Source organism: Apodemus sylvaticus, chromosome 20 (genome assembly GCF_947179515.1).
Source record: "Apodemus sylvaticus chromosome 20, mApoSyl1.1, whole genome shotgun sequence".
Taxonomy (NCBI): Eukaryota; Metazoa; Chordata; class Mammalia; order Rodentia; family Muridae; genus Apodemus; species Apodemus sylvaticus.
The window spans coordinates 53,177,266-53,319,301 of record NC_067491.1 but is presented as its reverse complement, the minus strand read 5'-3'; the positions used below and the strand labels follow the sequence as shown (position 1 = coordinate 53,319,301).

Genomic DNA, 142,036 nt, shown 5'->3' with positions numbered 1-142,036 from the left:
TTGGTCCCAGGTAGAGAAGGGCAGGGAAAGGCCATTGGGGGACACGTTGGTGGCACCCAGCTCATTGGCTGTGGGCTCGGTGAGCTGCAGGCTGTAGGCTGTGTCCTCGCCCCCCAGATGGATGGGAAATTGGAGAAACTTGGCATTGCCGTCCCAGTCCTGCAGCTGCACAGCCAGCTGGCTTCCTCGGTCCCCTGTGATGCTGTGCATCTTCTCCAGGCCCAGCCAGAACTCGCCTGAACCAAGAGAAACCATACGTGAGTGAGCCGGGCTCAGCTCGGGCGCCCTTTGCTCCTTCCATGACTCCGGCTTCCTGAGAAACACCTACCTTGGGGATCTCCGAAGCCATCCTTGTAGGCTTCCCAGGACTGATTGAAGTCCACAGAGCCGTTCAGGCGTCTCTGAATCACTGTCCAGCCTCCATCTGCCCAGAAAGGTAAAGAGTCACCAGAAGTCCCTTCTCACAGGAAAATTGATAGCTTGCAATTCCAGAAAGGGCAACACACTCATCACTCCTTGCAGGGGTTGGGATCAGAATACACTTCCACCCCAAGAGCCTGTAGGAACCGTGTATGTATTTTTTTATTTGAAACAGAGTCTCTACCTTAGATTTGCTTAGAACATGGTTTTGTAGCCAAGGATGGCCTCGAATTTTTCCTATAGCCCTACCTGTCCTTCAATTCGCTGTATAACTGTGGACGAACTCAAACTCCTAACCATCCTGATACCACCTCCAGAGTTTGGGATAGCAGACATGCACTATCATACCCATTTTATGCAGTGTTGGAGATGGAACCCAGGGCCTCAAACATTCTAGGGAAGCTCTTTACCAACTGAGCTTTATTCCCAGCCCATGGAGGCTGAGATAAGGCTTGCCTTGCACTTTCAACAATCATCCTGCCTTAACCTCCCAAGTATTGGAATTATAAATATAGGTGCAAGTCATCCTATCCAGCTGTGGTTCTATGCATTGATTTTAGGGTCTTATATATTCTAGGCAGGCACTCTCCCATTAAGCTATGACCTCAACTCACTTATATTTTGTTATTGTATGACAGGGTTATACTAAGTTATCCAGGTTGGCTTTGAGCTCACTCTGTAGATGACTAGGCCTGGACAGCTATACACCTTAACCTCAGAAACCTATCACTGATATTGAGATGCCTGTCAATGGCGGAATATATACATATACTTATACACATACACATACACATACATATACATACGTGTATATTACTACAGGCTACATCCTACAAGCTACACAATAGTGTGTGTGTTACTGTGGAAGGATCCCAAGAGCTTACACAAGCTAGGCAAGTGCTGTATCACTGAGCCATACGTGGCTTTATTTTATGACACCAAGGCTGTGCATGGCACGGAGGCTCCTTGAGGGTCAGCACATCCTACCTGAAGTCATCTCACAGTTGACCAAAAATGGTGGAGACCCCAGAGGCTGAATCTGGAAAAGTCCACTGTGCCGTTCCCCTTCTTGGAAGAGCTCCTGGCAGTCCCGGGGAGGTCCTGAAAATAGACAAAGGGAGAACAGGCTGAAGCAGGAGTGAAGCCCCAGTGACTTCAGGGCCACTTGCCTAGCCGTGCTCCTAGCTCATTATAGCATTCTCCAGTCGGGTCCACAAGACACACTGAGGGCCAGCCCCTGACCAGTCTTCCCTCTCCTACTCTGTCTGTCTATCCTCTCTGGTCACAAAGACTTCTTTCCCTGAGCCTTTCCTCTGTGTATCACACCTTCCTGCTACTGGGAATCAGACACGGTCCCGCTGGCAGGGATTCCACTTCCCATTCCTTTCTCCTGTCCCAGCTTCTAAAAGGACGCCGTCCCACTCTCTCAAGCCCTGTGAGACTCCCTAAAGTGAACGGAGGTCTTGTCACTGAGGAGAAGTCATCTGGAGGCATGTCCCCACTCCTCCTGTTGAGTAAGGGCTTCTCAAGGCAGGGACAGGGAGGAACTTTGTCCATAGTAGGAACCTGTAACCACCTAAAGCCTGCCCCACAGCCAGTGTTTCAGTGAAGACTTAAAACAACCAGCAGGGCTGGATCTGGGGAGAGGCAAGGGCTGAGCTGACTGGGCAGAAGATGCTGACGGAGCAGAAGATGCTGACGGTGGGACAGGAAGACTGAGGCTGGGGGCGTGGCTGGGATATGGCTGTCTCAGCTACCAGAAGAAGAGGGACAGGGAGAAAGAAGAAAAAGAGAGGAGAGGAGGAGGGAAAGGACTTGGCCTTGACAAGTCCTCTAAATTCAGGAAGAACCGCCCCCCCCCCCAGCCCAGCCAGGGAAAGTAGGAGAAAGGTCACTGGGGGAGGGGTACGCAGGGACTCTCTGCCAGCCAGCTCAGTCCACACTGCCAGGAGTGGGGGCAGACCCAGAAAGATGGGAAGTACACTTTCCAGTCCCTCGGGCAGCTCCCTTTCCCCTACTTTCCTCTCATCCAATCGGGACAGGCACACTGCCAAGCCACCCATGTGGTTCCCATTAGGGCCAGCTGTTTGTCTCCCCAGCTCTGAACTTTCCTCTACTTGGCTGGGCCGAGTCTGGGAGTCCCAAACCCACAAAACCACCCCCTCAGCTCTCCTACCACATCACCCATCCAGAGCCTACGCCTGCCGACCCTAGGAAAGCGCGCCCATGACCCTCACCATGCCTGGGTACTTGCCTAGGTAAAAGCCAGGGGAAGGATTCAGTCTAAAGACTTTGGGTCCCCCCCCCACACACACACAAAGCCAGCAACCAGCCTTAGGGTGTGAAGGGGGATATCCAAACTTTCACCTAGTTGGCTGCGGATAGCCACAGATGTCAAGCAGGGTGAGCGGATAGGCACGAACTCAGGGTTGGAACTGGGAGCCTTTGTTTCTGTCTCTCCCCTCCCCCAAGGCCCCCACACGCTTCAATTTGAAACAAAGCATTGGGCATGGGCATCCACGATATAAGACCTAGAAATTGTAATCTCAAAAACATTAGGTATATATATGTATGTGACTGGATCGGGGCTTGTGGCTTTCACGACAAAGGCTTGTAAGATGTGAGAGTATGTATGTATCTAGTCTAGGAGCTGGGGTGAGGGTATCCTTACTCTGGTTTTTCCCTTTTATATCTATATTAAGAAATGTTAGAGGGTTCCAAAACACACACACACACATACAGACAGACACACACACACACTCACACACACATATACTCACACAACAGACACACACAACAGATACACACAACACACTTACACACACAACCCACTCACACACAACTCACTCACACACAACACACTCACACACAACACACACAACACACTCACACACACACAACACACACTCTCACACACACACACCCCTGGATTCCTTCGGATGAAGTCCTTGGGCTACACCACCATCTCCCAGAACCCCTGAAACTCCAGCTCCTCTGTCTGTCTTCCTCTACTCGTTTTGGTTAATGGCTAATAAGATTTTGGGAAGATTCTTGCTGGGAAAGAATGGCGGGGTGATCCGGCCAAGCAGGATCATAAGCGAAGAGGGTGCTATATATAAAAAGCCCTTGACTAGAGCCTAGTGAGCCACAGGAACCCAAGGCCAGAGTCTCTTTCCAATTGAGGTGAACCTGACAAGAGGGGTAAGGTGAGTGTAGGGGTTGGGGAGTTGCCAAATGACAGCAGAGACCAGAGATACTCACTGTGTAAGCTGGTGGCGTTGGGCGGCAAGCCGATGAGCTGGGCCATCTTCGGAAGCCTCTTTCCTCTTGAAGTCTTGTCTACCCCGTTGTCTAGGTGCGCGGGGGCCAAGAGGTCTATCTGAGACGGCAGGAAAAGGGTGGTTAGATCTCTTGCCTCATGCTGTAACAACTGCTTAGCCATTTAACCGCTACTGGTTCCCCCCTCCCCCGCCCCGTTTTGTGTTTCCTCTCTCGGATTTGGGCCAGTCCCTGGGGTACTTACCTGGCTCTGAAGATTCTGTATTCTCAGATTCTGCTTTGAGAGGTATCTTTGCTGCTGGGCGACCTTCTGGAACAGTTGCTGGATCTTGCTGTTCTGAGCCTTGAGCTGAGTCTGAAGAAATGCAGGCATGGTGAAGACCTGGCATAATGCTGCCACCTCCTCTTATTCACCCTCCCTTCTACCCCTTCACAGTCTGCTCTTTGAGGCCCTTCTCTGCCCTGTACCTGGAGGACCCCAAAGCGAGTCTAAGTAGGGTCAGAGCCCTAGTGGATGAACCTACCTGCAAACTCTGCAGAGTCTCAGGAGTCTGGCCTTCGGGGACTCGATCCTCGGGGTCTTTGAAGGGTGCATCGTTTCCCTTGGACCCCTGACAAGCGTTACCGCAGGCAGCCATGCGGCGTTCCAGCGCGCCCAGCTGCCCACGGGTGCGCTCCACGTGTTCGCGCAGCCCATGGCCGAGCTGCAGCAGCCCGTGAGCCAGCAAGTTCATCTCGTCCCAGGATGCGAAGCGCTGCGGCTCCGGCTGTGCAGGGCGCCCTTGCGCGCTCAACAGCCCGGCAGTGGCCGCGCATAGAACCAGGGCAGCGCTTGCTGTCGGAGCGCAGCGCATGATTGCGAGGGGTGGCCTTGGGTGCAGCAACGCTAGGACTCCGGCACTCAGGAGTTCAAGACCCAGTGGCTGAAGTTCTGGGGGAGCCGGCTCAGGCTTAGACTTGATCTGGCGGAGAAGGAGGTTTGGAGCCCGCAGCTGATCAGCGTTTCACGGTTGCACCTAAAGCCTCATTTTATAAAGCGGGTGTGGGAGTGGGAGGGAGAGCCTTGGAGGCGGGGCCCGGGGGCGGAGCGAGCGGCCAAGTTTTAGGGTGCAGTACCACAGGCCTCGTCATTACGAGGTGGGGGGGGGGGCGTGTGTATGGTTGTGAGTGTGTATGAAGAGCCCTTGGGGATGCCTGCTTGGCCTTCCTTGCGACCGACCCCATGAGCGACGTGACTGTCTGTGCACTGCTGCATGGTTCACTCTAAGCCCGGAAATTCCCAACCCTAGCCCGCATCCCGCTCCCAGCTGGGTTCAATGGAGGAAAGGGCGTACGAGTCCATCAGGACGTGGATGGCTTCTTGCCTGACCCCTTCTTAAGTCCGAAGCAAAGTAGCACAGAGTTACAAGGCAGAGAGTTCTCTCCCTGGTCGGCTGAGTTCAGATGGCAAGTGGGGGATCACAGGACCTTGTTCCCTGCCTGGTGAGATCATTAATCCACAGACCAGGCAGGAACCCCCTACCCCGACTCTCACTTCCACCGAGACCTTTCTGGCTCCCACGCTCTTTCCGGCTCAAGCAATGTCATTGCAGATGTGTTTGTGAGGGTCACTAACGCCCTTATTCAGTTAGTGGCCTCATCCTGGCAAAATAGCCCATAGCTGGGATTTCTGCCTGCATTGTACAGACTGCAACTCTAGGCTTCCTCCTGTTGCCTGTCTTCCATCGCCAGGGGTCTTGGCGTCCTGGAATTGACCTGCATTAAAGGAGGATCAGCAGCTGAGGGTAGGCCTGTCATCCCAGCTCTGGAGCACGGAGCAGAAGGGTGTGGGAGTCATCTGGAACTACACAAGTGAGTTTAAGAGACCCTGAGCTGCTCTGAACCAGGTCTCCAAACAACTACAGCCACAACAAAACTCACCTGTAAACCCAGCATGCAGGACACTGGTGAATAGCACAAGCTACAAGCTAGCCTGATCTACGTAGTAAGTTCCAGACCAGTCAAAGGGGAAACAGCAAGACCTTGTTTCAACAAACAAACAAACAAACAAAACCAATCCACAGTGGTACATACATTCACTCCCAGCACCCCAGAGCCAGAAGCAATTGGAGGAAGCACTATGAGTTTGAGGTCAGCCTGGTCTACATAGTGAAGTCCCAGGCCATCCAGGAAGAAGACCTTGTCACAAAACAACAACAAAATAAAACAACAACAAATAAAGCCAGGAGGACCTGGAGGTCTGCCTTGCCAGTTAAGAGCATTTCCAGCTTTCACAGAGGACCTAAGTCCAACAGTTCACAGTCACCTGTAACTCCAGCTCCAGGACACAAGGAGAGACTTTGACCTCCTCGGGTACTTACACACATGCACACAATTTAAAACAATCATTTTTTTAAAAAATTTAAAAACCAAACAATCTATAGAACATCAGCAAAGACTCCCTTCCACACCCATCCATTCACTCAGTCCTCCCACACAGCCTGGACTGAGATTTTTAGTTTGTGGATAAACCTTACCACTGAGCAGGGGAGAGGGACAGAGTCAGAGGATGGCCTGGTGCCTTTCCTTGTTTATTCTGCATGGCTAGGTTTCTACTCAACAAGTTTGCACAGGTATTCCTTTTTCTGCCAGTTTCCCTGTAGCCTGCTAGGAAGAGGCACCTGGCACAGAAACCCTGCCTGACAAGAAGACCCTTAGGGCAGATTGACTGAAAAAACCCCAAGTTGAGTCAGCAGCGTAGGGAGCCAGCAGCCAACCGCTGGAATCTGAAACTGCATGCCCCAAGGCTGACGTGCAGGCCACTGCTTGTACACTTGACCAGCTGGGCCTTTTGCCAGACTGATCCCAGCAACAGTGACAGGCAGACAGGAAGAGTAAGCGGGAAACCCTCAACAAGGAATGAATTCATACAGCCGCCATCTGTCCACCCCAAACGTCAGCCGTTGGGCACAGGACACCATTCCATGCTAGCCCATATCCCATCTCCTCTTCCAAATCTTCTTGCTTCCAGGGAAAACCACCAAGATGGGTGTGGTGGTGCATGCCTGTCATCTTAGCGCTTAGAGGATAGTAGCAAGAAGGTCCACCTGTACAAGAACCCATCTCAAGAAACAAAATTGAGCCGGGCGGTGGTGGCGCATGCCTGTAATCCCAGCACTCTGGGAGGCAGAGGCAGGTGGATTTCTGAGTTCGAGACCAGCCTGGTCTAAAGAGTGAGTTCCAGGACAGCCAGGGCTATACAGAGAAACCCTGTCTCGAAAAAACCAAAATCAAAAAAAAAAAAAAAAAAAAAAAAAAAAAGAAAAGAAAAGAAACAAAATTGAGGGGTTGGGGCTGTACAGATGGCTCAGCGGTTAGGAGCACTGACTGCTCTTCCGATGGTCCTGAGTTCAAATCCCAGCAACCACATGGTGGCTCACAACCATCCTTAAAGAGATCTGATGCCCTCTTGTGGGGTGTCTGAAGACAGCTATAGTGCACTTAAAAATAATCTTAAAAAAATAGAAACAAACAAAACAAATTAGGGCTGGTCATATGGCTCAGTGGGTAAAGACACTTGCTTCCAAGTCTGATGATCTGAGTTCAGTCCCTGAACCCATATGTTGGAAGGAGAGAAAGGATTCCCCAAAAATTATCCTCTAACCTCAACAGTTCTCTGTGGCATGCACATAAACAATATAAATAAATAGATGGAGGAGGGAGAGAGAAACAGGGACTAGAACGATGGCTTAGTGATTAAGAGCATGTACTGCCCTAGCAAATGAGTTTGCTTCCCAACACCCACTCTGGGCTCATAACTGTCTGAGTCTTCAGCTTTGGAAGACCCGATGCCCTCTTGACCTCCTCAGGCACCCGCACACATGTGCACACATGTGCACACACTCACACACAGACATATTCACACATTTGCTCTTGTATGAGACCTGTGTTTGGGTCTGAGAACCCATGTGGTAATTCACATTCATCTGCAACTCCAGTTCCAGGGGATCCAGTTCTCTTCTGGGATCTCCAGGGGGCATTCATACATACAAAATAAAATACGTCTTAAAAAAATTTTTTTAAATAAAAAATTTAAGCCGGGTGGTGGTGGTGCATGCCTGTAATCCTAGCACTCTGGGAGGCAGAGGCAGGCGAATTTCTGAGTTCGAGGCTACTAGCCTGGTCTACAGAGTGAGTTCCAGGACAGCCAGGGCTACACAGAGAAACCCTGTCTCAGAAAAAAAAAATCCAAAAAAAATTTTAAAAATAAAGGAAATCACCAATTACTTTTCCAACATGACCGGTTTTTGTGTGATGTGTGTGTGCATGTTAACATACGTATGGGTACACATGTGGGCAGCTGAGCATGCTCTTGTGTGTGCGTGTGTATGGGAAAGTGAAGTGTAGCTTCTTTGTAGCTCTCTGTTAATTGAGGCAAGGTATTTTCTTGGACCTGAAGCTCACCACCTTGCCCTGGGGATCTCCCATTACTGCTCCCCGAGTACTGAGGTTACAGGAAGGTTACTATGCCTGCCCAGGTTTTTTGTGGGTTTCTTGCCCTTGTGAGTCAAGGATTTTATCCACTGAGCCATCTTTTCCAGCCCCAACTCTCACATAGACTTTCTCTACACACTTTTCATGGACTTCTTCAGTGCCACGCTTCATCCAGAGAGTACAGAACAATCTGAAGATTCTTGGAGGCACCTGCTGGGTACAACCATTACAAAAGACTCCTGTCCTCTTGGGGCCTGGAACTGGCTCTGGCTTTTATCCTAAAAACTGCTTTCTGGAATGTGCCCTCTTACCCAGCTGTTGCAGTAACTCTGTAAGCACCTTTTATGTGCTGGCATTGTGCTAGGACCATATCGTGTTCATGTTCGGTCTTCATACACTCAGCTTTGGCATGAGGCTTTGATCTGAGGATACATCTCACTGTTAGAGTTCTTACCTAGCATGTCTGAGACCTGGGATAATGTTCTTCGCACCGGAAAAAAAAATATGGCACTGAATTTGAACTGGGAACTTAGCTTAGTTGTATACTACTTGCCTAGTGTGTGTGAGACCCTGGATTTACCTATAGTACTGCATCCAACCAGTCAATAGCTATAGAAAGGTTGGCACAGGTTAGTTGTGATGGTTAGTATGAACTGTCAACTTCACAAAAGTTAGAATTACCTGTGAAGTGGTGGGGGTAGTTATCTTCATTATGTTAAGTTACTCACTGTGGGTGGCACAGATCCTAGACCGTGTAAGGGTGGAGAATGAGAACATGGCTGGGGAGATGGCTCAGCAGGTAAGAACACTTGTTGTTCTTGCAGAGGAACAGAGTTCAGTTCCCAGCACCCACATGGCAGCTCACAACCTCTGTAACTCCGACTGTAGGGAGGGTATCGGATGCCCTTTTCTGATCTCCAGGGTACCAGGAGATGCATGTGATACATATACATACATAGAAGCAAAACACTCAAACATAAGTAAAATAAAAATAAAACCAAAAGAATAAAAGAGTGGAGAAGGTAGGACCATCCCTAGCCTGTCTCGTTCTCACTCTTGGCTTCTTGGCTGAGGAGGCAGAAGGACAAACCGCCTGATCCTGTGACTCCCCAAAGACGATGGACAGCAACCATGAACTGGGAGGTGAAATAATTCCCCCCCTTAAATTTCTTTTACCAGAAAAGAAACAATGACATCTGTAATCTCAGGATTTAGGAGGCTTAAGCAAGAGGCTCAAAAATCCCAGGCTAGCCTCAGTTACATCGTAATTACATAGTAGTTAAGGTCAATTTGATTGGCATGTGAGACCCTGTTTTAGAAAGAAAAATCGGGCATCGAGGAGATGAGTCAGTGAGTAACAATGCACTTGCTGCTCGAGGATGAGTATCAAAATTTGGAAGCCAGGACCCAAGTAAATGCAGAACTGACGTGGTGACCGCTTGCAATCTGGCTCTCATGAGGCAGAGACAAAGGATTCCCAGAGCAAGCTAACTAGTTAGACAAGCCTAATTGATGGGGTTCAACTGAGAAACTCTGCCGCAGTATATAGAGTGACGGGGTGATATAGGAAGACATCCAACAACTTCCTCTGACCTCCACAAGCATGCACTCAACCCACACTAACACGTGCAGTGACAGACACCAAACTTGTACACTCAAAACCCAAACTGGGTATGGTAGTGCAAACTTGGAGCACAGCACTCGGAAAACGGAAGCAGGAAGATCAGGAATTCAAGGTTGGGCTGGTGAAAGTGCTTGCCTCATAAATCTGGCAAGCTGATGTTGATCGATTGCCGGTGTCCCCCATGGAAAAGTAATGATTTATTTCACAGAATTAATCTCTTCCCTCCACACATGGTTAGTGGCATGCAAACTCCCTACCCCCATCGTACACACACACTCAAACTCTCACACACACTCACACACACACATACATACTCACACACACTCACACACTCACTCACACTCACACACACTCACACACTCACACACACACACTCACACATACACTCACACACTCACACACACACTCACACACACTCACACACACACTCACACACACTCACACACTCACACACACTCACACACACACACACTCACTCACAGACACACAGAGGGGTGATAAAAATGGGGCTGGGGTAAAATGGGTTAGCTGAACGTGGAGCTCAGTTGGTAGAATGTTTGTTTAACATACATGAAACTCCAGAGTCTATCTCCTATACCACATAAACTTGGCGTGCTAGTGCATACCTGTCATCCTGGCAATTAGGTTATGCAAACATGAGTACCAGGAGTTCAAAGTCATCTATAGCTACTGTACTGGCTCGTTTCATGTGTTAACTTGACATAGGCTGGAGTTATCACAGAGAAAGGAGCTTCAGTTGGGGAAGTGCTTCCAGGAGATCCAGCTGTGGGGCATTTTTTCCACTGGTGATCAAGGGGGGAGGGTCCATTGTAGGTATTGTCATCCCTGGACTGGTAGACTCAGGTTCTATAAGAGAGCAAGCTGAGCAAGCCAGGGGAAGCAAGCCAGTAAAAAACATTCCTCCATGGCCTCTGCATCAGCTCCTGCTTCCTGACCTGCTTGAGTTCCAGTCCTGACTTCCTCTAGTGATGAACAGCTGTGTGGAAGTGTAAGCTGAATAAACCCTTTCCTCCCCAACATACTTCTTGGTCACTATGTTTGTGCAGAAATAGAAGCCCTGCCTAAGACAGATATAAAGCCAATTTGAGGCCAATTTGGGTTATGTGAGACTCTGTCTCATAAAACAAAAGTTGGAACTGGGCGGTGGTGGTGCATGCCTGTAATCCCAGCACTCCGGGAGGCAGAGGCAGGCAGGTTTCTAAGTTTGAGGCCAGCCTGGTCTACAGAATGAGCTCCAGGACAGCCAGGGCTATTATAGTTCAAAGGTATAACACTTTCCTGATATGCACAAGACACTAGATTTTATTTCCAACACTAACAGAATGAAAGGAAGGAAGGAAGAAAGGAAGGAAGGAAGGAAGGAAGGAAGGAAGGAAGGAAGGAAGGAAGGAAGGAAGGAAGGAAGGAAGGAAGAAAGGTAAGCTCAGACTAGAATCTGTCACTAGGAAAGGAAGCAGATAGGGAAGTGTCTTGTTAGAATATAGCAGCAGAATGAAGAATAATTCCTCCCTTCAAAAGATGTCAGCCTTGGGAAGAACATCGTGTCACGAACGTGTTTTTTTCCATCTCTGATTGTGGAGACTTCTGGAAGATGGGTTAGGAAGAAAGGAACTGATCTTCTGGTGCAAGAGATGCTTATAATAAACACAGCAGCCAAGACCTGCTGTGTACTTCATATACTCAAGTGATTATATCTTCATTTCATCCTAGCAACAGCTCCATGGGAGGCAGCTGTTGTAATTATTCTACTTTACCAATGACAACAGGATGAAAGAGAGGCTGTGAATCTTTCCAACTTCACACAATTGTCTAGACAGAGCTAGGATTTGAAAATCTGACTGTCTGACACACAGCTGTGTTGTTAGCAGCCACTGTAAGTTTCAAATCCTTTCCCCCCCCCCCCACACACACAAAGAGAGACGGGGAGAAGGGATGAAAAATGGGGACTGGGGAAAAATGGGTTGATCTCTGCTGGTAGAATGTTTGCTTAGCATGCATAAAGCTCGAAGATGCATAATTAAAGCTGGGGCCAGAGCTCAAGGGTAGGGACCTTTCCTACCACATGCCAGGCCCTGGGTTTCATCTCCAGTACTGAAAATATAACAATTATAAAGAATAAGTCTCATTTCCTGATATTTATATCCTTATTGAATCCTCTCTACAAAATAAGCAATAGCTAGGTGTGTGGCTTTCTGAAGTTAATTTTCATTGTCAACTTGACATAATCTAGCAACATCTGGGAAGAGAGTCTCAGTGAGAGATTTTCTAGATGTATATCAGGTTAGTCTGTGAGTATGTCTGTAGGAGATTGTCTTGATTATTTTAATTGTGGTGGGAAGAAACAGACCACTATGGGTGGCATCAATCCCTAGGCAGGGAATCCAGGGCTGTATAAGAGTGGAGAAAGTGAAGCAGGTGTGGTGCTGCTTGCCTTTAATTACAGTATTTGGGAGGTAGAGGCAGGCTGATCTCAATGAGTTCAGGGCCAGCCTAATCTACGTAGGAAGTTCCAGGCCAGTTAAGAATACACAGTAAGACTCTGTCTCAAAACAACAACAGAAATAATAAAACACAGTGGAGAAAGTGAGTAGTGTAATATACACATGTATGTATAATACATGTATGTATTCATTCATTCTCTCCTCTTGACCATAAAATTATGAGTTGTTGACTGTGGAGGTGACTGGCTACTTCAAGTCCCTATATTGATTTCCTCACAGCGACGAACCTGAACAAACCCATTTTCCTTTAAAACTGCTTTTGTTAGGGTACTTTTCTCCCACAGTAATCAGAAATGAAATGAGGAAAGGAGGGTATATGATGGGCTGGAAGTCTATCTCAATTAATAAAATGCTTGCCAAGCATACACAAAATGATGGGCTCAATCCCTAGCATTTCATTAAAAAAGAAAACAAAAACAACTGGCTGTGCTGGTGCATTCTGGAATCCCAACACTTGAGAGGTGTGGGCAGAGCATCAGGAGTTAAAGGTCATCCTTAGGTACATAGGGAATTCAGTCTAACCAGGTCCTCTCTCAAACCCCTCACCCCTTTTCACACATGACATTTTTTTAAAAGAATTATTTTTATTTTTATGTATATGGGCCTGTATAGATGTTTGTGCTTGTCCAGTGTCTAATGAGGCTAGAAGAGAATGTTATACCCTCTGGGACTAGAGTTACAAACAATTATGACAGGCCATATAAGTGCTGGAAAGCAAACCTGACCTCTGTGAGAACAGCCAATGCTCTGTACCAATGGCTAACTCTTCTGCTCTCACAATGAGCTCTTAAGAGTCAAACAAGCTGGGTGTGGTGGCGCACGCCTGTAATCCCAGCACTTGGGAGGCAGAGGCAGGCGGATTTCTGAGTTCGAGGCCAGCCTGATCTACAGAGTGAGTTCTGGGACAGCCAAGGCTACACAGAGAAATCCTGTCTTGAAAAAAAAAAAAGAGTCAAATGAGAAATGGTGGTTTAGGGTTTCTCTTTGGAGTTTTTTTTTTTTTTTTAAAGTTGCACAACTAGTGAATCTATTTACTGCTGCTTAATTATATACAAATGGTCTTCAGTTCATAATGGTCTAACTTAAAGGGTATTAAATTTTACTTTTACATTTTGATGGATTTATTGGGAATATTACATTCATTTTTAAAATTTTTATTGATGTATTTTATACATATGAGTGTTCATCCTGCACATGTCTGTGCACATGCACATAGTGCCCTTGGAGGGCAGAAGAGAGCAAAGGGACCCCTGGAATTGTAATTATAGGCTTTCATGTGAATGCTGGGCTGCGAATTCAAGTCATCTAGAAGAGTAGCCAGTTCTCATAACCTTTGAGCACTTCTCCAGCCCCTTAACTGTATTTTTTTAAAATTATCATCCAAAAGCAATCTACAGAATCAATACAATCCCTGTCAAAAATTCCAACACAAATCTTCACAGACGTGGAAAGAGCAACTCTCAGCTTCATAAAAAAAAAAACAAAAAAAACAAAAAAAAACAAAAAAAACAAAAAAAAAACCAATTCTCAACAATAAAAGAACTTCTGGGGGCATCATCATCCCTGACCTCAAGCTGTACTACAGAGCAAAAGTGATAAAAAAAACAAAAACAAGCCCTGCATGGTATTCATACAGAGACAGACAAGTCGATTAATGGAATAGAATTGAAGACTCAGAAGTAAACCCACACACCTATAGATATTTGATCTTTGACAAAGAAGCCAAAACCATACAGTGGAAAAAAGAAAGCATCTTCAACAAATGGTGCTGGTCTAACTGGTGGTCTGCATGTAGAAGAATGCAAATTGATTTGTATTTATCACCTTGTACAAAGCTCAAGTCCAGGTGGATCAAGGACCTGAACATAAAAGCAGACACACTGAAGCTGATAGAAGAGAAAGTAGGCAGGGACTGGAGAAGTAGGAAGGACAGGTCAGCGGTTAAGAGCACTGACTGCTCTTCTGAAGGTCCTGAGTTCGAATCCCAGCACCCACATGGTGGCTCACAACCATCCATAATGAGATCTGACTTCTTCTTCTGGTGTGTCTAAAGACAGCTACAGTGCACTTACATATAATAAATAAATTAAAACAAACAAACAAAGTGGGAAAGAGCCTCAAACTCATGGACACAGGGGAAATTTTCTGAACAGAACACCAATGGCTAAGGCTCTAAGATCAACAATAGACATATGTGACCTCATGGAAAACCTCTGTAGGGCTTCTGTCAATAAGACAAAACAGCAACCTTCAGATCGGGAAATGATCTTCTCTAACCCTACATCTGATAGAGGGTTAATATTCATTATAAAGAACTCAAGAAAGTTAGAACTTCAAAAAACCCAAATAACCCAATTAAGAAATGGAGTACAGGCCTAAACAGAGAATTCTCAACAGAGGAATCTCAAATGGCCAAGAAGCACTTAAAGAAAATTTCAGCATCCTTAGTCATCAGGGAAATGCAAATCAAAATGAAGCTGAGATTCCACCTTATACCTATCAGAATGGCTAAGATCAAAAACTCAAGTGACATTACACGCTGGTGAGGATGTGGAGAAAGGGGAACACTCCTCTGCTGCTGGTGGGATTGCACTGGTACAACCACTCTGAAAATCAATCTGGTGGTTCCTCAGAATACTGGAAATAGCTGAAGACCCAGCTATACCACTACTGGGCATATACCCAAAAGATGCCCCGTCGTACCACAAGGACACGTTCCACCATGTTCCTAGCTGCTTTATTTGTAGTAGCCAAAAGCTGGAAACAACCCAGATGTCCCTCAACTGAAGAATGGATAAAGAAAATGTGGTTCATTTCCACAATGGAATATTATTCAGCTATTAAAAAGGATGACATTCTGAACTTTGCAGGCAAATAGATGGAACTAGAAAATATCATCCTGTGTGAGGTAACCCAGATCCAAAAGGACATGCTTGGCATGTACTCGCTAATATGTGGATATTAGCAAAAAATGTACAGAACACCCATGATACAACTCAGACTGTAAGAAGTTAACGAGAATTGGGGGTGCTTCAATCCTACTTAGAAGGAGGAAGAAAATAATCAAGGGAGGCAAGGGAAAGGAGGGGCCAGGATGGGAGAGGGAAGGGGAGGGGCAAAGTGGGGCAAGGTCAGGTATGGGGCGAGACAGGCGAGAAGTCCAGAGGACCAGGAGAATATGCACCAGTGGCGGGTGGAGAGGGATTGTGTGTGAATCTCTAGAAAGTACCAGAGATCTGGAATGAGAGGCTTGCAGGACTCAATGGTGATGACCTTAGCCAAACTGTTCAACTGTGGGGAGATGGAACCTGAAGAGACCACCTCCAATAGAGGGATGGGACCACCCATCTACCTTCAAAATTTTGACCCAGAATTGTTCCTGTCTAAAAGAAATGCAGGGACCAATATGGAGCAGAGACTGAATGAAAGGCCATCCAGTGACCAGACCAACTTGTGATCTATCTCACGGGTGGGCACCAAAACCAGACATTATTACTGATGTCATGTTGTACTTGCAGACAGGAGCCCAGCATGGCTGTCCTCTGAGAGGCTCTATTAGCAACTGACTAGGACAGATACAGATACTCACAGACAAACTATCGGACTGAGGTCGGAGACCCTTATGGAAGAGTTTAGGGGAAGGACTGAAGGAGCTGAAGGGGATGGCGGCCCCATAGGAAGAACAACAGTATCAACTAACCTGAACCCCTCAGAACTCCCAGAGACTGAGCTACCAACCAAAGAGCACTCATGGGCTGATCCATGGCCCCCGGCACATATGAGGCAGAGGACTGCCTTGTCTGGCCTCAGTGGGAGAGGACGTGCCTAATCCTGTAAAGACACGATGCCAGATGGAAAGAGGATGGCACGGGAGCGGGAAGCACCCTCTCAAAGGCAAAGGGAGGGGGAAGGGGTGAACAACTCTGGGAGGGGGGACTGGGAAGGGGGCCAACATTTGGAATGTAAATAAATAAAATAATTTAATTAAAAAAAGGAATGAGGGGAGGGGGGGGAGACGTTATCTCATAGTCTAGGCTGACCTTTGACTTGCTCATAGCCAAGGATGACCTTCAACTCCTGATCTTCCTGCCCTGCCTGTGGAGCACAAGGATGACAAGCATCGTACTGGTTTTATGCAGTGCTAGGCTTTCTGCTTGCTGAGCATGCATTCTGGTAATGGAGACACATCCATTATTAAAATTTTTTATGTTTACTTACTTTTTGAGTGGGCAACAATACTCCTGTACTTCATTCTAAGAGTGGAGGTCAGAGGATAATATGTTGGTTCTCTCTCTACCCATGTAGGTCCCAGGATGGAATTCTGGTCTTGAAGCTCGGTGGCAATTACTTTTACTTGTTAAGTTATATTGCCACCCCTTAAAGGTATTTTTTTTAAATTTACATTTGGGGCTCAGTAGTTAAGAGCACTGGTTATATTTCCAGATGTCTCAGACTCAGTTTCTAGCACCCATAGGATGGCTCACAACCCAACCACTTTAACTACAAATCCAGGTGATCCAAGGACCTCTTCTGACATTTCCAGGTCACCAGGTATACAGTACCTAGATATATATGGAGGCAAATCATCCATACACATAAAATGAAAACATCATAAAATTACATCTGTTGCCGGGTGGTGGTGGCACACGCCTGTAATCCCAGCACTTGGGAAGCAGAGGCAGGCAGATCTCTTGAGTTCAAGGCCAGCCTGGCCTACAGAGTGAGTTTGAGGACAGCCAAGGCTACACAGAGAAACCCTATCTCGAAAAACAACAACAACAACAACAACAACAACAACAACAAAAATTACATCTGTTTATTCATTAATTTGTTGGTTTCTCTGTTTTTGTATGCGTGAAGATCAGAATACCATTTATGGGAGTTGATTTTCTCTGTCTACTCTGTGGACCTTGGGGAATCAAACTCAGGACAACAGGCTTGGTGCCAAATGTCTTTACCCACGGAACTATCTTTGCAGCCCTTCATGTTTCCCTTAACTTCTTTTCAGTTAATGATATATGCATTTTACATGGCTATAAATAACATCAGAGGCTGCAGTTTTGGCTTTTATAAAGAAATTAAATTTATTTTGACTTGGAGAGCATATGTCTGACCACAGTCTCCTTGCTTGCCTCAAGGTATTGCAGAAGAGAAGGCAGCAGGCCAGGGTATACATATCATTTGGACTTCTTCTCAGTCGCAAGCCTCAGCTTGGAGGAATTCACCCGATGGCCTTATCTAAATCACCCGATCGAGGTCTCATCTCTCAGTGTTGAGGCTGGATTGTGTGTCTTGTTATGGTCTGACACTTACCTAACCACCCCACACCCGAAAGAATTTTGTTCCATGCCTTCCAGCGATCTATATTGTTGCTGTAACATGCCTGCCCGTCATTGACACAGAAAAATAACTTGGCTCAGAACAAGGTGATGCTGATCACATATCTTATTGTTATGTTATGTTGTGTTGTGTTGTGTTGTGTTGTGTTATGTTATGTATGTTCTGAGGTTTGTTAATCTTAAGGAATTCCACAACGCTCTATGTAGGACCCATCGAGTTAAAGGTCAATATGAACTGTTATGTCTAAAATGGTTGTCCTACTGTCTGTGGTTGTGCTTGCTGTCTCTTTCTAAGAGTCAAGAGGTCATGAGATGCTGATTCATGGGATTATCCAAAGAGAACCTGGGATAAAGACTAAATTGATATGCAAAATAAAAGACTGGGCTTTTGGTCTGCAAGAGACGTGCTATCTAGAGAGATTTTAGAGTATCAAGAGAAAGCTGACTGGAACAGAATACTGAGAGAGTAGTCCAGAAAGCTGTCTCGAGAAGAGCAGAGGTGGCCATCTTGTAACTCACAATTTGACTTGAGTCATGTGTTTCCCAGACATTTTTTTCTTCAGCAACCCTTCTCCAAACCTGGGCTGCGTCCTTTGCATAAACACCAACACATTTAAGATGTGCATATTGGAGCTGGAGAGATGGCTCAGTGGTTAAGAGCACTGACTGCTCTTCCAGAGGTCCTGAGTTCAATTCCCAGCAACCACATGGTGGCTCACAACCATCTGCAATGAGGAGCTGATGCCCTCTTCTGGTGTGTCTGAAGACATCGACAGTGTACTCGGATACATGGAATAAAATAAATAAATCTTTAAAAAAATGTGCATATTATTTTCATGTACCCCAGGGTGCCCTCCATCTCTCTATGTAGCACAGAGTGTCTCTGAACCCCTGATCAGCTTCTACCTTACACATGTGTGTTTACACATATGTATTATATATGTAAATAAATATAATGAATGCCAAGACATAAACCCAGATATATAAAAGAACACATATATACTATATACACATATGGACGTATTAATATGCATAAATAAATCTGCATGTGGGGATGGAGAGATGGCTCAGTGGTTAAGAGCATTGACTGTTCTTCCAAAGGTCCTGAGTTCAAATCCCAGCCATCACATGGTGGCTCACAACCATCTGTAATGAGATATGATGCCCTTTTATGGGGTGTCTAAGGACAGCTACTGTGTACTTACATATAATAAATAAATAAATAAATCTTTACAAAAAATATGCACATAATACATACACATATGCATAGAGACAGAACTGTGTTTAACCAACCATGTGACCAAATAGTTAAGGTAATTGATTAGAAAGGACCACCTCTATATACAAAGGCACATATAGAGATATAAATATATAATATGTACACAGATACATAAGAATGGGTAAAATAGAGCTGTGGCTGTAGCTCACTGGGTAGTCTTTAATCACCAGCACTGCATAAACTGGGTGTGGTGGTGGATTTGTAATCCCAGCACTCATGAGGATCAGAAACTCAAGGCCATCATCCTTAGCTATACAACAAGTTTGAGTCCAGTGTGTGTTACACGAGACTCTGAAGGGGTGGCTGAGTAGTTATGAATATGCACTATTCTTCAGAGAACCTAGTTCGAGTCACAACACTCCTATCAGGTGGCTCTTAATTGCCTGTAGCTCCGCCTCCAGGAGACCCATTGCCTTCTTCTGTCATCTGAAGGCCCCTGCACTCCTGTGCGCACACCTCCAATGGATACATGCTCATAACTCAAAGTACAACTTGAAGCCAGGGGTGGTAGCGATGTCTTTAATTCCAGCATTTGCAAAGCAGAGGCAAGCGGATGTCTGTGAATTTGAGGCCAGTCTAGTCTACATAGGTCCAGGAAGGCCACAGCTATGTAGTGAGATTCTGCCTAAAACAAAATAAAACAAAACAAACAGAAATCTTAAAACAAATCACAAAGCCAAAAAATGAAATACATATGTGCACATATAAAAAACCTGTACATGTTTCCCTAAACACATTCATAGAGATATTACTATATAAATATAGATATATTACTCATACACCTATATATATATAATACACACACATTTATATGGAAAGAGCTATATATATAGAAAAATATACATCATGGGCTATACAAGTTTTTATACACACACACACAATACAAAGAGATATGGATATGGGCTGGATGGTGTATGCTCTCCTAAGCACGAGACTTTATGTTCAATTCCTGCCCCTACCCTCCCAGACACACGCATACGCTGCAGAGGTAGAGAGAGTCAAAGCGCACTTTCACATAGCACATTCCATCCTGGAGGGCAGCCGTGCTCGTCACGATTACATCAGCGTGCCGTTCACAGTTTGTTCGAACCCACTTGCAGGCGTGTTACACAGGGAATGTTTGCCTTCCACCCTTTGGCCTTTGCTAAGGACAGCACGGCTCTTGATATAATTATCCTTCTGTCAGCAGAGGCAGGAAATGTAACCCTGACCTAGTCCTCTTATCTAATCTACAGTTCATATTCCATTTTCATCCGAGGCCCGGTCATTTCCTTTGCGACTGGATGCTTCGTCCCACGGGGAGCCCAACCCACGGAGCACACGCCGCACTTCGCATTCATGCCCTTTGCTCCTCCATTGTCCTTTACGTGTTCACAGTCTTGGCAAATGCAGACCAGTTATTTGGAGAACCTCTGTCATGGCACATATTTTTTGATGAGTCTTCCCTTGCAGTTTTCTGTGATTAATCTTTGGAAGTGATATCATATCCTTCTAAGTGGCTGACATTAGGACGTGCATGATAGCCCTTTGTTCTTTATTCACACCATTAGTGGTGAATCTTATTTTTTGTTTGTTTTTTGGAGTTGGTTTTTTTCGAGACAGGGTTTCTCTGTGTAGCCCTGGCTGTCCTGGAACTCATTCTGTAGACCAGGCTGGCCTCGAACTCAGAAATCCGCCTGCCTCTGTCTCCCAGAGTGCTGGGAGAATCTTATCTTTAATATAAACATTTTTAAATGTATGCTTTCTTTCATGTTTGTGTATGAATGGGTACAAGTGTGTGTGTGTGTATGTGTGTATGTGTGTGTGTGTGTATGCAGTGTGGAGGCCACAGGTCAACCTTGGGTGTTGCTTCTAGGAAGGAACTCTCTCATACCTTACTTTTAGAGACAGGATCTCTCATTCAGTCCTGTAGCTCACTGATTTCGAGAGTCTGCCTAGCCAGCTAGCCCCAGGGATCCTCTTGTTTCTGCCTCCCTAAATTGGGTGTGGCTTTTTATGTGGATACTTGGGATTAGAACTTGGGACCTTGTGACTGTGCACCAAGTACTTTACTCATTAAGCTTTATTGATAGCCCCAGGATCTTTTTTTTTTTTTTTTTGATTTGATTTTTTTTTTCAAGACAGGGTTTCTCTATGTAGTCCTTGCTGGCCTAGAACTCAGAAATCCGCCTGCCTCTGCCTCCCAGAGTGCTGGGATTACAGGCATGCACCACCACTGCCCGGCCCCAACATCTTTTTTAAGCACATACATTAAGTCCTGGATGAACAGAAACAGCACAGAAGACGTACACTACACAAAGCAAGGATGGCAGTGTAGAACACGCCTGTCGTACTCGACAGGGAGAGGTGAGCCGATCTGAGTTCAATGCCAGCCTGGGGTGTATCGAGGGAGCTCCAGGACAGCCAGGGCTACATACAGGGCAGCACTGACTTGAAAAACATAACAAAAAAAAACAGTGTGGAGTGGTCCACCCTACCAAGTAAGGTTTTCCAAAGAAGAAACCTCCAAATCCGGGCACTCCTGAGATGCCCAGACCAAAAAGCTGAGGAAAAACAGGTGAACCAGATGTTGTATAGTTACTTGCCATGAACTGGAAAGCTCTGTCTTGGAAAAAGTCTTTTTTTCTGGGGCCTGGTGAGATGGCTCAGCGGGTAAGAGCACTAACTGTTCTTCCAAAGGTCCTGAGTTCAAATCCCAGCAACCACATGGTGGCTCACAACCATCTGTAATGAGATCCGATGCCTTCCTCTGCTGTCTGAAGACAGCCACAGTGTACTCATATATAATAAATCTTTGAAAAAAAGGGAAAAAATAAAAAGTTTTTCTAAAAATTCCTAAAGTAGTAACCTATTGTGATACTATTCCTGGTTGTCAACTTGACTACATTTGGAAGGAACTACAATCCAGAGATGGAGGGCACACCTATGATCAAGATCTTGAGGCTGGAAGACACAAGTTTCTGGCCTGAATCTTGACATGGAGATCTTGAGACATAGTGGCCATGAAAAGCTTAGGCCCAGGCAAGGTGGTGCACTCCTTTAATCCCAGGATACTGAGGCACACAGATCTCTGAGTTCAAGGTCAGCCTGGGACAAGGCAAGTTCCAGATCCAGGCATGGTGGTATACACCATGAATCTGGGCCACACCTTCCGCTGGAGGCCTACGTAAGGACACTGGAAGAAGGAAGACCGTGCTTTGCCTGCTTGCACTTACTTGCATATCTGTTGGAATTTACTTCTTCAGGATTCCAGCTTATACAGAAGACCAGGTGAAACAACCAGCTTCGTAGTACTGAGCAACTACCCGATTCTTGGACTTCCTGTTCACAACTGCCCGTTGCTAGGTTAGTTGGACTGTAGACTTGTAAATTCCCTTAATGCATAGAGACAGCCCATAATTTCTGTGTTAGAGAACCCTGACTAATACACCAATACTACAAAGCTCAGGAAAGTCAAACCAAAGAAACAAACAAAACTCACATGTTTCAGGAAGCTCCTGAAACTTAACAAAATCAAGATTTTATATATATATAAGCAAGGATATACAAGCATTGAGGGTTGCTGAAGAGAGGAGTCTCCCTGACCAAGAGAGCTGCCTACAAGCTGTGTAGGGACCCCTAGATGTATAACCTCTGTAAGATGCCGCACACACCAGGGTAGACTTTTTGAGTAATGCAGCTACTTTGAATCATCCATGCTCCTGTAAACATCCAAATAAACTCATATTCATCAATTCAAATCTGCTATGTACTAAGGGGTGCCCTTGAACTTAATTGTTTCTATTCCATGAGTATCATCACTCTTGATTTATGCAGTGCTAAGGACTTCATGCATGCTAGGTAAACTCACTATAGACTGTGCTCTCTCCCCAGTCCCACCCCATTTCATCTTATCCTCTGATTAGCTCTGGAAAAGAAGAATACTTGCATTTTTGTGTGTGTGTGTGTGAATAACACAGAGAAACAGCTGCTGAGACACATAAGCACTTGACCAGAATCACATAGCTTTCAACTTTGTCCTTTCTAGTTATGAACCATTGAGGTTTCATTTCTTTCTTTGTTTTTATAAACATCACGGTCTAGTGAAGTAGTTCTTCAGGTGAAGTCACTTGCTGCTAAACATGATGGCCTGAATTTGTTCCTTGGGCTTTTTTTTTTTTTTACTTCCACATACAGACAGTGGCATACATAAAATAAATACATCTGATTAAAAAGTTAAAACCAGCTGGGCGGTGGTGGCGCACGCCTGTAATCCCAGCGCTCTGGGAGGCAAGGCAGGCGGATTTCTGAGTTCGAGGCCAGCCTGGTCTACAGAGTGAGTTCCAGGACAGCTAGGGCTATACAGAGAAACCCTGTCTCCAAAAAAACCAAATTCAAAATGCAAAACAAACAAACAAACAAACAAAACAAAAAACAAAAAAAGTTAAAACTAAACCCCATTGTTCCGTGAGATATAGCTTCGTAAGAAGAGCAGATTTACATATTACAAAACCCTAGTATAAAAAGTGGATAACTTGAAAAAAGTCAAATTTCTGCTAATATGGCTATAGAAAATTAAGAATGTTTTGTCTTGAAGGCATAGTTCAACTGGTAGGAATTGGCCTGGAATGCACAAAGCCCTGATTTTACTCCCCAGCATCTCATAGAACCAGGCACATCCCTGGAGCCCCAAGAATGGGGAGGCAGAGACGGACAGAGGAGACACTTAAAGTTACTTCTCATTGACCAGAGAGCCCCAGGCCAGCCATGACTCTGCCTTTAGAAAAGATTTATCCATGAGGCTGGAGAGCTGGGTCAGAAATAAGGAGTACTGGCTGCTCTTCTAGATGACCAGAGTTTGTTTGACAGCACCCGCATGGCAGCTCTGAAGTATCTGTAACTCCAGTTCCAGGGTGTCAATGCAGTCTTTTGGCATCTGTGCAAAACAGGCATGCATATGGTGCACAGACAGACAGACAGGTAAAACACTCATACAGATAAAATAAATTAAAATCTAAAAATTAAAATTTAAAATGATTCATGATAATTTTGAAGTTGTTTTATTTATTTCATGTGTATGGGATTTGACTTTTAATTTTTGAAACAGGGTCTTACTATGTAGCCCTGACCTGCAACTTGTTATGTAGCCCAGGCTGGCCTTGAGTACACAGAGATCTGCCTGAGTCCACTTCGGGAATGCTGGGAATAAAGTCAGGCTTCATCATGTCTGGATTTGTAGGGGTGTTTTGCATGTGTGTATGTATGTATGTATGTATGTATGCATGTATGTACATCATGTGTATACCCTGTACCACAGAATTGAGAAGAAGGTGTCAGAGCCCCTGGGTCTGGAATTATAAATGGTCGTGAGCTGTCATGTATGTGATAAGACCTGAACCCAGTTCTCCTTGAAGAGCAGCTAGTGTTCTTAGCCACCAAGTCATCTCTCCAAACTCTGCCTCAAAGTATTTTTTTATGTATAAACATGTTCATTTTAAAGTTAGGGAGAATATTTTCTGTACAGCTTTATTGAAGCATAAGGTACAGGCTATAACTTGTAGGTATTTCTAGCTTAGATCTTAGTAAGTGTTGACACATGTATTCCTTGTTAAGTTATTATCATAATTAATGGATACATCCACCACACCCAAAAGTTTACTCTTGTTGCTTGGGAACCTGTGCCACTGGCTCCTCCCGCTCTGTACTTCAGATGATTATGTGCTCTCTATCTCTGTTGACCTGGTTTGTATACTTCAGAATGTTCTCGAAATGAAATCACTGGCGGGGCGGTGGTGGTGCACACCTGTAATCCCAGCACTTGGGAGACAGAGGCAGGTGGATTTCTGAGTTCAAGACCAGCCTGGTCTACAGAGTGAGTTCCAGGACAGCCAGGGCTACACAGAGAAACCCTGTCTTGAAAACACCAAAAAAAGAAAAAAAAGAAAAAAAAAAAGAAATGAAATCACACATATTCAGAATATATTCTGTTTTTGACTGGTTTCTTTTACTCGGCATGATTATTCTGTAATTCATTCTTTGGTTTTTGGCTTTTCCAGAAAGGGCTTCTCTGTGTAGCCCTGGCTGTTCCTGGAACTCACTCTGTAGACCAGGCTAGCCTCAAACTCAGACATTTGCCTGCCTCTGCCTCTTGAGTTCTGGAATTAAAGGCATGTGCCACCACTGCCTAGCAGAAACCAGTTTCTTAGTCTGTTTCTATGTTGAAGGACATCTGGATTACCTGTTGCCTTTGGCTTTTACAAAGATGTGGCATTGTACATATAGTTTAATCTGTTTTACATTATTCCTAGATAACGTCATAATCTGTATAATCTGGGGCTGGAGAGATGGCTCAGTGTTTAAGAGCTCTTACTGCTCTTCCAAAGGTCCTGAGTTCAGGTTCCAGCAAACACAGGGTGGCTCACCACAATCCGTGGTGAGATCTGACGCCCTCTTCTGGTGTGTCTAAGCACAGCTACAGTGTACCTTACATATAATAATAAATAGATCTTTAAAAATATGTATAATCTATTTTGTCCATAGTCACTCCTCTACTCTCCCCTCTCCAGTTACTCTCTCTCTTTTTAAAAGACTTATTTATTTTATGTATGTGGTATACTGTTACTGTCTTCAGACACACAAGAAGAGGGATTGGATCCCATTACAGATGGTCATGAGTCACCATGTGGTTGCTGGGATTTGAACTCAGGACCTCTGGAAGAACAGTCGGTGCTCTTAACCGCTGAGCCATCGCTCCAGCCCCTCAGTTACTCTCTTTTATTTCCTCTCTGCCCCTTTGGCTCTTTCCCCCAAATCTTTCTTCTACTTTTTTTTTTTTTTTTTGGTTTTTTGTTTGTTTGTTTGTTTGTTTTCTGTGACCCACACTAAGTTAAATTCAGGTTGTTTGAATGAGTATGGGTGAGGTGAGTGAGGGGGTTATTTATATGAGTGTGGGCAGCTGACCACTGGAGAAAATGACTCCCTCTCCTCCAGCATCCATTAACTGACAGTAGCTCCTTAGGCTAGGGGTGGGGCCCTGCAAGCCTGTCCCCTTCTCTGCCTAGTCTGTACAAGTGTTCAGATAACTTCTTATATTTCTTCTTATATTAGTTTTGTCTGTTTGTTTGGAGATATCCCACTATGACCTTAGACTCACCATGATTCTTTTTATTCTTCTGAGTGCTGGGATTACTGTGTGAGACGGTGCACACAGCTTCTTCGGCCGAGGAACAGTATTTATTTATTTATTTATCTATTTTTGGTTTTTTGGATTTGGTTTTTTTGGAGACAGGGTTTCTCTGTATAGCCCTGGCTGTTCTGGAACTCACTCTGTAGACCAAGCTGGCCTCGAACTCATAAATCTGCCTATCTCTGCCTCCCAGAGTGCTGGGATTAAAGGCGTGCACCACCACTGCCCGGCGAGGAGCAGTAATTAAAAGTAAACTAAGTTAAACATCATCTAAACTCCAGGCAGTGCTGGAACAAGCCTTTCATCCCAGCAGTCAGGTGGAGGCAGGTGGATCTCTGTGAGCATGACGCTAGCCCGGTTGACCGAGAGAGTTCCAGGACAGCCGAGGTTACATGTGGCACTGGTGAGTTAAGAAGAGAAGGCTGGAGAGATGGCTCAGGGGTTAAGAGCACTGATTGCTTCTCCGAAGATCCTGAGTTCAAATCCCAGCAACCACATGGTGGCTCACAACCATCTGTAAAGAAATCTAATGCCCTCTTCTGGTGTGTCTGAAGACAGCTGTAGTGTCCTCATATACATAAAATAAATTAAAAAACAAACGAATAGAAGAAGTTACTAGGACAGTTGATGCTGGTTAGCTGGAGCTAAGATATTAGCAGTGATTAAGAAGAGACTGGCATCACTGAGGTGAAATCTTCCGAGAAGTGTTTTCTTAGAGCACAAAAAAGCTGACTTCTAGAGATAGCCAAGGTTGTACGTCATGCTGCAGCTGGACCTGGTAATGTCTAACAATCACCAAGAGGTACTGGTTTTAAAGGCATGAAGGGGTCGTGGAGGGCACAGTGAGAAGTCAGGAAAGGCCACTGGTGAAAGTGCAGCCTCAGTTACAGTTGACATCCCAGGACTGAAAAGATCATGCAAAGAAGTTGAATCCTAGCACCATGAAGGGAACCTTCACGAGGTTATTGGTGAAGCCTAGGTGCGCTGAAAACCCCGCAGCGTCTGAGAACAGCATCAGCCGTTGAGCGGAGTCACCTAAACCCTGGAGTGCTTGCTACAGAGGGCACACCTGGAGACGGGACTCAAGCCCTTTGGAGGAGTCTCGAAGATCATGTGTGGATCCCAGACACTGGAACAAAGAGCCGTAATGTGGAAGTTGCCTTGGAGATTCCACAGTGTTTCAGATGCTAGAGCCATGGGATTCCTGTGGGGGAAAACTGCTAACAGGGAGTGGAACCAGCCCAAGAGAAAGAATCGTATTGCAGTCAACGAAGCTGAAAGGAGTTGGACATCAGACATGGAGATGCAGAGTTTGGAGTTTGCCCAGCTGGCTTTTGGTTTGATCCAGCATTTCCTCATTATGATGTTTTGGAATGGTAACATTTATCCTTTGATTTTGAAAGTATGTGATCTGCTCTTTTTTTTTTTTAAAGATTTTTATTTATTTATTATATGTAAGTACACTCTAGCTGTCTTCAGACACTCCAGGAGAGGGTGCCAGATCTCATAATGGATGGTTGTGAGCCACCTTGTGGTTGCTGGGATTTGAACTCAGGACTTTCGGAAGAGTCATCAGTGTTCTTAATCTCCAGCCCATGATCTGCTTTTTGATTTTGACTTTATAGGGAGTTACAATTAAGAAATTGCATAGTTGGGCAGTGGTGGTGCACGCCTTTAATCCCAGCACTCTGGTAGGCAGAGATAGGCAGATTTCTGAGTTCGAGGCCAGCCTGGTCTACAGAGTGAGTTTCAGGACAGCCAGGGCTATACAGAGAAACCCTGTCTCGAAAAAACCAAATCCAAAAAAAAAAAAAAAAAAAAAAAAAAGAAATTGTGTGTGAATCTCAGGAGGGACTTTAAACTTTGGGCTTTTAAGCAATCTTAAGACTGTGATAGATTATGGGGACTTTTTAAGTTAAACTAAACGTATTTTGCACCATGCTATGGCTAGGTGTGGCCCCCGTAGGCTCATGTGTTTGAACACACCTATGAGGGTCATGGAATATGGTGGTCTGAGTGTGCTTGTCCCATGGGAAAAGGTACTATTAGGAGGTGTGGCCTTAGTCCAGGAAGTGCATCACTGTGGGGGTGGGACTTCATTGCAGAAGAAGAGACAGTCTTTCCTGGCTGCCTTCTGATCAAGATGGAGACCTCTCAGTTCCTCCAGCACCATGCCTGCCTGCACGCTGCCACGCTTCCCACCATGATGATAATGGACTGAACCTCAGAAACTGTAAGCCACCCCAGTGAAATGCTATCCTTTATAAGAGTTGCTTGTGAGCCGGGCGGTGGTGGCGCACGCCTGTAATCCCAGCACTCTGGGAGGCAGAGGCAGGCGGATTTCTGAGTTCGAGGCCAGCCTGGTCTACAGAGTGAGTTCCAGTGCAGCCAGGGCTATACAGAGAAACCCTGCCTCGAAAAAACCAAAAAAAAAAAAAAAAAAAAAAAAGATTAAAAAAAAAAAAAAGAGTTGCTTGTGCTGTCTCTTCACAGCAATGGAAAGCCCAACTAAGACAGTGAACAGGGCTGGAGAGATGGCTCAGCGGTTAAGAGCACTGACTGCCCTTCTGAAGGTCCTGAGTTCAAATCCCAGCAACCACATGGTGGCTCACAACCATCTGTAATGGGATCTGACCCCTCTTTTGGTGTGTCTGAAGACAGCTACAGTGTACTTACATACAATAATAAATAAATCTTTTTTAAAAAATTTAAAAGATTACTGGCTAAGCCAGGCATGGTGTCTCAAACCTTTCACCCCAGCACTCTGAAGGCAGAAGCAGGCGGATCTCTGTGAGTCCATGGTCAGCCTGGTCTACAGAGTATGTTCCGGGCCAGCCAGGGTTACAGGTTACACAGAGAAACCCTGTGTTGCAAAACAAAAACAAACACACAAGCAAAAAAATAAAAAAGATTACAGACTCCATGACGATGGTTAGTATGCCAGACATCTGCACAAAACACTGCTTAATATACTAAATAATACAGGATGTCAAGCAATTGTTCACACTTTCTTTAAAAAGTGTTTATTTTATGTGTATGTTTGCATGTCTGCCTGAGTAAACATACGTGCACTACGTGTGTGCAGGAACCCGCGGAAGTCAGAACAGGGCATCTGATCACTGGGTGCTGGGAACGAAAGACAGGTCCTCTGCACAGTGGCAAATGCTGTGAACTGTTTCTCAAGCACCAAATACTAAATTTTTTTAATATCTTATTTATTTATTATGCGCATGTGTGTGTGTGAGCATGAACACACCATGGCATGTATGTGGAGGTCAGAAGACAGTTTTTAGGCACTGTTTTGTTAAGTGGGTCCCTGAGCTTGAATTCAAATTGTTCAGGTTGGGTTGCCAATGTCTTCACCTGTTGACCCCGTCTCAAGGCCCTCTGTTTTAAACCGATCAAATGAACAAACAAAACAAAACAAAATAAAAAACCCAAACAGGGTTTCATGTATCCCAGACTGGTCCCAAACTCACTACTTAGCCAAAGATGACTGTGGACCGTTGATTCTCCGAAGGGGTCGGGTTGCGGGTGTGAGTCGCCTTGCCCAGGTGCTTTAGAAATTCTTTCAGGGGCTGGAGAGATGGCTCAGTGGTTAAGAGGCACCGGCTGCTCTCCCAAAAGTCCTGAGTTCAATTCCCAGCAACCCCATGGTGGGTCTCAACCATCTGCAATGGGATCCAATGCTCTCTTCTGGTGTGTCTGAAGACAGCAACAGTGTACTCATCATATATAAAATAAATAAATAAAATCTTAAATAATAATAATAATTTCTTTCAGAAGTCCAGAAATTGTTTTTATGTCAGGAAGACAAAGCTGCCGCAAGACATTTTTGCTGTGTTTCTCCTTGGAGGAAAATAATTTCCTTCAGACGTTAAGCAGGTCTAAGCTTCTCGAGGTTGTAACCCAGGTTCTAGCGCCACCTGTTGGCTTACCAGTGAGCAGCCCTTACGTACACCATGAGGAAGACTTGCTAGCTCTCTTGGCCGTCATAGATGCCCAATGGCGCCTGGGCGAGAAGTGTGATTCACTTGTCCATAGAATGTGTCAAATGATCGAGGGAGGGGGATGTAAGTGATTAAGAGTAAGTTTGGAGAGGATCCTGGAAAGGATCGATCTAGCATGGGAAGGGAATATAAGGACAGAGAAAAAGGAGGGAGGTGATTGGAGAAGGGATGGAGAGAAGAAGGTTTATGGGACATATGGGGAGGGGGAATCCGGGAATGGGGAAATCATTTGGAATGTAAACAAAGAATATAGAAAATAAAAATAAAAAAAAAAAGAGTAAGTTTTCCCTCCCTCGCCCTTCTTCCTTTCTGCAGGATTTCATTGATTAACAAATTGTGTACGCACAAGCGTGAGGCGTTTGTGTAACTAGAGGACGGTTTGTGGGAGTCCGTTCCCACTTGCTATCATATGAGTCCTGTGGATTGAACTCGGGTTCTCGGACCTCACAGCAAGTGCCTTTACTCACTGGGCCATCCTACCAGCTCCCGTCTCCTTTCACTATTAACATATCAAACATTTGTGGGGCACCCGCTCTGCACCACACTGTGTTCTCACCACTTGGGTCAAAGATCGAGAGACATAATCGGCAAGGCAAGTTAGAAGAAGAGAAAGTATACATATCAAAGGGGGACAAACAATCAGAGAAGATAAAGAACATACAAAACGGGGGCGGGATGGTAACAGTTTTAAACGGAGTCGTCAGAAATGGACTTGGTGGGAAGAGCAGGGGCGTCAGGACGTGAAAGGGCTGGACGAGTGGATTGTTTGGTGCGATAATATCCCAGAAAGAAGAAACTGCCAATGCAAAGGTCCTGTGGTAGATATGGTTATGTATGATCACTGGGTAAACAGGAAGGAGGGCCGCGTGCTTGAAGCAGGGGAGGGAACGGTGGAGAGAGAAAAAGTCACCTGCCAGTGTGGCTCGCTGGGTAACTTAACACCGAGCCCGTGGACCTGAGTTTAATCCTTGGGACCTGTGTGATGGAGGAAAAGAACCGACATTTGTAGGTTCTCTGTCTTCCATTTGTGCGTTGTAGCACTTGAATCCACACACATACAAATGCCTACACACACTAAAGAAATGAGTACGGTGTTTTTTTTTTTAAAGTGCAGGCGAGTCAAGGCAGGAAACCAACACGGGCAGATCCTTAAGGTCCTGGGAAAGGACTTGATCTTTTTGTTTGTTTGTTTGTTTGTTTTTTCAAAACAGAGTTTCTCTGTGTAGCACTTCTTCTGGAACATTGTTGACCAGGATGGTCTCAAACTCCTTGCCTCTGACTCCCAAGTGCTGGAATTAAAAGTGTCCACCACCACACTGGGCTATGGGACGTCATCTTTTATTAATATGTAAGTCACGTATAGGACTCTAAGCAAAAAGCAGACAAGACATAGATGTCAAGAGCTTCTCCCCATGGGCTGGAGAGATAGCTCAGCGCTTAAGAGTGGTTAAGAGCACTGAAGGTCCTGAGTTCAAATCCCACAACTACATAGTGACTCACAACCATCTGTAAAGAGATCTGACACCCTCTTGTGGTGTGTAGTGTACTTAGATAAAAGAGCTTCTCTCAAGCTGGTTTGTGGGTTCACACGGAACTGAAATGATGAACTGAAATGATGAGAGGGAAGGTTGACGTTCTTAGCCCAGGCTGGACAAGGAAGGACGCCACATGGTGGTGAGGCATGGTTGGATACTGGATAGATTTTGGGAATAGGAAGGACTTGCTGATCCTTGGAAGATGAGGTTCTGAGATGGTTAGGGCTCTAACTTAGTTGATAGGGCACTTGCTTTGCATAGCTGAAGCCCAGGGTTCCATCGGCAGCACCAGATATATAAACACCCAGACACACACACACACACACACACACACACATACACACCGACACATGCATGCACACACGTGCACCTGTGGCTTCATAGAGAGTTCTAGGCTAGTTTGGGATACACAAAACCTTCTCTCAAAACCAAACACCTTTTAAAGAGAGAGAAGAGAGAAAGACAGACACTGAGTGACCAGTGACCTCGATGCTGATGGCACAGATATCAAAACCACTAACTGAGAAACTGCCCATTTTAATATTTTATTTATTTTGAGATGGGGGTCTCTCCATATTGCCCAGCCAATCCTGGCTCAGGCTGTTTTTTGAACATAGAGAGCTCTGCCTCCTCCTGCCTCCTGGGTGCTGGGTTTAAAGGCAAGCACCACTATGCCTGCCGGCTGTTTTAATATTCTAAATTAAATTGCAAAGCAAACTGGCCCCCTGTCCCTTAAAGTGTTATAATTATTTTTCTAACTGAATGTAGTGACACACACCTTTAATCTTCAATTGAAGTACTGGGGAGGAAAAGGCAGACAAATCTCTGCAAGTTCAAGGCTAGCCTGGTCTACATAGTATGCTCCAGGACTGTTAGAGCTACATATTGAGACTGGTTCAGTCCAGGGTCATTTGTGACATCTTTAGGTCACATCTCTCAGTCACCTTTAGTTCAGAATGTTCCTTCCTCCTTCATCTCCTCTTCTTCCCCCTCTGTGAAGGGTAGAACGGAGAGTCTGGCACACACTGGTGAACCCTCTACCGCTGACCTGTACTGCTTGATGGCTCTATTTTTTATTATACAGACATGTTTTTTTCTTAATTTTTTTATTATATTGGTTGATTTTGTGTGTGTGTGTGTGTGTGTGTGTGTGTGTGTGTGTGTGTGTGTGGTCACTTGCGCACCATGGCAAGCATGTGGAAGTCAGAGGACATCCTTTGACAGGAGGCTTCCTCCTCCCACCATGTGAGTCCTAGAGACTTAACTCTGGTCCTTCGGTTGTGTGGCGAGCCTTTGTGCACTTGCTAAGGCTCACCGAGTCTGAGTCACTGGCTTCTTTCTTTGAGAGAGGGTCTCCTACAGCCCAGGCTGACCTCAAAGTTCAATATGGAACTAAGGATAACATCAAACTGATCCCTTTCTTAAAAAAATTACATTTCTTACGGCTGGAGAAGTGGCTCAGCAGTTAGGAGAACTGGCTATTTTTTTTTCCCCAGAAGATGTATGTTCAGTTCCCAGCATCTACATCATGGCTTGCAACCATCTTTAACTCTCTTTCCAAGAGATCCCTTTCTGGCCTGCTTGGGTGATATGTACATATATGCATGGTACGTGTATACATGCAGGCAAAAATCCATGCTCATCAGAATTTTTTGTTTGTTTGTTTGTTTGTTCAAGACAGGGTTTCTCTGTAAAGCCCTGGCTGTCCTGGAACTCACTCTGTAGACCAGGCTGGCCTCGTACTCAGAAATCTGCCTGCCTCTGCCTTCCAAGTGCTGGGATTACAGGCGTGCTCCACCACCGCCCTGCGAGAAATTTTTAAATTGCATATTTATTGATAACGGGTGTAAGTGGGTGACTGTGTTTGAGTGTGGGCCCGCTCATGCCACACAGTGTGAGAAACACTTGTGGAAGTTGTTCTTTCTTCCCTCTATTGGATTCCTGGGGTTTGAACTCAGGATGTTTCTCCTTGGTGAGGCATCTCTCCAGCCCTTTCCCTGCTTCCCAACCCCCAACTCTAGAGCCTGAAGGTCAAGTTTGAAATAAAGAATAAAGAACTCTCGCCACCTAGTGGTCATATGGGGAATAGCTAAGCTGTTTTTTTTTTTTCCTCTCATCCTTTCCTCCTTCCCCCACTTCCCCTAAACAGCGTCAAATTTATTATGTAATAGGGGATGCTGTGACTTCTGGACCTCTGACTCCATCAGCCAAGTGCTGCTGGGATGATAGGGTGTGGACTACCAGGAGCGCATATGGTTTTTTTTTTTTTTTTTTTTTTTTGGTTTTTCGAGACAGGGTTTCTCTGTGTAGCCCTGACTGTCCTGGAACTCACTCTGTAGACCAGGCTGGTCTCAAACTCAGAAATCCGCCTGCCTCTGCCTCCCAAGTGCTGGGACTAAAGGCGTGCGCCACCACCGCCTGGCTCCAAAGCATCTTTTATGTTAGAGATTCTGTGGTTCAGTCCGTTATCACCGCGGCGGGGAAGCATGGTCGCGTCCAGGCAGGCATGGAGCTGGAGCTGGAGCTAAGAGTTCTACATCTTCAGCCAAAGGAAGCCGGGAGCAGACTGTTCCAGGTGGCTGGGAGGAAGGTCTTAAAGCCATCCCCACAGTGATACACTTCCTCCAACAAGGCCACACCTGATAGGGCCATTTTTTGGCCTAAGCATATTCAAATCAGCGCACCTTCTGTGCAATCACCACACGGGCTCAAAGCTGGGGAATGTGGCGGGAGGGCCGCGGGAACGGTACACAGGCCAGGAATGATGCCTTGTTCCTTTATCCCCACAGGTAGGAGAGGGATACATTCCAGAACTCTCTGGGGAGGGGAACAACTGGATGTGGGCCACCTGCTTTGCCCAGGGTGGGAGAGGGTACCGGGTTAACCCGGAATCGGAATTAGTAGCCTGTGTCCTTTAAAAGACCCATCCGTGTCCTCAGCTCAGATGCTGGGAGATCTTAAGTGTTGAGAGCCAACCTCAGCCTCCTTGGGGGAGATGCATTCCAGACAGGGGTGGAGGGTAGTTTAGCCTACGTCTCGGAGGTCCTTGAAATGGTGCAAGAGCCCCAAGTGCTTCCAAGGGCTTCACGTACATTCTGGAGAGGCTGGAGTTGGCCTCTCCCTCCCACTTCCCTCTGGAGACTCCAGAGAAAAGGGTCCCATTTTATTTTATTTTATTGTATTTTATTTTACTTTTTTATGATGAACATGAAGGGTGTTAGCAATGGTGGGTGTGAGGGATCATTAATAAGTTCAAAGATTATAGCAGCTTTCTAAGAGGTTTATTTTTCAATTTTTAAATTAGACTTACTCATTTTATTTTAGATGTTTTTTTTTTTTTTCTGCATTTATGTGTGGGCACCACCTGTATGCTTGGTACCTGAAGAGGTCACAAGAGGGTACGGGGTGCCCTGGACCTGCAGTTACAGATGGTAATGAACTACCATGTGGGTGCTGGGAATGGGAACTCAGTCCTCTACAAGAGCAGCAAGTACTCTGAACCGTGGTATTGTCTCTTGCCACGGGCCACCCCAATCAGGTATGGGGGTCCCTGGGATGAGGGTCCTCGAAGCTCACAGCCAGTTCCAGGAGACCTCCTTGTTTTGAAGTCTAGTGCCTCAGTTATGGAACTTGTCACACAGATTCTATTCTACTGGGGCTTGTGTGACAGTCTCTCTTGCCCCCTTTATAAAAATCTAATATATTAGTTTTTTGTTTGCTTTTGTTATTTCGTTTTGTTTTTCTTTTTCAAGACAGGGCTTCTCTGTGTAGCCCTAGCTATTCTTAAACTTGCTCTGTTGACCAGGCCGGCCTTAGATTTAGAGAGATCTGCCTGTATTTGTCTCTCAAGTGCTGGGACTAAAGGCTGAGACTAAAGGCTGTCACTGCTGGATTTTCAATCACATTCTCGCTGTCTCTGTCTCTCTGTGCTGCCTATGTATGTGAGTATAAAGTTCCCGGATTTCTGTTTTAACACCATGCCTGTCTGCTTCCCACCATAATGATCATGGACTAACCCTCTAAAACTGTAAGCAGCTCCCAAGAGTTGCCTCCGTCATGGTCTCTCTTCACAGCAGTAGAACAGTGTGACTAAGACAGATACTTTCCCGGAAGTCACAAGAGTTAAAGGTGCTTCCAGGAAGCCAGGCTTGGGCTACACAGAGAAGCCCTGTTTTGAAAAATAAAAATAAAAAGGGCTGGAGAGATGGCTTAGTGGTTAAGAGCACTCACTGACTGCTCTCCCGAAGGTCGTGAGTTCAATTCCCAGCAACCACATGATGGCTCACAACCACCCATAATGAAATCTGAAGCCCTCTTCTGATGTGTCTAAGGACAGCTACAGTGTACTTACATATAAGAATAAATAAATCTTTAAAAAACAAAACAAAACAACAACAACAACAACAAAAAAAAAAAAAAAAACAGAAAAAGATTCCTAGGCCGGAAGGAGAATCACACATGTTAAGTCATCCTGTACTACACAATGAGACTGTGTTTCTAAACCAACCAAACATTGCTTATGGGTTGGGTATTAGCTCGGTAAACCACTGTTTGTTTCCTTCCTACCACTGAAAGACATAGTTCTGCTCTGAAAGACATAGTTCTGCTTAGCTGCTGGTGCACACCTTTAATCCCAGCACTCTGAAGGCAGAGACAGGTGGATCTCTCTGAGTTTGGGGCCAGCCTGGTCTACAGAATGAGTTCTAGGACAGCCAAGGCTACAGAGAAAACCTGTCTTGAAAAACAAAAACAAAACAAACAAAAAAGGACTTGGGGGGGGGGGCTGAAGTACATATTTTACATATGAAAGACCTGACTCCCAGGTTTTCCCAGCATCCTTCAGTCCCTACCTACCCTACCCAGTCCCCAACCCCTTAACTCCAGCTCAGGAGCTGGGCTGCCCTTCCCCCAGAGGCTTTTCCCCAAGTAATCCAGATATCTCTGTATTCTCTCTCTCTCTCTCTCCCCCCTCTCTTCCCCTACCTCCTCCTCTTCTCTTTCTGGGTGCTCTACCCTTTTTCTCTGTCTCTTCCTCCTCCCCCTCTCCCCAAGGTGACTTTCCTGGCCTCAGTCCTTGGGTCAGTGAACTTGCTTGATAAATCTGCCTTTAAAATATTCTAATCTGGCTTGAATTGGCTAGTTTCACCCGGTGGTGGAGAAATAAATAACCTATCAGTTTCTAAGTAGCAAATTGTTAAAACCTCCTCCTTAGTCATGCATTTGTCTTACTGATATAGTTCTCTCTCTCTCTCTCTCTCTCTCTCTCTTTTTCTCTCTCTCTCTGCAACATTTCATTTTTCAGCTAAACATTTTTGGTTTTGATTTTGGAGATTGAGTCAGGAATCAGGCATTGTACTGGTTAGACAACTCAATCTACTTATTATTCAATAAAAATATTTTTTCACAACTTCAAAATTTCTACAGCAAATTGGATATATTTCTTCAGCTTATTAACCAATGAAAATAGACCAAGCTTTTTGTAAACGGTGAAAACCAGGGGTTGGGAATATAGCCAGGCATGGAGGTATGTGGCTGTAACTCCAGCCTTGGGGTAAGAAATAGGGTGATAGACACAGGAGGATTCCCAAGATCATTAGCCAGTCCGGCTAACTAAGCTGGCGTCCTTCAGGAAGAGATCCTGGCACAAAACCAAAAACAGAGAGACCTTAAAGGTAAAGACCTGACACTATGACCAGCTTCCACATGACTATCACCTCTGTGCACATAGCCACACTATACTCATAGAAAACACCACACACACACACACACACACACACACAGCACACTTCCACATGGACTATCACCTCTGTGCACATAGCCACACTATACTCATAGAAAACACCACACAGACACACACAGACACACACACACACACAGACACACAGGCACACACACCACACTTCCACATGGACTATCACCTCTGTGCACAAGCTACACTATACTCATAGAAAACACCACACACACACACAGACACACACACCACACTTCCACATGGACTATCACCTCTGTGCACATAGTCACACTATACTCATAGAAAACACCAAACACACACACACACACACACACACACACACACACCACACACACACACACACACACACACACACACACACACACACACCACACACCACACACACACATACACACCATACACACACACACTGTAGAAGTGTATTAGTGTACTATCTGACTGTAGCACTGTTACCTCTACTGTAATTGAAACAGTGAGTGAGAGTGGGAAAGAGAGAAGACTCTCCTAGCTCAGGCTGTCTTTGAACCCATGACCCCTTCTTCCAACCTCTTCCCAGGTGCTGGGATTACACTTGCACCATCGCAGACTCAGATGGCAAGGCTGCCATCAACCTGCCAAACTGTAGTGAGATCTTGTTTCAACAAACCAAAAAAAAATGAGTTGCTCGGGAGGTGAAGGCTGAGGGAGCCAGAAGTTCAAGGCCGGAAGTTCAAGGTCATCTCTGACTTCGACCAAGACAAAGTACAAAACAAAAACCAAAAACCTGAAACAAACAAAAAGCCTGACCCCTTGCCCAAAACTTGCTGACGGTACCCAGTTCAAGGTCCCTGTGGGGGAGTTTTAGACTTCTTATCTTTGCCTGGAGTATGCTCCTTTTGGGGTCGGTCATCTTGAAAGCCGCCTTCCAGAACCTTCCCCCCCAACCCTAAATCCTCCATTCACTACGGATGAGGGTCTTGCGTCTCTTTTTCTCTTTTTCAGAGTGCTCATGACTCCTTCACATGAACCTCGGCTTGAAGGGCACAAGACCCGAGATCTAAGTGACTTGTCTAGCTGTGTCACGAGGAGAAAACAGGCAAACAAACAAACAAAGAGTGGCAGCTTCTGATCAGACCGTACTCCAAATGGGTCAAAGTTAAGTGTACTTTTAAAAAGTCTTAGCCGGGCGGTGGTGGCGCACGCCTTTAATCCCAGCACTTGGGAGGCAGAGGCAGGTGGATTTCTGAGTTCGAGGCCAGCCTGGTCTACAGAGTGAGTTCCAGGACAGCCAGGGCTACACAGAGAAACCCTGTCTCAGAAAAAAACAAAAACAAAAACAAACAAACAAAAAAAAGTCTTATTGATATACTGTATGTATATATGCATATGGGTTGATGATACACACACACACACACACACACACACACACACACACATATATATATATATATATATATATATATATATATATATATATCACAATATACAGATCTGAAGACAGCTTGTGGGAGTCAGATCTTTCTTTGCATTACATGGTCCCAGGATCAAACACAGATTGTCAAGCTTGGTAGCAAGTGCCTTTATATGCTAAGCCATCTCACTGACCTTAGCAAATATAATTCAAAGTCATTTCTGTGACAATTTTTGGTGTGTCATCTCTGTATGTTTGTATGTGTCTATACATTATTTTCGTCTGTCTGTCTGTCTGTCTGTCTACTTATCTACTGCGGTAGGTATGCTAGACAAGTTCTGTACTGCTGAGTTAGATATCTCCAGCAGAGCAGACATTTATTAAGTAACAAGTGGATGCCCGAGGCAGTGGTTAAAAAGTTCCCTGATCCTAAAAACGTCTAGCAGGGGTGAGGGTAGTAACTTTGCCTTCCTATTAATGAAAATTGCTATTTAATTAATAAACCATTGCTATGACAATGATAATGACTAGGGAAAGGCTATGCTAAGTTCTTCTTCTTTTTTTTTTTTTTTTTTTTTTTTTTGGTTTGGTTTGGTTTGTTTGCTTGTTTATGCTTTGTTTTCTTGAGGGGCACAGGGGCACATAGATTGAACACTTGGAAATATAGGAAAGTATCACATATAGAGAATATTTCTTAAAGTGGTACAATATATGCAAAGTTCCCGCGGTGAGCAAGACCCAGGCTCTTCCTAGGACTCGACAAGACAGTAGTAATTAAGCTAGTTACGTAATTCTCATTGGAAAGTTTGATTAGCTTTCTCCTGTAGCCCCTCGCTGTCCTGTGAATTAAACCTTTTTATCGTTCCTGGACCTGGCAGGATTTAGTGGTAGCTGGCGTCCGCTCCACAGCTCTCACTTTCCCAGATCCCTACTGTTGGCCCGCCCTCAGGCGCGTCCCCGCCCCCGTCCCCGCCCTCTGTCTTACAATTGGATACTCCAGTTAGATTCGAGTTCTGGTTGGCCGAGAGAGCCGTCAGTTAGGGGTGAAAGCCTTGATAACACCGTCCCGAGCTTCGAGGGGGCGGGCTCGGGTGCGGTGCGGGCGCGGCCGCGGCTTCGCATTCAGGTAAAGCCAACCACGCGGGTCCTAGAGGGGAACTGTGGACACGAGTGTCCTGGAGGGGTCTGGTGCTTTTAGCCCCTTCTATGGGTTCTGTGCGTTGCGACGAGGTGGGCGCCTTGTCCTGTAATGGTGACCATTCGGACATTGGGAGCCTCAGGTGGTTTAAAGCGGACCAGGGAGGGGGACCCTAGATTAGGCAGATCGCCACCACACGGCCATCCAGGACCTAACCGGAGGAGCTTGTGCGCACCGTAGTCTCCCAGATGCCTTATGGGACCCTTCCCCAGAATTGGCTTGGAACCCGGGATGGGCTTCTTGCAGCGGGTTGGAGCGGGCGGATAGTACGGAAACGCTGTTGGAGGGAGGGACGGATGGTCCCCCGGACCTACAGACAATAGTAGCGGATGGAACCGCCCAGCGGCTTTTCCTGTAGGAAACTGCCCTGTCTTTTCTAAGCTGACCTGGTTGTGTGTTTGTGGAGGTGTGTGTGTGTGTGTGATGATGACTCAAGGACCCCCCCCCCCATCATCTAGCTCCTACCCCCAATCCTGAGTCTGAGAATCCCGTCCCGATCTTAAGGCTCCCACCATGTAGAGCCTTTTATATCAGTAAGACATAACTTCTTCAGGACCCCGGGTACGCACTGCACGCTCTGTACCGTCCGTCCTTCAGGTTTTCTGAACACAGCTCTGTGTCCCGAAATAGTCCGAGGGCCGGGTGTGGGGGCGTGTGGCTTCAGCTCTGACGGCCTAATGAGGGGGTCTCAGGCAGGGGATCCGGATTTAGCTTTGACAGCCAGGCAGTGTGGGAGAGACGAGGGCAGCTACACGCCCGACTCTGGGAGGCTTGTGGAGCAGTCTAGATGTCGGCTTGCCCCATCACACTCTACTCCCGAGGCTGGAGCTGAGCTGCGAGCTGGGCTGGTGGTGCGCGGCCTAGGTTCCTTGCAGTTTCTAGGGGAGGGAAATGGAATCTTTCCCAAAGCGCCTATAACCCTAGGGACCTGAGAGGTCCAGGTAGGGTGATTGAAAGTTGAACTCACTCTGCTGCTTATGGCCTGCCTTAGGCTACAGAGTGAGTTCAACGCCTGTTTGAGCAATTTAGTAAAGAGGATTAGGGGTCAACGAAATGCACTGGCCAGGAAAGGTGCTTGATGCAATGGCATCCTTAGTTGGATCCCTGGATTTACGTGGTGTAAGGAGAGAACTGATTCCACAGAGGTACCTCTGACCCCCACTCTCACCCCATGGCATCCTTGCACCCACCCACCCACCTACCCTCCTCCCATATAAAATAAATAAAATGTAAAAAAAAATTAAAAAAGGGGTTAGTGTAGTAACTCAGACCTCACTTAGCATTTGTCAGTGGGGCTGAGGGCAAATGAAAAAAAAAAAGCATTCATTTGGGCGTGGTGCTGTGTGCCTGAAATCCCAGCATGTGGGAGGCTGAGGTAGGAAACTTTGGAATTGGAATGAATAAATAATAAATACGGGCCTTTAGGCATGGTGGTGGTGCATGCCTGAAATCCCAGCGTTCCAGAAGCAGGGGCAGGGGAATCTCTGTTAGAGGCCATCCTGATTTTCATAGCAAATTCCAGGCCAGCTAGGCTCTGCAATGGGGAGACCCCGTCTTAAACAAATACAAAGTAAGAAAACAAGCAAAAACAGGGCTGCACTCAGCAGGGAGAGATGGAACAAGGTCTGTGAGTTCAAGGCCAGCCCAGTCTAGAGACTTAGTGAGACTTAGAAACACAAACAAAACAGAACAAAAAGAAGCTGCCCCGTATGTAAAGGGGAAAGCGTGGGGCCTGGCGGCAGCTCAGTTATTGCGCTGTTTGCTTAGCGTGCACGAAAGCCTTGTGCTCCATCTCCGTACTGCACAAACCAGGTGTGGTAAGCACTCTGGTTATCTCAGCACTCAGGAGTTGGAGGGCAGCCCAGGCTTCCTGAGACCCCTGTCTCAAAAGAAAACGAAAGGAAACAAAACTGATGGGCTGGAAAGATGACAGGGTGCTTGCGACTGAGTACTGCTCTTGTCGATTGGCTCCCAGCGCGTGTCTTGGTCAGCTCACACCTGTGACTCCAGCTCCAGGGTTTCTATAGCTTTTGGCATCCATGGGCCAATACCCACACACAGACACAAATTTTCAAAAGCCCCAAACAACCCAAATTAAGAGCGAACAGCAATCTTATTGTTTACCACTCTAGTGATCTCCGCCCTATGTCTCAGTTGAGTCTTTGGGTCTGGGTGTTCAGTCTTAAAAAATGACCTGAGGCTGCTTTCTCTGTCCTGAGGCTTTGGATTTGGAAATGAGCAGGTTTCTGGAGGAAAGGGGCAGACTGCACAGGATCACACTCCAGCTGTGCGAAAGGCAGTTTCAGACCCCCGAGCCCTGGTCCAGGCCTTTTCCAAAGCCCAGTTCTCCCCTGGCAATTTCCTGAAAACAAGCCCTGAGAGGCACTGGATGTCCTCCATGGTGACCTGCTGTCCTGCCCCTTGTAGCCGGTGTGAGGAGACAGGAAACAGCTGCTTGGGGTGGGGAGGGAGACTTCAGAGCCTTAGGTTGGACAGGGGGAGGCTTAGAGGAGGGGACTCAGAGGGTAGAAGGGATTCTCTCAGCAGTGGAGAGGGTGATGTGTTAGTCATGCTGATGGGCACTGAAGAACTAGTAACGTCTGGCAGTCAGATCGCCATACTGAATACAAGAAGCTGCAAAGAGAGACTGGGTTTTTAGTTGTTTGGAGCAGAGGGTTGGTTAGCAAGAAGATGGGTTGGGTCTGCTTGATGTAAAGCTACTATACAGGCAAGGGCTTGACTGGGCACTACAAACAAGGGGTGCCCATAAGGAGCACAGAACCTAACTTGAAAGGTTTTTCACATAGGCGACGGACTTAATTGCTTGTTGTAAATTGCCAACAGTAGTCCATGGTGCAGAGTTCTATGGGGGCTCCTCAGGTAGAGTATGTGGTAGATAATCAATTTGAGCCACTTTCTGCTCCTTGAAGGCTTTTCACGCGGGCTTCTCATCATTCCCTTTTTGTCCAGTTTTGCATGTATATGGGGATGCTGGGTGGGCATTGAGGATTGAGCGCAGGTCCTTATGTACGTTACGTCAACGCAGTGCCTGAAACCACATCCCTGTCCCTGTCCTATCCTGCATCAGTGTTTTGAGACAGGGTCAGTCTCGGTACCTCTGGTTGTCCAAGAACCCACTGATATCCCCTGGCTTCTGCTTCTGAGGACTGGCATTAAAGTTCTGGGTTTAATGTTTGAGTTTAACTATCCCATTCCATGTGATTTCGTTCCTACTCACTCCCCCTGCTCTTCCTCTTTCTGAAGTAGTTTTCTCAGTATACTGCTTAGTCTTGCTTGTAGCCCAGACCGATCTGTCTTCCTATCTTAGCCTCCTGAGTGGAAGGCTTACCGTGTGTCCACACATCTGACTTTCTTTCTCTTTTCTTCGTTATTCCTCCCTTCCTCAAAGAATTGATTTCATGCATATGGTGTTTGTCTGCATTTCTGTATGCACGCCAGGCGTGTGGCTGGTGCCTGAGGAGGCCAGAAGAGGGCGTTGGGTCCACTGGAACTGGAGTTGTAGACGAGTAACAATCACTCAACTTTTCATCCTCTTCTTTCCTTTAAAGCTTTTTCTTTCTTTCTTTCTTTCTTTTTTAAGTTAACACACTCAAAGGTAGTGAATAGGTTGAGGACACAGAATTTATTTATTTATTTGTTTGTTTGTTTATTATGTTGTTAGCCACCATGTGGTTGCTGGGATTTGAACTCACAACCTTTGGAAGAGCAGTCGGTGCTCTTAATTGCCGAGCCATGGTGGCGCACAAAGTTTTTATTGTTATAATAAGTGAATATCTGAGTTTATGTATGTGGACCAGGAGCTTACAGATCCCCTGGGACTGGAATTATAGATGGTCGTGAGCTGCCCAGTGTGGATGCTGGAGCTCAACTTGAGTCCTTTGCAAGACTAGTAAGTGCTCTCAACTGCTGAGCCATCTCTCCAACCTACTTTTCTGAGATAGGGTCTTGTGTATCCCAGACTGGCTTCAAATTCTATGTAACTGAAGATGACTTTGAACTCCTGATCCTCCTGCTTCTACCTCTTGAGTGTTGGAGTGAGAGGCATTCACCACGAGTCAGTGACCAAGGGCTTCATGGGAGCTAGACAAGTATTCTACCAAGTGAGCTACATCTACAACCCAGGTCAAATTCATGTCCTTGTGTGTGCTAAGCACACCCCCAGTTCTAGACCCTCATTTTCTTAGCCCTCATTATGTCATCTGAGGAGTTATACTCATTGAACTCCTCACGTATGGTTACAGCTTTGCAGCCTGTGGTGCTTGTGTTTCCTTTATGAAGCCTCTGTCCTAGAGATACTCCAGAGAGACAGGTACTCAACCGTCGCATCACTGAGACTTATCTAGAGTTATACTTTCTATCTGTCGTTCATACAGGGGTTTTGCAAGTAACCTTGGTTAAAATTCTAAATGAAATCAAGTCTTCTTGCCACTTCTCTCTCTTAAGGAAAATGGGGGCTGAGCCTGGAGAACGATCCGTGAGCATTTGGCTGTCAGACGGCACCCTCGGCTTTGTTCCCACATTTGGAGACAGGATCTGTCCAAGTTGCCTAGGCTTCCTTTGTACTTGTTTTGTTGTTGTTGTTGTTTTGTTTTTTGGATTTGGTTTTTCCGAGACAGGGTTTCTCTGTGTAGCCCTGGCTGTCCTGGAACTCACTCTGTAGACCAGGCTGACCTCGAACTCAGAAATCTGCCTGCCTCTGCCTCCCAGAGTGCTGGGATTACAGGTGTGCACCACCGCCCGGCTTGTGCCTACCTCCCGATTGTGATACTCTAGTCTGAGTTTCCAGTGTCTGGAGGACTTCCGCTTTGTTACTTTTCTCTGCTTGGTGTCTTTCTTGCTTCCTCCTTCTCATCTTTGCAGCTTGGGTGTTCATACATCGTAAACTTCAGATTTCACCTGAACTTGGTGGCACATGCTTGTCATCCGAGAGCTTGGGAGGCTCAGGCAGGATTATGATTTGTAGGCCAGTCTTAGCCACATAGCAATATTTTGTCTCAAAAGGGAAAGCGGTAGAGCACTTGGGATCCATCTGTTACAGAGTAGTTCCAAGGCTCCCAAAGAGAGGAGGAGAGCCTGGGGGTCGGGGTGGGGTGGGTGAGGCGCGGAAGTGCTCTTGGATCTGTCTGCTCCAAGTTTCAATGGTGGTGTAGCTAACATCAGGTTCTAATCACTGGGCAGGACTGGGTTTGCACCCTTAATTTTCTGGAGGTGTGTGTGTGCATTTTTCAGGTTGTCTGGTGGCTGCTCCGGGAAACATGGCCAAGTTTGTCCTGAATCAGAACCTTCCTGGTGAGTTTACAAAATGAGGTAAATGTATTCGCACAGATCCACATTGGGTGCATGTGGATATGGATATAGCTCATCAATTCCCTTTTATTTTTGTTTTTGTTTTGTTTTTGTTTTTTTTCTGAGACAGGGTTTCTCTGTATAGTCCTGGATGTCCTGGAACTCACTCTGTAGACCAGGCTGGCTTCGAACTCAGAAATCCGCCTGCCTCTGCCTCCCAGAGTGCTGGGATTACAGGCGTGCGCCACCCTTTTATTTTTATTAACGCAGCAGCCACATGGCCTTTTTCAAAAGCATTATTAGCCAACGTAATGATTCTGCTTAAAACCCAATCGTGACAGCCCCATAATTAATGTCCCAGCTCCCCATGGTTGCCTAGGAGACCCCCCACAGTGTGTCCTCTGCCCATCCCTCCGATCTTCCCCCGTTCACCATTCTGGAGACAACTGAATTCCATCCACCCATCGTCACTCTCTACGGTCTACGGTCTTCCATGGGCTGTTTTTTCTTCTTGGAACCTTTTTGCCCTTGCAGCTGCTTCCGCCTTATTATGAAGGGTTCAACCTTTTAAGTTCCTGACACAGGAAATTTTTTTTTCGGACGCAAGAGCCAAAGTTGGCTCCTGCAGTGGTTCCGTAATTCACCATGCATTAGTGCCTTGAAAATCATTTGAAATGATTGTATCTATTTATAGCTAACAAGGGGCCCAGATATTGCCTTCTTTATTATAGTGTCCCAAGAATATAAGTATTTGTCACATGGTGGGTGGGCTTAAACATGGTTGCATGCCAGTCGTGTGCAGGTGCGCCTGCAAGTCTCGGGTGTGGTCTTGAGCCTTGGCAGCGCTACAGGTGCATCGCAGGGCAAGGGAGCAGGAAACACATCTGTTGACTCTCTTTGGGAGCTTCTTGGTTTGACCCCTCTTCCCTCCCCACGCCCCTGTTATACCACAGACCTGGGCGGCCCTCCCCTGTACCCAGGCCCCACCGGGAGTGCCCGCAGCCCCAGCTCTCCCTACTCAGTGGAGACGCCCTATGGCTTCCACCTGGACCTGGACTTCCTCAAGTACGTGGAGGAAATCGAGCGCGGCCCTGCCTGTCGCCGACCTCCAGGACCCCCTCTCGCACGCCGCCCGCGCGCGTCCCGAACGGGCCTCGCGGGAGCGCGGAGCCCAGGAGCTTGGACCTCCAGCGAATCCCTGGCCAGTGACGACGGCGGAGCGTCGGGTGCACTCTCTCCTGGGGCGTTCCCGGGGCTTTCGCTGCCTCCGCTGTCGCCGCGCTCCTTGTCGCGCAATCCGCGCGTGGAGCACACGCTCCTGGAGACCAGCCGACGACTGGAGCAGGCGCAGGCGCAGGCTCGGGAGCGCGCGCTCAGCCCGGCCCGTGCGGTCACGCGCAGCCCGCGCGGGTCCGGCCGCAGTAGCCCCGCCCCTAACCCCGCCCTCGCTTCGCCGGGCCCTGCTCAGCTGCAGCTGGTGAGGGAGCAGATGGCCGCGGCGCTGCGGCGCCTGCGTGAGCTCGAGGACCAGGCGCGCGCTCTGCCCGAGCTGCAGGAGCAGGTGCGCGTGCTGCGCGCCGAGAAGGCGCGGCTACTGGCCGGGCGCGTGCAGCCCGAGCAAGAAGTAGAGACCGAGGTGCGCCCAGACAAGCTCGCCCAACTACGGCGCCTCACCGAGCGTCTGGCCACCTCGGATCGCGGAGTCCGTTCCAGGGCTAGCCCCCGGGCTGACGATCCCGACGGGTTGGCTGCCAGGCGCAGTGAAGGAGCGCTGCAGGTGCTCGACCCGGCGCCTAGGACACCCGATGGGGAACCCGGGACTCGGGAGGCGGGCACCGAAGTCGTGCCTGAGACCCGAGAGGTGGATGCCCAGGCAGTACCCGAGACGGGGGAGGCTGGAGTGGAGGTGGTCCCTGAGACCGTTGAGGTGGACACGTGGGTGACGGAGGAGCTGCTAGGGTTGCCCGAGGCTGCAGAGCGTGAGCTGGAACTGCTCCGCACCAGCTTGGAGCATCAGCGAGGGGTGAGCGAACTCTTGCGGGGCCGATTGAGGGAGTTGGAGGAGGCCCACGAGGCTGCAGTGACCAGGCCTCAGTCTCGCGACGTTGCTACCCAGACTACATTGGGTTGCACTGAGAAAACCACACAGACAGAGCTCCCCGTGGAGAACCAGCCCACACCCAGGGCTGGAGACGTGATGGCCCCTGCTGGTGAGTCCACTACTAGTTGAACCTTGGCCTGCCAGGTCGCTGAAGTCAAACTCAGTGCCCTCATGTGATTCCCTGTCAGGCATCCTCAAGTCCATTATGAAGAAGAAAGATGGGCCTCCAGGTGCACAATCAAGTCAGGGTCCCAAGAGCCTGCAGTTCGTTGGGGTCCTCAATGGAGAGTGAGCGCTTTCTCCCCTTTCTTTCCGTAGTAGCCACAGGGGCACAGGCTGTTAATGCCAGTTCTGCTCCTCCTCAGTTTCCTCATCTTTAAAATGCCACTCTCACGTCAGCACTTGAACGAGCCCACAGGGCCTCCCATCCTGTTCTTAGGTATGAGAGCTCCTCCAGTGAGGGCGCCAGCGACAGCGATGACGGGGCTGCTGAACCCCCCAGGAGTAGCTCTTCTGGGTCAGGAGATGACAGCAGTGGGGGATCTGACGCTGGAACTCCAGGGCCCCACAATGACCAAGATGCTGGGGACTGCGAGCTTGAGACACACCCGGAGCCCAAGGCAGGGAAAGAAGGGAGGTGAGCTTTCCCTAAAGGTTTGGAATGTGGATACCCTCTCTCCTCCTGGTCATTGTTGCTCAGGACCCTGAGTCTAGACCGGCCCCCCTGGCAGGTGTGAACTGAACCCCCGTTTGAGGGAGGCTTGCATTGCTCTGAATCAGCAGCTGACACGGCCGCGTGGAGTCACCAGCAGAGATGGCGTGAGTGTGGACTGGATTTCTACTCCCTGACAGAGTTTAGGGTTTCTTAGAGCATTGAGTACCAAGTTCGGTCCCCTCTCACAAGAAAAGACCTTCCTTGATCTAACCTCTCCAAAGAGATGCCCCACCCCAGGGAGAGCTGTGACCTTTCCTTGGACTGCCCAACTGCAGCCTCAAGTAACCAGAGCCCCAGACATCCACGACACTTCAAGAGCAAGTGGGCACTCACTCCTACTCCCCCATATATGAACTTGACTGTACTTCCCTCTTGAAGAGGGTGAGGTCCCAGCTCTCCAACTGATTTCTTGATATCTTACTTAGAAAGCATTGGCCTACGGGGCTACACAGAGAAACCCTGCCTCAAAAGACCAAAGGGGGTGGGTGGGGAGAAAGCATTGGCCTTCCTTGCTTACTAGGGTCACCAAAGGGGTTACACACACACACACACACACACACACACACTGATGCATTCTTTGTCCTGGTCCCTGCCAGAATGCAGCCCGCCTTGTGGCCCAGGAGTGGTTTCGAGTGTCCAGTCAAAAACGCTCTCAGGCAGAGCCTGTGGCCGGGGTGCTTCGAGGGGTGAAAAGCCTGGGGCCCGAGCTGCTGGCCCATGTGGTGAACCTGGCTGACGGCAACGGAAACACAGCTCTGCACTACAGTGTGTCTCACGGGAATCTGGCCATTTCTAGCCTGCTGCTGGATACAGGTCAGAGTTGTGGAGAAGAGGGCCAAGGCAGATGGAGGGTGGGTCACAGAGGGTCCCACTGAGCCTCTCTGGATCCTTGGTGGGTGAATCACTGTTCACTTGTTTTCTTCTCCGACTCCTTACTTTGTCTTTGGACACTGAACTCCCCATTGAACCTCCAGCTGTCTGGCCAGCAAATCCCACCTGTCCCCCTCCCAGCCTTGCAGTTACAGACCTGTGCCCTGGTGCTCAACTTGTATGTGGGTGCTGGGGAGCCAACTCTGGTCCTCAGGCCTGCAGTAGTTCTAACCCCTCTGTGCACCCATACATCAGGCCTTGATATCTAGCCCCTGCCGGGTCTCAAATTTGTGACCTTGTTGCTTTTGCCTTCTAAATATCGAAATTACAGGGGTGTAAAGGCCCTTTGATATTAGTGTATCTTCAGCTGTTCTGAGTTAGCTCTCCAGGTCCTGTAACACCACCATGATTGATGCCAGAGACCTCAATTTAGCACCTCTCTCCCTAGGTAAATTATATTCTTCAGTCTCTAGGCCTTGACATTTTTTGCTAGTCCCATCAGCATGCCCCCCCCCCCCCCCCCCCCCCCCCCCCCCCCCCCCGCCTTTTGGGAGACAGTCTCATTCAGCCCTGACTGACTAGGCTGGATTTGGACTCAAGAGATCTGTCTGCCTCTTCCTCCTAAATTCTGGGACTAAAGGTGTGTGCCACCATCACCTGGCCAAGTTAAAAAAAAAAAAAGTTTTTATTTCTTGAGACAAGGCTCATTGTGTAGGCCTGGAACTGTATAGCTCAGGCTGGCTTTGAACTTGTGGCCAAGCCTCTATCTTTTAAGTGCTGGGATTACATATCTGGCATATTCTCACGTTTAAATCTGTGTCCATGTTCTCGTAAAGCATTCATGAGTAGACCCGAGGAAAGATAATTAGCAAATAAAAATAAGAGGGACAGACATAGGAAAGAACACCTGTGATCTGGGAGACCCAACACTGTCTCCCCTAAACAAACCAGTATTTGAGGCTTACACTAAGTAACTCTTCTTCCCAGGAGTCTGTGATGTCAACCACCAGAATAGAGCTGGCTACTCAGCACTCATGTTGGCTGCACTCACGTCTGTAGGACAGGAAGACATGGCTGTGGTCCAGAGACTTTTCAGCATGGGTGATGTCAATGCCAAGGCTAGCCAGGTGCAGAGACACCCCCAGTCCTGATAGATGGCTAAGGTGGTGTCACTTTCTACGTTCAAAATACTTAAGACCTTTCTCTCACTTCCCAGACTGGACAGACAGCCCTCATGCTGGCCATCAGCCACGGCCACCAGGACATGGTAGCCGCCCTGCTGGCATGCGGGGCTGATGTCAACGTGCAGGATGCGGATGGGGCCACAGCACTGATGTGTGCCAGCGAGTACGGGCGCCTTGATACGGTTCAGTTGTTGTTGGCCCAGCCAGGTTGTGACCTGACCATCTTAGACAATGTGAGCCACTGGCAGGGGCCTGGAGCAGGGGTGGTGTTTGCCTCTGTAGCCTAGGGAACAAATGTCCAATTATTTCTCAGGAGGGCACAAGTGCCCTGGCCATTGCCCTGGAAGCTGAACAGGATGAAGTGGCTGCACTGCTCCACGCCCACCTGACAGCAGACCACGACTCCCAGGTAAGCGTGGTCCCTAAGAAACAAAGGTGGAAAAACTGCCAAAGAGGCCAGCTACTTTGATGCTTAAAACTGGCACACCTTCAGTTTAGGAAACAAACCAAGCCAGGATTTCTAACATGGACTAGCCTTTTGCTTACAGAAACAGTCACCTCCAGGGTCTCCCACAGCCACACTGCCAAGGGATGCAACGACAGATGAATCTCAACCTCTGTGAGGAGACTCTGCGGTCTAATGCTCTATCCCTCAACCCGCTCACTTCATACAACATCCTAATAAAAGCACTTCTACTCAGTTTGTATTTTGTGTGGATGGAAGCAGTAGGGACACATGTGTTAACATATATGGGAGGGCTTTCAAAACAGGGTTAAGACGCTGCTAGAGAAAGCAATTCCTAGGCAAGAATTAATACAAATGCTTTATTCAACAGTTGCAGGTCATTTCGTGGGCTAAGTGGTGGATATCCAGGACCCTGTAAACAGACCCAAGCATTAGATAGAGCACCCTCCTCACCCCCTATCAAGTGGTGGTTCCTCCCAAGGGCTGCCATTCACCTACCAGTGGCCAAGGTCAGCGCAACCTCCGAGCTTCTCTTTCTGACTCCAAGAGAGTGAGCACGTCACCCTCTCGAACGGGGCCTTTGACGTTTCGGATGATAGAACGGCTGGTGTCATCCATGAATTCCACTCGCACCTACAAGCCCATTACAGAGTTGAATGCTGCTACTTACTACTGGGGTGGAAAGGTAATATGGAGCCCGGGAGAACACACGAGAGCTAAGAGCCTGGGACAGGGACTGGTCAGATGGCTCAGCATTTGTTACTCTCAGAGGCTTCATTTCCTAGTACCCACACAGCTGGATAAACTACCTGTAATTCCAGTTTAGGGGATCTGATCCCCCTATCTTTGGGCACTATCAAGTAGTGCAGACCTAAAGTGGAAGCACTCCCCCCCACCCCAGGAACCCGACGCAATCAAAGGGCTTATACCAGCGCCCAAGAGGACAAGCTGCATACCCACATTGCTAAGGTATTGAGGTCCGGGAGAACACGGGTAAAGGAAGACAAAAAGGATTTCTCTCTCTTTAAACCTTGAAATCCTGTCACCATTCTGGAATTACAACTCCCTTCCCCGTTGACAATTTTATCTGTGTGCCTCTGACTTAGGTTATTTCAGGCTGGCCCTGAGCTAGAGATCCTCCTACCTTACTTTAAGTAGCTGTGATAGGAGACCTCGGTATAAACCAGGGAGAGGCATCTTTAGCCCAGGCTCGTCTCCGTCGCTTGTAGTAGTGAGATGCCTTATATGATGCGGTGGACCGAGTCCTAAAATGCTAGGCAATCACACTACCAACCGTGCCCCAGCTTTTTTTCGGGACAGGATCTCAGTCGCTCAGTAGCCTAAGCTTGCCTGGAACTCCCAGTAAAACTTCCTTAGGCGCCTGTAATTACTAGCTTTAGCTTGAGTTCAGAATTGAGTTTCTGAGTTCTAAGCAAGTCTACTACGAACACCTAGCTCCAGCCAACTCCGCCTTTTCAAAACCAAAGCTTTCAAAGACATGTGTCATGAAGGTCTCGAGGTTTGTTAACAAAGTCATATGCTCCCTAAAGGTAGCAGCTATAGTTAAATGTCACCAGATCCAGTTATAAGCCTGCAATCTAGGAGAACTCCGCTCCGACCCCGGGAAGCGGTCGGCATGCGCCCATCCGCTCGCTCACCTGCGTGCACTGTCCCTGGGAACCGGTCCTGCCCAGCACTTTGGTTACCTACAGGAAAGAAGGGACAATTAGACTCCACTTGCCCAGCTTCCTTCTGTCGCTCCTTATTCGGGCTTCTAAACACCCGCAGACGCCTCACCCTAGCCAGCTTGATGGGCTGCACGCGACTCGTGTCCATGATGGCGGCGATCTGGCGGAGAGGGGTCACGTGAGCAGGGGAGGCCTTTTATAGCCGGTTCAGACCACGCCCCCCCCCACTTCCGCTCTCGCGAGACCTCACGCGGTTCCCAGGAACCCTCGGGGCAGAGTCGTCACCGGCGTCCTTCGGAGCGGAAGGAATATGGCGTCCGCTACTCGCGTTATCCAAAAGCTGCGGAATTGGGCGTCTGGGGTGCGTGTGCTGTTCCGATCCGGGCCGGGAAGGATTTGGGCTCTGTACGCCCTCGAATCCTATCCTCCTTGACGTCTCCTTAGTTCAGTGGGCATTGCAGGATCCCTGATTTTGTGACTTCAGTAGTGAGAGACTCAAGGTCCTAAGTGTTTTTAGCCGAGTTCCTGGGATTCCCTTGGCTTTAGATTGCCTGGCTTTAGCTTGCTTCCTCCCCGCCTTCTCTCCTATCCCTCTCTCCCAGGCTCATTTGTTTCCCACGTTCCACCCAGACCTCGTGTATTTTCGCCCCTATGTCAGCTTTGAATCTTGTGCCCCTATTTTTGGGGAGGTCGAGGAACAGTTTTTAGATAGTGTAAGAAAACAAAAAGAAGTCAGGGAAACTGTAGATCTCTGCAGCACCAAGGAGGTGGGAGGTTGGAGATGGACAAGAGGAAGAGAGATAGCTAGCTATGCCTTTTAATTTAGGATCCAAGAAAGGTTATCTAGCACTGGAGCTCAGCAAGTAACTGCTTGGGTGGGTGGATATTCGGAGGAAGTGAGAATTCCCATAGGGGAAGCATGTTTAGTATATCGACCCGTATCTAGAGAAGATGAAAAAGGTAGGCTTCTTTGGGGTAGATCTTGGAAAGGCTGGAAAAACTTAGCGGTAAAGTTCTGTAAGCCACGCCCTTGCCTTTCTTCATATGCAGGGCTTGTAAGCTTATCCTGACTGGCTACTTCTGTTCGCTCACCCTATCCAGGGGTTACCTAGAGTCTGACCTCTCCCTCTTCTCCCACAGCAAGACCTGCAGGCGAAGCTGCAGCTGCGCTACCAGGAGATCGCCAAGCGGTGAGCAGGCCCTGCTTGCTGCCCTCATCCTGTCATTCTTCGACCAAACCCAAATCCAAAGTGGTACAACCCTTAATCCTAGCACTCTAGGAAACAGGCAGGCTGATTTCTGAGTTCAAGGCCTACTTGATAGACATGGTGAGTTCCAGGCAAGCCCCCGTCTAAAAAACAAACATTAACAAACAAACAAATCCTAAACTAGCTGTTCTCTTGAACTTCCCTTGGAAAATAGAGCAGAGATCTTTCTTGTCAGGCTGTGAAAGCAGAAATTTATGTTTAACTTCATTGGGCTGTCTTGGAATAGTTAGGAGATAGATTGCATTATTTGTTAGTATCTTGAGTAGATTTGCAGTCTTCATTGTGACCACAGACATGAAATGTTATGTTCTCAAGCTACTAAAGGGAAAAATGAGGACCGTGTGGGCCAAGTCATTGCTTAAAGTCATTTAGAGGCCGATCTTCATTTTTGAACACATATGTTGATGAGACTGTGCATTGTCCTCAGACTTCTCTATGCCAGTACAAACAAGAGTGTTGTTGGTTTGCAGGGTTGGTTGGTTTAGCGATCAGAGGCCCCACCTCCCTTTGCTGGGTTCAGAATGAGCCCCTGTGTGAAAACCCAGCAGACGCCAAGGGCAGTATCTGAAACAGCGCCCAATCTAGTTTCAGAATTGAGTAGCTGGAGTATGGCCTTACACTCAGGATCCTGCTTCTATCTTTCAAGTGCTGGGATTCCAGGGGTATACCACTGTGCTAGGTTTATGTAGTAAACTTCACACATGCTAAGCACTTTATCAAGCGAATTACATCCCCAGTCCTTGGCTTAAATCCTTATCCTCCCCCCTCCCCCCAGGGTTTCTCTGTATAGCCCTGGCTGTCCTGGAACTCACTCTGTAGACCAGGCTGGCCTCGAACTCAGAAATCCACCTGCCTCTGCCCCCCAGAATGCTGGGATTACAGGCGTGCCCGGCTCATCTTTTTTTCTTAAAAAACACTCTTAGATTTATTTACATTCCTAGGTGTGCTTTGGCTGCATGAGTTTATTTATATGTGCCTGATGCCTGTGAGTTCAGGATCATGAGATCCCCAGAACTGGAGTTTCAGGTGATTGTGAGCCTCTATGTGGGAATCACATTCTGGTTCTCTGCGAGAGTAACAAATGCTCTACCCAGCGAGCCATCTCAACAGTCCCATAATTGTCTTTATTTCTTTTGTGGATGTTGTCAGGAAGGGATAAATATATCATGCATTAAAAAAAAAATGTTTATTTGTTTGTTTGTTTGTTTATTTATTTGAGACAGGTCTTACTCTGATATGCCTTCCACATGCTGAATTGACTGGGCATGTGTTACTAAGCCTGTTCATGGAACTTATTAATATATGTAGTCCAGGTTGGCTTGAACTTCTGCAGGGAACGGAGTTGCGCTGATTTAAGGCCGGAATACAGCAGGAGCCAGCTTCTTCAGGATAATGGCGCCCCTCTAGTGATACATTTGTGTCTTGGCAGTGGATAAATGTTCTTTTATTTGGCTGTGAACAGATGAACATAAATGTGAACATAGCATCTATATTCTTCAGGCAAATTTTAATTCCACAGATTGTCATTTTAGAACTTTGTAGCTTTTTCCTTTTTAATATTACTGTTTTTATTGTTTACGCTTTGTGTGTGTTTGTGTATAGATCAGGGGAAAACGTGTAGTAACAGTTCTTTTTCCCTACTATTTGGGTCCTAGAGCTAGGACTCAGGTCACCCGGCTGGTGGCAAGCACTTTTACCTGCTGCACCATCTGGCTGGCTATCATATTTTTTTCTCTTTTAAATGTGTTTTGTTTTGTTTGTGGGTGTTTTATGTGTAGGCGGCTGTGCACTACATGCATACAGTATCCTGGAGGCCAGAAGGCATTGGGTCCCCTGGAACTGGAGTTAAGGATGGTTGTGAGCCACCATATGGATGCTGGGAGTTGAACTGGGGCCTTCTGCAAGAAGTGCTACCTGTTGTGCCACCTCTCCAGTCTCCAATCTTTTCCTCAAAAGATGGATAGGGCATCACTGTGGAGCTCCAGTTGTCCTGGACCTCAGCTCTGGACCTCTCCTGCTTCAGTCTCGAGTCCTGGGACGGTAATGCTGCACCTCGTATCCAGCCGTGTTTCTCATTTTATCTTTTTTTTAGACAGGGTTTCTCTGTGTAGCCTTCAGTGTTCTCAAACTTGCTTTATAGACCAGGATAGTCTCGCACTCACAGATCTGTCTTCCTCTGCTTCCTGAGGTCTGGGATTAAAAGGCATGTACTCCAGCTAGTTTTAGGAATTTTTTAGGTTTTTCGAGACTGGGTTTCTTTGTGTAGTCCTGGCTGCCATGGAATTCTATTTGTAGATTAGGCTGACCTAGAACTCAGAGATCCTCCTGTCACTTGTCTGTCCCCCCTTGAGTGCTGGGATTACAGGCATGCTCCAGCATTACCTGGCAGTCTGAGGACATTTAAGCTAGGCATAGTAGTATAGGCCTTTACATCCTAGGGCTGGGCTGCAGAGGCCGTGAACTCTGAATCTGAGGCCAACAGCCTGGTCTAAATAGAATTCTAGGACAGCCAGAGATCTTATCTCAAAAAACGAAACAAAACAAAACAAAAAACAACCCCCAATTATTAAATAAAATATATGTCATATAAATTATTTATATACATGTGTATCTGAAGATGTTCCCGTTTGTGTACAGAAGTGGGAGAAGGTGTGGGACCCCATGGGACTGGAGTCACAGGCATCTGTGGGATGCTCTGCTTGTTTTGTGTGTGCTGGGGCGCTGGGATCTAAGCTCTGCTCCTTGTGATTGGACAACATTTACTCTTGATGGCCGAGCCATTCCCTAGCCTCTGGGTGGGTTTTTGTTTTTTTGTATTTTTTAGACATTTTCATGTAGTCCATGCTGACTTGGGGCTTACTTCGCTGAGGATGACCTTAAACTGATTCTCCTGCCTCCACTTCATGTGTATTGCTGTTTCGCCTGCATGTCGGTCAGTGTGAGGGAATCAGATACCCTGGAACTGGGGTGGCAGACAGTTGTGAGGTGCCCTGTGGTTGCTGGGAATAGAAACCCTCTTTGGAAGAGCAGCCAGTGCTAACTGCTAAGCCATTTCTCCAGCCCTGCCATATTTCTTATTCAAGAAATAAAATGGCTTTTAAATTTTTAAGGAGAACTTAAAATTGCTAGGTAAAAATGATGGCCAAGTTTGAAATGTAGCCAAATAAACAAATAAAAGCCAACTGTTGGCCGGGCAGTGGTGGCGCATGCCTTTAATCCCAGCACTTGGGAGGCAGAGGCAGGTGGATTTCTGAGTTCAAGGCCAGCCTGGTCTACAGAGTGAGTTCCAGGACAGTCAGGGCTACACAGAGAAACCCTGTCTCAAAAAAACCAAAAAAAAAAAAAAAAACAACAACAAAAAAAACCAACTGTTTATGACCGTCCACCTTTGTCCCTGGGAATTTTCCTTTTTTGTTTGAAGTTCAATGTTTACTTTCAAGGCTATAGGTTTCTTGGTAAGCCCAAGATTAACCCAAGGCCAGACGGAGGAGCTTTGTTCACACTGCCCTCCACTTCCCTCTCCCCGGGACTTTGGCAGCAGGCCACACAGTGGCAGGAAGGAAGGAGCCTGGACAAGTGCCCAGGGCAAGGTGTTCTCAGAGAAGTAAGCCTTTATCCCAGCAGGGCATTCAAAGGGCTCCTGAGCCAACAAGCAGTTCAGAAGTTCCACAACCTAGTCCTTGGGGGCGGGGGATGGGGAGTGGGGGAAAGCACTTGGGTACTCTGGGGCTGTGCCTCAGTGTTGTAGACTACAATTGCTGGATAAGGGGTGGTCACAGCTTGGCCCTCTGACCTGGTTTTCATGAGCACATTTAGGTGGAAGGCAGGCTGCTGCTAAGCCTAGCTTTGTGCTGGGGAGAGCAGTGCGTCTGGGTCTCTTCTTTGTCTTGGGACCTCCGTAAGGGTCCGCTGTACCTAACCACGTTTGACACTTAGAGGGATTCGGGTGGAGCATTCTGCAACCTGGCTTAAGACTTTTTTACATATTGATTAGTGTCTGCTGCTTGGTTTCTGGTCCAAGACCCAGGTATATAATGTGATAGTGTAGCAAGGCATGACTCTGGCCTGCAGCCTTCCTTGTAGGTCCTGATCCTCAGTCTTGTAAATAAGTTGTGGCAGTGAGGGACTGTCACTTTGTTTCAGTACCAATGTTTTTTTTCCCCCTTAGGACCCAGCCACCTCCTAAACTCCCCGTGGGACCTAGTCACAAGCTGTCGAACAATTACTACTGTACTCGTGATGGCCGCCGGGAAGTTGTGCCTCCCTCAGTCATCATGTCCTCACAAAAGGCCCTGGTGTCGGGCAAGACAGCTGAGAGGTAAGGATCCTCAGTGTCTCCTGCGCAGAACTTGGCCCCACTGCCTACTTTTCTTCCCTAGCAAGGAGAAACATGCTTTCTGCAGCCCTGTTTTATTAACCGGGTATAGCGGGACAGGCTTGTGATCCCTGAACTCAGGAGGTTGAGGCTGAGAAGATCAAGAGTTCAGGCCAGGGCTGAGACTATAACTTACTTAGGAAGCCACTTGCCTTGTAAGCATTGAGACTTGAGTTTGATCCCCAGAACCCAATGTTAAAACAATGACAGCGGCCTGGTAGTGTCTTTGTAATCCCAGTGTTGGGAAGTGAAGCTAGGCTGACGTAGGAAGTTTGCAGGTTCCAGGCCTGTGTGATACAGTTAGGGGTGGCCTCAAAACAAGTTGGGGAAGGGACAGTGGCTTAGTGGGTAAGGCACTTGCTGCCAGGCTAGATGACCTGAGATTGCGCATGGGTCCATGCGGGGGAAGCAGACTCAGTGCCTGCAAGTAGACGTCTGACGTGCCATCGTATGCCCTCAGCTCCAGTAAATTAACCCAAAAATGATGAAGATAAAAGAACCCCAAAGGAACCCAAGAGAAAACAGCCTACTTGCTCCCTGTCCTCAGGTGCCTTTTCTTAATTGGGTTGACAATAGTATTGTAGAGGTTCATAGGAGGTGGTCTGGAGTGAGTGTCTGTACTAGACCAAGCAGACAAGGACAGAATAGGCATTTACATAGAAGTCTGAGCACTGAGTGAAGCGTAGTTGTGTTTCCAGCCTTCTAAGAAACCAGGTGGAAGACAGATCACAGTCAGTTCCCTGGCAGACCAGCTTTGGCTGGCATGATAATGAGGTTCCCTCTGGTTTAGCCTTTGTAAGGAAGGGAACTTTGAACTGACCAGTCTCTTTGTTAGTTTCTGCTTCCTTCAGTCCTTTCTGTCTATAAAGCCAACGTCCTCTGCTCTATTAAACAGAACTCTCATTCTGACTTATAGAATGAGGTTCGAGGGCTGGCGATAAGTAGCATTTAAGAACACTTGTTGATCTCACAGAGGACGAGGTAGGGTTCCTAGCACCTATAGGCAAATCCTAGACATACCTGTACACATGGACTTACAGAACACATAGACATGCCCATATACTTAGAAAAAAGAACGAGGTGCAGAGGCCAGGTGCAGAGGCACACACCTTCTATCCCAGCATGGAGGGCTACAAGTTGGAGGCCAGCCTGGTCTACACACTGAGTTCCAATCCTATTGGGGGTACATAGTAAGACCCTGTTTCAAAACACACACACACACACACACACACACACACACACACACACACACGCATGCACGCACGCACGCACGGATGTGGACATAGCCATATACCTGCACACAGAAACGTACACACAGAAGGAGATGCTGACCGATTCTGGAATCACAAAGGAAAGTTAGAGTAAGCACCTGGTACTTTTGTGTTGTGATCACGGCTCTGTCTTAGTGAGTGGGTGAATAGCGTACACGCTGTATTTGCTGTATTTGATCCCTGATAATTCTTGCAAATCAGAATTGATGTCCAGAGAGGCTAACAGCCTAGGCCATACAACTAATTTACTTTTGGTTTTGGGTACTCCTACGCCTTTTCATTCAAGATTTCCCCCCCTGGTTGTGGTGGCACACTCCTTTAATCCTAATACTTGGAAGGCAGAGGCAGATCTTTTGAGTACCAAAACAGGCAGGTCTACACAGAAAAACCTTGTTTAGAAAAACAAACAAACAAACAAACAAACAAACCCATTACCTTTAGTTTTTAAATGTATTTTTATTAGATATTTGCTTTATTTACATTTCAAATGGTATCCCCTTTCAGAGTTACCCCTCTGAAAACCCCCTATCCCATTCCCCCTCCCCCTTACTGCCCCCCAAGCCCCAATTTCCTGCTTGCATTCCCCTATTCTGGGAATCGAGCCTTCACAGCACCCATGGTCTCTCCTCTCATTGATGTCTGAAATGGCCATCTTCTGCTACATATGCAGCTGGAGCCATGGGTCCCTCCATGTGTACTCTTTGGTTGGTGCAGTTTTTATTTTACATATATGGATGTTTTGCGGGCAAGTAGACTTTGTACCACATGCATGCCTGCATCGGCAAAAGCCAAAAGAGGTCCTCTGGTCCTCTGAAACTAGAATAGTGTAACAGTTCTGTGAGCTGCTATGTGAGTGCTAAAAACATAACCTGGGTCCTCTGGAAGAGCAGCACATGCTCAGCCATCTCTCCAGTCCTGAAACTTAGTTTTATTATTTTTAATTACATGTCTGTAGGGCTGTGCATATAAATGCCTGTGCCCTTGGAGGCCAGAAGTGTTAGATCCCCTGGAGTTAGAGATTCTGATGTGTGTGTTGGGAACTTAATCAGGTCTTCTGTAAGGATAGTAAGCTTCCTTATTGCCCAGTCATCTCTCTAGCCTCAGCCCTTTTATATATATATATATATATATATATATATATATATATATATATATATATATATATATACACACACACATACATACATATGTGTATATGTATATACACATACATACATATGTGTATATATATATTTAAAAAAGGTTTGTGTGTAGAGTGTTGTGTGTGTGAGGAGGAGGCGAGAGGAGACCCTGATAGAGAGGGTTAGAGAGTGAATGGGTACAGCTGGTACAGCATGTGCCGAGGTCAGAGGGAAGTTTTTGCGAGTTGGTTTTCTTTGTGTAGCCCTGGCTGTCCTGGAACTCACTCTGTAGACCAGGCTGGCCTCAAACTCAGAAATCCACTTGCCTCTGCCTCCCAAGTGCTGGGATTACAGGTGTGTGTCACCACTGCCCGGCTGGCCTTGAACTTCTAGTTCTCATGCTGTTGTACTCAAGTACCAGGATTACATGGGTATGCCAGTGTGCCAAGGCTTCTTTTTTGGCTTTGGGACAGATTCTCACTATGTGGCCATGTTAATGTAGGACCATGCTGGCCTTGAACTCCCAAAGACCCATTTGCCTCCCTGGAGTAGTAGGGTTAAAGCCATAGTGCCTGGCTGCTCTAGCTTTTTTGGCCTTCTTAAGCCTCAGTTTCGTTTTGACATTAGACTTGCATGTGACACCTGTGAGGTGATGAGGCGGGGACCCGTTAGAAGGTAGATGGGATGGGACATGCTGACTGTCTCTGTCACCTTTTTCTTTTCTGGAATCCAGCACCAGAGTGAGCAAAGCCCGGCAGGCTGTGGACTCTCAGGTCCTACACTGTGGGCCTGGGCGGTTTCACTTTCTAGGGAGGAGCTGTTTGTTTTTCAGGGGATACTAAGAACCTTGGCTCTTCGCTTGCTCCTGGGGACTCTTCCCACAGTGACACGTTCTTATCTCCTTTCCCACTCTGACTTACTGTGTTTCTAAGCCTATGTAGCTCTCTCTGTGTGTTGCAGCCGGACAGTTTGGGGGTCAGATGATGCTTATTTGAACTTGCTGATTCAAGTGTTTTTTTAGAGCCTTCTTTTTTTTTGCCTTTTCTTCTAATGAGTCTCCCATAGCTACATATGGCTTTTGCTGGCTTGAAACTTACTATTTAGATGAGGCTGACCTTCTGATTTACAGAGATACACTTCTGGGATTAAAGGTATTTACATTAATCAGGGTTTTCTAGAGGAACAGAATTATAGAATGAATTTCTGTATGTATAGAAAGGGGATTTATTAGAATGGCTTGCAGGCTGTGGTGCAGCTATTCTAACAGGCTGCCTATGGATGGAAGGTCTAAGGACCCAATGGTGTTCAGTCCGTGGGGCTGGTGTCTCAGCTGGCCTTCAGCATAGCCAGCATCCTGAAGAGATCTCATGCCAGTACAGGCAGAGCAGAAATGACAGAACCAGCAGGCAGGGATAACTTCCGTCCATGTCTTTTATATAGGCTCCCAGCAGAAGGTGTGCTTCAAATTAAAGATGGATTGTTCCCACCTTAAAATATCTGGATTAAAGGCTTACTTCCCACCTCAGAGATTCAGATTAGAAGTAGGCCTTCCTACTTCAAATGATTTACTTAGGGAAAAGTTCTCACAGATATGCCGAGCCATTATGGTTTTCGTTAATTCCAGATGTCAAGTTGACAACCAAGAAGCCATTACAGCGTGCCTGCCCAGCCCTGAGTTTTCCTTTTTAAGAGCTGGATCGCAGTGAAACCCATTACTGTTTGGCCTTGGCGATCATGGAACACTTGGACTCAGGGGGTCTAGTTGCTTGCTTTAGACTGTTTTAAGTAGTTGGGATTATAGGTGCACGCCACCTAAGCACACACACCCTACTTCCCTTGTCCTCAACCCCATTCCCAAACCCCCAGGATTTTTAGATAAGGTTTCTCTGTGTAAGCCAGTATTAGCCTTCCAAGTGCTGGGATTGTCTGTTTTCATTCCACACTCTGCTCCAGCTCATGGGCTAGCCTTGTGTCACTAGTACTGTACCTCTGTGCACTTGCCATGGTGTTTTTGTGTGGCACCCAGTTATCTGAGGAAGAAGACTGGACACCCACCCATTAACCAGTGAGTGAACATGAGATCAGGACTGCTACTAGGTATGGCTGAGGCGAAGGTCTTTATTGTAGACTAGGGAGAATTTAGCCAGAGGATCTGGAAAGGTCCAGGCAGAAAGAGTAAACTGGGCGGTGAGAGGAGACTGTAAGAGAAAACAGGGACACGAGTGGGGAGCAGGAGAGGGAGAAGAATCTAGAACATGGAGCCAAAAGTGCGTGTGGCCGAAATGGCTGGGTTATGTAGAAAAGAGAAGCCAGGAGAAGGAAGCGAGGCTTCGGGGCTGGAGAGGTCTAGGTTAGGGGTCGGTGAGAAGTGCTGAGAGGACCCAGGCCTCTCCAGGCCTGGCAGCAGTGTGGCCGTGGATATGGAAGTGGGCACTTCAGTGAGCTCTCTGCCCCAGGTTTCTGTGAGATCCACCCCCGAGCACCGTGCTCTCGAGTTTGTCCATGCTGGACAGGCAGGAGGGAGGACTCCAGGTCCTCAAGGCTGGCTCTGGGCCTGGGGCCTGGGCAGGATAGCTGAGCTTTCATGAGCTCTGCCAGCCTTCAGTAGGCATCAGATGGCCCTCTGAGGGACTTCTTTGGGAGGGTCTGGGTGTTCTGAGATACTGCCTTCTGCCCTCCATATCCAGAAGCCTTGGCATTTGATCTAGGGTAGGCAGGGCTACTTTTACAAACCAGGGAAATTATTAGAAAGGTCACGTTACTGCAGCAATTAAGGTTCTTCCCCACTGCTATTACAGAGACCCATGGGCAGCCAGTGAGTAGCATGTGAGATACCTTGGAACGGTGGTCAGTCCTATATGGGATGATCTCCTCCACCCCCTCCCCTCAGCGCTCTGGGAATTCTGCTGATAGAATGAAAGGCCACTGGGCATGGAGCAGCCAAGGAAGCTGCTTTCCAGGCAGAAGGGACCGGTGTGTATAGGACCTCACAGAGACTGTGGGAGCGGAGTCTGCACAAGTTCAAGGCTGGGGGTGGCCCAGCAGTGAGAGGGGCACTGGACAGGAGCCCCGATTCTTAACCTAGAACTTGACAACTGCTTGCAAAGGAAAAATCAGTTTTCCCCAGTGGAGTCTCACTGGGTATACAAACTACACTTCAGTACAGTCCCCATGCACAGCTGTAGAGGCCAACACAAAACAAACCTAGTTTGTTTGTCTCATAATGCTTTATTTGGCTTTTTTTTTTTTTTTTTTTTGGTTTCTTTTGAGACAGGGTTTCTCTGTGTAACCCACCCTGGCTGTCCGGAACTCACTCTGTAGAGCTGGCTGGCCTCAAACTCAGAAATCGGCCTGCTTCTGCCTCCCAAGTGCCGGGATTAAAGGCGTGCACCACCTCCGCCCGATTTATTTGGCATTTTTTTACTTACAGGTCTTTTGCTTATATATTATGGTTTCTGACTTTGTATTTTTATGGGTTTTGTGTATGCTTGTGTGTTTTATTTGTTCTGGTTTGTTTGATTTTTTTTGTTTTTGTTTTTTTGTTTTTTCAAGACAGGGTTTCTCTGTGTAGCCCTGACTGTCCTAGAACTTGCTCTGTAGACCAGGCTGGCCTTGAACTCAGAAATCCATCTGCCTCTGCCTCCTAAGAGCTGGGATTAAAGGCATGGGAACCACTACCCTGCTTTTGTTTTTTTTGTTTTTTGCTTTTTGTTTTTTGGTCTTTTAATAAAAGAAAGAAGGCGTGGAGTTGGGGAGTTGGGAGGAAACTGATCAGAGAATATTTTGTATGGAAGATTAAAAACAACAAATAAACCAAAAGATCCTTCCTCAGTGTTCTTTGTAGGCCTGGCTCTAATTGGAGTTTGTCTTTTTCCTTGCAGTTCTGCAGTGGCAGGCACTGAGAAGAAGGCGGTGACACCTGCTCCTCCCATGAGGAGGTGGGAGCTGTCCCAGGACCAGCCGTACCTGTGACCCTGCCCCAGCTGTCCCAGGCTACCAGGGCCTCGTGACTGCTCTTCCTCCTTGGATTCCCTCGGGGAGAGTGTGACCTAATTTATAACAAATACATAGATTGCCACATTATTTCCAATTTTCTTAGTATTTTTTGATTGGATTTGATGCGTTATTGCTGTGTGTGTGTGTTGTGAACGCATGCTGCAGCATGGTGGACACAAGAGGACAACTTTGGGAATTAGTTTTCTCCTTCTGCTTGTTGAGGCTGGGTCTTTTGTGTTTGGTGCCCTGTGGACTCCAGGTTGGCTGGTCCAAGAGTGTCTGCGGGAGACCGCTGCCTGCCTCCCAGCCTGCTGCAGGGTTAGGTTTGAGCCACTGCATGTCATTTTTGGGCTCTGAGGATGGAAGTTAGCTCTCAGCCTTTTGGGGCAAACACTTTTACTTATCTTGCCAGCCCACTTTTCCTTTTTTAAAAATGGGGTCTTGGTGGGTATTGTTGGTATCTGCCTATAATCTCTATATTAGTAAGCTAGTAGGTGAATATCATTTTTGCCCTGTGGAATGGCTCTGTAGCCCTTAAGTAGGTCATTGGATTATGAAGGTGGAACTGTGGAGAACATGAACAAAACACCAAATTTAGTGTGGTGGTGCATAGCTAACCCCAGAGTTTAGGAAGGCTGAGGCAGGAGGATTGCCAGTTTGAGGCCAGTGTTTTAGGTTACAGATTGAGAACCTATTTTAGACTAACAAACAGAACTCTGGCATCAAAAGAAAAGTGGAGGTAAGAGTGTTGAGGCTGGAGCTGGCTGGAAGCTGAGAACAGGGGCAAAGGTCACAGCCCTGACCGGAAGGCCTCAGCGTCTCTCTCTGTGAGGGTTATAACACGCTACAGCTGCGGGCTTCACTAAGGAGGTTGGATTCTGGTTGGAGAAAAGGTCAATCTAGATTCAGAAGGAAGTTCAAAAGGGAGAGGAACTGTGGTCATAGTATGCAAAGGCTGCCGCCTGAGGGCTCCTAGAGGCCTTAGGCAATATGTGGCATTGATAATTGCTGTGTAGATTTATGACTGAGGAAACTGCAGGAGTGGTGTGGGAAAGGGTTCCTTTCCTCCCTCCCTTCCTCCTTCCCTTCTCAAGTGTTTTTGAGACAGTGTAGCCCTGGCTTTCCTGGAAACTAACTGTAGACAGTTAGCTCCCAACTCAGAGAGCCTTCTACCTCTGCCTCCTGAGATTAAAGGTGTGTGCCACCATGCCTGGCTGTTTTTCTTTTATTTCTCTTTTCTCTCCTCTTCCTCCTTTTCTTCTTCCTCTCCTTTTTTTTTTTTAAAGATTTATTTATTATTATATCTAAGTACACTGTACTGTCTTCAGACACACCAGAAGAGGGCGTCAGATCTCTTTACAGATGGTTGTGAGCCACCATATGGTTGCAGGGATTTGAACTCAGGACCTTTGGAAGAACAATCAGTGTTAACCGCTGAGCCATCTCTCCAGCCCCCCCCCCCCTTTTTTTTGATTCAGGGTCTCAAGTAGCCCAAGCTAGCCTCAAGTTCTTTGTGTATTTGAGGATGACCTTGGGACTTAAGATCCTCCTGCTTCTGCTCCCATAATACTAGGATTACTAGTGCATGCCCCAGCCCTGGTTTATAGGACGCTGGGGATTGAACCCCGGTAAGCAAGCACTATCAACTGAGCTCCATCTCCAGTTCCTTTGTTCTCTGAGGCAGGTCCTTACTCTGGCTTAGGCTAACTTGGAACTTATTAAATAACCCAGGCTGACCTTAACGTAGTCCTTCAGCCTCGGCCTTTCAAGTTCTGAGGTGATAGGTGTTAGCCTCCTTGTGTAGGCTCTCCTCTTTTCTCTGTTTTGGATCTTCCTTGAGCAATTCTGGGAGGTCATCTTGGACACTCTCTCAGGTTCAGGGAGAACTGGGGAATTCTAGGCAGTTGGGAAGTGAATTGCTTTGCTCTGTGTAAATCCAGGGTCTGCCTCCTGCTCCAGAGACGGCCTCCCAGCACCAAGGACCAGCCTCTTCTTGGAGAGGGGTTCTGAGAGAAGGGGTGTCTGGGAGGTGAGGACCTGTGTTCTGCCCAAGACAGCTTTCCAGAGTGCTCTCTGTAAGCTCTGCTCTCTCTGGAGGTGTCCAGACTGCTCTCTCTCTGTTCTGCTTGTGCTAGTTCTCTAAGTAGTTCTCTCTTGCTATTCTAAAAAAAAATTCTCTGAGTAGCTCTTTTTTTGTGGTTTTTTGGATATGGTCTAACCCCCCCTCCCCCCCCCCAGGGTTTCTCTGTGTAGCCTTGACTGTCCTGGAACTCATTCTGTAGACCAGGCTGGACTCAGAGTGCTGGGATCACAGGCGTGTGCCACCACTGCCCGGCTTGGTTTTTATTTTCCTTTTTTGGTTTTTTGGAATTGTTTCTCCCCCCCCCCCTCCCCCCGCCCTGCCCCCCCCCCCCCAGCTCATGCACATCTTAAACCCAGTATTTTACATATCAATCTAGTCATTTACTGCAGGTTCCCTTTTGATTATCCTATGATTATCTTAAGATTCTGTATCCGGTGACCCCTGCCCCTTAATTCTGAAAGCACACATTTTCTTTTAACTTTGCAAAAGAATTCAGAGATCTGCCTGCTTCTGTTAAACATAGACCCTAGGCTAGCTGGGTGGGACCCCCCATCCTGAAATTAACATTTCTACCGTACCTGGGCCTAGCCTTGCTCTTTGTCCCAGGCCAACCCTGAATTGAGGAATCTGGCTGCTTTTGTAAGCATAAACAGAAAAACTTAGCAGGGTGGGATCTCCGTCCGTCACCACTCCCTAAATCTCTTCATAGCCTTAGTATCTTTCTGACAGGTCAGTCCACAGCACAACAGCTTCTGTTCCTTTAGATTAGTGAAGCTCATATAATTCATAGTGCATCCTGGAGAAATTATATATTTTTGAACCCATGTTTTGAGTTCTTTGCCACAGGCTAAAGGACTGTTCCTAAGATCCTAGTGTTTACCATTTTGCTGAGACTTTAGCCACACCTTGGCCTCCTGCTGCCTCTGATTATCATGAAGTCATTAACTTTAACTGGGAGGACCTCCCTTGAAGGAGGAAGGTAAGAAATATGTACATTGTTATACAAACAAGCCTTAGGGCCTTAGGGCTCTACACTCTACTCTGCAGGCCAGTGCCTGCAGGCCCTGTCCCCTGGGCAGGAACCACGCCTTTCTGTCCCTACCAAGGCCGTGCTGGACCTGGCCCCGTACCAAGATCCCGGATCCTCAAGTAGGATCCTCCCCATCCTTCCCTGGGCTGTCCTGTTTACCTCTGCTTGCATCCTTCTTTGTGCCTGAATACCATTGCCTTCTCCAGAATTTGGTGAGAATTACACAGTGCACTCCAAAAGCAGCTATAACCTGTAATATTTTACAGTGACAGGCCACCCATCTACAAGTAACACCATTTGTGTGAAAGTCTGGACTCCAATGTAGCCTTCTGGTCTACATTCTGGGAAACAAAATAAATTCTGGGAATTTATTAAATTTAAATTAATTATACATTTTCTGGGAAACTTGCCCATTTGAAGGTTAGTGACTTGTCTCCAGCCTTGTTGGGAGGTAGTGTCACAGATTCTTGGCATCAGATCTCATTACAGATGCCTGTGAGCCTCAGTGTGGTTGCTGGGATTTGAACTCAGGACCTTTGGAAGAACAGTTGGTGCTCTTAACCACTGAGCCATCTCTCCAGCCCCATGTTGCAGATTCTTAGGAAGAAGTATATCCTCAATACTTAGGAGGCCAAAGCAAGAGGATCACCAGTTTCTGGCCAGCTTGGATTACCTCAGACCAGCAGAAACCACCACACAATCACTAGCCACACTGGATAGGCAGACTTAATGCACTCAACTGTGCAAGCGAGATGAGAAAACCCAAGGCTGCCAATCCTGTATCAATCTACTCGCTCGACGTTAGAATAAATGTCTCCCAAGTCCGTGGGAACTAGAAGTTAATGAGGTTGGGATGGAATCCAGGTGGATGGTCAGTCCAGGTTCGGAGCCAGTAGCTGTTCACTCATTTGTTCATTCCATAATTCCCTCACTGCATGCACCGTTCATCAAAGGGAAACCACAGCCTGGCCCGCCTGCAGTTGGCATTCTAGGGGGCAATCAAGACAATAAAGCTAAAAAAGTAAATTATAAAATCCTTAGGTGGCACCAGAGGAGGGACCCGCGGGGGTGGGGGGGGGGAGGAGTGTTCGCAGGGTGTGGCTGCCATATTCATTGGGACCATTGGGCAGTGATCTTTGCAGTAGGATGCTTGTGAAGTTTGGGTCAAAATTGCTAAGTTCGTTTATAGCCCTGGAAGTTTATTATTTCAAATTGATGTGGTTATTATTTTCATAGTATTGGGGATTAAACCTAGAGCCTCCTGATTACTAGGCAAGTGCTCTACTACTGAACTATCCCCCGAATACCTGACCTGTTTCAGTGATTTTTATTCTCCTTTAATAGGATGGCTTTTTGTTCTTGTACTCCTCTTCCTCAGGCTGTAGAATATCTGGGAGTTACAGGCCTAGGTCACCAAACCCATCAGATTTTGCTGTTAGGAAAAAGCCAAGAGGAGCCTTAAATTCTGAGTGCCCTTGTATTCTGATACTTACGGTCGCAGGCTTGCTTGCGCCACTCCCCCTGCCTTTGTGTGCGCGTGCGCGAGAAGCAGCGCATCCCTCTGAGCGCCGCTGCCCGGGAGCGGAGCGGAGCGGAGCGGTTCGGCTAGCGGTCGGATGGCGCGGGGCGGAGCTGGGCGGGCAGCGGCCCTGGGCCTGGTGCTGCGGCTGCTCTTGGGTCTCAGAACAGGCCTAGAGGCCGCTCCGGCTCCAACCCCGGCTCCGGCCCGTACCCTGGTCCAAGTGTCGGGTGAGTGGACCCCCGTTCCTACACCCCTTCTGCTCCCGCCTCCACGCGCTAGCATCGCCTCACTATTGGCTGCGCCGGCCATCGGTCGTTGACACTCCCCCAGCACGCGCGTTTGGATTCAGCGTGGGGAGAGTGGAGGCCCTCTGCCTGCGGGGACACTACACGTGGGTGCCTTCTCCGTGTCCTCCCTTATTCCTGCGCTGTCCCTAAGTCACCTCCAAGCCGTCCTTCAGCCCGGTGTGGGCTGGAAGGCTTAGGTTTCTGATTTTGTTTGACCTCTCACCACGCAGGGCTGGTCACCTGGCACCTTCTCGCAGCAGGTGTGCCTTCCCGAAACCCTCAGCCCTGGGCCTGAAGTTCTGTGGCTTCAGTTTATCCTTGGAATCATGCCTCGGAGAACGGAAGGAAGAGCCCCGGAGTGTATTTCCCCTGTGATCCCCAAACTTGGTCAGGCACCTGTCCTGGGCAGGACAGGTCCCGATTGTGACCACTGGCCACCTCTGACCGTCCACTCTATATGAGAATAGGTCTTAACTGTTTCAAGGTGGTTTTTTGTTTGTTTGTTTCTTTTTTGTTTGTTTTTGTTTCTGTTTTTAGTTGTTTTTGTTTGTTTGTTTGTTTTTTGGATTTGGTTTTTTGAGTCAGGGTTTCTCTGCCCTGGCTGTCCTGGAACTCACTTTGTAGACCAAGCTAGCCTCGAACTCAGAAATCCGCCTGCCTCTGCCTCCCAGAGTGCTGGGATTACAGGCGTGAGCCACCACCGCCCGGCTTGTTTTAGGTTTTTAATTATGTTTTGCTTTTTTTTTTTTTTTTACAGACAGAGTCTCACTTTGTAGCACTGGCCGCCTTCAACTTGTTATGCAGATCAGGCTGGGCTTGAATTCCCAGAGATCCACCTGGATCTGCCTCCCAAGTCCTGGGATTAAAGGCAGGCACTGGTTCCCAGTTTTTTGAGACAGGGACTCACTGTGTGACACAGGTTGTACTGGAGTTTCAGCTTCTGCCTTAGGCTCTCCCGCACAGGGATTATAGGTATGGGACACTTTATCTGGCCAAGTTTTATGGGTCTGTAGAGTCCTCCCCCTCCTCCTCCTTCCCCTCCCCCCCCTCCTCCTTCCCCCACTTTTGGCTGTTCTGTAGCTCCAAGCAGTCCTCTTGTCCCAGCTTCCCAGGAGCTGGGGTTACAATTGAGCAACATTATGTCTGGCCTTAGTATTCCTCTTTTACAGATGAGGACATAGACTGGGAGGAGAAATCATGGGTCATCGTGAGTCCTGTCTGATTAATTGCCCCCATGAGGTATAGGGTCTGCTCTGCTCTGGGCTCATTCCAAGAAAATCAAGAGACTCAGGGAGAGGAGGTCTGCATTGGCCGGACTGTGAGTTGTTAGGCATGGAGAGGAGGCTATGCTGGGAGGCATGGGTGATAGCCAGGCCTTGGTCTCTTCAGCTTCCTGGAGCTCCTGGACTGTGTGGTATGCGAGTATAATTGCATTTGACTACAAGGGGAGGGAGGGATCTCGGAGGCTCTGGCTCTGTGTGTGAGGTGGGAAGCTCTCAGGCTCCCTCCTGTCTCTCTCTTCCTTCCTGCTGGTTCAAGCACCAGGCCTCTTCAACTGCCTGTCCCTCCTGATCAGCAAACAGCCCTGGCTTCCCTGTTCAGAGTCCAGGAAAGGCTTATGTTTTATCTGGACTCAGTGTGGACCCTGACATGACTTGTTCACACATTGTCAGGCACTAGACCGGGTCATGAGGCCATGTCCCCGACCTTCACTGAGGGTGTTCAGTCAGTAGGAAGATAGATGTTACTAGGTGTGGGAGGCAGAACTTCCTGGGGTACGTGAGATACTGCCCAAGATATAAACTGAGATCTGAAAGCTGCAGACTGGAAGGACAAGGCAGGCAGTGGCCGGGGTATAGCTCGGTGGTAGAATGTTTGCTTGATGTGCAAAAGACTCTAGATTCTCCTTCCTCTGAATACAGAGTGGAAGAAGGGCCCTTGGGCTGTGGAAGGCATGTGCAAAGGCCCTGTGGTGAAAGTGAGTCAAGTCTCTTAGATAACCTATGAGGGGGAGGCCAGGATAGAGGAGGCTTGATGGAGAAGAGAGGGATTTAGACTTGGATGTGAGAGGACCTGGGTTCCGTGGGATAGTGGATGATCAGAGTGGATAAGAGTGTGATATTCTGTCCTGGTGGAGATTAGGTACTAGGGGTCTAGTTCAGGGTGACATGTTTAGGTCATGCAGAATGTCTTAACCTAGGAAGAGATGAGGGAATAGGTTTAAGTCAAGGTCTTCCTGTGCAACTCTAACTGGACTGGAACTCAGGGTCCTTCTGCCTCCAACCTCCTGCGTACGTATAGGGACCTTGACCACAGGACTCTTGCAGAGCATGTTGGGGGACAGCTCCTCTCCCAGCCTGTTTAAGCTGTGGAGCTTGCTGGCCTCTAGTGTAGACTTTCTGGCCATTTGGAACCTAGTAGTCTCAAGGGTCAGTAAGACCTGGGTTTGAGTCCCAACTCTTGTCACCGGCTCTGTGTGATCACAGTGTTTGAGTAGACTGGAGACTAGCACTGTCTACTAGCAGTATTCAGGGAGTTGCAGGGACCCAAGCACGCTCTGCAGAGGGCGGCTACCAATGTAGTTTCTGCACCTTGCGACATGGCTTCTCTCTAGCTGATGGCGGCTCATAACTATCCTCTGTAAAATATCCTAGATTTGGATCCCCCACCCACCCAAGGCCTCATTTATGTTCATTTCTCAGGCTCTAGAGCTGGCTCCTGCCCGACAGACACCTTCCAGTGCCTTACCAGTGGCTACTGCGTGCCCCTCTCCTGGCGCTGCGATGGGGACCGGGACTGCTCTGATGGCAGTGACGAGGAAGAGTGTAGTAAGTGGCCCATTCCTGGAGAGGGGCTTGAGAAGGCACAGACACAGACCTTGGGACCGGTGCCAGACATGGGGATTAGGGGATTAGGAACTGACTGGTTAGGAACAGACTGGTTATAGGGCTGGGTTAGTGGGGCTGGGTAAGCAGGGCCAGGTGGGGTCTATGGGTCTGGACTGTTGGGATCACTTTACTCCCAGCACTGTAGAGACAGACACAGGCAGGTAGGTCTCTGCAAATTAGAGGCTAGCCGTTGTACATAGCAAGTTTCAGGCCAACCAGAGCTACATGGTGAGACCTTGTCTCAGATCAAAAATAAAAACAGAAACAAAAGAGCCCGAGTCTTAAGGCAGGTTTACCGGGAGGCTGAGAAGGTAAGGGAGGAGCCTGAGGAGGTAAGGGAGGAGCCTGAGGAGGTAAGGGAGGAGCCTGATGGGAGGATGAGGTACTGGAACGTGGGTTGATTGACAGGAGTAGCATGGAGACTTTACATGGAGCCTTTGCACACGGAGTTATTTTATTTCATTGAGTGCGTGTCTGGGAACATGTGTGTGCAGGAGTGTTTGTGTGTATGTAGGTTGGAGGCTTGACGTTGGTGTTAGCCTCTGTTGTTCTCCACCATACTTTTTGAGACCATCTTTCACTAAAATTGGAGCATCCAGTTTGAGCTGGAATGGCTGGCCCAAGATCCCCTAGGACCTATCTGTCTGTACTGTCAGCCCTGTGGTTAGGGATGCCCTGCTGCACCTGGGTACTGGGTACTGGGGATTAAACCCAGCCCACATGCTTGTACTGCAAGCACTTTACCTCCTCAGTCCCGAGGAAGCTGTGTTTTTCAATTTTATTTTGTATGTCCCTGGATGGCCCGAAACTCTCTGTGTGGATCAGGCTGGCTTCAAACTCAGTCACAGAGACCTACCTGCCTCTGCCCCCCGCCCCCCCACCCCCCCAAGCTGGAATGAAAGTAGCTAACAGATGAGATGTTTTCAGTTTAGTTTGCTGCTTGTAGAAGTTAGGATTTAGAGCTGATTGGGCAGCCAGAGCAATGGGATTTCCTTTGTGTGTGTGTGTGTGTGTGAGAGAGAGAGAGACAGAGAGAGAGAGAGACAGAGAGAGAGAGACAGGGTTTCTTTACATATTGATAGCTGTCTTAGAGCTCACTCTGTAGACTAGGCTGACCCAAACTCGGAGATTTGCTTTCTGTCTTCGAAGGGCTGGGGTTAAAGGTGTGCACCACCTTGCCTGGCATTTTCTTGCACTGCATTTTCTTGCACGGATGATTGGAACCTGATTGAGACTCTCTGTTTCAGGGATTGAGCCATGTGCTCAGAGCGGGCAGTGCCAACCGCAGCCTGCCCTTCCTTGCTCCTGTGACAACATCAGCGGTTGCCCTGCTGGCTCTGACAAGAACCTCAACTGTAGCCGCCCACCCTGTCGGGGGGGCGAGCTGCGTTGCATACTGGACGATGTCTGTATTCCACACACGTGGCGCTGTGATGGCCACCCAGACTGTCCCGACTCCAGTGATGAGCTCAGCTGCGGTTTGTGTCCTGGGATCCTGGTGTCCCTGTGTGGGTGGGGAAGTCTGGTAGTTACTTAAGGACATTATTATCTTCCCGTGGTGATTAGTGTGAGGATGTGAACACGTGCATCCTCCTGGGCCTTCCCCTGCGGTGGTGACAAGACATCGAGTAGTGATTTCCCACCAACTTTACTCTGCCTTAGATCAGGATGAATTCTAAGCGTTGGGCACTGGAAGCCATGCTGCTAAACCTTGGGTGCCCCTCAACTCCTGATGCCTGGGCTCATTGCAGACACTGACACAGAAATTGACAAGATATTCCAGGAGGAGAATACCACAACTACAAGGATTTCTACAACCGTGGAGAATGAGACCTCTTTCAGGAATGTCACACTTACGTCTGCTGGAGACTCATCTCGAAACCCAAATGCCTATGGGGTTATTGCAGCTGCTGGTAAGATAGGCTTTCCCATGTGACGAACTCGGGGCTGTTAGAGGGAGTATGTAGCAGACTCTCCACTTAGTAGTCTGTGATAGTTTCTACCCTCCTTGTCCCACTCCTGACCATCTGTCTGTCCCCACAGGGGTGTTGAGTGCCATCCTGGTTTCCGCCACCCTTCTCATACTGCTGCGCCTCCGAGGTCAGGGTTATCTGCCCCCATCAGGGCTGTTGGTGGCTGTGAAGGAGTCGCTGCTGCTGTCAGAAAGGAAAACCTCTCTGATCTGAGGACACGTGGCTACCACCTGGCCCTGAGTGCAGTCAGACTGGGACAGAGCCACAGCGGAACAGCAGGCGGCTGCTTGGCTTCTCAGCCTCGAGACCTGGCCTCTTTTGGCCACAGAGAACTTTGGTTTTTAAGCTTCTACAGATGTGGTCCTAGAGACTGGGGGTCCTCAGGCCCCCCTCAGGTCCCTTTGTATGTGGTGAGCTTGGCTGGGAAATTGCCATAGCCAGGACTGAGGGGCGGGCTCCAGGATGCTCCCAAGAAATGGGGCCACCATGGCTTAGACACTCCTGCTGCTCACATTGATGGGTGGCTATTAAAGTTTCTTCACCCCTCTGTCTGCCTCTAGCCTCTGTTTCCCTTGGCCTGGGCAGCCTGTGGTCTCTTCTGGATCTCCTCTTTTTAAAAGGGAGCCTCGGGTCTGTCCTGGGCCTTTCCTCCTGTACTCTCTGCTGCTTTTATAAAGTGAGGCTGGGTGTTGAGTTCACACTCAACATTAACAGGGGGCTTAATAGAAGAAGAGGCGACCTGAGATAGAGTTTCCTTATTGGGCATTTCTTTGCCATGGCTTCTGTGACATGGAAGCTGGCAGTCCTGATTTGAACTTGGCTATCTCCTGTTTTTGCAGGGTTATAACCCCAGCTGTTGGGAAGGGGAGATAGGAGAATTAGAATAGGCTTGATGGTACACACCTATGATTCTAGCACTGGGGAGGTTGAGGCAGGAAGATCTGGAGTTCATGGAATGTCTGGGTTGTAATAGAGACCTTGTTTCCTCTCTTCCCCAGATGCAGATGTTGCATGAGGCAGTTCTGTTCTAGGCTGACAGGTTGTTTACTATCTAGCCGCGGGTTAGCCCTGGGGGGTAGGGAGAGGCTGTCCCCACGTGACAACTGAAGTCCAAGATGCCTGAGCATGGACATACAGAAAACAAGAAATATTGTTAGTACCACTTGACTTCTGTAATAAGGCAGAGCTCTTCTCCGACTCTCCAATTCCTAAGTAAAAACGGTGGGGACTCTTGGAATTCCCCAACAGGCAGAGGAGAGACCTCCTTGCTATCTCTCTGGCTCCTTAACCTCGGGTCCCATGATGAGTATTGGAGCTCTGAGGCTATGCCAGTAAGAGGACCTGAGTTCAGATCCCAGGTACCCATGTAGAAACTTGGATTTGCCTATAATCTTATTACTGAGGGTGGGTATGAAGACAGGAGATCCTGCTGGCCAGATAGGCTAGCCTGAGAGCTTAAGATTCAGTGAGAACCTTGTTTCAAAAAATAAAGGGGAGGGGCTGGAGATATGTCTCAGTGATTAAAGCACTTGCTGCACGAGCATAGAAACATAATTTGTATCCCCCAAACCCATGTCAATGCTGGATGAGTAGCTCCAGCCTTTCCAGCCTCAGGAAGCTGAGGTAAGATACTGACTGCTGGAAGAACAATCCAGAATGATTGCTGTCACCCACCTCAGGTATCCACATGCACATGTCAACATGCATGTGAACCCTCAAATATATGTCTATACCCAGGTGTACACACACACACACCACAAACATACACAAATACAAGCTTTCATCCACCCCAACACACACATATAAATCTCAACAAAAAGAATTCCTGGAGCTCTTATGCCTGGTAGGCAGTGACTTGGTCACTGCTAATGTGATGCTGTGTGCAGAAGACCCAAGCGTCCACTGGGAGGCCTTCCTGAAGTGGGGACCTGCGGTGGTTTTGTGATCTTACTCCTGCCCAATCCTTCCCAAGGGAAGGTGGATGACGCAGTCTGGATTTGTGTAGTGTGTTGTGGCTGGGCTTTTGAAATAGCAGTTGGTGCTTCAGCCAGGATGACGAGCATTGGCTGGTGGTAAAGCCTCTTGGTGGTGGGGTAGGTGGGAAACACGGCTTCCCTTGTCCCTGTAGACTGACACTTGGGTCCTCAGCTTGACCAACAGAGTGCTGTGGGTGTGTGTGGTGGGGGTGGGGGAGGGAAGGAGAGAAGAAGGGAGAGGAAGGGGAAGCGAGAGGAGGGAGAGCCACAGTAGGCCATTTTCTGTTGGGAGAAAAGCTCTTCTGTAACCTCAGCTCTAAGACAGGAAGATTTTGAACTGCAGGCCAGCTTGGACCACATAGTGAGAACCAATCTATCCATCCATCCATTCTTGGTCCGTTCGTCTGTCTGTCCATCATCCATCCATCTATCCATCCATCTGAAATTAGCAAGATGATTTGCTTTTAGGCTAGTTAGAGGCAAACGGATTTTATTTGTAACTATGCACTATGCGTGTCCCACACAGGCCATAGTGGGTCAGTATCCATGCCGGGCTAGAAGCTCACCTGTTACTTGTGCAGCCGTCTGGGATCTGGAGTTACCTTGGAGTGTTTGGGTTCTTATTGGGGGAAACTACCATACTTGGTTCCAAACAATCTGCTGTCACTTTCTTTTCTTTCTTTCTTTCTTTTTTTTTTTTTTGTTTTTTTTGAGACAGTTTCTCTGTGTAGCTCCGGCTGTCCTGGAACTAACTCTGTAGACCAGGCTGGCCTCGAACTCAGAAATCTGCCTGCCTCTGCCTCCCAAGTGCTGGGATTAAAGGCGTGCGCCACCACCGCCCGGCACTTTCTTTTTTTTTTTTTTTTAACAGAGTGTCACTATGTAGTACAGGCTAGCCTCAAACTCCTCCTTTTTGTGGCTCAGTTTCCCTAGTGTTGGGAGTTACTGTCATGTCTCACCACGCCTGGGCCATTGTGGTATTGTGTTTCACTGTGGTTCTGCACTGTGTGGTGTCCCAGGTGGCTTTGTCACTTATCTGTATGTGAGAGTTGGGCTCCTTCAGGTGCCCTCTAGACTTAAGTAGTTACCCTTGGGAGTCCCAGGGTGCAAAGCAGAGGTTGCCCAGTTAGTCTCTTACACTTGGAAGCAGGTCTCGTGTAACCCATGGTGGTCTGGAGCTCCCTCTATAGCTGAGGATGACCTTTGTGCTATTGTTTGTGATTGCCTCCCCTCCCCCATTGCTAGAATTACAGGTGTGTCCCACCACGCTGGTTCTATGAGGTGCTGGGGATGGAACCCAGGGCTTCGTGTGTGCCAAGTGTATACATACAGCCAGGTGTGGGTGCTCATTCTTGTAATTCCATGTAGTATAAGTGGTGAGATTGAAAGAGTAAGTTGACGTAGGCGGGACTTCTCAAATTCCAGTATAGATCACACTTGGTGTGTGCAGACTCTCCCACTGAGATACGTTTCCAGCCACGTGTTTTTCATTTCCTCTTACCGTTTATACTTAGGGTAAAGGGTAGCCTGCTTTGGTAAACAGGATGGATTCCTACGTGACTGGAGTGCCATTCCCGACCTAGTGATGTTGTGCAGGCCGTGTGGAAGCCGATGTGGTCTGTGTGGGCTCAGGTTTGGGCGGGTGGTGAGTGACGGTTGTAAGCAGTATTAAGGTAGCCAGGAATGGCTGTGCCAGGGCCGGGTGTGGAGACGGGGAGCACAGGAGGGCTCTTGAGTGTCTGTGTCCTGTGTTGACCATTATTTCCTTTGTTGAAGAGGAAATTTCTGTAATTTAAAATTAACCATTAACTGTTTCAAAGCTCACAGTCTAGTGACATTCAGCATATTCACAGTATTGTAAGGTCACTACCTCATACCTCAGTCTAGTTCTGAGAGGCTTTCAGCACCTTAAAGAAACCCCAATCCCACGGGACTTGGTGGTGCACTCCTGTAATCCCAGGACTTGGCAAGAAAAGGCTGGAGAATCGCAAGTTTAAGTTTACCCTGGACTATATACACCCTGTTCCCTCAACACAACAGCAGTCCCTACCACCACCAAAAAGTAAGTTAGATCCTGGGAATAATTCCCAGCCCTTGGGAGGCAGAGGCAGGTGGATTTCTGAGTTCGAGGCCAGCCTGGTCTACAGAGTGAGTTCCAGGACAGCCAGGGCTACATTAGCAGTTATTTTCTTCTTCTCCAGCCCCTCCTCGTCTCCCCAGTGCAGCCAATCACTCTCTGTCTCTAGGGGTCTCCCTGATCTGGAGTTTTCATACAGATACATCATATGTCTCTCTCCTCCCCGCTCCCCCCACAGTTTCTCTGCGAATGTGTTATTCATACATTTACTGTGTATTTTGTATGTGTGAATGTTTATGCTTGTGTGCCACGGTGGCTATGTGTAGGTCAAAGAACAACTTGCCAGAGTTGGTTCTTATTCAGTATTTGGATCCCAAGAGTCAAATGCAGATTACCAGGCTTGGAAGCAAGTACCTTTACCTGATGCAGTATCTCTGGTTCTGTCTTTTGGGGGGTGGGGGTGGGAGGGCGGGGTCAGGCTTTTATATCACAGGGTGGCTTTGAGTCACTGTAGCTGAGGATTGCTTGAATTCCTCATCCCTCTTGCCTCTGTCTCTTGAGTGCTGGGATTAAAGTCCTGTAGAAGCACACCTGAAGTGATTGTTTGCTTGTGCCGTTTTCTTGTTTGAATTTTTTTTTTTTTTAGGTATAGTCACATATTGTATGTCCACGTGGTTTTGGTTCCCTGTGATCTGTGCTTGCCACAGTAGTCTCCCTGCCTCATCCTTCCAAGAGCTGGCATTACTGAACACAGTGTTTTCCTGGTTCGTGGAGCGCGCTGTGTGCCACGTTTTGTTTTACAGTCCCGCAGCCTCCCATCGTGCAGGCTAGCCACCTCTTGTTTCTTCAGTTTTCGGTTATTTCCATTCCATGTTCATCTTTACAGGTGGTAGAAATTAAATTACACAGACTACATAGCATCTGAGTTGAGATCTACATACCCATATGTATCTGTCTCTCTTTGGTACAGGGTATCATTCCGTAGCCCTCGTGGGTCTAGAATTCGCGAATTCTCAGGTTAGGCCTACTAGGCATGTCACGGCTTTTCACGCGTGTGTGTGTGTGTGTGTGTGTGTGTAATGGATGGGTATGCATGTGTGTGGAGGTCAGAGGATAACTCTTGGTGGCCGCCATTCCTCAGGTGCATTCTAACTTTGCGATCGTGTCTCTCAGAGGTCTGAGCTCACATTGCTGGGATTACAAGTGTGCTGTCACGCCCGGCTTTTTCACTTGCGTTCTGGCGGGGGTGGAGCTCAGAGCTGTAGGTTTATAAGGTAAATACCCCAACTGAGCCATCCTCCAGCCTTCTTTTAGAAACATTTATGTGTGCTTTCTGCATATATCTCTATCTCTATATCTATATCATCTATATCATCTATATCTATATCTGTGTACCAGATGTGTGCCTGGTGCTCATGCTGTCCATAAGATAACATCAGATCCTCTGGGACTGGAGAACAGTGAGCTATGAGCTGCCACGTGAGTGCTGGGAATTAAACCGGTCTTCTGGGAGAGCAACCAGTGCTCTTAACTTCTAAACCATTTCCCCAGCTCCATTCCTCCTTTTTTCCTTTTCTTGATTCTTTTGCTATAACCTACACTGACCTACAACTTGTGATTCTCCTGCCTCAGCTTCCCAAGTGATAATGATTATAAGCATTTGTCATCACATCCAGTTCTAAACTGGAATTTGAACCTGAATAGTCCATTCATGGCAGTCTGGACAATTGTACCCCGTTGATCCTGGGCAGAACCCTCAAAACCCAGGGTACACATGGCTGACCCCATAGCCCTGTGTCTCAGCAGTGGTCAGGTGGAGACAGGATGTCCTCTTGACCTTGTTGATGTGTGGTCTTTTTAAAGATTTATTTATTTATCTTATATGAGTACACTGTAGCCGTCTTCAGACACTCCAGAAGAGGGCATCAGATTCCATTAAAGATGGTCATGAGCCGCCATATGGTTTACGGAATTGAATTTAGGACTTCTGGAAGAGCAGTTAGTGCTTTTAACTGCTGAGCCATCTCTCCAATCCCGATGATGTATAGTCTTACAGCCGAGTATAACCTTGAACTCTTGACCCTCCTGTTTTTATTTTCCTGGTCTGGAGATTGCAGTGTGCACCACCACACTTAATTAATTTCTGAGGTGCTGGGCATAGAGCTCAGGACTTTGTGCATTGCTGAGCAAATGGTCAACTAACAGAGCTGCACCCCAGCTTGCTTTGCTTAGTTTTTAGTTCTTAGTTTTTAATTTAGTTTTTGCTTAACAATTTTAATTAGCTTGGGAGGCAGAGGCAGGTGGATTTTTCAGTTCGAGGTCAGCCTGGTCTACAGAGTGAGTTCCAGGACAGCCAGGGCTACACAGAGAAACCCTGACTCCAAAAAAAAAAAAAAAAAAAATTTATTTATTATATGTGAGTACACTGTCACTGTCTTCAGACACACCGGAAGAGGGCATCAGATTTCATTACAGATGATTGTGAGCCACCATGTGGTTGTTGGGATTTGAACTCAGGATCTCTAGAAGAGCAGTCAATGCTCTTAACCACTGAGCCATCTCTCCAGCCGCTCCCCACCCCCCCATTAATATTCTTATCTTTGCACCTCCGACCTAAACTTTAGTTGCTCAGTTACATACTTAACCACCTGCCTGTAGGCCTGGCCACGCTTTTCTCCCTCAGAAGCACGCTAACTCTCTCCTCCCTTGCAGCTCCCTGTGTCCCTCTAGGTACCGCTGACAGATGAAGAACCAACTGGGGAACAGGACCTTAGCCTCAGAACTGCCCCTACAGGAGCTGAGATTTCTACTTTTGATCTAAAGTCAGCAAGGAGGAGCCTCTCCTGCCCTGGGCAAGCCTGAGCATAAGAGGCCTCAAAGCCCTCCTACAGAGTGACACACCTCCTCCTAGGCCACACCTCCTCCAATAAGGCCACACCTCTCAATAGTGGGACTCTATGGCCAAGCTTTCAAACACATGAATCTGTGCGGGGAGGCAAACCTATTCAAACCACCTCAGGGTGTTTTCTCAGAGCATTAGACAAGTAAGCAGCAGCAGTTAAGAGGGGTACAGTAGTGGTAAATAAAGTTCCAGCTGTGAACGAGTTGTGAGCAGCAGTGAGTGGCTGTGATGGGTGCAGAGGTGCAGATGGATGCAGGGAGAGGCAAGCCCCTGGGTGGTGATTACTGAGCTTTGTTTTGAGGCATAAATTTATTCATACTGCAGCTTTGTAGGCAATTAGGAGAGGAGTCGAGTTGGACGGAAGATTGCCTGTGCCAGCCAGCACCCTGAAACTGGCTTCTACTTGCTGAGCTTGCAGCACTGGGTACTGGTTCATAATTTCATTTTTCTTAACAGTTGAATAAAATTCCATTGTGTGTAGGTACTATATTTTTATACGGCAGATGTTCATCTACTAATGAACATTGGGACTGCTGTGAGTAAGCAGCTGTGAACACTGCTGTGCAAGTTTCTCTGCAGAGTGCTCTCACAGGAAAGTGTGGCTGGGCCATATGGGTAGCTTCCTTTTTCTTTTAATTTTTTTAAATTAAATTTTATTATTTTACTTAGTCACTTTACATCTGCCTACTGCCCACTCCTGGTCGCCCCCTTTCACAATCCTCCCCCCATCCCTCCTCCCCTTCTCTTCTGAGTGGGTTGGGGCCCACCCCTCTTAGGTCAGCTCCCCTTTTCCCTGGGAGGCTGGGCACTTCCTCTCCCACTGAGGCCCGCGAGGCCAGCCCAGCTAGAGGATCATATCCTTAGTACAGGCAACAGCTCTTGGGATAGCCCCTGCTCCACTTGTTCAGGACACACTTGAAGACCAAGCTGCACATCTGCTACATATGTGTAGAGAGGCCTAGGGCCAGCCTGTATATGTTCTTTGGTTGGTGGTTTAGAAGCTGAGAGCCCCAAGGGCACAGGTTCGTTGGGGGGGAAGCTTGAATCTCACTTGGAATAAAATAGTTATAAGAGGTAGATGGAGGGAGGGGACCGAGAGGAAGGGAGAATAGGGAGGGGATGGAGGATTCAGGATCAGGTGTGGGGAAGGACAGGAGAGAAGGCTACATGGCTATGAAAATGAATGGAAATCTGCAACTCAGGGGTGGGGAAGTGGGGTATCTCTAGGATGAGACAGAGACCTGGGATAAGTTAGGCACCAAAGAATCAGTGGGGGCGACCTTAGCCGTGACTCACAACATTGGGGATATGTCATCTTTTTAATTTCTTGAGAAACCTACATACTAACTTTTATGTAACTTAATGGTTGTACTAGTTTATACTCCCACTAATACCAAATAAGGCTCTTTTTTTCCTTCCTTTCAAAAGTTATTGTCATTTGTTTATTTTATTTTATTGAGATAGGATATCATTATGTATATGGACCACACTATGCAGACCAGGCTGGCCTCAACCTCACAGAAATTTTTCTGCTTCTGCCTCCCAAACGCTGAGATTAAAGGTGTACGCCACTCTACCTGGCTTCTTTACTTGTTCTGTCTTTGCTTTCTTAATTTACTGTCTTCATTAATTATTCTTCGACAGTTTTATACAAGTATTTAACGAATTTTTGTCATCTTCACCCCTATTACCATTTCTCATGCCCTCACACTCCCATTGAATCCTTTCTTCCTAGTAACAAGTCCTTGTCCTTATTCTTACCTATGAATACACTTAAATGAATTACATTGATTTCCTGAAGTGTGTGTGTGTGTGTGTGTGTGTGTGTGTGTAGACAGGAATGCCACAGCACTCATAAGAAGGCCAAAAGACAACTTTTGGCATCAGTTCTCTAGAACATGGGTGACGGGGATCAAACCCAGATTGTTAGAAATGGCAGTGAGTGCTTTTACCAGCTTAACAATTTCACCGGAGTATTTTTTGTGTGTGAGGCCCACTTTTTTTTTTTAAAAGACAGGATCTCTTTACATAACCCTGACTGTTTTGGAACTCACTATATAGATCGGGCTGGCCATTCATGTGGGGCAACTTAACAGTGCTACACCACTGAAGAAAATGACTTTTCTCTTCCAGCAGCCATCTGTGGTAGAAGGAGGACATTATAAACCCCTTCCCTTACCCATGGGGATATGTTTACAGGCTCTGTGTTGTTCCTATGAATACCGTGCTATGAGTTGATGTTATAATGATCATGTCATATTCATTAAAAAAATTATGTGTATGAGTGTTCACTTGCATGTGTGTATGTACCATGTGTGTTAAGTGCCTCAGAGGTCAGAAAGAGGCTTTTAATTCCCTGGAACAAGAGTCATAGATGGTTGTAAGCTGCCATGTGGGTACTGGGAATTGAACCCAGGTCCTCAGCAGGAGCATCAAGTGCTCTTAAACACTGAACTATCTTTCTAGTTCCCAGAAGACAGCATTTTATACCATGCATCCATATCTGGCTATTATATTCTTCTTACCCCGTCTTCTATGATGTTTCTAGAGTATGGGAAAGGTAGGTATAGATGCCTCATTTAGGTTGAATATTCAACAGTCATTTATTTTCATTACACTGAACATGAGCCTCTATACTAACTTCTTCTCAAAGAAGCTTTCCTGACCAAGGTTGATAGCAACATGAATCTGGGCATAAACATATATATTTAGAAGGCACATTGACACTATTTTCACTTAGCAAACAAAACAAAGCAAAAAGTCACCATAATACTATGACCTTCCTAATCATGGGCTTAAGGAAAAAAAAACAGATTTGTTTGCAGACAGGATCTTACTTTGTAGTCCTTAGTTCTGGAATTCACTATAGATCAGACTGGCCTTGCACTCAAAAAGATCTATGTCTGCCTTTCAAGTCTTGAGATTAAAGACATTTACTACCATGCCCAGCTATTTGTTTTGTGTTTAGTTACATGTATGTGTATGTATTTGGAACAGGTTTGTGCATGTGAGTATAAGTGTATGCAGGCTTTGGAGCTAGAGTTGTGAGTTGCCTGATGCTACTAGGAACTTAATTTGTGTAGTTTTGTTTTTGCTTCTCCTCTTCTTCCTCTTCTCCTATATTGACCCCTTCTTTTCTTCCTCCTTTCCCTCTTCCTCCTCCTCCTAATTCTTTCCTCCTTCTCAACATGGTCTCAGTATATAACCCAGGGTTAGCCTGGAACTTGTTAAAGACCAGGCTGTCCTAGAACTCACTGAGATCCACCTACTTCTGCTGGCTGCGGGCTGGGATTAAAGGTGTGTACTATAACCTCCAGCTGACCTTGAGTTATTTATAAGAGCAGAATGTACTCTGAACTACTGAGCTGTTTCTCCAGCTCTTTTCTACCACCAAGGATGGACTTTTGACTAGGTTTATAGAATTCCTCCTGAGGAGCAGGAGGCAAAGTGGAGCTTAATTTCAGTTTAATTCAATTTTAATTCAGTTCCAGCTTAATTTCTCCCTCCTGACTCTGTTTATTGAAAGTATTTTTTTCTTACATACAATATCTGGTTACAGTTCTTCCCACTTTACTCATCCTAGTTTCTCTCAATTTCTTTCATTTGATCTCCCTTTCTGTCTCATTAGAAAATAAACGGGCTGCTAAAGGATAATAGTAAAATAAAATATTGAGTGATGAAATAAAAGCTAACACCTCTGAATTAGACGAAAGAGAAAGAGCCTAAGAGAAGGCACAAGAAACAGACCCATTCATTTGCACACTCTGGAATCCCATACAAACATTAAACTGGAACCTGTAATATATATACAGAGGACAGGGCCAGGCATGTGCAGGCATTCTGCCTCAGTCTCTATGAGGTCATATAACCTTTGCTCATGTTGATTTAGAGCGCCTTGTCCTTTTGGTGTTCCATGTCCCCTCTGGCTCTTACGTTCTTTTCGCTTCCTGTTCCATGGAGATCCCTGAGCCCTTAGTGGAGGGATTGGATAACGACATCTCAGTAGGGCTGAGTGTTCCATGGCCTCCCATTCTCTGCATGACGTTTACTGTGGGTCTCTGTATTTTTTCATTTGCTGTAGGAGGAAGTTTCTTTGCAAGAACTGGCTTTATGAGTAAAGCAGAGAGAGTGTCATTTGGAGTCATTTTATCAATCTTTTTTTATTTTTTAAAGACTAGTAAGTAGTATTTGGTTTTACCCTAGGCTCATGGGCTAACAAGTCTCAGGTCCTTGGTGACCCAAACAGTATCACCTATGGGTTTATACCTTGTGAGGTGGGCTGGAAGTCAAATCACACGTTGGTTGGTTACTCCCACAAGTTTTGTGTCATCAGCACACTAGCATATCTTGCAGGCAAGAAGCATTGTAGATCAAAAGGTTTGTGGCTGGCTTGGTGTTTACACTTTTGCTAGAGTGTAGAGTATCTTCTGGTAACAAAGAATGTAGGTATGAAGGGTCTATGTGGGGGCTTGAGAGATGACTCAGTGGTTAAGGGCACTGCTTGCCCTTCCAAAGGTCCTGAGTTCAAATCTAAGCAACCAGATGGTGGCTCACAACCATCTGTCATGAGATCCGATGCCCTCCCTCTTCTGGTGTGTCTGAAGACAGCTACAGTGTATTCATATACATTAAATAGAAGAAAAAAAAAAAAGAAAGAAAACCAGAAAACTTAGAAGCCTGTTTCTCAGCTAGTTTCATTTCTGTGTTGTTTAGCCAACTGTGACACCTATTAAAGATCTTAGATCTTTATTTAAAAAAAATCAAAAGGAAGGGTCTATGTAATCACTGGCTCTATCATTCCATGTTTTATTAGTTGTACAGGTGTTGTCTTCAGCAACGAGGCCTTGGCATCATTTTGTGGAGAGCAACCAACAATCTTGGCAAAAGCTGTTTGGGGGATTTCCATGGGGCTTCTTTGCCCAGTAACTGAACTAAATGTAACCCAATCCCAGTGTGAAACCTTGTGGTGACATGAAATGACCATTTAGGGTTCTGTCTCCCTTGTTTGGTGATTTCATGTAGATAGCCTTCACACACACACACACACACACACACACACACACACACACACATTTTAGGAAGCTTCTATTAGTTTCCATACTATCTCTCAAATAGCCATTAATTTTAGCTGTCTTCCCCCATATTCTTCCCCTTCTCCCCCTCTCCTGTCCCATTCCCCATTTGATCCTTGTAAGATCCTCAGTACTTACTGAGCCAAGATTACCTGATATGGCTGATGAGAAATGAATCTTAACTAGGCCACATTAGTGGGATCACAGCAAGCCTAACAATCAGACGTTTTATACCTTTATCAGAAACAGAATACAATGGAGGTTTCCAGGATCCACTTGTAGTTTCTAGATACAATATTTGCAAGCTATACAAGGTTAGTGTCTAGAAAAGATTCTTGCTTTTCTGGAGCCGATGCTGGTACCCAGAACCCCTGGATAGAGACTGCTCCCTGCCTTCTAATACTTTTTAGAACCTGCCCAACTATCACCAACAGGATCCCCTCCCCTTAGCTCTATACCCACAACTCCAGCAGAAGACTAGGCCAAGCTAGTATCCAGAACCCCAGGTAAGATCTTGCCTGCAGATATCCCAAGCTTCCTTAGAGCTCTCACAGCACATCTCCTTTTTTCCCTCCATATCCTGGCTCACAACACCAGCAGAAGCCTACTGCTCAACCAGAGGCCACTCCAGTACCAGAACCCCAGAATCCCAGAGGCAGCTCTGGCGCCCCAAACCCCTGAGGTAATGCAACCAAAACACTAGCAGCGACACTCTACTGGACCTGATGACTCGCTAGTCACTAGAAACACAGGACACTCAGGCCAGAAGACTAGAAAAATTAAAAAATAGAAACAAATCAAAGGGGAAAAAATACAAAGATAGACTCAGAAATTGACATGAAAAACCTGTAAAAATGGCAAACCCAGATGACTAGAGGGCAGTGTAAGAACACAATAATAAAACGGGGTAATCCGGCACCGCCAGGGCCCAGTCAACCTGTGCCGCAGAGCCTGGACATTCCAATGTAGCTGAAGTAGAAGAAAGTGACCTCAAGACCAACCTCTCTAAGATGATAGAGGCACTAAAGAGAAGACAGAAAAATCCTTAAATAAACCATAAACAAATAGGTGGAAGAAATGAATGAAACAGTAAATGAAAAATTGCTTAAATCCACTAAACCACAAACAAATATGTGAAAGAAATGAATAAAGCAGCCGGGCGGTGGTGGCGCATGCCTGTAATCCCAGAACTCTGGGAGGCAGAGGGAGGAGGATTTCTGAGTTCGAGGACAGCCTGGTTTACAGAGTGAGTTCCAGGACAGCCAGGGCTATACAGAGAAACCCTGTCTCGAAAAAACCAAATCCAAAAAAAAAAAAAAAAAAAAAAAAAAAGAAATGAATAAAGCAATTCAAGGTCCAAAAATAGAAGCAATAAAGAAAACACAAACTTTGGGAATCCTGGAGATGGAAAATCTAGGTAAGTGATCAGCAACTATAGGTGCAAACATCACCAACAGTCCTAGAGATGGAAGAGAAAAATATCAGGTATAGAAGAGATAATAGGGATTTGACTCCTGGCTTTGGAGGTAAGGACACCATCTTCAGCGACTGAGCAGGTGTGTACAGCTAGGAGCACAGGAGTGGCAGAGCAGGTGGGACAGGGTATGTCTGGGCCACCTGCAGCCAGGAGCTGGGCAGCGCCACAATACTCTGCCAGGGGAGAGACAGGGACAGGGAAGGGTGCTGAGACAGGCTTGCAGGCACACCGGAGGGACAAGCGCCAGCCAGAGACAGCAGGACCAACTAACACCAGAGATAGCCAAATGGCAAAAGGCAAATGTAGGAACGTTACCAACAGAAATCAAGGCAGCATGTCATCATCCTAAAGAAAGAGATGTCCACTAACGTACAAGAAGCCTACAGAACTCCAAATAGATTGGACCAGAAAAGAAGTTCCTCCCATCACATAATAAACAAAACACCAAATGCACTAAACAGACAGTATTAAAAGCAGTAAGGGAAAAAGGTCAAGTAACATAAAGGTAGACCTATCAGAATTACACCAGAGTTCTTGCCAGAGACTATGAAAGCCAGAAGAGCCTGGGAAGATGTCATACAGACCCTAAGGGAAGACAAATACCAACCCAGACTGCTATACCCAGCAAATCTCTCAATTACCATAGGTGGAGAAACCAAGGTATTCCATGACCAAAGCAAATTTACACAATATATTTCCATAAATCCAGCCCTTCAAAGGATAATGAATGGAAAACACCAACAGAAGGAGGGAAACTACACACTAGAAAAAGCAAGAAAATAATCTAACAAACCAAAAAGAAGAGAGCCACATAAACATAACTACTTCTAATAACAAAAATAACAGGAAGCAACAATCACTTCTCCTTAATATGTCTTAATTTCAATGGACTCAATTTTCCAATAAAAAAACATAGACTGAATACATAAGCACATCTCACATTTTGCTGCATACAGGAAACCCACCTCAGGCACAAAAACAGACATTACCTCAGAGTAAAAGGCTAGAAAACAATTTTCAAAGCAGATGGTCATGAGAAACAAGCTGGAGTAGTCATTCTAATATCTAATAAACTTGACTTTCAACCTAAAGTAATCAAAAAAGATAAGGAAGGACACTTCATACTCATTAAAGGAAAAAAAATCTACCAAGATGAATTCTCAATTCTGAACATATATGCTCTAAATAAATGGGCACCCACATTCGTAAAGAAACTTTTTACTAAAGCTCAAAGCACACATTGCAGCCCACACAATAGTAGTGGGAAACTTCAACACTCCACTCTCATCAATGGACAGATAGATTAGGGAAAGACAAACTAAATAAAGAAACAGTAAAACTAACAGAAGTTATGAACCAAATGGATTTAACAGGTATCTATAGAACATTTTATCCTCAAACAAAAGAATTATACCTTCTTATCAGCACCTCATGGTACCTTCTCCATAGACTATATACTCGGTTGCAAAAGAGACCTCAGCAGATATAAGATTGAAATAATTCCATGCACCCTATCAGATCACCACCAAGGCTGGTCTTCAATAATCACAAAAACAACAGAAAGTCCACATACACATGGAAGCTGAACAACATTCTACTCAACGATAACTTGGTCAGGGAAGAAATGAAATTAAAGACTTTAGAATTTAATGAAAACGAAGGCATAACATAACCAAATTTACAGGACACAGTGAAAGCAGTGCTAAGAGGAAAACTCATAGCTCTGAGTGCCTCCAAAAAGAAACTGGAAAGAGCTTGTACTAACAACAGCACAGCTGAAGACTCTAGAAAAAAAAAAAAAAAAGCAAATACATCCAAGAGGAGAAGATGGCAGGAAATAATCAAACTCAGGGCTGAAATCAACCAAGTAGAAACAAAAAGAACTATACAATCAACAAAACCAGGAACTAAAGACACAGAAATGAATCCACATACCTATGGTCACTTGATCTTTGACAAAGGAGCTAAAACCATTCAGTGGAATTCTCTGGTGAAATTTTTGGGGTCACTTAAGTATACTATCATATCATCTGCAAATAGTGATACTTTGACCTTTTCCTTTCCAATTTGAATCCCTTGACCTCTTTTTGTTGTCTAATTGTTCTGGCTTGGACTCCGAGTTCTATATTGAATAGGTAGGGAGAGAGTGGAAAGCCTTGCCTAGCCCCTGATTTTAGTGGGATTGCTTCAGGTTTCTCTCCGTTTAGTTTGATGTTTGCTGTATATTGCTTTTACTATGTTTAGGTATGGGACTTGAATTCCTGATCTTTCCAAGACTTTTATCATGAAGAGGTGTTGGATTTTGTCAAATGCTTTCTCAGCATCTAATGAAATGATCATGTGATTTTTTTTCTTTGACTTTGTTTATATAGTGGATTACATTGATGGATTTCCATATATTTGAACCATCCCTGCATCCCTGGAATGAAGTCTACTCGATCATGGTGGATGATCATTTTGATGGGTTCTTGGATTTGGTTGGCAAGTATTTTATTGAGTATTTTTGCATCGATATTTATAAGGGAAACTAGTCTAAAGTTCTCTTTCTTTGCAGAGTAATTGTGTCTTCTCTTTTGTGGAACAATTTGAAGAGTATTGGTATTAGGTCTGATAGAATGCTGCATTGAACCCATCTGGTCCTGGGCATTTTTGGCTGGGAGACTATTAATGACTGCTCCTATTTCTTTAGTGGTTATGGGATTGTTTAGATCACTTATCTGATCCTGATTTAATTTTGGTACCTGGCATCTGTCTAGAATATTGTCCATTTCATCTAGATTTTCCACTTTTGTTGAGTATAGGCTTTTGTAGTAGTATCTGATGATTTTTTAGATTTCCTCAGTATCTGTTGTTATGTCTCCCTTTCATTTCTGATTTTGCTGATTTGGATACTGTCTCTGTACCCTCTGGTTAGTTTGGCTAAGGGTTTATCTATCTTGTTTGTATTCTCAAAGAACCAGCTCCTGTTTGTTGATTGTATAGTTCTTTTTGTTTCTACTTGGTTGATTTCAGCCTTGAGTCTGATTATTTCCTGCTGTCTACTCCTCTTTGGTGTATTTGCTTCTTTTTTTTTTTTTCTAGAGCCTTCATCAGTGCTGTTAAGCTGTTAGTATATGCTCTTTCCAGTTTCTTTTTGGAGGCACTCGGGGCTATGAGTTTTCCTCTTAGCACTGCTTTCACTGTGTCCCATAAGTTTGGTTATGCTGTGCCTTCGTTTTCATTAAATTCTAAAAAGTCTTTAATTTCTTTCTTTCTTTCTTCCCTGACCAAGTTATTGTTGATTAGAATGTTGTTCAGTTTCCATGTATATGTGGGTGTTCTCTTGTTTTTGTTGTTATTGAAGACCAGCCTTAGTCCAGGGTGATCTGATAGGGTGCAGAGAATTATTTCAATCTTTTTATATTATTATAAGATTATATTATGTCAGTCTTCTGTTTTGTTACCAAGTATATAGTCTATTTTGGAGAAGGTACTGTGAGGTGCTAAGAAGAAGGTATAATTCTTTTGTTTTAGGATAAAATGTTCTATAGATATCTGTTAAATCAATTTGGTTCATAACTTCTGTTAGTTTCACTGTTTCTCTGTTTAGTTTGTCCTTTCCTGATCTATTTGTCCATTGATGAGAGTGGAGTGTTGAAGTCTCCCACTACTATAGTGTGGGGTGCAATGTGTGCTTTGAGCGTTAGTAAAGTTTCCTTTATGAATGTGGGTGCCCTTGCATTTGGAGCATATATGTCAGAATTGGGAGTTCATCTTGGTAGATTTTTTTCTTTGATGAGTATGAAGTGTCCTTCCTTATCTTTTTTTATTACTTTAGGTTGAAAGCCCATTTTATTAGATATTAGAATGACTACACCAGCTTGTTTCTTGGGACCATTTGCTTGGGAAATTGTTTTCCAGCCTTTCACTATGAGGTAATGTCTGTCTTTGTGCCTGAGGTGGGTTTCCTGTATGCAGCAGTGTGAGTCGTGCTTATGTATCCAATCTGTTAGTGTATGTCTTTTTATTGGAGGATTGAGTCCATTGATATTAAGACATATTAAGGAGAAGTGATTGTTGCTTCCTGTTATTTTTGTGATTAGAGGTGGTTATGTTTGTGTGGCTTTCTTCTTTTTGGTTTGTTAAAAGAAGATTAATTTCTTGCTTTTTTTAGTGTGTAGTTTCCTTCCTTCTGTTGGTGTTTTCCATTCATTATCCTGTGAAGGGCTGGATTTATGGAAATATATTGTGTAAATTTGTTTTGGTCATTGAATATCTTGGTTTCTCCATCTATGGTAATTGAGAGATTTGCTGGGTATAGCAGCCTGGGTTGGCATTTGTGTTCCCTTAGGGTCTGTATGACATCTGCCCAGGCTTTTCGGGCTTTCATAGTCCCTGGCAAGAAGTCTGGTGTAATTCTGATAGGTCTACATTTATATGTTACTTGACATTTTCCCCTTACTGCTTTTAATATTCTTTCTTTTCTTTTTTTAGTGCATTTGGTGTTTTAATTAGTATATGATGGGAGGAATTTCTTTTCTGGTCCAATCCGTTTGGAGTTCTGTAGGCTTCTTGTTTGTTCATGGGCATCTCTTTCTTTAGATTAGGGAAGTTTTCTTCTATACTTATGTTGAAGATATTTACTGGCCTTTTAAGCTGGAAATCTTCACTCTCTTCTATACCTATAATTCATAGGTTTGGTCTTCTCATTGTGTCCTGGATTTCCTGGGTATTTCAGTTTAGGACCTAGTTTCCTTTTGCATTTTCTTTGACTTTTGTGCCAATGTTTTCTATGGTATCTTCTGCACCTGAGAAGCAGAGGGGGTGGTTCTACTTGTGCAGTCTTGCCTCTCTACTCTCCTAGGTATTTAAGCTACCTCTTTGCGCCACTTGGGTATGGCGTCCTTTGGCAGAGGATATGCCCTGAGTGGAGATAGAAACCCTAGAATTTCACTCTTTCAAAATCTAGATTTTGAAAGAGTGAAATTCTAGATGCTGATATCTGGTCTTTTCTTTGTTGGGTGGGTGTTTTGTTCCTTGGTTTCTGATAATGTTCATGGGTTTTTAGGTGAGTGTGTTGGTTGTGCGTTAACTTCTAGGAATTTCTTTTAGGATTCTACTGGGTGAGGCCACTAAGGTTTTCCTGGTGAAATGTGTTTTTATATATGGGAAGCTAACACTTAAGAATATGGATGGGCTTGGAATGAGAGAAGGGGGATAACATGGGTTCTACAGGTGGAAGGAAAGCAGGGTCTTCTATTAGGATCTGCTTAGTTCCCCATCAATGAGGATAGAGAACTTGAGGTTGTGGCAGGTAGTCTGCAGCAGAGATAGTGATGAGACTTGGGAATTCGATATGGAAGTGAGGGGACAGAGGGAAGTCCTGAAGCTCACTGACCTGCTTTGCTGACAGTCTTAGTTAGGGTTTTACTGCTGTGAACAGACACCATGACCAAGGCAAGTCTTATAAAAGACAATATTTAATTGGGCCTGGCTTACAGGTTCAGAGGTTCAGTCCAGTGTCATCAAGGCAGGAACATGGAAGCATCTAGGCAGGTGTACTAGAAGACCTGAGAGTTCTACATCTTAATCAGAAGGCCTCTAGTAGAAGACTGATTTCCAGGTAGCTAGGATGAGGGAGGGTCTTAAGTCCATACCCTCAGTGACATATCTACTCCAACAAGGCCACACCTCTTAATAGTGCCACTCCCTGGACCAAGCATATACAAGCCATCACAGTGGCCAACCCACTCATCTTTCAGGCTTGACTGTCTGGTTTCCCAGAGAATGCCTACTGGAGTTGGGGTCCAGAATAAAGGGATGAGTTGGGAAAAATAAGTTTTGAGGAAAAGATCTTTGTGATCCAGTGAAGTTGGGATCAGAGAGGATGGGGAGGCTGCAGAATGCGGTCTGCTTCTAATCTGGGAGAGTAGATTTGAAGAATCAGAGAGGAAAGAACGATGAAGGTCCACAGTTAGGCTACCTGTTTCCATGTCTGGAGTGGCCTGAATGTTCCCAGGTAGTGCCTGATAAATTCTGGGGCTGGAATTAGGAGAAGAGCTTTTGGAAGGAGGTTTGAAAGGAAATACACTGAAGATGGGTAGCTGGTAAGGAGTTGCAGAGGCTGCAGTATGTGGTCTGCTCCCAATCTGGGTGTGAGACTGGGGGTAAATTTGGAGAAAACAAGGAAGCAAAGAAGATCTAAATTTAGCCTACCTGATTCCCAGGCCAAAGTGGACAGTGGGTTCAGAGTGATATATGTTCTAATACAAGATCTTTATCCTTAGATGGTGACAAGGAGAAATGTATATAATATTTTAGAAGTCCTATATGAATAGAGTTTAGTGTCTTCATTATTATTGATGCACAGACTAGAAGTTACTAGACCAAGGATGATTAGATTAATTTCTGAATTTTGTTTAGGATTGGTTATCTGGATTACAAAATTGCATTATGTTTAGTAGAATCCATAAGTGTGACTAGTGTGGAATAGTATATGCACACAGAATACTTTTTTGATAGCTGAAGGGTCAGTATATGAAAGTACTTTTGCTGGTAATGGATGATGAAGACATATTGTGCCATGTATTTTACATGGGCTCTGAGTGGAATAGATATGTATGATTCTTTATCCTCATTTCCTACTTTGGGTAACATGATGAAATCTACATATGAGATTTCAAATGACTTTCTGATACTAGCCTGGGACCAACTATTCCCAGAACATTTATGTCATAAACATAAATGAAATCACTACCCTTTGGCAAGAATGCATGATCTTATAAACATATTTTTCATCTTATGGTCCACATTCAATGTGAACGTCAAATGTAAACTCTTGGGCAGATTGTTCTGTATTTCTCTAAGGATAGTTGGACAGAGTCAGAAGAAAGAAATTGAGGGAGTTTGTGATGATGTTGAATTGACAGGTTTTATGGCCAATTTGAGTTGCCTCTCCAGAGGCCCATAGTAATAAAAACAGACACATGTGTACATGACTAAGTGAGTGGAGTGTGTCATGGGATTGCACATGTAACCTTCATTCAGGCTCACGGAATGGCCGACATGGAAAAGGTATACACTTTGATTATTTTCTTCCTGCTGCTGAGACTTTCTTTCATCTTGTGCAGTTTCCCCGAAGCCAGTTGCTTTTGGAGAATAAATCACAATGAAAATCTTGAGGGCAACATGAGGAAGGATTGTGGTTTCATCCTTTTCACAATATCTGGACATCTAGTGGAAGATTCCTTCAGGGTGCTCCTGGATTATCCGTAAGTGCTTCAGTTGTGTGTTCGTGTTTCTGTTACTGACATGAAGCAGGGAAGACAGGCATCATGTGGCTCTCCTGGTTTTCCCCTCACAGCACTTTATGAAACTTTGAAATTTGTCTTTTTTCCCTCCTTCAAATGGATCGGTTTATTTTGTTTTTGCTATAGTCTTTCATTTTAAAACGTTATGTAAGTGAGATGGCATTCCTGTTTTTCTTCTTTATAGATTACCCCCTTTCTTGAGAGTTGCCATTGTATGGGTGGGGTACAGTCATCTCACTTAGAAACACAGTTCAAACTACTGGAATTAGTTTCGCATTAGACGGCTGTGACAAAGTGTTCCTTCAGCTGTCTGACATAAGCGTGAAATATACATATCCTGAAAAAGAACAAATTTATATTTGTTTTCTTCCTTTGGATAGATGTGTCCTCAAATACTTCATATTCTTTCAGACAAGTTGTGTCCCAGGACATCCTGCTATCTATGTTCCCTGGCTTCTGGAGACAGAACTACAGTTACGAGAGGACTGTACACTGTGATATTTTCATGGCTTTTTTTTTTTTCCAATTTACTGTCCCTAGCCTGTAATATCACAGCCACACATTTATGGTGTTTCTGTGTCAGGTATTTGGTGAATATTCTACCTTTAAAATATTATATAATTATACAGTTAATAGATTCCTGATGAATCTAGTTCTGTTAAAACAGAAGATGTCAGGGAAAGAAGTGACAGGTCTCTTTCACGTATTTCATATCACAGATGTTACTATGGGTAGGTGCTCACACTTTAAGCAAATAAATGTTATAAGTAATGTTATCTTTGTCAGTACTGAATATTCTTACTGTATTAATTTAAAAATGTTTTCATGTTACATTTTGCACTGTGTACTTTTGGGTCCTGATGGCTGCTACAAACGTTTCTCATGCCAGGTGTGAAGGATCTACCCTTTCACTTATTTGAGTCCTATTTTCTGTGCACCAAGGAGGGTAGTTTTGTTAAAGATGCATATTGTGTAGGGAAAATAATCCATTTACTAAAGGAATTGTAGTGTAATGCCTCTGAAAGTGATTTTTTTGTGTATCTCTGAATGTACTATGGAGAAACTACAGATTTGTGATGTCTTGGTCAGCTGATAATTTACCCTTAGAGGAAATAAAGAGACAATGGGAGATTGTCGTGAGTTAGAACTGACAAGTTTCATGGCCAATTAATGTTCACCCAAATTATCCCTCATTTCAGTGATAGCAAATGATAATTAAAGTGTATATTTTTATAGTGGAAAATTTGTATTGTTTGTGGCTATATTTTTGGAAGCAAACATGTATAGTAGTTTTGATAACTCACATTTCTTCTTTCTGTATTCAATCCTTTCTGAATTCAAATTCCTTTGTGCAAGGATGTATAACACATTTACTTTAAATGTTTATTTGAATCAGTTACCTATTATAACTGGTAGGTATACTGTTTAAAAATACTGTTAATAAATACTGTTAACGTAAATCTTGTAAAAGTATTTTTTGTTCTCTTGTTGTCTCAGTGGCTTAATGGCTCTGTCTGCTCACCCAGGCCTAGTCCTGGAAGTTTCTAGACTGTACAATCTAATATGTCCTAGAATAATTTTAGCATGAGTAAGCTCACCCTTGTTTCATAATTTCTGATCTCTCGCTGGTTGGTCAACTTAGCTGTTCTGGCTCTAACTCCTCTCCCACCTGACTGAGTCAATCTGGCTCCTCTCTCTCACACAGTTTGCTCTTCTTGCCCTCAGACTAACTCTGCCTATCTGTTATCATCTTCTGTCTTCCTTCCATTCTCTGTGACATTTTGTCTTGCCTGTGCCTAGCCTTTTCTCTCTCTGCAGTCTGATTCTGTACAACTGTCTCTGTAAAACTAGTTTTTCTCTGCAGTGCTGTCTTTTTTAATTGGTTATTTTATTTGTTGACATTTCAAATGTTATCTCCTTGCACAGTTTCCCCTGTACAAATCCCTTATCCTATTCCCCCTCACCCTGCTTCTATGAGGGTGCTCCCTTCCCCATCCAGTCCTGCCTCACTGATCTAGCATCGAGCCTTTACAGAACTAAGGGCCTCTGATCCCACTGATGCCAGGTCAGGCCTTCCTCTGCTACATGTGCAGCTGCAGCCGTGGGTTCCTCCGTGTGCACTCTTTTGTTAGTAGTTTAGTCCCTGGGAGTTCTGGGGTGTCTGCTTTGTTGATATTTTTGTTCTTCCTATGGGTTGCAAGCCCCCTGCGCTCCTTCAGTCCTTCCCCTCACTCCTCCATTGGGGTTCCCATGCTCAATCCAGTGGTTGGCTGCAAGCATGGGCATCCATATTGGTCAGGCTCTGTCAGAGCCTCTCAGGAGACAGATATATCTGACTTCTGTCAGCAAATACTTCTTGGCATCAGCAAGTGTCTGGGTTGCGTGGCTGAATAGGTAACAGATCCCCAGGTGAGGCAGTCTCTGGACGGCCTTTCCTTCAGTCTTTGCTCTGATCTTTGTCCCTGTATTTCCTTTAGACAGGAGCAATTGTGGGTTAAAAAACTGGAAATGGGTAGGTGACTCTCATCTATTGCTGGGCCTTGCATAATCTCTGGATATGGTCTACAGGTTCCCCTGCCCCTTTGTTGGGTATTTCAGCTATTGTCATCCCCATTGTGTCCTGGTGTCCTCTTTCATCCCTGGCATCTGAGAGGACTTTCTCGTGCGTCCACCCGTTCCCTATCCCCCATGGCTACAAACCTCTATTCAATTTCCTGAACTTCTGAACATCTCTTCCATCTCCTTCTATACCTGATACTGTCCACCCCCATTTCTGCTTTCTCTCCTCTCTTCTCCCGAGTCCTTCCTACCCTCTACCTTCCGTGATTATTTTGTTTCTTCTTTGAAGTAGGATTGAAGCATGCATACTTTGGTCTTCCTTCTTCTTGAGCTTCTTGTATTCTGTAAGTTTTATTGTGGGTATTCCAAGGTTTTTGCCTAATATCCACTTATCAGTGAGTATATACCACATGTGTTCTTTTTGTGACTGGGTTACCTCACTCAGGATGATATTTTCTATTTCCATCCATTTGTAGGAGAATTTCATAAAGTCATTGTTTTTAACAGCCAAGTAGTACTGTACCATTCCTCTGTTGAGGGACATTTGGGTTGTATTCAGCTTCTGGCTATTGTAAATAAGGCTCCTATGAAAATATTGGGGGATGCATCCTTGCTATATATTGGAGCATGTTTTGGGTATATATGCCCAGGAGTGGTATAGCTGGGTCATTAGGTAGTAATATTTTTAATTTTTGGAAAAACTTTTAGACTGATTTTAAGAGTGTTTGTACCAGTTTGCAATTCCCCATCAGTGGAGCAATATTCCTTTTTCTCCACATCGTCATCTGTTGTCACCTGAGGTTTTGATCTTAGCCATTCTGACTGATGTGAGGTGGAATCTCTCTGGGTTGTTTTCATTTGCATTTCCCTGATGACTAAGGATGTTGAACATTTCTTTAGGTGCTTCTTGGCCATTTGGTATTCCTCAGTTGAGAATTGTTTGTTTTGCTATGTATCCAATTTTTAATAGGGTTATTTGGTCCCCTGGAGTCTAACTTCTTGAGTTCTTTGTATGTATTGGATATTAGCCCTCTATCAGATGTAGGATTGGGAAAGATCTTTTGCAATTTGTTGGTTGCCGTTTTGTCCTATTGACAGCGTCCTTTGCAATTTTATGAGGTCCCATTTGTCTATTGTTGATCTTAGAGCATAAATCATTGGTGTTCTGTTCAGAAAAATTTCCTATGTGCCCATGTGTTTGAGGCTCTTTCTCACTTTCTCTTCTATTAGATTCAGTGTACCTGCTTTTATGTGGAGGTCCACTTGGATTTTTGGTTTGAATAGGGCGATAATTATGGATCAATTTTCATTTCTCTACATGCTAACCAGCAGTTGAACCAGTACTATTTGTTGAAAATGCTGTCTTTTTCTCACTGTATGGTTTTAGCTACTTTGTCAAAGATCAAGTGACCCTAGGTGTGTGGGTTTATTTCTGGGTCTTCAATTATGTTCCACGGAGCTATCTCCCTCTCTCTGTACAAATACTGTGTAGTTTTTATCATTATTGTTCTGTAATAAAGCCTGAGGTCAGGGAAAAAGTTCTTTTAATGTTGAGAACAGTTTTTGCTATCCTGAGTTTTTTATTATACCAAATGAATTTTCAAGTAGCTCTTAGTAACTCTATGAAGAATTTAGTTGTAATTTTGATGGGGATTGCATTGAATCTGTGACTTGCTTTCAGCAAAATGGCAATTTTTGCTATATTAATCCTGCCAATTCTTGAACATGGGAGATCTTTCCACCTTCTGAGATCTTCTTTGATTTCTTTTTTTCAGAGACTTGAAGTTCTTGTCATACAGATCTTTCACTTGCTTGGTTAGAGTTACGTCAAGGTATTTTATATTGTTTTTGACTATTGTAAAGGGTTTTGTTTTCTTAATTTCATTCTCAGCTTGTTTATCCTTTGAATAGAGGAATTTGTTTGAGTTACTGATTTGTTTGAGTTAATTTTATATCCATCCACTTTGCTGAAGTTGTTTATCAGGTTTAAGAGTTCTCTGGTGGAATTTTGGGGTTACTTAAGTACACTATCATATCTTCTACAGATAGTGACATTTTGACTTCTTTTTTTTTTTTTCCAATTTGAATCACTTTGACCTCCTTTTGTTATTTAATTTCTCTGGCTAGGACTTCGAGTACTATATTGAATAGTTAAGGAGAGAGTGGGCAGCCTTGTCTAGTCCCTGAATTTAGTGGGATTACTTCATGTTTTTCTCCATTTAGTTTGATGCTGGCTAGTGGTTTGCTGTATATTGATTTTACTATGTTTAGGTATGGGCCTTGAGTTCCTGATCTTTCTAAGGCTTTTACCATTAAGGAATATTGAATTTTGTCAAATGCTTTCTCAGCATCTAATGAGATGATCATGTGGTTTTTTTCTTTAAGTTTGTTTATATAGTGGATTACACTGATGGGTTTCAGTATTGAACCATCCTTGCATTCCTGTCATTCAAGTCATTGATCATGATGGATTATTGTTTTGATGTGTTCTTGGATTCAATTTGTGAGAATTTTATTGAATATTTTCGCATCAATTTTCTTTTTCTTTTTTTTAAAATATTTTTATTTTCTATAGTCTTTGTTTACATTCCAAATGATTTCCCCTTTCCCAGATGCATCAATTTTCATAAAGGAAATTGGTCTAAGTTTACTGTCTTTGTTCTATCTTTGTGTGGTTTAGGTATAAGAGTAATTGCATCTTCATAGAATGAATTGGGTAGTGTTCCTTCTGTTTCTATTTTGTGGAATAGTTTGAAGAGAATTGATGTTAGGTCATCTTTGAAGGTCTGATAAAATTCTGCACTAAAATCATCTGGTCCTGGGCTTTTTTTTTTTTTTGGTTGGGAGGCTTTTAATGACTGCTGTTATCTCTTTAGGGGTTATGGTACTGTTCAGATGGTTTATCTGACCCTGATTTAACTTGGGATCCTGGTATCTGTCTAGAAAATTATCCATTTCATCCAGATTTTCCAGTTTTGTTGTGTAGGCTTTTGTAGTAGGATCCGATGATTTTTTGAATTTCCTACATTTATGTTGTTATGCCTCCCTTTTCCTTTCAGATTTTGTTAATTTGGATATTGTCTTTGTGCTGTCTGGTTAGTCTGGCTAAGGGTTTATCTATCTTGTTGATTTTTCTCAAAGAACCAGCTCCTGGTTTTGTTGATTCTGTGTATAGTTCTTTTTGTTTCTACTTGGTTGATTTCAGCCTGAGTTTGATTCAGCTTGGGTATATTTGCCTATTTTTGTTCTAGAGCTTTCAGGTGTGGTGTTAATCTACTAGTGTGTCCTCTCTCCCGTTTCTTTTTGGAGGCACTTAGAGCTATGAGATTTCCTCTCACTTAGTACTGCTTTCATTGTGTCTCATAGGTTTTGGTATGATGTGCCTACATTTTCATTAAATTTTAATAAGTCTTTAATTGTTTTTCTTATTTCTTCCTTGATCAAGATATCATTGGGTATAGAGATGCTCAGTTTCCATGAGTATGTGTGAAGTTATTATATAGCTTCAAGAAAACTATGCTTTATTACAAACCTCAAATATTTGATTTAACTTGCTATTGATGTGCATACATTTTTAATCATATTCGTTAATATTTTTTATTAGATATTTGCTTTCTTTACATTTCAAATAGTATCCCCTTTCCATAGTACCCCTCTGAAAATCCTCTATACCAACCCTCCTCCCTCTGCTCCTTCCTGTTAAGTTTGTGTGGCTCTCTTCTTTTTGCTTTGTTAAAAGAAGATTAATTTCTTGCTTTTTATAGTGTGTAGTTTCCCTCCTTTTGTTGGTGTTTTCCACTCATTATCCTCTGAAGGGTTGGATTTGTAGAAAGATATTATGTAAATTTGTTTTTGTCATGGAATATCTTAGTTTCTCCATCTATGGTAATTGAGTGATATGCTGGATATAGCAGCCTGGGTTGGCATTTGTGTTCCTCTAGGGTCTATATGACATCTGCCCAGGCTCTTCTGGCTTTCATAGTCTTTAGTGATAAGTCTGGTGTTATTCTGATAGGTCTACCTTTATATGTTACTTGACCTTTTTCCCTTACTGCTTTTAATATTCTCTCTTTGTTTAGTGCATTTGGTGTTTTAATTAGTATGTGACAGGAGGAATTTCTTTTCTGGTCAAGTCTATTTGGAGTTCTGTAGGCTTCTTGGATGTTCATGGGCATCTCTTTCTTTAGGATAGTGAAGTTTTCTTCTATAATTTTGTTGAAGACATTAACTATCCCTTTAAGTTGGAAATCTTCACTCTCTTCTATACCTATACTCCTTAGGTTTAGTCTTCTCATTTTGTCCTGGATTTCCTGGATGTTTTGGGTCAGGAGCTTTTTCATTTTGTATTTTCTTTGACTGTTGTGTCAATGCTTTTTATGGTATCTTCTGCATCTGAGATTCTCTCTTCTATCTCTTATATTCTGTTGTTGATGCTTGTATCTATGAGTTCTGACTTTCTTCCTCGGTTTTCTTTTTTTTTTTTTTTCTTTTTTAAAATATTTTTATTTTCTATATTCTTTGTTTACATTCCAAATGATTTCCCCTTTCCAGGATTCCCCCCTCCCCATATGTCCCATAAACCTTCTTCTCTCCATCCATTCTCCAATCACCTTCCTCCTTTTTCTCTGTCCTTATATTCCCCTCCAATGCTAGATCAATCCACATTTTCTGTATCCATTCCTCCTTTGAGGGGCATCTAGGTTCTTTCCAGCTTCTGGCTATTATAAATAAGGCTGCTATGAACATAATGGAGCATGTGTCTTTATTGCATGCCGGGGAATCCTTTGGGTATATGCCCAGGAGAGGTATAGCAGGGTCCTCTGGAAGTGTCATGTCCAGTTTTCTGAGGAACAACCAGACTGATTTCCAGAGTGGTTGTACCATTTTACAGCCCCACCAGCAGTGGAGGAGTGTTCCTCTTTTTCCACATCCTGGCCAACATCTGGTGTCTCCTGAGTTTTTGATCTTAGCCATTCTGACTGGTGTAAGGTGAAATCTCAGGGTTGTTTTGATTTGCATTTCCCTAATGACTAATGATGTTGAGCACTTCTTAAGGTGCCTCTCGGCCATCCGAATTTCTTCAGGTGAAAATTCTTTGTTTAGATCTGTACCCCATTTTTTAATAGGGTTATTTTGTTCCCTGGGGTCTAACTTCTTGAGTTCTTTGTATATATTGGATATTAGCCCTCTATCAGATGTAGGGTTGGTGAATATCCTTTCTCAGTTTGATGGTTGCCATTTTGTCTTTTTAACAGTGTCCTTTGCCTTACAGAAACTTTGTAATTTTATGAGGTCCCATTTGTCAATTCTTGATCTTAGAGCATAAGCTATTGGTGATCTGTTCAGGAACTTTTCCCCTGTGCCCATGTCCTCTAGGGTTTTCGCCAGTTTCTTTTCTATTAGTTTCAGTATGTCTGGTTTTACATGGAAGTCCTTGATCCACTTGGAGTGAAGTTTAGTACATGGAGATAAGAATGGATCAATTCGCATTCTTCTGCATGCTGACCTCCAATTGAACCAGCACCATTTGTTGAAAAGGCTATCTCTTTTCCACTGGATGTTTTTGGATCCTTTGTCAAAGATCAAGTGACCATAGGTGTGTGGGTTCATTTCTGGATCTTTAATTCTATTCCATTGGTCCACTTGTCTGTCACTGTGCCAATACCATGCAGTTTTTAACACTATTGCTCTGTAGTATTGCTTGAAGTCAGGGATACTGATTCCCCCAGAATTTCTTTTGTTGTTGAGAATAGTTTTAGCTATCCTGGGTTTTTTGTTATTCCAGATGAATTTGAGAATTGCTGTTTCTAACTCTGTGAAGAACTGAGTTGGGATTTTGATGGGGATTGCATTGAATCTGTAGATTGCTTTTGGCAAGATGGCCATTTTAACTATATTAATCCTGCTGATCCACGAGCATGGCAGATTTTTCCATTTTCTGAGGTCTTCTTCGATTTCCTTCTTCAGAGACCTGAAGTTCTTGTCATATAGATCTTTCACTTGTTTGGTTAGAGTCATACCAAGATACTTTATATTGTTAGTGGCTATTGTGAAGGGTGTCATTTCCATAACTTCTTTCTCAGCCTGCTTATCTTTTGAGTATAGGAAGGCAACTGATTTTCTTGAGTTGATTTTATAACCAGCCACTTTGCTGAAGTTGTTTATCAGCTGTAGGAGTTCTCTGGTGGAGGTTTTCGGGTCACTTAAGTAGACTATCATGTCATCTGCAAATGACTTCTTCCTTTCCAATTTGTATCCCCTTGACCTCCTTATGTTGTCTAATTGCTCTAGCTAGAACTTCAAGTACTATATTGAAAAGATATGGAGAGAGAGGACAGCCTTGTCTAGTCCCTGATTTTAGTGGGATTGCTTCAAGTTTCTCTCCGTTTAGTTTGATGTTGGCTACCGGTTTGCTGTATATTGCTTTAACGATGTTTAGGTATGGGCCTTGAATTCCTGTTCTTTCCAAGACTTTTAGCATAAAAGGATGCTGAATTTTGTCAAATGCTTTTTCTGCATCTAATGAGATGATCATATGGTTTTTTTCTTTGAGTTTGTTTATGTAGTGGATAGCATTGATGGATTTTCTTATATTGAACCATCCTTGCATCCCTGGGATGAAGCCTACTTGATCATGGTGGATGATCGTTTTGATATGTTCTTGGATTTGGTTGGCAAGAATTTTATTAAGTATTTTTGCATCAATATTCATAAGGGAAATTGGCCTGGAGTTCTCTTTCTTTGTTGGATCTTTGTGTGGTTTTGGTATCATCCTAATTGTGGCTTCATAGAATGAGTTGGGTAGAGTTCCTTCTGTTTCTATTTTGTGGAATAGTTTGAAGAGTATTGGTGTTAGGTCTTCTATGAAGGTCTGATAGAATTCTGCACTGAAGCCATCTGGTCCCGTGCTTTTTTTGGGTGGGAGACTTTCTATGTCACTTTTCATTTCTTCAGGTGTTATGGGACGGTTTAGTTGATCTATTTGATCCTGATTTAGTTTTGGTGTTGGATATCTGTCTAGGAAACTGTCCATTTCCTCCAGATTCTCCAGTTGTGTTGAGTATAGGCTTTTGTAGTAGGATCTAATGATTTTTGAATTTCCTTAGTTTCTGTTGTTATATCTCCCTTTTCATTTCTAAGTTTGTTAATCTGGATACTGTTTCTGTGCCTTTTGGTTAGTCTGGCTAAGGGTTTATCTATCTTGTTGATTTTCTCAAAGAACCAGTTCCTGGTTTTGTTGATTCTTTGTATGGTTCTCTTTGTTTCTACTTGATTGATTTTGGCCCTGAGGTTGATGATTTCCTGCCTTCTACTCCTCCTGGGTGAAATAGCTTCTTTTTGTTTCAGGGCTTTTAGGTGTGTCATTAAGCTGTTAGTGTATGCTCTCTCCATTTTCTTTTTGGAGGCACTCAGGGCTATGAGTTTTCCTCTTAGCACTGCTTTCATTGTGTCCCATAGATTTGGGTATGCTGTGTCTTCATTTTCATTAAGTTCTAAGAAGTCTTTAATTTCTTTATTTCTTCCTTGACCAAGGTATCATTGAGTAGAATATTGTTTAGTTTCCACGTGTATGTGGGTTTTCTGTTGTTTTTGTTGCTATCGAAGACCACTTTTACTCTATAGTGATCTGATAGGAGGCATGGGATTAGTTCGATCTTCTTATATTTGTTGAGGTCTGTCTTGTGACCAATTATATGGTCAATATGGAGAAGGTACCATGAGGTGCTGAGAAAAAGGTATATTCTTTTGCTTTAGGATAGAATGTTCTATATATATCTGTTAAATCTAATTGGTCCAAAGCTTCAATTAGTTTCATTGTGTCCCTGTTCAGTTTCTGTTTTCCTGATCGGTCCATTGAGGAAAGTGCAGTGTTGAGGTCACCCACAATTATTGTGTTAGGTGCAATGTGTGCTTTGAGCTTTAATAAAGCTTCTTTTATGAATGAGGGTGCCCTTGCATTTGGAGCATAGATGTTCAGGATTGAGAGTTCTTCTTGTTGTATTTTTCCTTTGACCAGCAAGAAGTGTCCCTCAGAGTCTCTTTTGATGACTTTGGGTTGAAAGTCAATTTTATCTGATATTAAAATGGCTACTCCAGCTTGTTTCCTGAGACCATTTGCTTGTAGAATTGTCTTCCAGCCTTTTACTCTAAGGTAGTGTTTGTTTTTGACCCTGAGGTGTGTTTCCTGTATGCAGCAAAATGTAGGGTCCTGTTTACGTATCTAGTCGGTTAGTCTATGTCTTTTTATTGGGGCATTGAGTACATTGATGTTAAGAGATATTAAGGAATAGTGATTGTTACTTCCTGTCATTTTTGATGTTATTTTTTAAATTTGATTGGTTAACTTCTTTTGGGTTTGATGAGAGAAGGTTACTATCTTGCTTTTTCCAGGGTGAAGTTTTCCTCCTTGTATTGGTGTTTTCCTCCTATTATCCTTTGTAGGGCTGGGTTTGTGGATAGATATTGGGTAAACTTGGTTTTGTCATGGAATATCTTAGTTTCTCTATCTTTGGTGATTGAGAGTTTTGCTGGGTATAGTAGTTTTGGCTGGCATTTGTGTTCTCTTAGAGTCTGCATGAGATCTGCCCAGGATCTTCTAGTTTTCATAGTCTCAGGTGAGAAGTTCTGGTGTGATTTTGATAGGTCTTCCTTTATTTGTTACTTGGCTTTTTTCTCTTACTGCCTTTAATATTCTTTTTTTTTTTTTAATTGGTTGGGTTTTTTTTGTTTGTTTTTTGTTTTTTTTGTTTTTTTGTTTTTTTTTTTTTTTTGTTTTGGATTTTTGGTTTTTTAGAGACAGGGTTTCTCTGTGTAGCCCTGGCTGACCTGGAACTCACTCTGTAGACCAGGTTGTCCTCGAACTCAGAAATCCACCTGCCTCTGCCTCCCAAGTGCTGGGATTACAGGCGTGCGCCACCACCGCCCAGCTTTTTTTTTTTTTTTTAATTGGTTCGGTTTTTTTTTTTTTTTTGCCTTTAATATTCTTTCTTTGTTTAGTACATTTGATGTTTTGATTATTATGCGATGGGAGGTATTTCTGTTCTGGTCCAGTCTGTTTGGAGTTCTGTAGGCTTCTTGTATATTCATGGGCATCTCTTTCTTTAGGTCAGGGAAGTTTTCTTTCATAATTTTATTGAAGATATTTGCTGGCCCTTTAAGTTGTAAATCTTCACTCTCATCTATGCCTATAATCCTTAGGTTTGGTCTTCTCATTGTGTCCTGGATTTCCTGGATATTTTGGGTTACAAGCTTTTTGCATTTTGCATTTTCTTTAACTGTTGAGTCCATGGTTTCTATGGTATCTTCAGCATCTGAGATTCTTTCTTCTACCTCTTGTATTCTGTTGTTGATATTTGCATCTCTGTCCCCTGATTTCTTCCCAAGGTTTTCTATCTCCAAAGTTGTCTCCCTTTGAGTTTTCTTAGCTGTTTCTACTTCTGATTTTAGATCCTGGATGGTTTTGTTTAGCTCCTTCACTTGCTTGTTTGTGCTTTCCTGTAATTCTTTAAGAGATTTTTGTGTTTCCTCTTTCATGACCTCAGCCTGTTGACCAAAGTTTTCCTGTATTTCTTGAAGTGATTTTTGTGTTTCCTCCTTATTGGCTTTTGTATTCTCCTGAATTTCTTTCAATGATTTTTGTGTTTTTCTTGTAAGGGCTTCTAACTTTTGATCCATTTTCTCCTGAATTTCTTTAAGTATGTCCTTCATGTGTTCCTCTACCAGCATCATGACCAGTGATTTTAAATCCAAATCTTGTTTTACTGGTGTGATGGGGTATCCAGGACATGCTGTTAAAGGAGAATTGGGTTCAGATGCTGCCATATTGCCTTGATTTCTGTTAGTGACGTTCCTGCGGTTTGCCTTTTGCCATTTAGTTCTCACGGGTGTTAGTTGGTCTTATCAATGCTGGACTCACCAGTGCAAGCTACCTCTTCCCAGGTGGCCTCTGGTGCACAGCTGACCTCCTGCACTGCCTGGAGACAGGGTGCTGTGGCCCAGGCTGTTCAGATCCCAAAGCAGACACCTGAAGGCTCCTGCAGGGGCCTGCTGGACTCGCCAGAGCATACTGACTCCTCCCACCTGGCCTCCCGATGCCCCTCTTGCCTCTTGCAGGACCTGGAGATGTGGAGATGCAGCCCAGGCTGTTCTGGATCCGAAGCGGAGATCTGAAGGCTTCCGCCAGAGGCCTCAGGACTGGAACCTAAGCTCTTTCCTCGGTTTTCTATGTCCAGAGTTGTTTCCCTTTGTGATTTCCTTATTATTTCTACCTCTATTTTTATATCCTGGATGGTTTTGTTCAATTCCTTCACCTGTTGTGTTTTGCTTTCCTGTAATTCTTTTTGTTGTTGTTGTTGATTTTTTGGGGGGTTTGTTTGTTTGTTTGTTTGTGGGGTTTTTTGGTTTTTTTTTTCGAGATAGGGTTTTTCTGTGTAGCCCTGGATGTCCAGGAACTCACTCTGTAGACCAGGCTGGCTTCGAACTCATTTGCTTTTTGCTATATGGTTATCTCTGGTGTTAATTGGTCCTGTTGTTTCTGGCTGGTGCTTGTCCCTTCTGTGTGCCTGCAAGCCTGTCTCAGCATGCCTGAGTGACCAGCTCTCCCCTGGCACAGAGTGCTGTGGCACTGTCCAACTCCTGGATGCAGGTGGGGTCTTGATTCACCCTGTCCTAGTTGTTCTGGCACTCTGATGTTCCCTGTGTTCCTGGCTGTACCTGCTTGCTCAATCGCAGGAAAGAAGATGGTGGCTTTACCTCTAAACATGAGAGTCAAATCCCTCTCTGTAGGGCACTTCTCCCCTGGGAGGATTGAAGCACAGTCAGCTGTGGCACTGCCCAGCTCCTGGGTGCAGGTGGGACCCTGGTGGAACTGGTCCCAACTGTTCTGGCACTCAGGTGTTCCCTTTGTTCCTGGCTGTACCCACCCGGTCAATCGCAGGAGCGGAAGATGGCAGCCTCACCTCTTGAGGTCTGTTTTGTGACTGAGTATATGGTCAGTTTTGGAGAAGGTACCATGAAGTGCTGAGAAGAAGGTATATTCTTTAGTTTTAGGATAAAATGTTCTGTAGTTATCTGTTAAATCCATTTGGTTCATAACTTCTGTTAGTTTTACCCTGTCTCTGTTTAATTTCTGTTTCCATGATCTGTCCATTGATGAGAGTGGTGTGTTGAAGTGTCCAACTATTATTGTGTGGGATGATGCAATGTCTGCTTTGAGCTTTAGTAAGGTTTCTTTTATGAATGTGGTTGCCCTTGCATTTAGAGCAAAGATGTTCTGAATTGAGAGTTCTTCTTGGTATATTTTTTCTTTGACAAGTATGAAGTGTCCTTCTTTATCTTTTATGATTACTTTTGGCTGAAAGTTGATTTTATTTGGTCATTGAATGGCTACTCCAGCTTGTTTCTTGGTATTATTTGTTTGGAAAATTGTTTTCCAGCCTTTTCGTCTAAGGTCACTGAGATACGCAGCAAAATGTTTGCAGCAAAATGTTGGGTCCTGTTTATGTATCCAGTCATTTAGTCTATGTCTTTTTATTGGGGATTTGAGTCCCTTGATGTTAAGAAATATTAAGGAAAAGTGATTGTTGCTTCCTGTTATTTTTGTTATTTGAGGCGGAATCGGGTTTGTGTGACTATCTTCTTTTGGGCTTGTTGGAAGAAGATTCCTTTCTTGCTTTTTCTAGGGTGTAGTTTTCCTCCTGTGTTGAAGTTTTCCATCTTATTATCCTTTGTAGTGCTGGATTTGTGGGTAGACATTGTGTAAATTTGGTTTTGTCATGGAACATCTTGGATTCTCCATCCATGTTAATTGAGAGTTTTGCTGTGTGTAGTGTCCTGGGCTTGCATTTGTGTTCTCTTCTCTGTGTGACATTTGACCAGGATCTCTTGCCCGTTATAGACTCTGGTGTGAAATGTGGTGTAATTCTGATAGGTCTGCCTTTATATGTTTCTTGACCTTTGCCCCTTACTGCTTTTAATATTCTTTCTTTGTTTTGTGCATTTGGTGTTTTGACTATTTTGTGACAGGGGGAATTTCTGTTCCCGTCCAGTCTGTTTGGAGTTCTGTAGGCTTCTTTGTAGGCTTTCTATCCTGGGCATCTCTTTCTTCAGATTATGTTTTATAATTTTGTTGAAGATATTTACTGGCCCTTTAAGTAGAAATTTTTTGCTCTCTTTTGTACCTATTATCCTTAGGTTGGTCTTCTCATTGTGTCCTGGATTTCCTGGATGCTTTGTGTTAGAGGAGATTTTTGCATTTTGCATTTTGCATTTTCTTTGACTGTTTGGTCAATGTTTTTTTGTGGCATCTTCTGCCCCTGAGATTCTTCTATGTCTTGTATTCTGTTGGTAATGCTTGCTTCTGTGACGATCTCTCTTCTAGGTTTTCTACCTTCAGGGTAGCTGTTCTTTGTGATTTCTTTATTGTTTCTATTTCCATTTTTAGATACTGGGTGACTTTGTTCAATTCCTTCACCTGTTTGGTTCTGTTTTCTTGTGGTTCTTTAAGGGATTTTTATGTTTCCTCTTTAAGGGTTTCTACCTGTTTACCTGTGTTCTCCTTTAGGGTAGTTATTTATGTCCTCCTTAAAGCCCTCCATCATCCTTATGAGATGTGATTTTAAACATGAATCTTTATTTTCCTGTGTCATGGTGTATTCTGGATTTGCTGTTGTGGGAGAACTGGGTTCTGATGACATCAAGTAGCCTTGGTGTCTATTGTTAAGGTTCTTGTGCTTTCCTCTTGCTTCCTGGTTATCTCTGGTGTTAGTTCGTCTTACTGTTTCTGACTGGAGCGTGTCCCTCCTGTGGGTTTATGGGCCTGTGATCTTATGTGTGTCAGTATTACTAGGGAGATCTTTTTGGGTGGGATTTGGGTGTGGAGGGCTATGGGACAGCTTTAGTTCCCTGGTGCAGGTGGAGATGGGAAGGATCCTGTCCCCAGCTGCTGCATTCTTCCTGTGACCCTGGGTAGTCCTGTCCAGTCAGGCTTTGACAGTTATTGGAGCTAAAGTGGTGGTCTCTCCTCTGGGCTTAGGAGTCAGAGCAATCCTCCTCATGAATCTTTTAAGAAGTAAACTTAAGATAGTACATTTGGCCTGAAAATATACATACTGCCAACAGAGAGAAACTGTTATCACCCAAAGAAATTATACAATGTGCTCACTTTTATGGAAAATTATATTGCTCAGTAAGCTTTATTTCACCAGGAGCAAACGTCATTCTCATGATCTTGATCACAAACCAGTAGACAGAATATTGAACTTAAGCTCAGGAATGAAATTAATGGAGTAGAAATTAAGAAAAAGAACAGCAATTCAGAAATAAGGAGAACATTCTTTGTAAAACAAATAGGCTTGGTTAACAATTAGTATTAAGGGAAATAAAAAGAGAAAAATCAAATCAATAATATGAAAGAAAGAAAGGGAGAGGAACAGAGAGTACTAGAAAGAGCATTTAAAACAAATACAAGTGAAATTCAGAAAACCACACAAACATTTGAAAAATCTTTATGACAGATTAGAGATTCTGAAATGTATCATAAATCTGATGCATATGACTTACAATTATTGAACTCAGATTAGGTCATTGACTCCAATAGTTACATAACACGCACTGATATGCAGGTAGAAAGAAGAAATATCTTTGGTTTTTGATATCTCTTGAGAAATTTTCTTTGTGGGATGAAGACATGAGACGAATCATTGTATGTTAAGAGTGTGCTCCCGATTCATGAATGGCAGAAGATCATCTCACATTCTAGTGTGAATAGGAGAGGGAAAGATTATTATGGACTTTCACAATGTCAAAAATCATAGGTGGTTCTCTTTTATGAGCAATAGCTACTGTACATTAACTTTCCCTTAAAGGGGGTTGTACCAGCATGGGAATTTAGGGGATAAATATCAGTACACAACATTCATTGCATTTGATTTGAGGATTACTATGTTTGGAGCCATGTCAGTAATGATTACTGTATTTTGTTTTCAGCTTGCCAGTGAAAACCTACCAATATGTTCTGGTAGTGCTTTTTGCCATAGAAGAGATCAACAAGAACCCTTATCTTTTACCCAACTCTACCTTGGGATTTACCTTTCTTGGTGACCAGTGTGATATTACATCAACACATCTTAATAATGTAAACATATTCCCAAAATCTGATGAGATTTTCCCCAATTACATCTGTGAATATACTTACTGTGATGTAGCACTTACAGGACCAACCTGGACAGTTTCTGCCAGAGTGGGGGCACTCCTGCAGCTCTTCAAAATTTCACAGGTAATATTAAGTGCTATGAGTAGAGTTGAAAATCTCTCTCTCTCTCTCTCTCTCTCTCTCTCTCTCTCTCTCTGTTCCTTCCTTCAGTCCTTCCTTGTAGATATTTTGTTTGTTTGTTTGAATTCCAAACACTGCTCCCCCTCCCAGTCTCTCTTTCACAGTCTCTTCCCCTTCCCCCTCTCCTCATCTGAGAGGTTAGGAACCACCTGGGTATCTCCCCACTCTGGTACACCAAGTCTCTGTCAGACCAGGTACTTGCTTTCTCACTGAGGGCAGACAGCATCCATGAAGTCTGAGCTGTATGTTTGCTACAACTCTTCTGGAGGGCCACTTCCCAGCTTGTGGATTTTCTTTGGTTGGTGGCTCAGATTCTGAGAGCTGCCAGGAGTCCATGTTTGTTGATTCCCTTCATCTTCATGTTAAATTCCCATCTATTACTGGGCCTTCAGTCTTTCACACAATGCTTCCGTGGGTGTCCCTGATCTCTGTCTGTGGATATGTGGCCTGTTTCTAGCCACTGATGGGTATAGACACACAGAGTAAAGTTATGCTAGGCTCCTGCCTACAATCACGACAGAGTATCATCAATAATGTTAGGGATCGGTGTTTGCCCATGGGATGGATTTTGAGTTGGCTGCTTATTGGCTGGTCTTTCCTTTAACCTCTGCTCCATCCCTACATTTCTTTTAAACAGAACAGATTTTGGGTCAAAAGTTTGGGGGAGGTGAGTTGGTGTCCCTATCTTTTCAGTGAGGGGTTCTGCATGGCTAAAAGAGTTGGCCTCTACAGGTTCCGTAACCTCTGTTAGGCATCTCCGCTAAGGTCTGCCACATTGACTTCTAGGACTCTCCCCTATCCCAGGGTTCTGTATTTCCTAGAGATTCCCCCACCCTCAAGCAGTTGCAGGTTTCCATTCCACTGTGTCTTTCTCCTGTCTCTTCCTGCACCTGATACATTTGCTTGAGAAACTTTTTTCCAACCCTTTACTCTGAGATAGAGCCTATTTTTGTTGTTGAGCTGTGTGTTTCTTCTGTGCAGCAGAATGATGCATATGTTTGCATATCCAGTCTGTTGGCCTGTGCTCTTTTATTGTGGAATTGAGTTCGTTGATATTGAGAGATGTTAATGATTAATCATTGCTAGTTCCTGTTATTTTTGTTGTTGTCGGATGTGGTATTAAGTATCTGTGATTCTATTCTTTTGGGATTGTTATTAGGTGATTAATTTCTTGTGTTTTCTTGGGTGTAGTTACCCTCCTTGTGTTGGAGTTTTTCTTCTAGTATCAACTGTAGGGCTAGATTAGTTAGAAAGATACTGTTTAAATTTGTTTTCTTGGACTATCTTGGTTTTCTGTACCTATATTTGTTGGGCATCATAGCGTGGGGTGGAATTTATATTCTCTTAGGGTCAGCATGTTATCTGTCCAGATCTTCTGACTTTCAGAATCTCTGTTGAGAAGACTGGTGTAATTCTGACAGGTCTGCTTTTATATGTTTTTTGACCCTTTCTCTTACAGCTTTTTATATACATTTTTGTTCTGTTTATTTAGTCTTTTGATTATTTTGTGGCAGGAGGATTTTCTTTTCTAGCCCAATCTATTTGGTGTTGTTTAGGCTTCCCATATGTGTATAGATATCTCTTTCTTTAGGTAAGCAAAGTTTTCATTTTTGGTTTGTTTTAAAGATGTTTTCTTGCCCTTTGACCTGGAAATCTTCATCCCCTTCTATTCTTATTATTCTTAGGTTTTGTTTTTCATTCTGTGCCAAATTTTCTTCATGTTTTGGGGAGAAACACCTACACTTGGCATTTTATTTGAACAATACACCAATTTTTTTCTATATTGTTCTCTATGTGTGATGTTTTCTCTTCCGTCTCTTATATTCTGTTGGTAATGCTTTTGTCTGTACATCTTGCTCTCTTTCCTAGGTTTTCAATCTTCAGGGTTGCCTTCATTTGTGTTTTCTTTATTGCTTCTATTTTGAGTTTTAAGTTTGGACTATTTACTTCACCTGTTCACATTTCTTGTATTTCTTTCAGACATTATTATTATTATTATTATTAGCTTGTGCATTTTTATTGTATTTTCCTGTAGTTTTTAAAGGAAATTATTTATATCCTCTTTAAAGGCCTCTATCATCTTCATGAGATGTTTTTCAAGACTACTGTCTTGCTCTTTAGGAGTGTTGTGATATCTAGGACTTGTTGTAGTAGGAGAGCTGGGTTCTGATGGTGCCATATTGCGTTGGCTTCTGTTGATTATGTCCTTGACTTGCCTTTCACCATGTAGTTGTTTCTGGTGTTGGTAGGCATGAGTGTCCTGTATTGAAGCAGGCCTCCTGCCCACCAGGTGGAGCTGTATGTTTTGGGTTTGAGTAAGCCTCCTGGGAGCCAGGAAGAGCTGTGGCTTGGGAATAGTTTGTTGGTTTGTAAATGCTGTGTGTGTCAGGTTAGAGGTGGACTCTTGGGAGGTAGACAGAGCTGTGGCGTGCTGCTCCCTGACCATTGCTGCTGCAGGTGCAGACTGGAATGAAGATGAACGTCTGACTGGCTGTGTTCCTGCAGGTAAAGGTATTGGGTCTCATTTGTGTGTGTCATAGAGCCTACCTCTAGGACGCAGGCACAGCATGGGTTGCAGTGTTGTGCACTGCTGTTTGCCCTGCTGGTGCATGCACAAGCCAGTGGCAGATGGAGCACAGGACATGCAGATTGTGGGTATTTGAGGAATCCTGAGGTAGTTAGTGTCTGTGATGATTTACATAACCATAATTTGTTACAAAGAAAAGAAAGGAAAATCCATTTCATGTAACATGATTGCCTTAATTTTGATTAAAAATTAGGTCTTTCAGAAATAAGGATTTTTAGAGTACTGAGAAATACCAGTAGTTTTCCAATTTACAGGAAGGAAAATATTATTTCAATGTGCTGAACAAACAGTCCTTCCTCCTATTTCCAAATGACACTTTTTAATTTCAGATCTTAGAGTTTACTTCTTGCCAGTCTATTTTCTCATGTTGCTTCTGGTATTCTGATTTATTTAGGTTACATATGGACCATTTCATGGTAGTCTTAGTGACCACAATATGTTTCCTCATCTATATCAGATTGCTCCAAAGGACACAAGTCTAGATCTTGCCATGGTATCCTTGATGATTCATTTCAGCTGGAAGTGGGTAGGGCTGGTCATCTTAGATGATGATGATGGTGTTCAGTTTCTCTCAGATATGAAAGAAAAAATGAAGAGAAATGAAGTCTGTTTAGCTTTTGTGAATGTGATCCCAGTAAACATGGAGTTATATATAGAAAGGGCTGAGACTTACTATTATCAAATAATGACATCTTCAGCAAATGTTGTCATCATTTTTGGTAACGTGGACTCTACTCTAGAAGTGAGCTTTAGAAGATGGGAAACTTTAGGCATACGGAGACTATGGATCACCACCTCACAATGGGATGTCATCTCAAGATCAAGAGACTTCACCATTGACTCTTCGCATGGGACTTTGTCTTTGTCACACCATTATCAAGGGATTCCTACTTTTAAACATTTTATTCAGCAAACAAACTTTTCTGCTCATCCAGAAGATGTTTCTCAGGAGAGATTGGGATGGATTTATTTTAACTGTTCTGTATCTGTATCTGACTGTAAAACACTGAATCATTGCTCTTCTAATTCCACATTGGAATGGTTACCAATGCACAGTTCTGACATGGCCATGAATGATGAGCGTTATAACATATATAATGCTGTGTATGCTGTAGCCCATGCCTTTCACAACAGGAATCTCCAACGAGTAGATATTCAAGTCATGAAAAGTTGGAAAGGGCTAATACCTAGCTGCATGCAGGTAAATATGACTCTAGGTGGTGGCAGGTTGACATTTAAAATGACCATAGTCCACATCAATTAGGACTTAAATTGGATAACATCAAAGTTCCAAACTGGGGTATGGATGTGTCTGACTGTAATCCCAGTATTGGAAAGGAAAAAAAAAAACCTGTCGTGTGTGTATATATATATATATATATATATATATATATATATATATATATATATATATATATATATCTCAATGGTTAATGAGCAAATCCAACAAAACAGTTTATGTTTAGTGAGAGACACAATACAAATAAATGAAACATGAACATACATAATATGTAAACAAGTTTGTTAGTTACTTGTATTAAAGTTGCATTTTGAATGAGAGATTAAAAAGAAAAATGTCATGCACAGAACATTTTTGCCTTAATGTGAGATTATATTTAACTATAAGTTTATTCCTTTTTTAGGTAAATGCCTTTCTGAAGAATGTAAGATTTATTAATCCTGTCGGAGACCCAGTGATTATTAATCAAGAAGGAAATGTAGATGCAATGTATGATATTCTCAACGTTTTAAATTTTCCACAAGGTCATGTACTAAAGGTGAAAGTTGGACAGTTTTCTCCTTATTTTGCACGTGATCAACAACTGTTCTTATCTGAAGACATGATAGAGTGGTCCACAGGAAGTAGACAGGTGGGTTGTATCAAATTTTAATTTTAATAAAACTCTTAAGTGGTGCTTTTTTTTTGCCTTAAGTATTCCCATTTTCATTTTTGAGAAGGATTATGTATTTTCATGAATTAATATGCATATATATGCTATTATGTAGTAGAATCCATTTTATATATTGGTAACATTCCATTTTATTTAAAGTGTACTATAAGTAAGTTCATTTATATGTCAATATTTTGAAAGATATTAGATATTAGAGGAGAAAATTTTCTGTTATTAACACATATCTAATTTTTCTCAGTTTTTCACTTCTGTGTGCAGTATGCCTTGCCAAGCTGGTTTCAAGAAATCCCATCAGGAAGGAAAAGCAGACTGCTGTTTTGATTGTTCCCGATGTCCTGATAATGAGATTTCCAACTCTACAGGTCATTGCATGCCTTAGGAGAGAATTCTTCAGACTGATAATTTTGTTCTACATGTATATGGAAAACCCTGAAAGGGAACTATAACTTCCCGCAGTTACTTTGAACAGGTTACTGGGTTACCTGGAAGGAAAGCTGGGGATAGAACAGGGTGACAAGAGAAACATAAAGTCAAGACAAGATTTCCTGCTCAAGGCTCAAGTTTAATGGGGGTCTCCAAATATATAACTGGGGATGGGGGGAAACCCTTCCTCTGAAGGCTGGAAACTCTTGCAGAACAAGTTTGCTTGCTCCTCAGGTGACTAACGTCAGGTGGCTAGTGTCAGGTGGCTAGTGCCTTTCAGGAAACTGCAGGTCCTTGGAGAACAATGGGCTTAGTCTTGGTCTGAGTGGTAGAGCAGGTTTCTGGCTAGCACAGGAATTCCTGCTCAAAGGCTGGGAGAGGAACTTCCCCTTGGTCAATGTCAAGTTCCTGCCAGGTGGCATAGCATCCCAATATAGCTCTCTACAGGGAACTTTAGAGATAAAATCTCCTTTTATTTTAATCAGTTTATATGATAAGTAGTATTGCCCCTGGATAAAACTACTATTCTTTCAGTCACATTTCTTGACTGTTACTAGACACATGAAAATGTGTATGTTCTCAGATAAATAGGCTTGAGAACTAAATATTATGGCAAGTACTACTTTTCTTAGAAATTTCACATGTTATTACTTGATATTGTTTCCATCAACATATAGATCACACTGAAAATACAAATCTTTCCTAGCCCTCTCACACTAGTTCTCAGATAGATTACTTAAATTGACCAGGTGCTCTAAGTTTTTAAGTTTAGTTTAAGAAATATGCATACTTTTGGAGGTCAACTATCAGGCCAAGAATAAAATCAATGGATATGCTGTATTTTATGCTGTCATCTTGTTCAGAGGTCAATGATGAAGGTAACACATGGAAATAATATTTGTGATTAAGCCATAAAACTGAAGTGAATGTAGGCAAATCAGTTATGAGATGACATAAACAGATACAATTATATCCTTACAAGGCAGGGGCCAGATTATACACTAATATTATTGATTATATATTAGGTAAGTGATGTAAATTTTAACAGTACCATTATAAAATTAACTATTAGAAAATAATATTATGTCCAGAACTATATTAAAAATTAATGTTTTTTGAAGTCAAAGAAGTTGAATGCAGATGTAGAGGTATCGTGTGGAAAAAGATGGTCATATTAATAAGGTTTAGTGAAGTGGTTTATGTATAATATCAGAATAAATAGCTAAGGATAATATAGTATATGAAATATATCTTAAAATTGCTATGAAGGTGATACTATCTTAAAAATATACAACTAATCTTAACTGCTTATTAATTAGCTCACTGTTGGCTAAATATCGTTATTGGATAGAACTTTTTCTAATTTATATTTTCTTTTACTATTGTATATGAATTCTACAATGGAATTCCTTTTTTTTCTTTTCTGAGACAGGGTTTTTCTCTGTGTAGCCCTGGCTGTCCTGGAACTCACTCTGTAGACCAGGCTGGCCTCGAACTCAGAAATCCGCCTGCCTCTGCCTCCCAAGTGCTGGGATTACAGGCATGTGCCACCAGCGCCCGGCGGAATTCCTGTTTTTTAAGATGTGAAATTATGATATACGTGAACAAAATTTTAATGCTTATGCCCATTATTTTAGTCAGTATTATTGAGAAACATGAGAGAAGGCTAAATGAAAAAATACATTTCTCAGTGGAAAGCTTTAATATTGAAAATATATCATTCTTTAATTTTATGTTATATTTATGAATTGCAATAAAAGTATCTGTATATATTACAGTGTAACATGTAACTTCTAGGTGGGAAAAATTGTCCCCATTTAGCTGTCATTTCTATTTGATAGAATTTAGAAAATTATTTCTTTTATGCGGTTTTTCATGGATGGTCTTGTTTTGTTTGTATTTTAGTACAGAGTAACGTTCATAGGTGTAGAACTTAAAGATATATGCAAGTACTATAGCTCCCCAAAACGAATATGTGTAAACAGAAACCCAAATGTTGGAATTTTGAAGCAGGACTTTGTAAGACAATAATTCACAAGACCTCAACCTTGATCAGTAGAATCATTGTCCCTAATGAATAAAATTTAGGGGGACAGATTCCAATGACCCTGTGACCATATGAAAATAGACCTATAGCTTATTAATTCAAACAGTTTATCTATCATAAATCAAAGTTTCTCTGAAATCCTAACTGGTACTTATCCATAAATACTATGTATAAAACTTAGACAATTACAAATGACCAAGTTTAAGGTATGTTCTTATATACTACGTCCTTGCTTAGACACAATATAATTTTTCTTACTTTCAAGATAATAAAACATCTCATAAATATTCAAGGTAAATTAAAATTTGTTATTTATACCACAGTAGGAAACATGTTCCTTTACCACATATATGAAATATACTATAAAATATAAAATGCTGCTTTAGAACTGTACATATAAATAGTTATTTATAACACCAAAGAAAGCAAATTGTGCTAAGGTTCTCCAAAAATCTTTGGCTGAGGTTTTCTATATATAAGAGACAATGTAGGATTATGCTGGTGAATTTTTGCTTTTGCCAATAGACACAGAAGAATGTGTGAAGTGTCCAGATGATTGGTATGCCAACAGAGAGCAAACCAACTGTCTGCCAAAAGATGTGGCATTTCTGGCCTATGAAGATCCTTTGGGGATGGCTCTTGTCTGCCTGGCCCTGTGCTTCTCTGCAGTCACAGCTCTTGTCTTTGGGGTCTTTGTGAAGAACAGGGAAACTCCCATTGTGAAGGCTAATAACCGTACTCTCAGCTACATTCTGCTAACATCCCTGATGTTTTGCTTTCTCTGTTCCTTGCTCTTCATTGGAAATCCCAATACCACAACATGTATCCTACAACAGACTACATTTGGGATTCTGTTCACTGTGTCAGTGTCCACAGTCTTGGCTAAAACTATTACTGTGGTTCTGGCCTTCAGGATCACTGTTCCAGGCAGAAGGATGAGGGGATTGCTGGTATCAAGGATACCTACATACATCATTCCCATCTGTACACTTGTTCAAATAATTCTCTGTGGAATATGGCTGTGGACATCACCTCCATTTGTTGACACTGATGCCCACTCTGAACATGGCTACATTACTGTCACATGCAGCAAAGGCTCAGTCACAGCATTCTATTGTGTTCTTGGATACTTAGGATCTCTGGCTCTCATGAGTTTCACAGTGGCTTTCTTGGCCAGGAATCTGCCTGACACATTCAATGAAGCCAAGTTCCTGACATTCAGCATGCTGGTGTTCTGCAGTGTCTGGATCACCTTCCTTCCTGTCTACCACAGCTCCAAGGGGAAAGTTATGGTAGCAGTTGAAGTGTTTTCTATTCTGGCCTCCAGTGTGGGTCTGCTTGGGTGCATCTTTATCCCAAAATGCTATATTATTTTGTTAAGACCAGACATGAACTCAGTTCAAAAGTTCAGAGATAAAACATATGCTTGAATCAATTAAAATGTCTTAAATTTTAAATCACTTGTGGAGTTATTATATACTTGAAGATATCTATGTGTACTGGCTGGTTTTGTGTGTCAACTTGACAGAGGCTGGAGTTATCACAGCCTGAAAAGGAGTTTCAGTTGGGGAAGTGCCTCCATGAGATCCAACTGTGGGGCATTTTCTCAATTAGTGATCAAGGGGGAGTGTCCCTTGTGGGTGGTTCCACCTCTGGGCTGGTATTCTTGGGTTCTATAAGAGAGCAGGCTGAGCAAGCCAGGGGAAGCAAGCCAGTAAGGAACATCTCTCCATGGCCTCTGCATCAGCTCCTGCTTCCTAACCTGCTTGAGTCCCAGTCCTGACTTCCTTTTGTGATGAACAGCAACGCAGAAGTGTAAGCTGAATAAACCCTTTCCTCCCCAACTTGCTTCTTGGTCATGATGGTTATGCAGGAATAGAAACCCTGACTAAGACTCTATGTTTTATTACAAACCTCAAATATTTGATTAAACTTGTTTAATGTAAATAAAGAATATATTGAAGTAAAAATAATAAAAATTTTTTGTATGTTTTATTTGTGGTTCTTGATCCCCTTAGATTTGATCTTTGTACAAGGAAAGAAAAATTGATCAATTTCCATTCTTTTAGACTGCCACTTGGTATTCAGTGGCTACTACAGTTTATTTCTTGGGATCATTTGCTTGGAAATTTTTTCCAGGTTTTTAATTTGAGGTAGGGTCTGTCCTTGTCACTGAGGTATGTTTTCTGTATGTACCAACATGGCGGGTCTTCTTTATGTATCTAGTCTGTTAGTCTATGTCTTTTTATTGGGGAATTGAGTCCAATGATGTTGAGACTTATTAAGGACCAATCACTGTTGTTTCCTGTTATTTTTGTTTTTAGAGGTGTAATTACGTTTTTGTGGTTCCCTTCTTTTTGGTTTACCATGAGTAGATTACTTTTTTTGTTTGTTTGTTGGGTATAGTTTCATTCCTTATGTTGGAGTTTTCCTTGTATTATCTTCTGTAGGGTGGAGTTTGTGGAAAGATATTGTTAAATTTGGTTTTGTCATGGAACATGTTGGCTTCTCCATCTATGGTAATGAGAATTTTGTTGGGCATAGTAGCCTGGGCTGTTCTTTTTGTTCTTTTATGATCTGTATGACATCTGCCCAAGATCTGGTTTTTAGTGCCTCTGTCCTGAAATCTTGTATATTTTTGATAGGTTTGCCTGTATATGCTATTTGTCCTTTTCCTCTTACTTCTTTAAATATTCTTTCATTTTTTTCTGCATTCATTGTTTTGATGATTATGTAATAGGTGTAATTTCTTTCCTGGTTCAATTTCTTTGTTCTATTGGATCCTTAATATTTATGGAAATCTCTTTCTTTAGGTGAGGAAAATTTTCCTCTACAATTTTGTTGTAGATGTCTACTAGCACTTTAAGTTGAGAATCTTCACTCTCTCCTATACCTGTTATTCTTAGGTTTGGTCTTTTCATTGTGTCCTGTATTTCTTGAATATTTTGAGTTAAATGTAGTTTGCTTTTTTATTTTCTTTGGCTGTTATGTAAATGTTTTCTATAGTATCTTCTACACCTGAGTATCTCTCTTCTATCTCTTGTATTCTTTCTCTGTCTGGTGCTCGCTTGCTTCTGTGCCTCCTGCTTTCTTTCCTAGGTTTTTCATCTGCAGGCTTCTCTCCTTTTGTGTTTTCTTTAAACTTTCATTTTCCATTTTTTGATCCTGAATATTATTTTAAAATTCCTTTTTCTGTTTGATTGTGTTTTCCTGCATTTCTTTGAGAGATTTATGTGTTTCCTCTTTAAGGGCTTCTACTGGTTTATCCATGTTTTCCTGTATTTCTTTAAAGGAATTAATTATTCATATCCTTCTCAACTTCCTCTCTCATCTTCATGAGATGGGATTTTAGGTTTGAAACTTGATTTTCTGGTGTGTAGGTGTATCCAGGGCTTTCTCTGTTGGGAGAAGTGGGTTCTAATTTTGCCAAATAACATTGCTTTCTGCTGCTTATATTCTTGTGATTGCCTCTCACCATCTGGTTACCTCTGGTGTTGACTAGACGTGCTGTCTCTGACAGAAGCCTGTTACTCCTGTGAGCCTGTGATCTTGGATGTGTTAGAACTTTTGGGGGCTGAGCAGCCTCAGTGTGAGATGAACTGGAGGGTATCCTAAGCACAGCCTGTGCTCTCAGGTGCAGGTGCAAACCTGAAGGAACCTGTGTCTCTAGTTCGGTGGGGCTTCCTACATTTCCTGGGTCCCAGTTGGGCCAGGTATTGTGGTGTCCAATAGGGCTTCACCTGTGATTCTAGATGTGTCAGAACTCCTGTGAGTATACCTGCCTTTGAGTTTGGGTGGAGTGTGGGGGGATCCAGAGCTTGGGGTATGACCCTAGGTGTAGGTGTAAACCAGAAGGGTATTTTAAAATTATTACGATTATTATTATTACTACTACTACTATTATTATTTTCAGTTACTTGTTGTGTGTGTGATTGAGTATGCATGTGATTGCCTGCTGAAGTCATTAGAGGTATTGGACTTCTCTAGAGTTGGACTTACAGGCAATCTTCAATTTTGAGCTGTACCACATGGATACTAGGAGTCCCATTCAATTCCTGTGGAAGAGCAGTAAGTTATGTACCAAGACATTTTGCCAGCCTTTAAAGAAATTGATATAGTAATGTGGTGATTATACCATTAAATTTTCTAATACTAATTTGCAACTCCTCATGAAATTTTAATATCTTTCTTTGAAGCATTTTTAGACAAAGGCAAATTAATTTTATCACTCTAAAATAAAAGCATTAATTGTACATCTGGAATCTTTCTTTGAGAAATGGAAGAAATGATGTTTCTTGCTTTTTTCTTTCCTTTATTTTGTTTGTTTTGGTTTTCTTTAATTCATTGCTGAAAGAAAATTGGATGTGAACATTCTGAGAAAAAAATGTTACCTTCCAAATTGCATAATACCTTTAGTTTATATTAAAAATGAGTAGTACTCCAATGTCTAAATGTACCACATTTGCTTTATTCATTCTTTGGCTGAGGGGCATCTAGGTTGTTTCTGATTCATGACTATTATGAATAAAGCTTCTATGAAGGTATTGTAGCAAGTGTCCTTGTGCTATGTTGAAGCACCTTTTGGGTATATACCCAAGAGTTATATAGCTAAGTTGTGAGGTAGAGCTATTCTCAATTTTCTCAGAAAGAATGAAATTTATTTCCAAAATGGTTGTACAAATTTGCATTCCCACCAGAAAAGGAGTAGTGTTTCCCTCGCTCCACATCCTTGGCAGCTTGTGCTATCATTTTAGTTCTTTTTTTTAATATTTTTATTTTCTATATTCTTTGTTTACATTCCCAATGATTGCCCTGTTCCCAGATCCCCTCTTCCCATATGTCCCATAAACCTTCTTCTCTCCATCCATTCTCCAATCACATCCCTCCTTTTTCTCTATCCTTATATTCCCCTCCAATGCTAGATCAATCCTTTCCATGATCAGAACCCTCTCCATACTTCTTCATGGGAGTCATTTGTTATGCGATTTGTGCCTTGGGTATTCAGAGCTTCTGGGCTAATTAATATCCACTTATCAGAGATTGCATTCCATGTGTATTCTTTTGTGATTGGGTTACCTCACTTAGGATGATATTTTCCAGATCAAACCATTTGCCTAAAAATTTTGTGAATTCATTGTTTCTAAGTGCTGAGTAGTATTCCATTGTGTAAATATACCACATTTTCTGTATCCATTCCTTCTTTGAGGCACATCTGGGTTCTTTCCAGCTTCTGGCTATTATAAATAAGGCTGCTATGAACATAATGGAGCATGTGTCTTTATTGCATGCCGGGGAATCCTTTGGGTATATGCCCAGGAGAGGTATAGCAGGGTCCTCCGGAAGTGTCATGTCCAGTTTTCTGAGGAACCGCCAGACTGATTTCCAAAGTGGTTGTACCATCTTATAGCCCCACCAGCAGTGGAGGAGTGTTCCTCTTTCTCCACATCCTTGCCAACACCTGCTGTCTCCTGAGTTTTTGACCTTAGCCATTCTGACTGGTGTAAGGTGAAATCTCAGGGTTGTTTTGATTTGCATTTCCCTAATGACTAATGTTGCTGAGCACTTCTTAAGGTGCCTCTAGGCCATCCGAATTTCTTCAGGTGAAAATTCTTTGTCTAGATCTGTACCACATTTTTTAATAGGGTTATTTTGTTCCCTGGGGTCTAACTTCTTGAGTTCTTTGTATATATTGGATATTAGCCCTCTATCAGATGTAGGGTTGGTGAATATCCTTTCCCAATTGGATGGTTGCTGTTTTGTCCTTTTAACAGTGTCCTTTGCCTTACAGAAACTTTATAATTTTATGAGGTCCCACTTGTCAATTCTTGATCTTAGAGCATAAGCTATTGGTGATCTGTTCAGGAACTTTTACCCTGTGCCCATGTCCTCAAGGGTCTTCCCCAGTTTTTTTTTTTTTTTCTATTAGTTTCAGTTTTTCTGGTTTTACAGCAGATATTGACTACTGCTGATTGCCCCCTTCAGGGTGTCAAAAGGCCATATATTTAAATTTTACAGATTTCAAGTATAGACCAGATAGAATGTGGCCTGCCATTTATTTTCTTTAAGATATCCACAGGCTTTGCCTCACTTGTTACCTTCCAACAGAATCAACAACAATATTATTTACTTAGTGCTGCCATTGATAAAGACCTGGCTGAACTCAGAAATGGTTCAGATAATTTAAAAGACTCTGTTGCCTCCTTATCAGAAGTAGTATTACAGAATAGGAGAGGTCTTGATTTGCTCTTCCTACAACAGGGAGGACTTTGCGCAGCCTTAAGGGAAGAGTGCTGTGTTTATGTAGACAATACAGGACTGGTAGATGACAGTCTGAGGAGAGTAAAAGAGAGTTTAGAGAAACGCAGAAGAGAATGAGAACAGCAGGAGTCTTGGTATAAAAATTGGTTCTCCACGTCCCCATGGCTTTCCACCCTACTACCTTCTATTCTAGGACCCTTCATAGGGTTATTACTGTTAATCTCCTTTGGTCCCGGGACTTTTCAATGATTAACTTGCTTCATTAAATCACAAATATATTCCATCCTATCCAAGAATTATGTCTCGGTACAGTATCATCAGCTGTACACAGGAGAAACGATGAACCCCGGGAGATGAGACAGCTCAGCTGACACAACTGCAGTACCTGCCATGGAGAGGCTCAGTTTCAATAAGCTCCTTTAATGAGACTCTGTTTGGCTTCCACTTTTTCATCCCTGGGCTTATCTGGAGGGGGAGCTGACCCAAGGTTGCCGTCTTAAGGACGGGCAACGTCCTCCATCCCCTGACCAACCTAAGACATGGGGCCTTGAGGATGACAAGGTAATCCTATGACGGGTAAGGCCGAGGGATAAGGGAGGTTGATCCTAAGACAGTGATGGCTACGCATTATCGGTCTGGCCCCCTTGCCCAGTATTTCTGCCCAGACCTTTCCACTTCTAATATAAGGAAAGGGAGGAAATGTGGGAAGCCATTAGAGATCCTCACTACAGCCCGAAGGGCTGACAGGGCAAAGGCCCTGAGTAAAACAAAGAAGAGCCTCTCCCTATGATCTGCTGGTGGAAGGGAAGTCCTGAGATAACTGCGGTATGCTCCAGGCTATGCAAACATCAGATGGGCAGAGGACCCTTATCTCTTCCTGCTGAAACTGCCAAGAATGCCCCTCTCTCCTTTGTTCTTGCCTTGAGACAAGCTCTTCCTCTGAGAGCTTAAAACCTGTGTACCCTGGAATATTAAAGGAGACCTCGACAATTGAACCCCTCTTTGCCTGGTCTCCTTCTTTCTCTCCCCCACTTTGACCCTCAGGTAGCACCCCTTCGGAACCCTGAATAACTGGACCTGCTGGACGGGTCATTCCATTGTGTAAATATACCACATTTTCTGTATCCAGTCCTCTATTGAAGGACATCTGGGTTCTTTCCAGCTTCTGGCTATTATAAATAAGGCTGCTATGAACATAATGGAGCATGTGTCTTTATTTGCATGCCAGGGAATCCTTTGGGTATATGCCCAGGAGAGGTATAGCAGGGTCCTCCGGAAGTGTCATGTCCAGTTTTCTGAGGAACAACCAGACTGATTTCCAAAGTGGTTGTACCATCTTACAACCCCACCAGCAGTGGAGGAGTGTTCCTCTTTCTCCACATCCTCGCCAACACCTGCTGTCTCCTGAGTTTTTAACCTTAGCCATTCGGACTGGTGTGAGGGTAAATCTCTGAGTTGTTTTGATTTGTATTTCCCTAATGACTAATGATGTTGAGCACTTCCTAAGGTGCTCTTGGCCATCCGAATTTCTTCAGGTGAAAATTCTTTGTTTAGATCTGTTTCCCATTTTTAATAGGGTTATTTTGTTCCCTGGAGTCTAACTTCTTGAGTTATTTGTATATATTGGACATTAGCCCTCTATCAGATGTAGGGTTGGTGAAGATTTTTTCCCAATTTGTTGATTGCCATTTTGTCCTTTTGACAGTGTCCTTTGCCTTGCAGAAACTTTGTAATTTTATGAGGTTCCATTTGTCAATTCTTGATCTAAGAGTATAAGCTATTAGAGTTCTGTTCAGGAACTTTCCCCCTGTGCCCATGTCCTCAAGGGTTTTCCCCAGTTTCTTTTCTGTTAGTTTCAGTGTATCTGCTTTTACATGGAGGTCCTTGATCCACTAGGAGTTGAGTTTAGTACAAGGAGATAAGAATGGATCATTCTTCTGCAGGCTGACCTCCAGTTGAACCAGCACCATAGGTTGAAAAGTCTATGTTTTTTTCCACTGGATGTTTTCTGCTCCTTTGTCAAAGATCAAGTGACCATAGGTATGTGGATTTATTTCTGGGTCTTCAATTCTATTCCATTGGTCCACTTGCCTGTCACTGTGCCAATACCATGCAGTTTTAAACACTATTGCTCTGTAGTATTGCTGGAGATCTGGGATACTGAATTTCCTTGAAGTTCTTTTACTATTGAGAATAGTTTTAGCTATCCTGGGTTTTTTGTTATTCCAGATGAATTTGAGAATTGCTTTTTCTAACTCTGTGAAGAACTGAGTTGGGATTTTGATGGGGATTGCGTTGAATCTGTAGATTGCTTTTGACAAGATGGCTGTTTTAACTATATTAGTCCTACCAGTCCATGAGCATGGAAGATTTTTCCATTTTCTGAGGTCTTCTTCGATTTCCTTCTTCAGAGACCTGAAGTGCTTGTCATATAGATCTTTCACTTGTTTGGTTAGAGTCACACCAAGATACTTTATATTGTTTGTGGCTATTGTGAAGGGTGTCATTTCCCTAACTTCTTTCTCAACCTGCTTATCCTTTGAGTATCGGAAGGCAACTGATTTGCTTGAGATGATTTTATACCCAGCCACTTTGCTGAAGTTGTTTATCAGCTGTAGGAGTTCTCTGGTGGAGGTTTTCGGGTCACTTAAGTAGACTATCGTGTCATCTGCAAATAGTGATAGTTTTACTTCCTTCTTTCCAATTTGTATCCCTTTGACTTCCTTATGTTGTCTAATTGCTGTAACTGGAACTTCAAGTACTATATTGAAAAGATATGGAGACAGGGGGCAGCCTTGTCTAGTCCCCGATTTTAGTGGGATTGCTTCAAGTTTCTCTCCATTTAGTTTGATGTTGGCTACTGGTTTGCTGAATATTGCTTTTACTATGTTTAGGTATGGGTGTTGAATTCCTGTTTGTTCCAAGACTTTTAGCACGAAAGGATGATGAATTTTGTCAAATGCTTTTTCAGCATCTAATGATATGACCATGTGGTTTTTTTCTTTGAGTTTGTTTATGTAGTGGATTGCATTGATGTATATTCAATGTATATCCTGTATATTGAACCATCCCTGCATCCCTGGGATAAAGCCTACTTGACCATGGTGAATGATCATTTTGATGTGTTCTTTGATTTGGTGGGAAGAATTTTATTAAGTATTTTTGCATCAATATTCATAAGGGAAATTGGTCTGAAGTTCTCTTTCTTTGTTGTATCTTTGTGTGGTTTTGGTATCTGTGTAATTGTGGCTTTATAGAATGAGTTATGTACTGTTCTTTCTGTTTCTATATTGTGGAATAGCTTGAAGGGTATTGTGTTAGATCTTCTTTGAAGGTCTTATAGGATTCTGCACTAAAACCATCTGGTCCTGTGCCCTTTTTGTTTGGAATACTTTCAATGACCCCTTCTATTTCTTTAGGGGTTATGGGACTGTTTAGATGATCTATTTGATCCTGATTTAATTTTGGTATTTTGTATCTGTCTAGGAAATTGTCCATTTCATTCAGATTTTCCAGTTGAGTTGACTATAGTAGGATTTGATGATTTTTTGAATTTCCTCAGTTTCTGTTGTTATTCTTCCCTTTTTATTTCTAAGTTTGTTGATTTGGATAATGTCTCTGTGTCCTCTGGATAGTCTGGCTAAAGCTTTATCTATCTTGTTGATTTTGTCAAAGAACCAGCTCCTGGTTTTGTTGGTTCTCTTTGTTTCTGCTTGATTTATTTCAACCCTGAGTTTGATTATTTCCTGTTTTCTACTCCTATTGGGTGAATTAACTTCTTTTTGTTCCAGGGCTTTTATGTGCACCATTAAGCTGCTAGTATATGCTTTCTCCAGTTTCTTTTTGGAGGCACTCAGGGCTATGAGTTTTCCTCTTATCACTGCTTTCATTGTATCCCATAAATTTGGGTATGTTGTGCCTTCATTTTCATTAAATTCTAAAACGTCTTTGATTTCTTTCTTTATTTCTTCCTTGACCAAGGTATCATTGAGTAGAGTATTGTTCAGCTTCCATGTGTATGTGGGGTTTCTGTTGTTTTTGTTACTATTTTTTTTTATTTGATATAATTTATTTACATTTCAAATGATTTCCCTTTTCTAGCCCCCCCAGTCCCCGAAAGTCCCGTAAGCCCCCTTCTCTTCCCCTGTCCTCCCACCCACCCCTTCCCACTTCCCCGTTCTGGTTTTGCCGAATACTGTTTCACTGAGTCTTTCCAGAGAGTCCTAGCAGGCAAAACCGGCTAACAGGCTAGCCCAAGGCTGACATAACTGGGGTGTAAGATGGTCAGGCGCCGGACTGCCCCCAGACTCGGGGCTGCTCGGTGGGCCATCTGTGTGCCGACCTGGCCAGGAGGTTGTTAGCCCAGCATACTCTCCCGGCACTCTCAGGGAGTGCGTGCACACCACCATCTGGGCCACCTGACAGACCCAACAACACTCACAGCTGAGGGGAACTTTGCTCGGACATTGGCCTGCCAGGCTTTGCCTAGACTCAGGGCCTGAGCAGCTAGGCTAGCCTTGTGTGCACCAAACCGGTTGGGAGTCCCGCTGGCCAGCAGAGTGATCAGCATGCAGAAAAGGTCCCTGCAGCATACTCCCTCAGCACTCCCTGAAGGAGCAAACGGGCACCAACTGGTTTACAGACACAATCTGGGGCAAAGCACACTAGAGCTGCAAGGGCACCCAAGAGGAGGACAGCACATCAGAAATCTGCAACAGGGGAAACCCTGTCATCCAGTGTTGCAGAAATAGCCCTAGAGCCTCTCAGGAGGCTGAAACACCAGCCAGAGACAAGACCAACTAGCTCCAGAGAACAAGATGGCAAAGGGCAAATGCAGGGACACTACTAGCAGAAATCTCGGCAATATGGCAGCATCTGAACCAAACTCTCCAACATCAGCAAGTCCTGGTTATGCCAACACTCCAGAGAAACAAGATTTGGATTTAAAATCACTGTTCATGATGCTGCTAGAAGAACAAAAAAAGGACATAAATGAATCTCTTAAAGAAATACAGGGGAACATGAATAAGTTAGAAACCTGTATAAAGGAAACACAAAAATCACTTTAAGAAATGCAGGAGAATAAGGCCCAAGAGATAGAATCCAATAAAGAAGAAACGCAAAAAAAAAAAAAAAAAAAAAAAAAAAAAAAAAAAAAAAAAAAAAAAAAACCAACCAACCAACCAAACAAAAACCAACCAACAAACAAACAAACAAAAAAAAAACAAAACCAAAACAAAACAAAAAAAAACCAAAAAAACAAAACAAAACAAAACAAAACTTAAAGAAATGCAGGAGAACTTGCGTCAACAGGCAGAAATCATGAAAGAGGGAACATAAAAATCTCATAAAGAATTACAGGAAAACACAAACAAACAAATGATGGAACTGAGCAAAACCATCCTGGATCTAAAAACAGAAATAGAAACAACTAAGAAATCACAAAGGGAGACAACTTTGGAGACAGAAATGATAGTCTACCTAAGTGACCCAAAAAACTCCACTAGAGAACTCCTACAGCTGATAAACAACTTCAGCAAAGTGGCAGGTTATAAAATCAACTCAAGCAAATCAGTGGCCTTCCTATACTCAAAGGATAAGCAGGCTGAGAAAGAAATTAGGGAAATGACCCCCTTTACAATAGCCACAAACAGTATAAAGTACCTTGGGGTGACTCTTACCAAACATGTGAAAGATCTGTATGACAAGAACTTCAAGACTCTGAAGAAGGAAATGGAAGAAGACCTCAAAAAATGGGAAAACCTCCCATGCTCATGGATCGGCAGGATCAATATAGTTAAAATGGCCATTTTGCCAAAAGCAATATACAGATTCAATGCAATACCCCTCAAAATCCCAACTCAATTCTTCACAGAGTTAGAAAGAGCAATTCTCAAATTCATCTGGAATAACAAAAAACCCAGGATAGCTAAAACTATTCTCAGCAACAAAAGAAATTCTGGGGGAATCAGTATCCCTGACCTCAAGCAATACTACAGAGCAATAGTGTTAAAAACTGCATGGGCTGGAAAATATCATCCTAAGTGAGGTAACCCAATCACAAAAGAATACACATGGAATGCAATCTCTGATAAGTGATTAGCCCAGAAGCCCTGAATACCCAAGGCACAAAGCACATAACAAATGACTCCCATGTAGAAGTATGGAGAGCGTCCTGATCCTGGAAAGGATCGATCTAGCATGGGAAGGGAATATAAAGACAGAGAAAAAGGAGGGAGGTGATTGGAGAAGGGATGGAGGGAAGAAGGCTTATGGGACATATGGGGAGGGGGGATCCGGGAAAGGGGAAATCATTTGGAATGTAAACAAAGAATATAGAAAATAAAAATATTAAAAAATAAAAATATTAAAAAAAAACAAAAAAAAAGAAAAAAAGAAAAAAACCTGCATAGTATTGGTACAGTGACAGGCAGGCAGATCAATAGAACAGGATTGAAGATCCAGAAATGAACCCACACACCTATGGCCACTTGATCCTCGACAAAACATCCAATGGAAAAAAGATAGCCTTTTCAACAAATGGTGCTGGTTCAACTGGAGGTCAGCATGCAGAAGAATGCGAATTGATCCATCCTTGTCTCCTTGTACTAAGCTTAAATCCAAATGGATCAAGGACCTCCACATAAAGCCAGACACTCTGAAGCTAATAGAAAAGAAACTGGCGAAGACCCTTGAGGACATCAGTACAGGGAGAAAGTTTCTGAACAGAACACCAATAGCTTATGCTCTAAGATCAAGAATTGACAAATGGGACCTCATAAAATTACAAAGTTTCTGTAAGGCAAAGGGCACTATCAAAAGGACAAATCGGCAACCAACACATTGGGAAAAGATCTTCACCAATCCTACATCAGATAGAGGGCTAATATCCAATATATATAAAGAACTCAAGAAGTTAGACTCCAGAAAACCAAACAACCCTATTAAAAATGGGGTACAGAGTTAAACAAAGAATTCTCACCTGAAGAACTTCGGATGGCGGAGAAGCATCTTAAAAAATGCTCAACTTCATTAGTCATTAGGGAAATGCAAATCAAAACAACCCTGAGATTTCACCTTACACCAGTCAGAATGACTAAGATTAAAAATTCAGGAGACCGCAGGTGTTGGAGAGGGTGTGGAGAAAGAGAAACACTTCTCCATTGCTGGTGGGGTTGCAAATTGGTACAACCACTCTGGAAATCAGTCTGGTGGTTCCTCCAAAAACTGGGCACCTTACTTCCAGAAGATCCTGCTGTACCACTCCTGGACATATACCCAAAAGATTCCCCAGCATGTAATAAGGATACATGTTCCACTATGTTCATAGCAGCCCTATTTATAATTGCCAGAAGTTGGAAAGAACCCAGGTATCCCTCAACAGAAGAGTGGATGCAAAAAATGTGGTATATCTACACAATGGAGTACTATTCAGCCATTAGAAACAATGAATTCATGAAATTCTTAGGCAAATGGATGGAGCTGGAGAACATCATACTAAGTGAGGTAACCCAGAGTCAAAAGATGAATCATGGTATGCACTCACTAATAAGTGGATATTAACCTAGAAAACTGGAATACCCAAAACATAATTTACACATCAAATGAGGTACAAGAAGAACGGAGGAGTGGCCCCTTGTTCTGGAAAGACTCAGTGAAGCAGTATAGAGCAAAATCAGAACAGGGAAGTGGGAAGGGTTGGATGGGAAAACAGGGGGAGGGAAGGGGACTTATGGGACTTTTGGGGAGTGGGGGTCCAGAAAAGGGGAAATCATTTGAAATGTAAATAATTATATCAATAAATTAAAAAAAAGAAAACCTTGAGAAGAAATCAGGTGCCATAGATGCAAATATAAACAAGAAGAGATGGAATACAAGAGATGGAAGAAAGAATCTCAGATGCTGAAGATACCATAGAAACCATTGACTCAACTGTCAAAGAAAATGCAAAATGCAAAAAGCTTGTATCCCAGAACATCCAGGAAATCCAGGATACAATGAGAAGACCAAACCTAAGGATTATGGGTATAGATGAGAGTGAAGATTTACAACAGAAAGGGCCAGCAAATATCTTCAACAAAATTATGGAAGAAAACGTTCCCAACTTAAAGAGAGAGATGCCTATTAATATACAAGAAGCTCACAGAACTCCAAACAGACTGGACCTGAGCAGAAATACCTCCTGTCACATAATAATCAAAACCCCAATGCACTAAACAAAGATAGAATATTAAAGGCAGTAAGAGAAAAAGGCCAAGTAACATATAAAGGAAGACCTAGCAGAATCACACCAGACTTCTCACCAGAGACCATGAAAGCTAGAAGATCCTGGGCCGATCTCATGCAGACTCTCAGAGAACACAAATGTCAGCCAAGACTACTATACCCAGCAAAACTCTCATTCACCATAGATGGAGAAACCAAGATATTCCATGACAAAACCAAATTTACACAATATCTTTCCACAAACCCAGCTCTGCAAAGAGTAATAGGAGGAAAACTACAATACAAGGAGGGAAACTTCACCCTGGAAAAAGAAAGATAGTTACCTTCCTTCATCAAACCCAAAAGAAGATAACCACTCAAATATAAAAAGAACATCAAAAATGACAGGAAGTAATAATCACTATTCCTTAATATCTCTTAACATCAATGGTCTCAATTCCCCAATAAAAAGACATAGACTAACAGACTGGATAAGGAAACAGGACCCTACAATTTGCTGCATACAGGAGACACACCTCAGTGTCAAAGATAAAAAAATACCTTAGAGTAAAAGGCTGGAAGACAATCTTACAAGCCAATGGTCACAGGAAACGAGCAGGAGTAGCCATTCTAATATCAGATAAAATTGACTTTCAACCTAAAGTCATCAAAAGAGACACAGAAGGACACTTCTTGCTGGTCAAAGGAAAAATCCATCAAGAAGAACTTTCAGTTCTGAACATCTATGCACCAAATGCAAGGGCACCCTCATTCGTAAAAGAAACTTTACTAAAGCTCAAAGCACACATTGCACCTAACACAATAATTGTGGGGACTTGAACACTCCACTCTCCTCAGTGGACCGATCGGGAAAACAGAAACTAAACAGGGACACAGTAAAACTAATTGAAGCTTTGGACCAATTGGATTTGACTGATATTTATAGAACATTTCACCCTAAAGCAAAAGAATATAGCTTTTTCTCAGCACCTCATGGTACCTTCTCCAAAATCAACCATATAATTGGACACAAGGCAGACCTCAACAAATATAAGACGATCGAACTAATCCCATGCCTCCTATCAGATCACTATGGTGTAAGAGTGGTTTTCAATAGCAACAAAAACAACAGAAAGCCCACATACACATGGAGGCTGAATAATACTCTACTCAATGACACCTTGGCCAAAGAAGAAATAAATAAGGAAATCAGAGACTTTTTAGAATTTAATGAAAATGAAGGCACAGCATACCCAAATCTTTGGGACACAATTAAAGCAGTGCTAAGAGGAAAACTCATCGCCCTGAGTGTCTTCAGAAAGAAAATGGAGAGAGCATACACTAGCAGCTTAACGACACACCTGAAAGTCCTGGAACAAAAAGAAGCCAATTCACCTAGGAGGAGTAGAAGACAGGAAATCATCAAACTCAGGGCTGAAATCAATCAATTGGAAACAAAGAAAACCGTACAAAGAATCAACGAATCCAGGAGCTGGTTCTTTGAGAAAATCAACAAGATAGATAAACCCTTAGCCAGACTGACCAAAGGGCACAGAGAAAGTATCCAAATTAACAAACTTAGAAATGAAAAGGGGGATATAACAACAGAAACTGAGGAAATCCAAAAAATCATCAGATCCTACTACAAGAGCCTATACTCAACACAACTGGAGAATCTGGAGGAAATGGACAATTTCCTTGACAGATACCAAATACCAAAATTAAATCAGGACCAAAAAGATTATCTAAACAGTCCCATAACCCCTAAAGAAATAGAAGGGGTCATAGAAAGTCTTCCAACCAAAAAAAAAAAAAAAAAAAAAAAAAAAAAAAAGCACAGGACCAGATTGTTTCAGTGCAGAATTCTATCAGACCTTCAAAGAAGACCTAACACCAATACTCTTCAAACTATTCCACCAAATAGAAACAGAAGGGACACTACCCAACTCTTTCTACGAAGCCACAATTACGCTGATACCAAAACCACACAAAGATCCAACAAAGAAAGAGAACTTCAGACCAATTTCCCTTATGAACATCGATGCAAAAATACTTAATAAAATTCTTGCCAACCGAATCCAAGAACACATCAAAATGATCATCCACCATGTTCAAGAAGGCTTTATCCCAGGGATGCAGGGTTGGTTCAATGTAAGGAAATCCATCAATGCAATCTACTACATAAACAAACTCAAAGGAAAAAAAAAACCACATGGTCATTTCATTGGATGCTGAAAAAGCATTTGACAAAATTCAGCATCCTTTCATGCTTAAAGTCTTGGAAAGAACAGGAATTCAAGGCCCATACCTAAACATAGTAAAAACAATACCCAGCAAAACGGTAGCCAGCATCAAACTAAATGGAGAGAAACTTGAAGCAATCCCACTAAAATTAGGGACTAGACAGGGCTGCCCCCTTTCTCCTTATCTTTTCAATATTGTACTTGAGGTACTAGCTTGGGCAATTAGACAACATAAGGGATACAAATTGGAAAGGAAGAAGTCAAACTATCATTATTTGCAGATGACATGATAGTCTACCTAAGTGACCCAAAAAAACTCCACTAGAGAACTCCTACAGCTGATAAACAACTTCAGCAAAGTGGCAGGTTATAAAATCAACTCAAGCAAATCAGTGGCCTTCCTATACTCAAAGGATAAGCAGGCTGAGAAAGAAATTAGGGAAATGACGCCCTTCACAATAGCCACAAACAGTATAAAGTACCTTGGGGTGACTCTTACCAAACATGTGAAAATCTGTATGACAAGAACTTCAAGACTCTGAAGAAGGAAATGGAAGAAGACCTCAATGGGAAACCTCCCATGCTCATGGATCGGCAGGATCAATATAGTTAAAATGGCCATTTTGCCAAAAGCAATATACAGATTCAATGCAATACCCATCAAAATCCCAACTCAATTCTTCACAGAGTTAGAAAGAGCAATTATCAAATTCATCTGGAACAACAAAAAACCCAGGATGTTTTTGTTACTATTAAGGACCACTCTTACTCCATAGTGATCTGATAGGAGGCATGGGATTATTTCGATTTTCTTATATCTGTTGAGGTCTGTCTTGTGACTAATTATAAGGTCGATTTTGGAGAAGGTACCATGAGGTGCTGAGAAAAAGTATATTCTTTTGCTTGAGGATGAAATATTGTATATATATCTGTTAAATCCAATTGGTCCAAAATGTCAATTAGTTTCACTGTGTCCCTGTTTAGTTTCTGTTTTCCTGATTTGTCCATTGAGGAGAGTGGAGTTTATTGTGTTAGGTATAATGTGTGCTCTGAGCTTTAGTAAAGATTCTTTTAGGATTGAGGGTGCCCTTGCATTTGGAGCATAGATGTTCAGAATGGAGAGTTCTTCTTGGTAGATTTTTCCTTTGACCAGTAAGAAGTGTCCTTTCTTGTCTCTTTTGATGACTTTAGGTTGAAAGTCAATTTTATCTGATATTAGAATGGCTAGTCTGGCTTGTTTCCTGAGACCATTTGCTTGTCAAATTTTTTTCTAGCATTTTATTCTGAGGTAGTGTTTGTCTTTGACACTGAGGTGTGTTTTCTGTATGCAGCAAAATGTAGGGTCATGTTTACATATCCAATCTGTTAGTCTATGTCTTTTTATTGGGGAATTTAGTCCATTGATGTTAAGAGATATTAAGAAATAGTGATTATTTCTTCCTGTTATTTTTGATGTTATTTTTATGTTTGAGTGGTTATCTTCTTTTGGGTTTGATGAAAAGAAGGTTACTTACTATCTTGCTTTTTCCAGGGCGTAGTTTCCCTCCTTGCATTGGCATTTTCCACTTATCATCCTTTGTAGGGCTGGGTTTGTGGAAAGATATTGTGTAAATTTGGTTTTATCATGGAATATCTTGGTTTCTCCATCTATGGTGATTGAGAGTTTTGCTGGTTACAGTAGTCTTGGCTGGCATTTGTGTTCTCTTAGAATCTGTATGAGATCTGCCCAGGATCTTCTAGCCTTCATGGTCTCTGGTGAGAAGTCTGGTGTAATTCTGATAGGTATGTCTTCATATGTTACTTGGCCTGTTTCTCTTACTGATTTTAATATTCTTTCTTTGTTTAGTGCATATGGGGTTTTGATGATTATGTGATGGGAGGTATTTCTGTTCTGGTCCAGTCTGTTTGGAGTTCTGTAGGATTCTTGTATGTTCATGGACATCTCTTTCTATAGGTTAGGGAAGTTTTCTTCCATAATTTTGTTGAAGATATTTGCTGGCTCTTTAAGTTGTAAATCTTTACTCTCATCTATGCCTATAATCCTTAGGTTTGGTGTTCTCATTGTGTCCTGGATTTATTGTATATTTTGTGTTACAAGCTTTTTGCAGTTTGCATTTTCTTTCACTGTTGAGTCAATGCCTTTTATGGTATCTATGGCATCTGGGATTCTTTCTTCTATCTCTTTCTTCTGTTGTTGATATTTGCATCTATGACCCCTGATTTCTTCCCAAGGTTTTCTATCTCCAAAGTTGTCTCCCTTTGTGATTTCTTAGCTGTTTCTTTATTTTAAAAAAAGATTTATTTATTTATTTTTATTTATATGAGTACACTCTAGCTGTCTTCAGACAAACCAGAAGAGAGCATTGGATCCTATTACAAATGGTTATGTGCCACCACGTGATTGCTTTGAATTGAACTCAGGACCTCTGGATGAGTATGAGGAAGACATACCTATCAGAATTACACCAGACTTCTCACCAGAGACCATGAAGGCTAGAAGATCCTGGGCAGATCTCATACAGATTCTAAGAGAGCAGATTCTTAAATGTTGAGCCATCTCTCCAGCCCCTTATTAGTTGTTTTTACTTCTGTTTTTATATCCTTGATGGTTTTGCTCAGTTCCTTGTCTTGTTTGTTTTTGTTTTCCTCTAATTCTTTAAGAGATTTTGTGTTTCCCTTTCACGACTTCTGCCTATTTTTCACTTTCTCCTGTATTTCTTTAAGTGATTTTTGCATTTCCTCTTTATTGGCTTTTATCTGTTGACCCATATTCTCCTGAATTTTTTAAATGATTTTTGTGTTTCCTTTGTAAGGGCTTCTACCTTTTGATTCATATTCTCCTGTATTTCTTTAAGAGATTTATTTATGTCCTTCTTGGAATCCTCTAATAGCATCATGATATGTGATTTTTAAATCCAAATCATGATTTTCTGCTGTGTTGGGGTATCCAGGACTTGCTGTTGTTGAAGAATTGGGTTTGGATGCTGCCATATTGCCTTGATTTCTGTTAGTAATGTTTCTACATTTGCCTTTTGCCATCTGCTTATCTCTGGCGTTAGTTGGTCCTGTTACTGGTTGGTGCTTGAACCTCCTGTGAGCCTGTCAGGCTATTTCCACACCTCTGGATGACTAGGTTCCCCCTGGCACAGATGGGTTGCCCTTCTCTTTGATGCTGTTGGAACCCTGGTGTGCCTTGCCCAAAGCAGTGTTATACTCAGGTTGTCTCTGTGTACCTGGTGTTGCCTGTCTGGTCTATCCAGGAGCGAAGATGGTGGATGTTGCGGAGTCCCCTTCCAAGTGCTGGTCACTCTACAGGGCAAATGTTCCACAACAAGGCTGGCACACTGATGACCCACTGAGCTGCCCAGGTCTTGGGCACAGACAGAATTCTGGCGGGCTGTGTCCCGAGTGATGTTAAACTCAGGATATCTCTATGTACCTGGTGTTGCCTGTCTGGTTCGTCCGGGAGCGAAGATCCTATAGTCATATCTTGAAGTGCTTTATGTGCGTTTCTCACTATTTGTTTGTGTTTTCATAGATTCCTTTCATTAAAGTAATTATTTATCCATTTTCTTTTAATGTGACTGTCATATTTATAAAGGATTTTTCACTGTCTCTGTGTTGTGCTTCAGGTATGTTGCAATTCTCTGTGCCTACTGTGGTAAGGTTGCTTGGCTCTAGTGGAGCTCCAGTTGATTGTGTTTTTACACTAGTGTCTATCTAGGTTTTGAAAGATTGAAATTCTAAGTGCTGATGACTGGTCTTTTCTTTTTTTGGGTGGGTGTTTTGTTCCTTGGTTTCTGATAATGTTTATGGGTTTTTAGGTGAGTGTGTTGGTTGTGTGTTAACTTTTAGGAAAATGTTTTAGAAAACTACTGGGTGAGGCCACTAAGGTTTTGCTGGTAAAATGTGTTTCTATGTATGGGAAGCTAACACTTAAGAATATGGATAAGCTTGGAATGAGAGAAGGGGGACAAAATGGGTTCTACAGGTGGAAGGAAAGCAAGGTCTTCTATTAGGATCTTCTATTAGATCTATTAGGATCTATTAGGATTATTTCCCCATCAATGAGGACAGAGTTGAGGTTGTTGCACATAGTCTACAACAGCGATAGCGATGCAACTTGGGGATTATTATGCAGGTGAGGAGGCAGAGTGAAGTCCTGAAGCTCACTGACCAACTTTGCTGATAGTCTTAAGGTTTTACTGCTATGAACAGACACCTTGACCAAGGTGGGTGTTATAAAAGACAACATTTAATTGGGCCTGACTTACAGGTTCAGAGGTTCAGTCCAGTGTCATCAAGCCAGGAATGTGGAAGCATCCAGGCAGATGTACTGGAAGAGCTGAGAGTTCTACATCTTCATTAGAAGGCCTCTAGTGGAAGGGTGACTTCTATGCAGCTAGGATGAGGGAGGGTCTTAAGTCCACACACTCAGTGACATACCTACCCCAACAAGGCCTACCTCTTAATAGTGCCACTCCATGGGCCAAGCATATAGAAACCCATCACACTGGACTTCCCACTTATCTGCTGGGCTTGGCTATCTGGTTTCCCACAGAATGCCTATTGGTTTTGGGGTCTGGAATAAAGGGATGAGTTGGGAAAAATAAGTTTTGAGGAAAAGATCTTTGTGATCTAGTGAAGTTGGGATCAGAGAGGTTGGGGAGGCTGCAGAATGCGGTTTGCTTCTAATCTGGGAGAGTAGATTTCAAGAATCAGAGAGGAAAGAACGATGAAGGTCCACAGTTAGGCTACCTGTTTCCATGGCTGGAGTGGCCTGAATGTTCCCTGGTAGTGCTTGATAAATTCTGGGGCTGGAATTAGAAGAGCTTTTGGAAGGAGGTTTGAAAGGAAAGATGTGTAATACACTGAAGATGGGTAGCTGGTAAGGAGTTGCAGAGGCTGCAGTATGTGGTCTGCTCCCAATCTGGGTGTGAGACTGGGGGTAAATTTGGAGAAAACAAGGAAGCAAAGAAGATCTAAATTTAGCCTATCTGATTCCCAGGCCAAAGTGGACAGTGGGTTCAGAGTGATATGTGTTCTAATACAAGATCTTTATCCTTAGATGGTGACAAGGAGAAATGTATGTAATATTTTAGAAGTCCTATATGAATAGAGTTTAGTGTCTTCATTATTATTGATGCACAGACTAGAAGTTACTAGACCAAGGATGATTAGATTAATTTCTGAATTTTGTTTAGGATTGGTTATCTGGATTACAAAATTGCATTATGTTTAGGTAGAATCCATAAGTGTGACTGGTGTGGAAGAGTATATGCACACAGAATACTTTTTTGATAGGTGAAGGGTCAGTATATGAAAGTACCTTTGCTGATAATGGATGATGAAGACATATTGTGCCATGTATTTTACATGGGCTCTGAGTGGAATAGATATGTATGATTCTTTATCCTCATTTCCTACTTTGGGTAACATGATGAAATCTACATACGAGATTTCAAATGGCTTTCTGATACTAGCCTGGGACCAAATATTCCCAGAACATTTATGTCATAAACATAAATGAAATCACTACCCTTCGGCAAGAATGCATGATCTTAAAAACATATTTTCCATCTTATGGTCCACATTCAATGTGAACGTCAAATGTAAACTCTTGGGCAGATTGTTCTGTATTTCTCTAAGGATAGTTGGACAGAGTCAGAAGAAAGAAATTGAGGGAGTTTGTGATGATGTTGAATTGACAGGTTTTATGGCCAATTTGAGTTGCCTCTCCAGAGGCCCATAGTAATAAAAACAGACACACGTGCACATGACTAAGTGAGTGGAGTGTGTCATGGGATTGCACATGTAACCTTCGTTCAGGCTCACGGAATGGCCGACATGGAAAAGGTATACACTTTGATTATTTTCTTCCTGCTGCTGAGACTTTCTTTCATCTTGTGCAGTTTCCCTGAAGCCAGTTGCTTTTGGAGAATAAATCACAATGAAAATCTTGAGGGCAACATGAGGAAGGATTGTGGTTTCATCCTTTTCACAATATCTGGACATCTAGTGGAAGATTCCTTCAGGGTGCTCCTGGATTATCCGTAAGTGCTTCAGTTGTGAGTTCGTGTTTCTGTTACTGACATGAAGCAGGGAAGGCAGGCATCATGTGGCTCTCCTGGTTTTTCCCTCACAGCACTTTAGGAAACTTTGAAATTTGTCTTTTTTCCCTCCTTCAAATGGATCGGTTTATTTTGTTTTTGCTATAGTCTTTCATTTTAAAACGTTATGTAAGTGAGATGGCATTCCTGTTTTTCTTCTTTATAGATTACCCCCTTTCTTGAGAGTTGCCATTGTATGGGTGGGGTACAGTCATCTCACTTAGAAACACAGTTCAAACTACTGGAATTAGTTTCGCATTAGACGGCTGTGACAAAGTGTTCCTTCAGCTGTCTGATATAAGCATGAAATATACATATCCTGAGAAAAGAGCAAATTTATATTTGTTTTCTTCCTTTGGATAGATGTGGCCAAAAATACTTCATATTCTTACAGACAAGTTGTTTCCCAGGACATCCTGCCATTTATGTTCCCTG

The 142,036-nt window shown here is 43.9% G+C and overlaps 7 protein-coding genes across 7 annotated transcripts in view; 5 read left to right on the top strand and 2 right to left on the bottom strand.

The window, feature by feature from the left end:
- Nucleotides 1–4,725, bottom strand: part of Angptl4 (angiopoietin like 4) — a 6,590-nt gene extending 1,865 nt beyond the window's left edge. The window contains exons 1-6 of the mRNA XM_052165480.1: nucleotides 4,224–4,725; nucleotides 3,944–4,054; nucleotides 3,682–3,799; nucleotides 1,408–1,521; nucleotides 329–424; nucleotides 1–236 (exon numbers count right to left, since the gene is read on the bottom strand). The exon at nucleotides 1–236 is cut by the window's left edge and continues 46 nt beyond it. Of these exons, the coding sequence (XP_052021440.1) occupies nucleotides 1–236; nucleotides 329–424; nucleotides 1,408–1,521; nucleotides 3,682–3,799; nucleotides 3,944–4,054; nucleotides 4,224–4,553 (1,005 nt within the window). The 5' untranslated portion in view covers nucleotides 4,554–4,725. The remainder of the gene's footprint in view (nucleotides 237–328; nucleotides 425–1,407; nucleotides 1,522–3,681; nucleotides 3,800–3,943; nucleotides 4,055–4,223) is intronic.
- Nucleotides 4,726–39,861: 35,136 nt separating this feature from the next.
- Nucleotides 39,862–50,863, top strand: Kank3 (KN motif and ankyrin repeat domains 3). Its single transcript, XM_052165474.1, has 11 exons — nucleotides 39,862–39,914; nucleotides 45,237–45,296; nucleotides 46,247–47,503; nucleotides 47,583–47,682; nucleotides 47,834–48,031; nucleotides 48,126–48,213; nucleotides 48,706–48,922; nucleotides 49,967–50,106; nucleotides 50,196–50,396; nucleotides 50,477–50,572; nucleotides 50,712–50,863. Exons 2-11 carry the CDS (start codon nucleotides 45,263–45,265, stop codon nucleotides 50,784–50,786), a joined length of 2,406 nt encoding a protein of 801 aa, XP_052021434.1. The 5' UTR covers nucleotides 39,862–39,914; nucleotides 45,237–45,262; the 3' UTR covers nucleotides 50,787–50,863.
- Nucleotides 50,864–50,973: 110 nt separating this feature from the next.
- Nucleotides 50,974–52,500, bottom strand: Rps28 (ribosomal protein S28). Its single transcript, XM_052165488.1, has 4 exons — nucleotides 52,427–52,500; nucleotides 52,288–52,335; nucleotides 51,128–51,262; nucleotides 50,974–51,041 (listed from the first exon to the last, which is right to left on the bottom strand). Exons 1-3 carry the CDS (start codon nucleotides 52,463–52,465, stop codon nucleotides 51,140–51,142), a joined length of 210 nt encoding a protein of 69 aa, XP_052021448.1. The 5' UTR covers nucleotides 52,466–52,500; the 3' UTR covers nucleotides 50,974–51,041; nucleotides 51,128–51,139.
- A 65-nt stretch (nucleotides 52,501–52,565) lies between these two features.
- Nucleotides 52,566–64,435, top strand: Ndufa7 (NADH:ubiquinone oxidoreductase subunit A7). The gene is made up of 4 exons (XM_052165486.1): nucleotides 52,566–52,678; nucleotides 53,458–53,507; nucleotides 57,754–57,903; nucleotides 64,234–64,435. The coding sequence occupies exons 1-4, from the start codon at nucleotides 52,628–52,630 to the stop codon at nucleotides 64,322–64,324; spliced, it is 342 nt and encodes a 113-aa protein (XP_052021446.1). The 5' UTR covers nucleotides 52,566–52,627; the 3' UTR covers nucleotides 64,325–64,435.
- Nucleotides 64,436–68,998: 4,563 nt separating this feature from the next.
- On the top strand, nucleotides 68,999–74,678 carry Cd320 (CD320 molecule). Its single transcript, XM_052165483.1, has 5 exons — nucleotides 68,999–69,210; nucleotides 71,973–72,098; nucleotides 73,406–73,636; nucleotides 73,910–74,071; nucleotides 74,202–74,678. The coding sequence occupies exons 1-5, from the start codon at nucleotides 69,078–69,080 to the stop codon at nucleotides 74,342–74,344; spliced, it is 795 nt and encodes a 264-aa protein (XP_052021443.1). The 5' UTR covers nucleotides 68,999–69,077; the 3' UTR covers nucleotides 74,345–74,678.
- A 19,992-nt stretch (nucleotides 74,679–94,670) lies between these two features.
- On the top strand, nucleotides 94,671–120,215 carry LOC127670906 (vomeronasal type-2 receptor 116-like). The gene is made up of 6 exons (XM_052165492.1): nucleotides 94,671–94,885; nucleotides 111,470–111,770; nucleotides 114,797–115,603; nucleotides 116,046–116,273; nucleotides 116,554–116,677; nucleotides 119,311–120,215. Exons 1-6 carry the CDS (start codon nucleotides 94,671–94,673, stop codon nucleotides 120,213–120,215), a joined length of 2,580 nt encoding a protein of 859 aa, XP_052021452.1.
- Nucleotides 120,216–141,329: 21,114 nt separating this feature from the next.
- Nucleotides 141,330–142,036, top strand: part of LOC127670924 (vomeronasal type-2 receptor 116-like) — a 29,913-nt gene continuing 29,206 nt past the window's right edge. Inside the window, exon 1 of the mRNA XM_052165515.1 lies at nucleotides 141,330–141,544. Within this exon, the coding sequence (XP_052021475.1) occupies nucleotides 141,330–141,544 (215 nt within the window). The remainder of the gene's footprint in view (nucleotides 141,545–142,036) is intronic.

Bases quoted from the DNA above. Each gene is read 5' to 3' on its own strand.
- LOC127670906 (XM_052165492.1), top strand. From the start codon at position 94,671: ATGGCCGACATGGAAAAGGTATACACTTTGATTATTTTCTTCCTGCTG. The intron at 111,771-114,796 runs GCTATGAGTAGA...TGATTTATTTAG, and splicing joins TTTCACAGGTAATATTAAGT to GTTACATATGGACCATTTCA. The intron at 116,274-116,553 runs GTGGGTTGTATC...AATTTTTCTCAG, and splicing joins GGTCCACAGGAAGTAGACAG to TTTTTCACTTCTGTGTGCAG.
- Ndufa7 (XM_052165486.1), top strand. From the start codon at position 52,628: ATGGCGTCCGCTACTCGCGTTATCCAAAAGCTGCGGAATTGGGCGTCT. The intron at 52,679-53,457 runs GTGCGTGTGCTG...CTTCTCCCACAG, and splicing joins TGCGGAATTGGGCGTCTGGG to CAAGACCTGCAGGCGAAGCT. The intron at 53,508-57,753 runs GTGAGCAGGCCC...TTTCCCCCTTAG, and splicing joins TACCAGGAGATCGCCAAGCG to GACCCAGCCACCTCCTAAAC.
- Cd320 (XM_052165483.1), top strand. From the start codon at position 69,078: ATGGCGCGGGGCGGAGCTGGGCGGGCAGCGGCCCTGGGCCTGGTGCTG. The intron at 72,099-73,405 runs GTAAGTGGCCCA...TCTCTGTTTCAG, and splicing joins CAGTGACGAGGAAGAGTGTA to GGATTGAGCCATGTGCTCAG. The intron at 73,637-73,909 runs GTTTGTGTCCTG...GGCTCATTGCAG, and splicing joins CAGTGATGAGCTCAGCTGCG to ACACTGACACAGAAATTGAC.
- Kank3 (XM_052165474.1), top strand. From the start codon at position 45,263: ATGGCCAAGTTTGTCCTGAATCAGAACCTTCCTG. The intron at 45,297-46,246 runs GTGAGTTTACAA...GTTATACCACAG, and splicing joins CCTGAATCAGAACCTTCCTG to ACCTGGGCGGCCCTCCCCTG. The intron at 50,397-50,476 runs GTGAGCCACTGG...ATTATTTCTCAG, and splicing joins ACCTGACCATCTTAGACAAT to GAGGGCACAAGTGCCCTGGC.
- Rps28 (XM_052165488.1), bottom strand. From the start codon at position 52,465: ATGGACACGAGTCGCGTGCAGCCCATCAAGCTGGCTAGG. The intron at 52,336-52,426 runs GTGAGGCGTCTG...TCTTTCCTGTAG, and splicing joins AGCCCATCAAGCTGGCTAGG to GTAACCAAAGTGCTGGGCAG. The intron at 51,263-52,287 runs GTGAGCGAGCGG...ATGGGCTTGTAG, and splicing joins CCCAGGGACAGTGCACGCAG to GTGCGAGTGGAATTCATGGA.